The 126,553-nt window shown below is 42.3% G+C and overlaps 2 protein-coding genes across 2 annotated transcripts; one reads left to right on the plus strand and one right to left on the minus strand.

Moving 5' to 3' along the window:
- Positions 1 to 2,893: 2,893 nt before the first annotated feature.
- On the minus strand, positions 2,894 to 30,060 carry DRAM1 (DNA damage regulated autophagy modulator 1). Its single transcript, XM_065423333.1, has 7 exons — positions 29,930 to 30,060; positions 20,669 to 20,736; positions 18,516 to 18,658; positions 12,101 to 12,278; positions 6,823 to 6,881; positions 4,172 to 4,264; positions 2,894 to 2,938 (listed from the first exon to the last, which is right to left on the minus strand). The coding sequence occupies exons 1-7, from the start codon at positions 30,058 to 30,060 to the stop codon at positions 2,894 to 2,896; spliced, it is 717 nt and encodes a 238-aa protein (XP_065279405.1).
- Positions 30,061 to 51,496: 21,436 nt separating this feature from the next.
- Positions 51,497 to 113,942, plus strand: GNPTAB (N-acetylglucosamine-1-phosphate transferase subunits alpha and beta). Its single transcript, XM_065401468.1, has 21 exons — positions 51,497 to 51,613; positions 60,623 to 60,708; positions 76,084 to 76,203; positions 77,718 to 77,759; positions 79,043 to 79,248; positions 79,911 to 79,975; positions 80,259 to 80,393; positions 88,045 to 88,206; positions 90,571 to 90,750; positions 91,643 to 91,813; positions 93,289 to 93,412; positions 94,987 to 95,190; positions 96,569 to 97,695; positions 98,746 to 98,945; positions 99,252 to 99,471; positions 100,579 to 100,692; positions 102,658 to 102,743; positions 108,646 to 108,744; positions 111,594 to 111,761; positions 112,367 to 112,457; positions 113,865 to 113,942. The coding sequence occupies exons 1-21, from the start codon at positions 51,497 to 51,499 to the stop codon at positions 113,940 to 113,942; spliced, it is 3,795 nt and encodes a 1,264-aa protein (XP_065257540.1).
- The last annotated feature ends 12,611 nt before the right edge of the window (positions 113,943 to 126,553 follow it).

Consider the following 126,553-nt stretch of genomic DNA (forward strand, 5'->3'; position numbering starts at 1 on the left):
GGAATACTTTCCCAAGAGAGCCTTTGAAATGAAATTGCTTTGTTGATTAAGGGCCATTGAAAATGGAATGTATTTTTACCACCATTTCAGTAGATTTAACACCCAGCTAGTCAGTCCCAGAGTTGAGAGACCAAATACCGTCCAAGACAGTGTTGGAGGGCACTGTGTGTTAGTTGTTCCAGGGCAAGACTCTTTCACTTAAAGGATTTCAGTTCCTACATTTCATGTCTTTATGTCTATGTCTTAGCTGTATAAGAACTGCATATTGTCAGCTGAAACTATATCCAGTCCATCAAGCTAATGAATCTAGTGAGATTCCCAAGTGTAAATCTTATTTTATTGGGAATAATTATTTTGTGTATGTGTAACCCACACACCTTCTGGGTGTGGTGTTGTGTCCCATCTAGTGGCACAGAGACCACTTAGAGAGATAAAATGAGTCTGCTCGACAGCGTTAGCTAACAGCCAGTTGGCTTTTAGCTCATGCCGTAGAGGCTCATGCAGTAAGCTTCAGAGGTCCCCGATTTGATCCTGCTTGCCGACGACCGGGGTCTCTCGGTGTTACATATGCAGCACTCTTCTTGTTGGATGCAGTTCCTTAAGCAAGGGGGAAATTCTGGCTCAGATGTAAAAATGGGCTAGCAGAGTGGACTCTCAGGGAGACAGGGAATGTGTCTTTCGCTAGTTGCTGTTCAGCTTGCTTATTTAATTGACCACATTTTTGGTTTAATTTATTATTTGTGCTGGATTTCTGGTTTAATTTATTATTTGTGCTGGATTTCTGTTGTTTGGCCAGAATAAACTTGTGTACATTGCCATTTAATCATGCAAGTGGTGTTTCCTCCTTATGGTTCTGTATCCTGGCTCGGTGTGTGTTTGGTGCCAAGATTCTATGACTGAAAATACAGAGTAAGCATCTCACATGTGGCTAACATAACTTCTGTCACGCTAATGAAATATTCTTCATTGTGCTTCATACTGAGTCTATGAATTCAAATTTCCTAACTTTTCCCAGGTTTCTAAATCCTGTTGTTCCTTTTTTTAAAGTTCCCCTTTCCTTGAAGTTATTGTGAGTCCTACGGCCTTGTGAGGTATCAAAATAAATGCTATATAACATTGTGTCTTCTTTCCCCATAGGACACACATTCTCTAATCAACCGGGCATATCTCTTGCATTTATTGTCTGGACTAGGTTTTCAACAGGAGGCGTCATGGTTACACTTTCAAATTCAAGGCAAACAGAACACTACAGATAGCAAAGCCGCCAGTGCTGTCAAGCAGAAAAAAAGTCACACTATTTTGGCCGTGGGGAATCTTAAAAGGAAACTTTGTAGGTTTTTTTTTCCGAGTTACTAATAAAAGAAATGAAGACTCAACTGAATTTGGCTTTAAGTTTAATATACATATCAAAGGATGCATTAGCAGCTGGCAAGTCTTAGACATCACTCTTTACTGATAGTGTACATGATATTTAATATAAAATTAACCCCTAATGACAATCACCAGTATTTCTGCAAATGATTGTGATATGCCATGGAAAGGACAATTTTTGCTGAACTAGCCTGATAGCTCAGTGGTTAGTACCCTGTATGGAGCCAATTACATTTTGTCTTTTCTCTATAGTCCATGAAGAATATTTCTGCCTCCAGATACTAGCAAATGCTAAGTCCTGGTTAGTTGAAATATGGCAGACTCTTCAATTATTATAACAAACTTCCATCCCAGACTCTTCAAATGCAGTAATAGTTTCTTTAAAAAACAAGGTATAAAAAGATTTATAGTAAAAAAAAATTTAGCAGCATATGCCACAGCCTATCCCAATCTTAGATGCCCTCCAGTAATGATAGTCAGTTCCTTTATATAACTACAAGTGGCTCCTCTCCTCCCTCTTCAGTTCTCTTTTTGATGACTCTAGGGTAGGCTCTCCTTCTGCTGTCATTGGTTAGAAAGGTATGCTGGAAGACCTTGCCCATGTTAGTCAAACAGCATTAAGATGTCAGACCATCCAATTTCCCTCTGACTGTTTCTGAAAAGTAATATTTTATTATCCCGTGCCTTCCCATTACATTCTTCAGTTTTAAGCTACCCAGTAGCCACCATTAAAATGAGCTTTTACCTTTCTACAGGGAAGAAGAAATGGGCATGTTCTCACAAAACCCCAGAAACTGATGAGCAAAAAACACTTTTCAAGCAATACTAACGTCTAGACTTCCATCTAGGATATTTATAATGTACCCATTAGCTTGACAGTATTAGTGCTGAAATCCAGTAAACCACAAAACTGTAGGCCTTGGAACAAAGTTACCCATGTCTGCTCACAACCTCATCTTCCTCCCACCCAGTGTCTTGCAACTTAACAGGGCATAGACCTGGACAAAAAAATATTCAAAATGTGGGAGAAAAGCACGATCTAACATGCTAATTAAAATTAAACTGATTTAACTTTGTTCACATTCTTGACACTTTGCAAATAATATGAAAACCGTATTTTCCTTTTCAGTTTAAGACTACTTCCATTAATCAGACTACTATTAATGGAAAAAACAGCATGTGCTCTAAAGTGAAAAGTTGAGGAGCCTCTGTTTTACACTTTGACAGACTTTGAAAGTGCTTTTACAGGTCACCTTTTGGTACCTTTTTTAAAATGATCAAACAGTATTAAAAATTACAAAATATTGCAAGGATGCAGACTAAAGAGAGCCCATTCAGGAGAAAAGTGCATTTAGAAATGTTAGTATTAAAAAGGTGTCCTTGGATAGGATCATGCAGATTGCAGAGTTGATGCAGTGGCTTCATGTCATATCAGCATTGAAATCCCTCGTTTCACTGCAACATTTTCTTTAATAAAAAAAATCCTACAATGTTCATTGATAAAAATATAATTTCTCTGTTATCAGAAGTCTTCATGTATTTCTGTTAATATCCTTAAGGTAACTCCCTATAGGAAAAATAAAATAAGATCACTTTAATATAAATTAATTACATAGTGTTGTGCTGTGCAATACTAGGGACCACAGCGACTGCGTTGGGATGTTTTAGCAAAAGGTAGAACATGATGAGAGCGTTTGGAATTTTGGAAGGGAAAAGATTTTTGTTTAGAGTCTATTGTCATATATAGGTTGGTTTTCTGTCTGTGTTGGTTAAAAAGTGTCAGAGATTGGAGTCTGAAACTGCAGTGTGTGAACTGTGTGCAGTGCTGTAAGACTTACCCTTTCTCTGAGTGCCTAAATCTGACAGTTTTCATATTTTGTTCATATTCTATTGTAGGATGTAAATTAGGATAAGATATTTGCATTTTCTGTTTGTTTATTTTAATAAAACGGTGTGCGTATATGTTTGGTTAAATCTTTAATACCGTAACATTTTGAGTTGTGTGTAATTTGAAGCTGCTCTACCCAGCCCTATGTTTATTTGACTATTGCATTGTCTGGCCATGATATGAGAGTCCTGCTGGTGGCAGAGAGAGCAAGTAGGGTGCTGTGTCTAGGAATGCATTATGCACATATGCTATTTTCAGAGAACAGATACCACAGTTGGTAGTATGGCAATAAGTATGCAAGAGGCTCAATACTAAACAATCAGCTCAGTTCTATCAAGGTGCAATCTATCCCCATTAGAAGGCTTTCACTTCAATCTTTTTAAAAGTATTTTATCTTAAAAAGGAAAAATGAATGACAAGTACATCCTTCCACAAATTATTGGACAGTATAAATCAAAGTGCACAACTTTAAAAAATAAAAAAAAGGGGGGGGGGGTCTGATTGAAATGAAGTGAATTTTTACATAAAATCCCTCTTAAAAACAAAATGTTTTTAAAAAATAGACAAAACCCAAGTCAAAGTGAGTTACTTCACTTATTTTGGTGCCATGTTATACACTTGTACTTTACTATTTACAGGATCTGATCCTGCAAACACATAGGCACATGAGTAAAGTTATCAATTTACCTAAGTGGGCTCAGGATCTGGCACTGGATTTTGAATGATTAAATAATTAAAGTAAAAATGTTCCTGGTAGAAGACCAGAAATAAGCTATGTGTGTTGTTATAAAATCTGTATGCGAATATCTTTGACCTTTCTAGCTCTGGTTAAAAATTATTAATTTCTATAGTACCTATCACTATATAATTGATAGTCCTTTTTAACTACTGCTTAGGCTCATAAATACCAACCTGAAAATCTCTAATGAAGGTTAAGAAGAAGAAGATAAAACCAAAGGCCACTGTCCATTCGCAGATTGCACTCACAAAATGATAAGTATAATCCTGATGGAAATGAGAAACAAAACATACTTCCATATAAAACACTAAAACAAAATTAACATGGAATGGTAGACAGAAATGGCAAATCAAACAAAAATAGAAATTCTCATTAATGTACATGTAGGGAAATATCAAATCTGTAAATGGCTGGTCTTGCTTACATTTTTGGAATTGCCCTTTCCTTTAGGTTTGGGTAGAGAAAAACGTTTAGCGTGATGTCCATCTTGGAAAAATGTGGAATGTATGAATAACAGCTGCTTGGGTAAAACGTCCCTTCTACTCTTATTTGTCTATTTGTGGCATATAACTAGTTCTATTTGAAAACTCTGAGGATGTCATCCGCAGCAAAAACAAACTCCTGCATTCAATGCTCAAATGTTTTTATTCTAGGATGTTTATTACTTGGACTAGGGTGCTGAATGCTTCTTGTAAGGTGCTGAGAGCCCACGACACCAGTTGACTTCAGCAGGAGTTGAGGGCTCTCAGAAATTTTCAGGATTAGCTCCTTAAAAAGTACTGTAAGAGTGGAGAAAGGAAAACGTATCCAATATTCTATATATCGCATATATACATAACTTGTACCATTATGAAATAGTGAAAAGCATAACAAAACTAGTGACTTCATATGTAACAAACAACCAATAAAAATAAACACATTTCCTTGACAGTATTAAGTTTATAAATTGTGCAATAAATTATAGGTTTCCAGAACATTTTAAGTTATTGCACCTTGATGAAGAGACGTGAACTTTATATATAATAAAGTCACTCCATTTCCAGTTAGATCAATATCTCTCTATTTATTTAAAAACCAAAATTTAAAAATTAGCAAAGAAAAAAAATTTCTCTTTTCCCTTCCCATTCCCAAACACCTATATTTCAGCAAATATCTGATCCAGACTGAGACTCAGAAGATCTGCCCCGTGCTTTGTTTCCTGAAAGCTAATACAGGTTTAAGCTTTCACAGAGTACTAAATATATAGCCCAGGGATGGCTCAACCGTGGCTCGCGAGCTGCATGCGGCACTTTTACAGTTAAAGTGCAGCTCTCAGAGCCCCCCTTTTGCCCTCCCCCCTCCGCATTCTCCACCTACCAGACTGGGGCGGGGGGAACTCAGGGCTTCTGCCCTGCAGGGAGGGTGGGTCTTTGGGCTTCAGCGTCGCAGGAGACGCCTGCCGAGCTCGGGGCTTCTGCAGGAGCGGGACTGAGGCCCCAAGCCCCGGCAGACATGCCCCGCTGGGCTGAAGCCCCGAGCCCCAGCACGCACATCCTGCAGGGCTGATGCCCCGAGCCGAGCCATGCATGCCTGGCTCTCAAACTTCTGAAGATTATCATATACGGCTCGGAAAGTCAGTAAGTTTGGCCACCCCTGCTAGAGGCTTTGCATACTCTACCATTAAATAATATGTATTGCATAATAAAGTGAATAAACTGTAGGGGGAAAATCCTCAGTAGAAGGATATAAAAATAAGTTCACCTTGTCCATAATCATTCCTATTAAATGTTAAATATGAGGGAGACAGTGGCCCAAATTCAAGGCATTCATTCAAAGCCACAGAAGTCAATAGAGCTAGGCCTCAAGCAAATGCATGACATTTTAGAGATGGCCATCCATATCACATGTACTGTGCCTGCACCCAGAGTGTTTGGAAAAAGAGCTGTGCTAGAAGCTCTCTTGCAATGGGGGCACAAATAGAATGAAAGGGGGGTTTTCTTAAATATGCCAAATGTTTCAATAAAAGGACCCCATCCCATAACACAAACACAGGAGCTAGACATTATTAAAAATATCTAACTTGTGAAGATTCATCTTCTCGGCTGCATTTCCACTGTTTTGTCTAAGCATATTGCCCAGCTTTAGTAACAAGATGCAGGCACTGCATTCTTTTACTTCATTTGTGGAGAAAGTGCTCCCTCCTGTGGTATAGCTTGTCCACAAATCCAACTTTGAGATCCTTCCCAGTCATCACCACAAGTGCTCTAAGATCCTGATCCATTGGCCATTTAAGTTAATGGAAAGACTGCTATTGACTGCAAAAGGCTCTGGATCTGATCCTAAATGCTTAATCAGGGGCAAGGCTTTAATTAGGGATGCTGAAAAAGTACAGTAAAATAAAGACCAGAGCTAAACCATCATCCATAATTCAAACCAAGATATCCTTGAGGGTTGGAGATCAGACTGATTATTTTATTAATTTCATTTTTTGAGGATGTGGTTGCATAAGGAACCACTGAATAATGAAACAAGTCACTTCTAGAGAGGTTTTATCACAAGTTTTCTCACTCAATTTTGCATAATCAGATTGTATGGAACTTTGGGCGCTTACTTAAAATGAAAGTCCAACCCTTTTGAGGTTTCCCCGTCACTGATTTTAAGAAGCCCAGTTGTTAACTGTTTTTTCCCTAAACAGGGAAATGCCAGAGGTTTGACAGCTTGTTTATGGTCATACACTATTTAAATTCCTTGTGCTCTTGTCCTTACATGTGCCTAAAAGTACATAGCATCGCGTACCCAAGCTAATAGGCTGCAGGATTAAATTGGTTACCTACTAAGGGTTTACCTTTTCACCTGGAATCCAGTCAACTTTTGTTATGGAAATTAATGACGCACATGCAATCACTGGGAAAAATAATGTAAAGGAAATCATCAAAATTGCTTAATGAATAATAATGAAAATATTTCTATTTATAATGCATCTCCTGTCCCCATTCTCTAAGACTGAAGACACCAAACAAGAAGTTACACTGCAGTATTAAATCAGAATATTAAAAAGCCAAGCAAACACAGTATATTCCCACAAAGGGTCTTACAGTGATCAACACAAAAGACACTCTGAATAAATAAGATTAGGGGTCTTTGTAAAGGAGGGATGGTGAGATGAGGCATTCTTATGGACAGGAGAAGAAACCAAAAGTAGACCCTGGCTGTGTGGCTAAGATGTGTAATCATTTGTGTGAACACTGCTTGTCATTTACGGTCCAATCCAAAGCCCACTGAAGTCAATAGAATGATTCTCATTGACTTCAGTGGGCTTTGGTGCAGGCCCCTATCTGTGGTGTGACACTGTGGTTAGCCTCTAAGAAGGTAGTTCAACAAGTCTCCCAGCCACAGAATGACCACCGAGGCCATCTAGTTCAGTATAAAGGGGAAATTGTGGGTGCCAAAGTGAAGGGGTAGAGTAGGATCCTCATGACCAAGCTTTGATCAACTTTTGGTTTCTAGGGCTATATGTGGCAGGAGGGAACCTAGTCAGATGATGAGGATGGAGATAGCACTGTAATGAAAAAAAAATCCCCCCAAACATTTTCTAGCCTGATGTTTAATGGTTTCACTCTGGTTCATCTGTCACTGGATTTATTATATGCTTAGTTAATAATACCAAGGAGCAACTGAGAGATCAACTCAATGAGTAATAAAAACAACGAGGAGTCCTTGTGGCACCTTAGAGACTAACAAATTTATTTGGGTATAAGCTTTCGTGGGCTAAAACCCACTTCATCAGATGCATGGAGTGAAAAATACAGTAAGCAGTATATATTATATATCCACCTTAATTGAATTGGCCTCGTTAGCACTGACCCCTCCACTTGGTAAAGCAACTCCCATCTTTTTTTGTCCTGTAATATATATACTGCTTACTGTATTTTTCACTCCATGCATCTGATGAAGTGGGTTTTAGCCCACGAAAGCTTATGCCCAAATAAATTTGTTAGTCTCTAAGATGCCACAAGGACTCCTCGTTGTTTTTGCTGATACAGACTAACACGGCTACCACTCTGAAACCTGTCAATGAGTAGTAGTCCTGTTCACTACAGTTTACTCATCTGAACCAGAAGGATTAAAACAGTGATCAACAGAGGTGATTTCTCTTCAAGAGGCTTGGTTGCTGTGACTCATATTTAGCAGCTCATAGTAAGTTTATACAAGAACACTGTCCTGTCAATTAGGTTGAATGCACCAATAGAGCAGTTGGCGCACAAGTGATCATAACTTTTCTTTATGTAAAATTTAATTTGTTTTATCTGTATAAAATATACATTTTATATACAAGAAAAACATTCTTTTTTCTACAGGAACTTCACAGCAGAGTTCCTTTTCTCACTAATACTGCAGCTGTCACAAGCCCAGCAGAATCACAAGACAGTCAGCAATTATACAGATTATGAAATAAGTGAATATTATTTGTCATCTTTGGTCTGTTTTTAGTTTCCACGTGACATGGCCAGGCAGCATAATAAAATAAACTTCAGTTTTCCCAGAGCAGGATTTCTTACCAGATTTACAAACTAGTATTTCTGACCTCTTCACATACACAAAGCTATTACAAATATTTAAAATATAAAACAATTGAAAGAAACAGGTTGAAGCGAGAAGACAAGTACATAAATATACTTGGTATTATCCAGCATAGTGATGTGGGTCAGTCATGAGTTGCATTTTGAACATTCACCACCATGAGTGAGAAAAGCTGCAAATTTAAGAAGTATACTTGACAACAACCAGCATAGTCCCGTGTTATGCTAACAATTTTCACCACTGTGAGCTGGAGAAGCTGTGAATGTGAGCACCTTAGGTCATAGTCTGCCTTCTGAAACATTTGTATAACTTCAATTGCTGCATGCTATTGCTACTCCTGGGGAAATTCTGCGCCACTGTGCAATGCAGAATTTTGCAGAAATTAATGTTGTGCGCACAGAATTTCCTTTCCCCCATAGAAATTGGCTGCAATGCTGTTGGCTGCTCCTGGGGGCTGCTGAACCCAGCAGAGCCCAGTTAGCACATAGAAGACACTGCCAGGGGCTGGGGGAGGGAGCTAGATGGTTCCCAGCAGCTGCAGTTCCCCTCATGCCTTGAGGGAAGGAGACAGTGGTGTGCAGGAAACTCCACACACGCCTGTGACCCAGCATCAGGCTGTTTCTCTCTCTGGGCTCTGAGGGTCGGGGGGAGGGTAGGAGGATGGATGTGTGGGCTGGGGCAGGCCCATGGCTGGGCTTTGGTGGGGAGGGGTGTGAGTATCAGGGCAAGGGGGGGGCATGGCTGGGCTCTGGGGGATATCTGGGCTGGGGGGGCTCCCGCAGCTGGGCTCTGGGGTGGAGGGGTTGTGCGTGTCTAGTCCCCCCAGCTAGGCTCTGGGAGAGGGAGGGGGAAGAGAAACAGGAACTGGGTTGTCATAGGGGGTTCTTTAACTCTCTACTCCTGGGGGAATTTTTTGTGTGTGTCTGTACTGTTACAGACATACTTGCTGACAGGTATTTTGAAATACATTACCAAACTAATTGAAACTGGTGTGATTAGTGTTATTTTGACAAATAAAATTTGCAGAATTTTAAAGTATTGTGCACAGAATTTTCAATTTTTTGGCACAAAATTCCTCCAGGAGTAAATTATTGCACATACTCTGATGGCAAGGTGGTCTGCCCCTTTAAGGGCCAGGAGGCCTGAGGCTAGCCAATCCTGTTCAATCACACCCCTGTATGCTAATTAATTATATCCTAGCCAGAGGGGGCAGGACTGATTGTTTCAGGCTGTCACCTGCCCCCATGTGGGCCTCATAAAGGGCAGAGAACTGTTTGGAGAAAGGGAACCGGAGGGAGTAAGTTAGGTTACTGTGGCTGGTTCTGAAGAAAGGTCTAAGCAGAAGCTGACAACTCCAGGGAAGCAGCCTGGGACTAAGACCCTGAGAAAGCAAGGGAGGGCCAGGACAGTAGCAGAGGGAGGTTGCCTGCTGACTTCTTGGAGTCAGAGAGTTGGACAAGGAAGGCAGAGCTCTGTGGAAGGACTCTAGCTAAAAAGAGCTGGGAGTCCTTTATGTTGGGACTTCAAGTTGAGGATTGTTTTGTTAATAAATGCAGACTCCAAGCAGTGGAGTTAGTGGGCAGAAAGACTGTGTGGATTATTTTTGGGAACTCAATGAGAGGAAATTGAGGCAGAAAGTGCCTACGTAATGGGAACTTATGCATTTCAGTACAGTAACTCCTCACTTAAAGTCGTCCCGCTTAACATTGTTTCGTTGTTACGTTGCTGATCAATTAGGGAACATACTCATTTAAAGTTGTGCAATGCTCCACTCTTATGTTGTTTGGCTGCCTGCTTTCTTCACAGCTGGTAGCCTCCCGCCCGCCGGCAGAGCCTGCGGATCAGCGCCTTCCCTCTCCGCCCCCCGCCTCCGGCAATCAGCTGGCTTGCGGCGTTTTGGAGACAGGAGGGGTGGGGAGGACCGAGGACTCAGCGCCCAGACTCCCCTTCCCTCCCCTGCCTCCCGAACGCCGCAAGCCAGCTGATTGCCCCGGGCAGGAGGTGGGGGGGAGGGAGAGGGAGCCTGCGCCAAGTCCTCGCTCCTCCCCTCTGCCTCCTAAACGCCGCAAGCCAGCTGATTGCCCCGGGCAGGAGGGACTGGGGAGGAGCGAGGACTCGGCGCGCCTCCCCCATCCCTCCCTTGCCTCCTGCCGGCGGCAATCAGCTGGCTTGCGGCGTTTTGGAGGCAGGAGGGAGGGGGGAGGAGCGAGGATGCAGCGTGTGAAGTAGAGGGGGAGGAGGTGGGGGAAAAAAAGAGGCAGGGTCAAGGGTGGGGTGGAGTGGCCGGGCTGAGGGTTGAGCCCCCCCGCCCCCGGTGCTTGCAGAGTAGGGGAAGCTGCCCTGGAACCTAACCCCCCCTCCCCCATTTACATTAATTTTTATGGGGAAATTGAATTTGCTTAACATTGTTTCACTTAAAGTCGCATTTTTCAGGAACATAACTACAACGTTAAGTGAGGAGTTACTGTATTTAGTTCCTCTAGCTAACACTCCGAAGATGGCTAGATCTTTTATACAGGAGGAGACAATACAGGCTAGAACAGGGGTGGGCAAACTTTTTGGCCCGAGGGCCACATCTGGGTGGGAAAATTGCATGCAGGGCTGGGGCAGGGGGTTGGGGTGTGGGAGGGAGTGCGGGGTGTGGGAAGGGGCTCAGGGCAAAGGGTTGGGGCAGAGGAGGGGTGCCGGGTGTATGAGGGGGCTCAGGGCAGGGGGTTGGGGTGCAGGGTTGCGGCAGGGGGCTCAGGGCAGGGAGTTGGGGTGCAGGAGGTGTTTGGGCTCCGGCCCGGCGCCGCTTACCTGGAGTGGCTCCGGGGTGGCAGCAGTGTGCACCAGTGCCTGCCTGTCCTGGCTGCCTGCCTGCCCTGGCCCCGCGCCATGCCCAGCCCCACGTCCCTGCGGCCGCTGTGGGGGGCGGTGCCTGGAGGCATGGGCAGCACATGGAGCTCTCTCCCCACCCCCACCCCTCCACCAGGGGCCGCAGGGACATGATGCCGGCCACTTCTGGGAGCGGCGCGGGGCCCGTGGCGCCACAGGGGTGGCAATCCCGCGGGCCAGATCCAAAGACCTGAGGGATGGCTGCTTGTCTCTTCAGTCAGAGGGCCAAATGTAGGTAGGCTCCCACCTGCCCTCTTTATTACTTACAGGGTAGTTTGACCTGTATGTAGTGTGTTGGTGGCTGGTTATTATAGGGTTAACTCTTGTACATGAGTGCTGGACTGTGTGTTGTATTTACATTCACTAGCTGTCTCTTAGAATAGATTCCCCTTTGCTTTCTTCCCCACTCCCCAACCAAAAAAAAAAATAAATAGTAGGAAACAAGGGCATAAGACTTAAATACACTACTGACAACTGAGGTGTAGCTTCTAGAAAGATCTGGTAACGGCCATTCATGCTTCTTACAATGCCAACTTGCTAAACATGGTGCTCCATCTGCAATATATGCAGTAGCCTGGTATTTATCCTACTTTATAAGTGATTTAATGTCAGAGGAAGAACATTTGTGTGTAAAGATACAACAATGTGATACACAAAAAGGATACTGGGAATGACAGCTATGCACGACACTATAGAGATGGCCATCCTTATATAACATGTACAGTGACTGTTCCATTGTGGACATGACTTGAAAGAGATGACAGACTGAAGTGCAATGTAAACAACACCAGAGCCAAAAGCCACAAGAGCTCCTCCATCATGGACGCTGGGAACAGATAACTCCTGGAAAGAGAATCAGCAGAGTGATTATCTGTTATTATTTGTATTACAGTAGTGCCTAGAAACCAATTGTAAAAATTGGGCCTACAGATCTGTCCTAATTGCGAGCTCAGCTGTGGGAGGTGAGGGAAAGGTTAAGGAATTTGTCAATAACCAATAACAACAGTTGTTGAAGGGAAAAGGAGCAAAAGCGAGACAGACTGAATTTGTATGAACAAAAAGGTTGACTGATATAACTCAAGGACTGTGTTAAAATGTTAACTAGTAAACAAGAGGAATAGAGGACCAGAAATCAATTAACCAAAACTGGTGTGTTGGAAATTAGGCCTAATTGGTAGAGAAAAAATGAGGAGACTAGCTATTCCACCCATCACTCCCTTTTTGGGTCCTTAAAGAGACTTTGGGGAGGGAAATTTGGGTACTGAGGTGAGCTTCACCATCTTGGCTGCTGCCCCACCAGTTCCTGGGACATTGGGCCTTCATCATCCTGAGAGATGTCTGACCTGAACCAGGCCAGAGAAAAGGACTCAGACAACACTACCATCTCCACCAGTTCCAGCTAAATCCTAAATACCACCTGTACAATTTAGTGATTGTGAAAGATGCCACCAGCTTGCTGAGTGCTTTTCCCACAAAAGAGGTACCACGCAGATGATGCAAGATTGCCTATGCTATTTGCCAACATGCCTTCATTTTATATTTGCGGGACTGGTTTCAGGAGTGATAAGTTCATATTCTCTATACCTAGCCAGTCCTTGGCTTTTCTGCTGCAACTGCCAATGAAATGTTTTGGGGGTGTTTTCCCTCACTGCTGGTAAGAGACTAGAACTGCCAGGTCACTTCAAATACCCCACTATCAGATGGTCAGTCCGAGAGTGTGCAATATAAAAGCTGGGGGGAGGGTGGTGTGCAGCAGTCCAAACCAGTGACTTTGATGTGAAAATCTCCATATCCCTCTGTCAACCCCCTGAGCTCCTTCCCCTTTCCATGTCATCAGCCATCTTTATTTATGTTGTGATATCCAGCTTATTGAAGATTCTCTCACTCTGAAATATATCTGGAAGTGAAACCTACAGTAAAATAAAGTATATGGACAGTCAAAAGAACTTCTTGGATTCTCTAAATGTATAAACTACATATGTTAAACTATGCCAGATCTATATCACCTCTGTGCCAGAGAAATCCTCTCATAGCTAGTTAAACCAGCAAATATTTGTAATAAAAACTAATAAGCTGGTTTCTGCCACCAGAGCAGTGCAAAGCAGCATTAATAGAACACGTCTTCCTTGCTTTTGTTATATCTTCTTTCCCTTCCTGGCATGAAGCCACCTTTCTCCCCTTTTTCTTTCCTATGATGGTGTAATTTTACCCTGTTGTTGTCTTCAACATCTGCTCCCCCCCGCCGCCCGCTTCTCTTTTGCTTCACTCCTTCTCCACCCCCTCGTTGTGTTTTATTCTGTTCAGATTTTTATACTATGTCCATTACTGTGCTATCTAAATGGCTCCTCCTCTCTATTTTCCTTCCCCCCCCCCCCCCCCCGTGCTATCTATATATGAAAACAGGGTCTCATAATTGAAAGTGTTAGGCAAGCTTAACTACAGGTGTTGCTACCAGCACCACTGTTCTCTTCTTTTCTAACTTATTTCTTGGACCGTCTCTGCCTCTCACCCTAGCCTCCATACATGCCAAAAAAGGGCTCAGAAAATTTACCAGATACCTAATAGCTAGGGGACTAAGCCTACTGGCCAAAGATATGGGGGAACCTCCTTTGTCCAGGGGCAATGGCTAAGAGGCACAATCAGACCCATAGATATAAGATTTTTGCTTTACCTAACTCATGCTGTCAGGAGTTTCTCCTTTAATGGTCAGTCGCTCCTTAACACCATCCCACCAACTGTATTTCACTTCTGTATTTTAAAATACTATATGATTAAAAACAGAGAATAAACACCTGATTCACCTCTGTTCACCTTCACAGAAGTTCTTTTGCTTTTAGGAAACATTGCTAGCTATCTTCCGCCCACACTTTCCAGCTGTTTTGCTGAGCATTCAGGAGCAATACCATTACAATTATACTCTCCATCCTGCCTTCCCCAGTACCAAAATGACAAAAAAACTTTCCTTACAACTAATTTTGCTGATTAAAAATTAACAACAGAGCTCACAAGATTTGGGTAGATAAAAGCAAATTATAAAATTCACAGCATGTGTGAAATTGAAATGTTTTCACAAGCTCAGAGGTGAATTGAAAAAATACTATTTCTTTGGTTATCTTTTTCACAGTGCAAATATTTGTAATAAAAACTAATATAAAGTGAGCACTGTGCACTTTGTATTGTGTGTTGTAACTGAAATCAGTATATTTGAAAATGTAGGAAAACATCCAAAAATATTTATAATATATTTAAATTGGTATTCCATTATTGTTTAACAGTGCAAGTGAAACTGCAATTAATCATGACTAATTTTTTTAATCTCGTGATTTTTTTAATCGTTTGACAGCCCTCATTAAGAGATGAGTCGGTAAAACAGGCATGATCAAATGAAAATCAAAATTTGTGATGTGACTGGGCTCCCTCTCTGAGTTTTATGTCAAAGTTGTTTTCCTGATTCTACTAAACTATTTTTCATTCCTGCTTCATCTTTTCCTGGTTGGAGTTGGTTTTGGTTTCTGGGGGAAGATGTTTTTATTATGCATCACCACCAGATGGTCCAACCAGTGCAACAGGGATTTGTTTGCTACTGATAGAACAAATCAATAATAGCAGGCATTATTTTTAAGATGCAAAGCATGATTTATATGATTTAATTTCTACAGTGTGTAAACCTTTCGTTACAAAATATTGCCTGAAAGTAATATTAACAGAGCTGGACACTGCACTGGAGACCTTTTAGCCTGAAACATCCAATGTTTACTACTTGCATAACTGTATTCCTCAGTTTTTGAAACCATCCATGGATTTGCTAACTCACAGGCCTTATCTCTCTTCTCTCCTCAGCTCTTTCTGGTTGACTATTACTGTTCTTCTCTGTTCCTTCCCTATACACAATTGTACATTGTTAGATTACTATACAAGCACAATACTGTGTACAAAACAAAATGTGCCTATATTGTGGCCTAACAATGTATGACTGAGCTTGTTATCAGAAAGTCACATAACAAACATGGCAGAATAAAAAGATGGGACTATAGCCTCTCCATTCTAACAAAAAATATGTTTCTGTCTTCGTGTCTCATTAAAATGGTTTCCTCCGCTCCAAATGAGAAATCTTCTACCCTTAGTATATAAAAACCTACAGTATATGTGATCACATTAAGTCACGTGAGGAAACTGGCAAACAATTAATTATTAATGCATTCTATACTTAGTAAATGGCTTGAAACAGATTAATTCTACTAAGAATGAACTTTACTATACAAGGATAATCATAATAATAAATGAAAGTTCAAATATCCAGATTTCAGAGGTAAATAAAGCTGGTAACAAACTGTGCAAAATGCTGTAAATTATTTAAACATACTGTTTGGCTCTGGCTTTTGGCAAATTATTGATAAAGTACAGCAGGCTACATGACATATCAAGGAAGATTAAAGAAATATTTCATAACATCCCACAGTTTTTTCCCCTCAAGGGACATAATCAACTGATTTTATACTAGGTTTGCAGAAGCCCTAACACAGGAACTTTGCAATGATTGCAAAAGACTTGGTTTGGATGGCCTTTTGCACCTCTCGCAGGAGTTTATATTGTTGTGTAGAATGCCTTTCTCAAGCTAGAAAAGAATTTGGGAAAATGGTGGAATTTAGATGTTTTTTACATTAGTTACTTTCTGAAGAGTTCCCATGCAATTCTGTGTATTCCTTTCCTTGTCCAGCACAGAGAAGGAAAGTGAGGCAATAATGAAACTTTGCTTGCTGTCTCATTTTCATCTAGTTAAGAAATAACTTTCAGAGAGGTAACATGGTCTTGTGATTAAGATATTGGCGTGGGTCCCAGAAGATCAGGGTTCAATTCCCAGCACTCCAACAGATTTCCTGTGTGACCTTCAATAAAACCACTTAATATCTCTTTTCTCTTGTCTGCAAAATGGGGATGATACTTCCTTTGCCTGTCTTGTCTCTTCAGACTGTAAGCTGTTTGAGGCAGGGACCTGTATCTTATTATGTATTTGTACAGCATGAAGCACGATGGGGCCCTGACTGGTTTGTATTGCAGTACAAATAGTAAAATAAGGAATGTCAGAATCAGTGAGAACTCGTCTTATGCTTTCTGAGAAGATCCCAAAACCTTATTAAGAAACTTTTAAGAAAGAACAAAAGAGTTGGAGAGAGAAAGTTAAAATAAAAAATAGACGATAAAAGAGATAATGGGCAGAGATCAAAATTTTTCTTTCTGATCTCTGGTCAAGGACCAGGGCTAGGAGAAGTTTATTACTGTGTTTTTCAAATAAAATATTTCTAGACCTTCTGTATTGCAAGATTTCAAACCTCACATTCATGCCATTCTGCTTACTATCTTACTCTTTTCTCTTCATTGCAGTATTTGGAGCTCTTGATTTTGCACTGATATTGCCAACTCTGCTCCTGTAACACTTCTTGTGTCTGGTCTAGTGGTTCTTGCTCTCTGCTCTGTCTCCACAGCATGTATTGAGAGAAAGAGGAGGAGGGGACCACCAGGAGCAGAGCTGGTATCTTAGGAGCATGAAGAGTGCTACCAGCAAGTGGGCAGTGGCAAAGGGAGGGGCTATTTCTGGTTCAAGACGCCTCAAAAATATTTGTAGTTAAAATGTTTGAGGAGTAATGGTATTGAGAGAGGTGAAGCAGGACAATACAGAAAGCAAGCATGGGATGCATATTAGGAGGTAAGGGATATTAGAACCTCACAGTGTCCATTGGGCCCAGAAGTTCTCTTAGTAGAACAGCCAGTCTCCCTCCCTGCTAATCAGCACTCCTAAAATAGGTACAGACTTTGCCCTCACCTCTGCAATGTCCCCACTGTCTACCAGCCTGGAGAGCATAATAAATCCTTAGTTTGCAGCCCAAATTGGAGTCTGCTGCATCCTGCATGGTATCAGTTGACAGATAAGAAGCTGACTAGCTGCACATCAAGATCAAAATATACTTTTACTTGGTCTCTAAATGGGTGGTGTGTGTTCTGTTGCTCTATGAGAACACTAATTACCCAATGTGGTCAAGTATCTTTAAGATCAGGAAGTGGGCTGTTTTCTTTTTAAAAGAAAGAGAAGTGGACAAAGACATGGGATTAGTAAATTATCCTAGTTATTTGCTTATAATTTTACAGTATAAACTGTAATGGCTTGCAACATAAAAACAAAATATTTCCACTCAAGTGTTCTTAGAACAAGACTTACTTTCTCAGGGAGTGGGAAGATGCAAGTTGCACATACACACAAACTTCAGCCTAGCTCACAACCCACTACTTCTTACAGTTACAAAATTTCTGTGCTCTGGGGCACATCTACCTTCACATATCCTTCTAAACCACATGGCCTTCTATGGTCTTATGCGCCCTGACTCAGCAAAGCATGTAAACACATGCTTAAGTCCATCCTCATTCAAAAAAGGAAGGTACTATCACTTGTGCCTAACTTTAAGCATATAAGCAGTCCCAGCTTTTGCTGGTATATGCTGAATCTCCAATAGGAGGGGTTTGCCAATAAAGCTAGGGTAGACAAGACCTAATTTGTTTTGCCCTCCACTCCAAACCTGAAAGGCTTAACAGATCACTTGTTCCACTAGAGTGATAACTTGCAGACTGGTCCTATTAACCTCTCTTTATCTGTCAATAAGGCTATCCTATACTAGAGAAGGTTTTGCCAGTATATCTATACCAGCAAACCTGCCTGCTGTAACTTATATCAGCAAAGGAGTGCTGATATAAGAATAATAGAATAAGCTAAACAGGTAAAAGCACTTTTATGCCAGTCTAACTATGTCTACACTAGAGCTTTTGCTGGAATAGAAATGTCACCAAAAATCACACCCTTAATCGATACTGCTACACAGGCAAAAGTTTCTAGTGTAGACCTGGCCTTAAGAGAGTTAGGAGCCAAATATTTCCTTTGGAAGACTAGTGGAACAGATGGAAGTAAAAAAGGACATTGTTTCTCATGTTGTTAATTTACCAATCCATAAATACAGCATTAACCATTTAGATCTATAATTTTTTATGGTTAAAACTTTTAAAATTAGATTTGTGATTAAAATTGGACCATACCTGAAAATTTGCAACAATGCCCATTCCAATACAGCCCAGCAATCCAATACATAATGCAATTAAGTTACATGAAGGACTCATAAAATTTGATGATTCATTTTGCTTCTCTATTATTAAATATCTGATGTACATTGTAGCTGCACCTAAAAACAGAAAAAAAAACCACCCAAAACGTTTATTTTCATTTACCATGCAATTATGTTATACTTTTTCATTTTCTTTGGTGAAATTACATATACATTTACAAAATTAACTTAAAACCACTATCCACTGAATTATATCTTCTCTAATTCTACTGTGATGGGAGTGGGAATGGGGACTAAAAAGTAGTAAGTTCTACATGTATTATTTTCAGATGACATTTTGAAGGGGTCTCCTCAATACTATTTTCCCCAGTTGCCCCCATAAATTACTTTGGGACAATTTAGGAAACAGGGTCATTTCAGTCCCATTACAATTTGGATTTTAGAGAGCAGAGAATGTTGACAACCATGTAGCCCACATCAGGATAGGTTACGACAGGGAGACGAGCACTAAGTTGGAAGATGGACAGTTTATTAGACTTTAGTCTGCCCTGATAGAGCTCTATATTCCATAACTACATCTGTTAATGACCAGCATATAGTTTCTTTGTTGGATGTAAGTAATAGGAAAAAAAGTGCATTCAACTATGTTATCTGAAATTGTTCTCAACTCTTGGGGCCCAATTCTGACTAGCCCTTGCCATAAGAACCCTCCAAACTAGTGTATACGGATATTTTTTGCCAAAATATCACTCAGTCTTTAGGCTCTGATACTCAATCTATAGGCCCTAATACTCAATTAATTCCTATCAAGGACCTATTTACATATGAAAATTGACTACATCAGCGAATTGCATTATAACAGGATGGGGTCAATATGTTGTAAATCAGGCCCTGTAAAGAACAACATTATAACACAGTTCATAACTCAGATCCTGTCTACATAGGGAAGAACAAATCATACAGCGTTATACACAATTTCCCCAACACAGTAAACTTGCCTATGCAGATAGGTCCTTAGAGGAGATATAACTGGAGAAGGAGGTTGTGTATAGAGACCATTTTGGGGTTGGGGAGCACATATGCATAAATATGCAGGCCTAGATTCCCCACTCCAACAGATGAGAGGAGAGTGCACAGTCAGTTGCAGTTCTTTGATTCAGGACCGCCTGGCCCCGCTGCAAGATTCCTGATGGACAGGGTGGATTGATTTAAATCAAAGCAATTTAAATCACTGATTTTGATCATGATTTTAATCAGCAAGCAGGAAACCTGGATTCAAATAATCAATTTTAATTGTGTTTTGCATTTGTAGTTTTTAGTTAATTTCCTAAGACAGACTGATTCAAATTGGTGGTAACCATTGAAACATGTCGATTTACAACTAAATATAGCCTTTATACTAAATCGGTTCTTCTTTTTGCCCACCAGGAGGATACATTATATCTACACATATTTATTTAAGTAATTACACAGCTTAACTTACATTTATTCAGATTCTTATTTTTTACATTTATTATGTTAGAAAATAGTGAATGGTGCATTTCTTACTTACTAGATGACTAATTTTTACTTGTGATTTGTGTCAATCTATTTGAATGGATATTCAAATTCAATTAAAAGTACACAAAACCAGCATTTTTAAAATGTGCTGGTTCCCGGCCAATGGGAGCTGTGGAGCCCCTTGGCTGACCCTATGCATAGGAGCCGGAGGGGGGACATGCCGCTGTTTCCGGGAGCTGCGCGGAGCCCCCAGCTGGAGTGCCAGAGTGGGGCAAGCCCCAGCCTGGAGCACCAGAACAAGGCAAGCCCTCGCTGAAGTGCCAGAGCAGGGTAAGCCCCAAACCCTGCTCCCTGGCAGGAGCTTGAGGGCCGGATTAAAACGTCTGAAGAGCTGGATGTGGCGCCCGGGCCGTAGTTTGCCCACCCCTGCTTTATACTCACTGACCCCTAAGTCGCACTCTGCAGTTCCCTCTATAGTGTTCTGGAGTAGGCTCCCTGCAGTATTTTGTGGGGACTGGAATAGGGGCAACCTGCTTCTGTTACTCATCCTACTTCTAGATCCAGGTTCTCTGATATTCAGACAGAATTTGGCCCTAGATATGTTCAGACCAAATACCCCATACATACCTAAAAATGCTGAAATATTAATCATAAACCCAAAGATGCCACTTTCTGGAGGTTTTGTTCCTGTGTCACTAAAACAAGAAGAACAAGCTTGTAAGACTGAAGTCCTAAATTATACTACAATTCCCTAAAATAAATGTAATTTGTATGAGGTTTTATTTTAAGAAGACAGACATTTAAACAAGGAAATATAATGTCCTCTGTTGCTTGTCTAAGGCTTTACTGGTCGAATTGAATGTTTATTTTTGGGTGAAAAAACTGTTATCTTACCATAGAATACAGTCTCTGGGCTATATCCCTCCCTCAATCCAACACTCATACAGAGCTGTGATGATCTGGAGTTACACAACAGGTATCTATGAACGGCAACTAGTTAGAAGAACATTGGTGAACTTTACGGGGGATGGCACTGTCAATGCCATTTTATATGTCAACTGCCAGCTAAGCTAGTACTGTAGTTAAGACAATGTCAATCGACAGTATGCAGGCTTGTGGGAACATATGATTCTGTGTTGGACTGTTGGATCCTACGGATAGTTCTGCTATCAAAGGACAGAATTGTACTCTGATTCACACCCCAGCCCTCAATTCCAGTATCCTGCTCTCTCTACATGTGTGGATCTGCCTTTAACTGATAAAAGGACGGAGCAGCTACATTAAAATGCTAGAGCTGCAGGGCCCCAATTCTCCTTTCATTTACATAATATAAATCAGGACTAACTCCATTGAAATCAATGATATTATATGAATGTAAAACTGCTGTATAGTGAAAGGAGAATCAAGACTACAGTGCACTGTTAACGTTCAAACCTGCAAGTGGTTCAAAACATAAGCTCTGCAATTTTCCCTCCTTAGCTTGCTATTATGTTTAGTAAAACAATTTTATTAGAGGCACTTTAGTAAGGTAGTCTCTGCTATATCCACACAAGTCTTCTCTTCAGGAATACATGGATGCTGGAACTAGGGATGCTGCCACATCCCGTGGCTTGAAGTGGTTTTCACCATATAGATGGTTCACAGTTTGGTTCAATGGCTCTCAGCACCCTCACTATAAAAATCGTTGTTATTTAATGGCCAAAATGTCAAGGTTCTTGCTAAAATTCCAGGAATAAATAAATGTAGGTCTTACAGTATACACATAATTATAGTATACTAAACAATATACACTGTAATGATCCTTGCTGGTACTGCACATTGAACAAGCAGTTCACTTTAGTGATGTGTACCCACTGCTCTCCTTCTACCTTGCTTACTGGTTATCTTCTTGAAAGGAGCCACCAATTCACCTACTCAGTAATTTTGGGAAGCCTTCATTCTTGTAACCACTGATGTGACAAACAATTCCTTATTTTAACATGACAGAAAGAAAAGGGGTCAAACACCCAGAAAACTAATATAGAATATTTAATTGTACTTAGATTCCTTCTATTCTGCCACTTCCATTTATTTACAACCAAATTTTCAAAAATAGCCACTGACTTGGCTGCTTCAAGGTTTTTGACTGCCCAGCTTGGTTCAATTTTCATAAGTACTGAGCATCTGTAGCTCCCATTGACTTCAACTGAAACTGTGGGTGCTCAACACCACTCCCTCAAATCAGGTATCCAAAAAAAACAAGGCGCCCCAAGTCAGTGGCCGTTTTTAAAAAAAGTTTGGCCATCTTGTTTACTTCAAGTAGGAAGACTGGAAACAGACCTTCAAAATTAAATCGGAGAATGACAATCTCCCTCTGCCCCCAAAAGGTTGATGTGCATAGTCTGTCTATCACTTCCGTGCAAATTAGGCTAGCTGGTTAAGAATGTCAAGAATCTAGATGGATACATTGAAGATAGTGATGTGAGTACTTTTCTTTGTGAAGTTGTTGAAACTAATACTGAAAACATCCAAACTGACTCCCAGCACATATGGATAAAAATTCTAATAGGGTTCAGAAAGCAATAGCTTGGGACACTTCAGCATTTAATCAATGTCTTAGAGTTTCTACAGCCTCTCAGGACAACGTTAAGATTTTCTATTCATCTTATCTTCTAGTTATTATGGTTGTTAAAGACTTGCTACAGCACATACTTTTTAATAATCACACATTCCTTACCTGACAGCGAACCTGGTAAAAACAAAAAAGTTGCCTTAATTTCCCATTTAATGGCGTAGGTGTATTTGAATGCCATCCTTAATCTTTGTTTTAATTATCAGGGCCTTTTTAACCTTGCATTTTTTATATTTTCCTCATGAGCCTGGAGCAGTTATAAAAAACGGCAGAAGAATTACTTCCAAAGTAAGCCACTTGAGACAATTCTGAAGTACTTCTGCAAATTAGAAACTGCTCTATGCAACCCAAGTACTGAACCATGGTTACTTCAAAGCCTTTGAAGAGCTTCAGGTGAGAAGGGAATGGAATCTGCACACGTGAAGTATGCAGTCATTTGAAATTCTGGGAACACTTCACATTTTAAGAGCAGTCCAAATAATTTTAAATTGTACTGAGCTCCATAAATTATTGAATTAAAGCTGTCAAACTAAATTGTATAGTCAAAAATAACAGGAGTACTTGTGGCACCTTAGAGACTAACAAATTTATTAGAGCATAAGCTTTCGTGGGCTACAACCCACTTCTTCGGATGCATATAGAGTGAAACATGTTTCACTCTATATGCATCCGAAGAAGTGGGTTGTAGCCCACGAAAGCTTATGCTCTAATAAATTTGTTAGTCTCTAAGGTGCCACAAGTACTCCTGTTATTTTTGAGGATACAGACTAACACGGCTGCTACTCTGTAAATTGTATAGAGTTCTACAGTTTCAAGGAAACTCAGTGCTGTGTATATTCAAATATGTACAGTATTTTAAAATTATTGTTTTTTCAGACCACAAATATCATAGGCACATCTACAATGTCACCATAAGGTACAGTGCTGGATTTTCAGGGACAAAATCATTGTAATTCTATACTTTTCACTATAAAGAATAAACTAACATGAAATGAAAACTTAAAATGCATAACTGATGTTTTCAGTATCACTACTGTAGATATTTTACATAAATGATTTGCTTTGCCTGTAGTTGAGAAAGATTTAAAATGAAATTACATTCATCATATAGAAATTTTTAAATGGAAAAAACATATAGCGCATATGAAACAAAATCTGCTATTAATTTAATTTACAATAATGTACAGGTAAGAGTAACCCACTGTGGATAACATGAGGGAATTAGCGAGAAGTGATAATATTAATGTTTAAGATTGCCACTCAGAACTCTGCTGAATCAAATATTATTTTGAAGTGTATGGAGGGGAAAGAGAATGAATATTTAAGATCCAAAATATTTACACTCACTGTCAGAAAATACCTTATATGCCTATTATACAGTCAAATTCTTCTGCTTCAAAATGAAATCCCAACATTTATCATCACAAGGAACTATGTCATTCATTGATCAAAAAAGTACCATCTTGCAGAAAATATCCTTAGGAATCTGACATTGAGTATTCAAACCACCAAGTTAAAAATGAGCCAGAAAATTCAACCCACTACATCCTACTAGGTGACTTCAAGCTTTTTGTAAAGATCAGTTTAGATTCTGAGCACCATAAAGGAAAGGACTCACCATCCATACTACATCCACTCCCCATTTTAGGTTCTGTATATGATAGACCGTGAAGTTTCCTACCAAGAACTGTGTTTAAGCAGTTTGCTAGAAAGATATTAATATAGATGTCCTGGCCAGTGTAGACAAGTCCTATGTCTTAGCATGATATCTGTTACATCATAAAGAAATACAACTGAAATAGCTATGAGTGGACATATATTGGGTATTTATAAAATAAAAATTATTATAACTGAAAACTTGAACTCAAACGTGATAATATCCTGCTCCTTTGTCTAACTGAAACTCTTTCTAGAGAACTAGTTCATTTTTTAATATTCAGTAAATGAGCCAAGACTGCATATTGCACAATTGAAGTATCTTGCAACATTCTTCCCCTTTCACTTTAATCATGCTAACTTATGGCTGAATCCCATGATTCAGCTATCTCTTAAACTAAAGGAATGAACCAAGTACTAAACAGTATAAAAATGTGTTACAGCTACTAGGCAAAAATCACCATATCATCCTGAAGAGCACAGAATGCTGAATCAGCCTTCTATCAAAATCAGTTGAGTTCAGAACTATTAAAAAATTGTATGCCAAATTTTGCTGCATATCCTGTTCCACCAATGCAATTCTATGCTGCTCTGAAATGATAGGGCATATTTTCGTCTCTTCATCCACTCATTCAGAAACTATGGCTGTACAAATGCTAGCAGACCTGGGGCCAAATTTGTCTAATGGTGTATGTGACAAAGGTCTTAGAGATGACCTGCAAAGGATTTCAAATAAATTAAGCTTGTGTCCTTCCCCCCACCCCCACTTCTTACTGATGAATAAAGAGGGTCTGAAGTGTTTTTAATTTAATTTATTTTCCTGCTTATTTATTTATTTAAAATCTTAGACATATCAAGATTATAAAGTCTGGTCTTCCCTAGTTTTATTGGAAGATCTCCTAGGAGACGGAAGGATATTTAATGTGAGACCTTAACACCTTTATTGAAGGGTAAAGGTGTTGAATCTATAACCTAGGCCTAATCTCCATACAGTTCTTGTACTGATATAACTGTGTCAGTTAGGAGTGTGATTTCTTTTTTAAACCAAAAGGTATACCAGCATAATGCCTATCGTGGATACAGTAACACCAGTTTAAAGGTGCTTTAAGTTTAAATTGGTATATCTTATTTCCCTTCCTATGGTAGGGGAGAGCTATACTAGAATAAACACATTTACATAAGTAATACTGTGTCCAAACTAGGGGGATTGTACGCTTTAGCTATACTGGTATAGTTTACTCCTGGGGGAATTCTGCACCACTGCGCAATGCAGAATTTTGCAGAAACTAACGTGCGCACAAAATTTCCTTTCCCTCACAGAAATGGGCTGCAGTGCTGCTGGCCGCCACTAGGGGCAACTGGACTTGGCAGAGCCCAGCTTGCACATAGAAGACCTTGCCGGGGGAGGGAGAGGGAGCTAGAGCAGTGGTGGGCAACCTGCGGGCCGCACATGGCTCGTCAGGGTAATCCGCTGGCGGGCCGCCAGACCATTTGCTTACATTTGCACTGCCACCCGCAGCTCCCAGTGGCCGCAGTTTTGCCTACCACTGAGCTAGAGAATTCCTGGCAGCTGCAGTTCCCAGCATGCCTTGAGGGAAGGAGAGGGTGGCGCGCAGGAAACTCCATGCAAGACTGGGACCGAGCATCAGGCTGTTTCTCCCTCTGGATCCCTGGGCTCTGGTGGGGAAGAGGGTGTGGATGTCTGCCCCCCAGCTTGGGGCTAGGGGAGGGGGCAGAGAAACAGGAACTGGGTTGTATAGGAGTTTCTTTAACTCTCTACTGGTGGAATTTGTGTGTGTGTCTGTATTGTTACAGACATACTTGCTGACAGGTATTTTGAAATAAATTACCAAATTAATTGAAACCTTCATGATTATGTAGTGTTATTTTGACAACTAAAATTTGCAGAATTTTTAACTTTTTGGCACAGAATTTTTAATTTTTTGGTGCAGAATGGCCCCGGGAGTATATAGTTACAGCAGTACAATTTTTGTGTTTACAAGGCCAAAGGCGTCCTGTAATCAGAATGTCAGTCACTGAAGTTAAATAGGTGTAAATAAAAACACAATGTTGTTTTAAATGGAATAAATCTCTCTTCCCCTTTTAATTAGTATTATGTATTATTTGAATTGCAGTAGCCTCTAGAGCAGGGGTTGGCAACCTCTGGCACGCGGCTCGCCAGGGTAAGCACCCTGGTGGGCCGGGCCAGTTTATTTACCTGCCGCGTCCGCAAGTTTGGCCGATCGCGGCTCCCACTGACCGCAGTTCGCCGCTCCAGGCCAATGGGGGCTGCGGGAAGCGGCGCGGGCTGAGGGATGTGCTGGCCGTGGCTTCCCGCCGCTCCCATTGGCCTGGAGCGGCGAGCCGCAGCCAGTGGGAGCCGCGATCGGCCGAACCTGTGGATGCGGCAGGTAAACAAACCAGCCCGCCAGGGTGCTTACCCTGGCGAGCCGTGTGCCAGAGGTTGCCGACCCCTGCTTTAGAGGCTCTGATCAGGGCCCCAATTGTGCTATAAAAGGTACATACATACGTGTAATTTAAAATGCCTGAGTCTCTGTCCCAAAGAGCTTACACTCTTACAGCCTAATCCTACAAACATTTAAGCACAGAAGCAATTAAAGATAAGCATATAAATATTTACAGGAGTAGGGCCCATATGTTAAGACAATGAATGGAGAAAAACAGATGAACCAGGGAGGAGTGTGGAAAGAACAAGGTAAACAGTTACATGATAGTGTTTGGTATAAGAAGCAACAGTCACTTAGGCCTGGTCTACACTTAAAAGTTTTACTGATATAACTATTTTAGTTAGTGGTGTGGTGTTTCTTTTACCCAAACAGTTATGCTTGTAAAAGCCCTAGTGTGAACATACATCACTACCTCGATATAACGCGACCTGATATAACACGAATTCGGATATAACACGGTAAAGTAGTGCTCCGGCGGGGGGGGGGGGGGGGGGCTGGGCTGCGCACTCCAGTGGATCAAAGCAAGTTCAATGTAACGCAGTAAGATTTTTTGGCTCCCAAGGACAGAGTTATATCGAGGTAGAGGTGTAGTGATATTTGTAAAAAGGTGATTTATACCAGGATAATTATTCCTCTTCCCATATGGTAATAGCCATATCATTGTAAAGCACCTTTATACCAACGTAAGTGTGTCCACACCTCGGTGTTGTACCAATTTAACAATACAGGTATAGGTAAAGCGATACAACTTTTTCATGAACATAAGCCAATGGGACCTGATCTGAAGACCACTGAAATCCAAGTCCATAAGACTCTCTCTATTGACTTCAGTGGGATTTGGATGAGGGGCAAGATTTTTAAAGGTATACAGAAACTCCTCACTTAAAGTCATCTCAGTTAACATTGTTTCGTTATTAGGTTGCTGATCTATTAGCGAACATACTTGTTTAAAGTCGTGCAATGTTCTGTTATAAGGTTGTTTGGCTCACCCCGCTCTGCCCACCTGCCTGGCGTTCCAGCTGGGGAGTGGGGTCAGGGTTTACTCCATTCTGCCCACCTGGCATTCCAGCCGGGGAGCAGGCAAGCCCCCGACCCCGCTTCCCGGCAAGAGCGCCAAGCGGACGGAACGGGGTAAGCCCCCAGTCCCCGACCCCGCTCCCCAGCAGGAACACCAGGCGGGAGGAGCGGGGTAAGCCCTGGTGCCCCAACCCTGCTCCCTGGCAGGAACGCCAGGCGGGAGGAGCGGGGCAAGCCCCCGCACCCTGACCCCGCTATGCCCCTGCCTCAACCAAGCTTCACATTCATAATTGGTGAGCACACTACTACATTGTTTGTTTAAAATTATTAAAAACTTATATTGTAAATGTATATAATGTCTTTTGTCTGTCGAAAAAAATGTCCCTGGAACCTAACCTCCCCCCGCATTTACATTTATTCTTATGGGGAAATTGGATTCGCTTAACATCATTTCGCTGGAAGTAGCATTTTTCAGGAACATAACTACCACATTAAGCGAGGAGTTGCTGTATAGGCAACTAAAGATGCAGATAGGTGTGCAGTGGCATTTTCAAAAATACCTAGGCACCTTAGGTGCCTTGGAAAATCCTGCTAGGTGCCTATCTGCATCTGCACCTAAATACCTTTGAAGTTCCGGCCCAAGGCCCTAAATGACTCAACTTTTTTGTGTCTTTTGATGTCATAATTTATACCAGCTTTCCAGTTTTCACCATGGCCCCAAAATGGCAAACACTTACACATGTAAGTAATTTTATGTGTGTACAGTAGTCTCATGAAACTACTCATGTCCATAAAGGTATGTAAGTATTTGCAGGATTGGGGCCATAGTCTTCCAGCCTGAACAGGATTTGAAATATATATGTATATAAAGCAGGGGAGGGGAAAAAATGTACAACCTCTCCTGCCCCACATTGGCTTTTAGGTCCTATTTACACACTATAGAGGAAAAAAGGGAACAAATCCATTTCTCCCCTTTGCCAGTCACTTTTAACCTTCTAGGAACTAAATCAAGATAATTATTCTACTAAATATTCAGATATTAAATATTAATAAAGTCAAAACTAGGAGTAATTTGTATTTTACTTAACTGTACTTGAATAATGAAAGTAGAAAATAAAATAGAATATTTTAAGGCATTTCACACACGCCCTCCCATCCCTTTCTGATGTAATGACTTTTATCCCCCATCTAGTTTAATTGTGAGAAAGAGAGAAACAAACATTTCCATAAAAATTGCTTCAGTCTTGGTTCAGTAACCCAACACATAAACAAAGATGACATTTAAAAGACATCCACTAAAAGACCCAGCAATGAAAATATCAGATTCTGGGCTTTCTAAGCAGAATATAAACACTGCAGGACCCCAGCTCTTAAATGAGGTCAGACTCTCTCTAGATCCTTGAACCACGTTGTGCTCTTTGGGCCCAAATTGTGCTATCATGGCACAGGCAAAACTCCCAATACCCGAGAGACTTTTACCAGGATAAGTAGGGCACTGCAGGGGCTTGGCTCTAGGGGAGGCTTGTTTAACCCCTGTACTCTGCAGGCATGCAGAAGCGGGACTCGCGAGAAGCATGAATGGCATAAGGAGAGCGGTCCTGCCTCCCCGGCATCCAACGGGCTCTACTGTGCTATGGAGAACAGCCAGGTGGGGCCCTACTGCAACACGTGTTTCCTTCCTCCCGCTGGGGGCAAGCAGCCAAGCCGGGCCCGGAGACCAGCCTCTGCTCTAGGACGAGACCAACTTCCCTGCCTCACTCTCCTCGGCAGGGGAGCAGGATCCTTCTCCTTTTCGTTGAGATGCCAGCGCAGTGTCCTTCCCTGCCCTCACCCCGCCAGTTTCTAAAACCTCAGCCCCTCGCCCCGCTGCACCCTCCACCCTTCCCCAGCCGCCTGGGCGGCAACCGCCAGGGATCCCCGCATGCAGCCCTCAGGCCCCCGCCCCCACCTTTCTCCAGCCCCCAGCTCCCCTGGCAGCCTCCAATATTGCGTCCCAGCTCCCTCCCCTGTCCCAGCCCCCATTTCCGCTGCCCCTCGCCCGAGGGCTGCTGCCTCGGAGCCCTTCGGCTCTGCAACCTGGGGGCAAGCCCCGGCCTCTGCCCCTCCCCTCGAGCGAGAAGGGCGGGGGGCTCCCACCTGATGTAGGGGACGAGCGGCTCCACGTGCCCCCCTAGCACGGCGATCACATAGGAGATGATGAAGGCGGCCGAGGACCAGCAGACGAGCAGCGCGGGGATGAAGGCCACCCCCGGCATGAAGCACAGCATCCTGCCCCGGGGGATGCGCGGCCGCAGCCCACCCCGGCCGGGCACGGGAGGCGCCGGGCAGCAGGAGCGAGCGGGCGGGGAGGAGGAGCGGGCTCTGTTACGGAGCCAGTGAAGTCACAAAGCGGATGGGACAAGGCTCAGCGGAGGAGCCACGACCGGCTGCCAGCTCCCCGCTCTCCAGAGACACCCCGAGAGAGGGTCTCCCAGCCCCGCCAGAACTGCGCGGTCTGTCCCTGCCACACACACACTGGGCTATTCCTCTTCTTCTTCTTCTTCTTCTTCTTCTTCCCCACACAGGGCTGGCCCCCTCCCCCGTCCCCTTACACACCCACACACAGCCTGTAGGGCTATTCCCTTCTCTCCCACGCACAGATCTTTTCTCCCTTCCTCCCCACACAGCTCTATCCCCTCCCCGGACTATTTCTCTTCACAGGCACAGCACACACAGGGCTGCTTCCCTCACACACACCGCGTGTCTCTCCCGCACTGTCCCCTCTCCCATGCAGGCAGGCACACAGGTCTATCCGTTCTCACAGCCAGGCTTAGCTAGCTAGTCCTTTGGCCCCTTGCACATTCTAAAAGTAAACCCATTCAAGGAATTTTCTCTCTCCACCCCCTGCTGACGTGGGTCTCCCTCTCTCTCTTTTATGCTTTATTGGGTAATATTGTAAAGCAGCTAGTACTTTCGTCCCCCGCACCCAAGTTCACACAGAGACTTCTCCCATGGATTTGTTCACTGCCACTGTACAGCACTCGATGGCAAGGTCCCCTTTCGCTTTCGTTTCTGCACTTCACTTGGATATTGCTGCTCCTCGCTTCCCCTTTTTGTTTCCTGCAGGGAGGAATTCAGGGTTAGCTGGCGTGAAAGCCCCAGCAACCCCTGACTCTCAGACTGACTGCAGCAAAGTTAATTTTAGCATTTTTGAGGCAGGCCTGCTAAATGCCCCATCTCTATCCACCGTTATCATCCCACTAAGCACAGAGCTGGTATAAGGAGATGAGGAGAGTAGCGAGATAATTCTTTGGGACACATCCAAATGGTAATGTTTATTTTACATAAAAGGAGAGGGGAAGAGAGAGAAACACCTTAGATCTCTTCCTTCCCAGCTGCCTTTCAGCTTCACGGTACAATCTTGTTATAGAATTAACTTGAGTGATCTAGTATCAGAGGGGTAGTAGCCATGTTAGTCTGAATCTGTAAAAAGCAACAGAGGGTCCTGTGGCACCTTTAAGACTAACAGAAGTATTGGAGCATAAGCTTTCGTGGGTGAATGCCCACTTCATCAGACGCAAGACGTCTTGCGTCTGATGAAGTGGGTATTCACCCACGAAAGCTTATGCTCCAATACTTCTGTTAGTCTAAAAGGTGCCACAGGACCCTCTGTTGCTTTTGAGTGATCTAGTTTCTAGTTATTTCCCTTCTGTTAGCCTGTCATGATGGAGAGCAGCCACACCATCTAACAGGCCAGTTGCTGTAATGCTCACCATCCACACTGGTGCTCTACTAACTCATGTGGTGCTAAGGAACCCTGGCTGGGTTGAGTAAAAGTTCCCTCAGGTGAGCCTAAGGCTAGCTAGCTCAGGCTGGGAAATGAGCCAGCTGGGCTGCAGCAGAATCTCCTGATTGGCCAGCTGCCCAATTGGCTGCAGGGAGCCAACAGGTGTCCATTTAAGAGCTGCAACTCAATACTTATGCCCCACTGCTGTGATCAGCACTACTGTGTTCCTTGTTCCCAGTCTTGGCCCTACCTTGTTCTTGTCCAGCTCCGGTCTGCTCCAGACCTGTACTTTTCTCTAGTTCCTGACTCCACCTCTGAACTTTGGTGCTGACTCCCACTTCATGTTCCTGACTCTAACTGCTAGGTCAGTTGACCCATATCATGATCCCTGCCAGAGCTGGCCTTACCATGAGGCGAACTGAGGCGCCTGCCTCAGGTGTCAGACTGTGGGGGAGCGCCACTAGGACCCAGAGTGTAGAAAATTGTGTCTGCTGCTGGTACATATGTATTCTCTCTGCTCTAGATGCACAGAGATGGTGGAATGCTGTGCTGGAGGAAGGAGGGCACAAGAGACATAACAGGCAGGCAGGAGAAAAGGTGAGAGGGAATAACAGAAAGCAGCAGGAGCTGCAGGGAGAGAGAGGAGGAGGAGCCTCTTATGTACCTCTCTAGCACCCCCAAGAGCCTGGACTGATTAACACCAGCTTCTCAGGGAGCTACCTGTTTCCTGCTGCTTCCCTGAACCCACTTGAGGAGAATAGGCAGTCAACTGAAGTAGTAGGAACCAGTTAGGCCCTTAAGACGCTTATATCTTCCCTCACTCAGGCCCTGCTACCAGCCGGCTTATTTGTCCCCTTCAATTGAGTGTTGAGAGTCACTATAGCTGGCACAGAACAGCAGTCATGAGTGAAAGAAGAAAACGCCCCTCTGGGGCAGCATTCAGAAAAAGAAAAAAAGCAAAGGAAGCTTTTCTGTCTAAGCAGGAAGGAGCTCTCCTGAGATACATAGACACAAATGTTCATGGTGAGCCTTCCAGCCCCAGTGAGGATGTGAGTGGTGAGGAGATGCCTGATCTTCCAGTTAGTCAGAGTGCAGGTGACCTGGCAGCTACTGCAGCATCCATATCTCCATCTCAAATGGATGTAACCATGCGCATTCCTGAAGAAAAGTGTAGATCAGAGAAGAGTGTGGTGGAGGCGCAAGAAACAGCTGCTGCTGAGTTTAGTTCCTTAAGTCTAGATGATCCAAGACTGTGGACCCACTTGAGCAGTAGCCTGAGGGACTTCCTTGTACTGCATGGGCCACAGCAAGTGAAAAACTTCATGTTCCCCAAAGACAATGAAAATAGAAGTTTCCATCCAACACATTACTGGCAGGAAATCCCCAATGGTGACAAAGTGGAGAGGCCATGGCTTATGTACTCAAAAACCCAGAATGCTGCATACTGTTTTTGTTGCAAATTCTTCCAGTCTAATGTTCCAGCCACATTGGGTTCTACAGGAGCAAAGGACTGGAAAAATCTGGCTAGAAATCTGGCATGCCATGAGAAGGCAGCAAATCACCAGAGAGCATTCCATAGGTGGAAAGAGCTTGAGATGAGACTAAGGTTAAAGGCCACCAGAGATGATCAGCATCAAGAGAAGATTGCATCAGAGTCTCTTTACTGGCAAAATGTTCTGAAAAGGCTCATTGCCATTGTGAAAATGCTTGCTACCCAGAACCTAGCACTGCGTGGAACTTCAGATCAGCTGAATGTGCCAAACAATGGAAACTTCCTTAAAATTGTGGAGCTGATGGCTGAGTTTGATGCTGTACTCCAGGAGCATCTAAGAAGAGTCACCACCCAAGAAATGTACACACACCACTACCTTGGAAAAACAATTCAAAATGAGATCATACAGTTACTAGCAACAAAAGTCAAACAGCGACAAAGAGTCCTGTGATACCTTATAGACTAACAGATGTATTGGAGTGAATACCCACTTCATCAGGTGAATGTAGTGGAAATTTCCAGAGGCAGATATAAATATGCAGGCAAGAATCAGTCTAGAGATAACGAAGTTAGTTCAATCAGGGAGGATGAAGCCAGCTTTTAGCAGTTGAGGTGTGAACACCAAGGGAGGAGAAACTGCTTTTGTGTTGGCTAGCCATTCACAGTCTTTGTTTAATCCTGAGCTGATGGTGTCAAATTTGCAAATGAACTGAAGCTCAGCAGTTTCTCTTTGAAGTCTGGTCCTGAACTTTTTTGCTGCAGGATGGCTACCTTTAGATCTGCTATTGTGTGTCCAGGGAGGTTGAAGTGTTCTCCTACAGGTTTTTGTATATTGCCTTTCCGAATATCTGACTTGTGTCCATTTATCCTTTTACGTAGGGACTGACCAGTTTGGCCAATGTGCATAGCAGAGGGGCATTGCTGGCACATGATGGCGTTACATTAGTGTACGTGCAGCTGAATGAACCGGTGATGTTGTGGCTGATCTGGTTAGGTCCTGTGATGGTGTCGCTGGTGTAGATATGTGGGCAGAGTTGGCATCGAGGTTTGTTGCCTGGACTGGTTCCTGAGTTAGAGTTACTATGGTGCGGTGTGTGGTTGCTGGTGAGAATATGCTTAAGGTTGGTGGGTTGTCTGTGGGCGAGGACTGGCCTGCCTCCCAAGGCCTATGAAAGCGAGGGATCGTTGTCCAGGATGGGTTGTAGATCACTGATGATGCGTTGGAGAGGTTTTAGCTGAGGACTGTAGGTGATGGCCAGTGGAGTTCTGTTGGTTTCTTTCTTGGGATTGTCTTGTAGCAGGAGGCTTCTGGGTACACTTCTGGCTCTGTTGATTTGTTTCCTTATTTCCTCATGCGGGTATCGTAGCTTTGAGAATGCTTGGTTAAGATCTTGTAGGTGTTGGTCTCTGTCTGAGGGTTTGGAGCAAATGCGGTTGTACCTCAGCGCTTGGCTGTAGACGATGGATCGTGTGGTGTGTCAGATTGTGGCAGTTTTGAAGTCAGCAAGATATTATTCTGCACCTGACATCAGCCATATGGAATAAATGACTTTAATGGTGTGTTTTGTAACAACAACAGAACCTAGTGAAAATGTCCCTGCAATGGTGACTGTCAGAGAGCATTTTCTAGAATTTATTGACATTGATGATGCTACAGGAGCTGGTGTGACAAATGTGCTTCTTAAAAAGCTGGAAGATACAGGAATTGCGATAGCTGACATGAGAGGTCAGGGCTACGATAATGGTGCCAACATGAGAGGAAAGAACAGAGAAGTGCAGACACAGATCTGAGAGTTAAACCCTCGAGCATTTTTTGTCCCATGCAGTTCTCATTCATTGAACTTGGTGGTCAGTGATGCAGCATCAGCTTCTAGTGAGGCTGCTGAATTTTTTAATGTAATTCAAAGCATCTATGTATTTTTCTCTGCATCAACTCATCAATGGCAAATTTTGAAGCAACATCTGGGAACATCCTCTCTGACACTGAAACCACTGAGTGCCACACGATGGGAAAGTCAAGAGGAGGTGATAAAGCCTATCAAACACCAAATTGGGAAGATAGATGATGCCATAGTTGCCATTATGGAGAATAATGCTATGACAGGAACTGTTCATGGGAGAACAGTGGCAGAGGGAAATGGAATCACCAGAAACATACATAACTTCAAATTTCTGTGTGGCTTAGTGTTGTGGCATGACATACTGTTTGAAATAAATGTTGTAAGCAAGAGACTCCAAGGTGTTGACCTAGATATATCTGGAGCAATGGAACAACTGGACAAAGCAAAGTCATACCTACAGTCTTACCGGTCAGATGACGGATTTCAAAACGTTCTGAAGAGTGCACAGAAGTTGGCAGAGGAACTTCACACTGAAGCTATTTTCCCACCCATTCAAGAATACAAGAGTCACCGAAGAAGAAGACATTTTGATTACGAGGCACGGGATAACCCCATAAGAGACCCCAAACAATAATTCAAAGTTGAATTGTTTAACCAGGTGCTAGATTGTGCAATACAGTCAGTTGAAGAACATTTCATGCAGCTCAAGGAACACAGCAGTATATTTGGGATGTTGTATGATATTCCCAAACTCCTCACTATATCTGAAGAAGAACTATACTGGCAATGCAGGGCACTAGAGACAGTGTTGACACATGATGACATGCGCGATATTGATGCGAGTGATTTAGGCGATGAACTGAAAGCCCTTTCAAGATACATTTCAGCAGGATCAACTCCAAAGGCTGTTCTGGAATATATGTGCACAAATAAGATGACCACTCTCTTTCCAAATGCTTTTTTTGCTCTGCACATACTTCTAACACTTCCTATAACAGTTGCCAGTGGAGAACACAGCTTCTCCAAGCTGAAGTTAATAAAAACACATCTACGCTCCACAATGACACAGGAGAGGCTGGTCGGCCTTGCAACCATCTCAGTAGAGCATGAGCTGGCCCAGACTGTGGACCTTCATCAGGCAGCAGTTCAAATCTTTGCAACCAAGAAGGCACGGAAAGCACCACTTTGATTATTCAAACAGATAAAAATGCCAGTGTTTACTATGCAGACAAGAAAAGTTACATTTGCTGTTCAGGCGTTTGAAAGTTAAGTGTTACTTAAAATTTTTGAACAAGGCATTTTAAGTTGTTAGTTCTCCTTTATTGGGGTAGGTAGCAGAGCAGTACCATGAGAAGAGTAGAACAGGAAGAAGGCAGAATTGAGACCTTTCAAAGTTTTGGCCCTAGCGAGGGGGCATGGGGACGTCATTTGAACTCCCCACCTCAGGTGCCAAAATGTTGTGGGCCGGCCCTGTCCCTGACAACATGTGGCAGAACACCCCAGGTTTGTGGCACTGCAGTAAGCTGCACTGCCCTGAGAATGCTTTTTCAAAATATTTTGATCTGTGACCAGCTTATGTTGATTTATAAAAAAAAATATTTTTTCCAGGCTCTCTGTGCAAAGAAAAGGGCTGGATAGTTTGTCTAAAAATATTAAAGCTGAGATTTGTATTCTCCTTTCTAGTTCCCTAAAAGAGGGAAGCCCATGTCCACAGGCTTTGTGTATTCATCTTCACTAGGAAAAAAAGCTAACTCATGTTAGCTAACACACGGTAAATTCCTAGTGAATGTGTCATTTTAACGCAAGTTTGCAGGACATGAATTCAGAACACACATTTTTACTGAGTGAAAACAAGGCATGAGAGGTCCAAAAGCCAGTTCTGGACACAAGGGATATGTCTACATTGCAATGTAAACTCCGAGTTAGTGGGACTTGAGTCATCTGACCCTGGGTTAGAGAACCCAGGGCTTAAGCATCAACAGTGGTTGTTAACCCTAGGTTAAAAATTTTCTAATCCAGGCTTGAATGTGGAGCTCTGGCATCCACATTGCTGCCTGCAGACCCAAGTCAAACCAACCATATCCCAGACTCCCTAATGCCTTCCTGAAATGTGGCCAGAGTAGCCCATTGACCGTGGTGCAGTGTGGGAAAACTTGACTGTCCATTCTGCATGCTACAGGAAGTTTGAATAGCTGCCAACACATCCTGCCAAGCCGTCATTTTGGTTTGTGTGTTCCCAGCTACCGGCACCAGCAAGATGAAAGAGGCGCCTTTTAAATAACTTATTTTGCTTGTGCTTTCACTCCTGTGTCAAGAAAAAGGCAGAGCTTCCATGAGACGCTGGTTGACATTTCAGCAGTGTATTCTGAACCATCAAAGGCACGTGACCGAGCTAATGATGGAGCAGGAGGAGGAGGACACATATGTGACAGACTCAAACTGGCTGAAACTGCTCATGACGCTTGGTACAGCCGTTGATGCCCCCTACGTAGACTTGTGCTTCTGGAACAGGGCCATGAGCACAGACCAATTAACATCATCATGCAAACCTGAGATGACCAGCAGTGGGTCCAGAACTTTTGCATGAAAAAAGCTACATCTCTGGAGTTCTGTGAGTAGCTTGCCCCAACCCTCCAGCGTAAAGACAAAAGCATGAGGGTGGCCATTGTGATCCAGAAGCAGGTTGCTATACTGTCTGGAAGCTGGCTGCTACAGGTACATTGCCAACCAGTTTGGTGTTGGAAAGTTGACTATGGGTAAAGTAGTGGTGGAAATTTCTGAAGCAATCAGGCATGTGGTTTACCCCAAGGTGGTGGGCATAAAAGACCATCCTGTAGTACAGTGGTTTTCAAACTTTTTTTCTGGTGACCCAGTTGAAGAAAATTATTGATGCCCGCGACCCAACGGAGCTCCTTGTCAACCTCCTCCTAGCTCTCGCCAAAATGGCCATCTACAAAACCAGGGAGAGGAGATTGGCCGACGGGATTTCCTGCGACTGTGGGACCTATTTCCGCTCCTCCGTCCGTTCACGCATCCAGGCAGCGTTCCTCTGGGCAGCGTCCGCTGGCTCCCTTGATGCCTTCGAGGAACAGTGGGCGCTGTCCAGGGTTCTCTGCTCAGTGTCCCCGTCCGGTTCCCTTCGTTTAGCCCTGTGACCTCACTCCCGTTCCTGTTATTTCAATAGTTGTCCCCCAAAATTATTTGGTATCACGGACCTGTGGATCCTCCCCTTAGGCTGGGGGGAGGTCCTTTAGCCCGCCCACTTCCTGGATACCAACAGGACCCAATGGAGCTGGGGATGAGGGGTTTGGGGTGTGGGAGTGGCTCAGGGTTGGGGCAGAGGGTTGTGTGCAGGGCTGCAGGATGGGGCCAGGAATGAGGGGTTCAGGGTGTGGGAGGGGCCTCTGGGCTGGGGCAGGGGGTTGGGGTGTTGGAGGGGGTCAGGGCTCTGGGCTGGAGGTGCAGGCTCAGGTGGGGCTGGGGATGAGGGGTTTGGGGTGCAGGAGGGGGCTCTGGGTTTGAGGGGGCTCAGGGCTGGGGCAGGGGATTGAGGTGCTGGAGGGGGGTCAGGGCTCTGGGCTGGGGGTGCAGGCTCTGGGGTGGGGCCAAGGATGAGAGGTTTGATGTGCAGGAAGGGGCTCTGGGTTTGGGGGGGGCAGGGGATTGGGGCACGGGGTTGGGGCACGGGCTTACCTCAGGCAGCTCCTGGTCAGCGGCACAGCGGGAGTGCTAAGGCAAGCTTCTTGCCTGTCCTGGCACCGCGAACCGCGCTGTGCCCCGGAAGCAGCCAGCAGCAGGTCCGGCTCCTAGGTGGAAGCGCGCAAGTAGCCCCACGTGCCTCTCACCTGCAGGCACCGCCCCCCCATCTCCCACTGGCCAGTTTCTGGCCAATGGGAGTGCGGAGTCGGTGCTCCGGGCAGGGGCAGAGTGCAGAGTCCCATGGCCCTCCTGCTTAGAAGCCGTACCTGCTACTGGCCGCTTCCGGAGCACAGTGCGGTGTCAGAACAGGTAGGGACTAGCTTGCCATAGCTGGGCAGCACCGCCGATGGGACTTTTAATGGCCCGGTTGGCAGTGCTGACCAGAGCTGCCGCGACCCAGTGCCTTACATTCCGTGACCCAGTACTGGGTCACAACCCGCAGTTTGAAAACCACTGCTGTAGTAATTGCTGGCTTTGAGGGAATGTAGTTTCCTAACTGTGTCATTGATGGGACTCATGAGTACTTAAACTGCAAAGGGTACTACTGCATTGTTATGCAGGCTCTTGTGGACCACAGAAGGAGATTTATTAATGTCAACATGGGTTGCACTGGGGAAGTTCATGATGACAGAGTTTTTTGCCCATCGCAGTCTATATTCATGGACAGGCTCAGACACTATTCCCACCAAATGATGCAGTCATAAATCTTGGTTTTGGAAACTGTATCCTGATTTAAGAGGCCCTGGCAAAAGAAGGTTTAATTACACTCTCAGCAGATGTAAAATGGTTGTTGAATGTGCTTTTGGCAAAGTGAAATCCTGTTGGAGATGTCTACAGATCCATTTGGATTCTAGTGCCATCAATGCTGTCTGCCTTACTGTGGTTTGCTGTATTCTTCACAATCTTTGTGAAGCCAGAGGTGAGCCACTTTCTGCTGAATGGCCCCATGACAACGAGGGGCCGCTGAATTGGTACACTCAGTCAGAAAGTCCACCTAGCACAGCTGGAGCTAGCTGCACCTGGGCAACGGAAGTCAGGGATGCTTTGTGCTCCCACATTATGGACTTGCATGGAAGTGGGGGAAATAGTACCTTTATGAACGTGTTTGTGCGAGATGGAGATGGGCTCATTGATTGTGGTGGGTTTCAATGCTTGGGGAGGTGGGTGTTGATTGCCATGCAATATACTTATAAATGTGGTGTGAATCATAGTATGGATTGATGTAGATCAGCGGTTCTCAAACTATGGGGCGGGCCTGCCAAGGGAGATGTGGGAATTTGACAAATATTACTTTTCACATTGCCACCGTTACTTCTGTGCTGCTGCTGACACGGTGCTGCCTTCAGAGCTGGGCGCTCAGCCGGCAGCCACTGCTCTCCACTTTGCCTTTGCAGCTGGGTGGCAGCATGTACTTAGGGGGCGCGTAACGATTACAGACACAAAGAAGTGGGGACCAATCAAATAAGTTTGAGAACCACTGAGATAAACATATTGAGAAACAGTGTTTGCATACTAATTCCTAATTGTCCCTAACCATGTGTTCACCTTTATTATTTTAAATACAGATTGTATGACGTGATACAGTGATAAACTTTCTTGATTAATTAAAAAAAAACTTTGTTTATAAATATGTATTGGAAAAATACAACATTCACCCACTGCCAGGCAGGCCAGCTGACATTACCACACTAAAAACACCAGTAACAACAGTCCCTTAAAAAAAAAAAAAACAGAAAAACAAAGTGCATGGATAATGCAAACAGTGAAACCACGTGCAAGACAGAAACACCCTACCATTGCATGTCCCCTGCCCCCCATTCTTTTCCCCCCCATTTGTTGTGCACTTGGTGCCCAGGTTGGGGTGGAGGCATCCCCAGGAGAGGGGGTCAATATGGAGGGCTGCATGGGGTAAAGTTGCTCTGCCCAGCCACTCCTGGGGTTTGATTGCATGGACAATCCAGCCATGGAGTTTTCCAAGCTGTTTCTGGACTGCATCACATCCTACCACACAGGGGACTCGAGCCATGGTATGGATGATGCAGCAGGAGCCAATACTCTTGCAGCCATTAGTGATATCAGCCTCTCAAACAGCTCTTTCTGCTGAGCTCTGAGCTCCTCCCTTAACTGCCATTCCTGTTCCAGGAGCTGTGAATCGAGTGCCTGCTCCCACGCTGAAACCACATTCTCAAGGTGTGCCGCCAGCCTGAGTCTTTCTTGTCTCTCCTCTAGCCGCAAGTCCCTTTCTCTTGGTACTGGACCAGCTTGTTGGCCCTGTCCAGAACTTCAACCATAAGTTCATCATGGAAACGCTTCCTCTTGGAACAGTCCGTGAAAGTACGTTGGGCCAGGGCTTCTGCTGCGGTGTGAGCGAGCTGTGGAAGTATTGCAGCCAGTAGAGGTCGAGGGGCCTGGAACAGGATAAGACACAGAGGGCTATTATCTCAACTAGCTCAGTGCAGAGCACAGAAAAAATCCTTGTGGAATGTCAAGGACAAAATGTTACTTTTCCAAACTGAACTTCAGTATATTGTGAGAAAATAACATTTGCTTTATAGTTTGTGGCTAGTAGGGAGAAGGCTCCAACCAGCAAGTAAAAGAAAGCCCTTAGAATAATAAGCAGTATTACTTGTAGTGGGGAAGGACATATATAGGATATAACTAATAAAATAAAGAGATGCAGTAACAAGACAAAGAAAAACTGCCTTAAAAGAAACAGGCCCAAACCTTCCCACTTGTTCTGCTGGTAAGCAGGGGGAGGGAACAGAAGATCAGAAAGGAAGGCCTTTGAGGAAGAAAAGCAGCAAGAATAAACTGCTTCAGACTGGGTTTTTGCTAAAGTTAGATGAAGGGTAGAAAGAGAGCCACAAATCTGAATTCTTTGTCAGACCCTACCTGATCATGCTGGAGTACACCAGAATGAGACAGTCATCCTTAGGTCTGGCCTATTTGTACGTATATTGATCACATGCTTATGAATACTTTGTACTGTATTGGCTGTAGTGACTGCTTATTTTTAGGCTGTTAGACATGTTTGGAGTTATTGCATAATGTACCATTTGGTCTTTGGATTGAATAGAGGAATTTATGGTTAAACTGGTGTTGGGTGATTTCCCATATTAATAATTTTCAAATATTAGTTCCAACATGTGTTATAAATACTAATGTGTTGAGGGACCTGGTTACAACACAGAAATACTCTGGTATAGTTAAAACACAGTCGCTTCCCCCAGCATTTTAAAAACTCCCATTCAGTGTTGTAAAGCTGGCATCCTCAGTCCTACAATGATATGGCAATGGTGATGTCATCACCATGGTAACTCTACATTGCATTTTGTACATCATTGTTTGGAGGAAGGCTGGTAATAGGGCCAAACTGTTAGAAGTTTATTCAGAGGTGGTTGGCCTGAGGCCACAAATGTTGAGTTTGGCTATGAATTCAGAGGGGGATATTCAGAGGAGGAGAACTGGATATTGCCTTTACTCAGAACTCCTGCAGAAACCCAGTCAGGTGAAAGCACTTTGTACAAGGCCTGGTTTGAAAGCCCAAGGACTGTCTAATGGCTGAAAAATCCAACATACTGAAAACACAAACATCTCTAAGTGTTGATGGATTGAAGAGAGTTTCTAGTAAATCTAGACAGACTGTTAAGATAAGGTTTGCATATTTTGTTTATCTGAAATTTGTATCTATCAAATCTAGACCTTTTCTATTATGCTTATGATAGTATTTAAGCACTGGCTGGGTGGGGGGAATTTGGACTGCGTATATTACACTAGATTTTTCAGCTGCTCCCTGTTTCCTGAGTACAGCTGAGACAGAAAATGCAAAGGAACCAGTTACAGCTGCATGGATTCTGGGGCTGGCTTGATGCCAGTCTTGGCCCTATTTTAAAGTAGAGCAACATAGGAACTGCTCTAAAGTACTCAAAATGGTAGCAACTCCAAGAGGTTGTCCACCATCTGGGGATTGCTAGACTACAGTGTGCTGTGGCCAATGCCTTCTTTGCCTCTAGACTGAGGCTGGGAAGTGGTGTGTATGAACCATATATGGCTACCAGAGTGATCCCCAGCTAAGGAGATCTGGTGGCTTCCATTCAGGCTCTGCCCAGGGGCTGGCTGGCAGTCAGAATCTGTCCCATTATTTGTTTTTGGTATTGTTTATAAGTACTGATGTAAAGAAATCTGCTATGATTTCTGTTATTCACAAATTAATTGCTCATAAATAAAGGTATACAAAGGTTTTTGTTTTGCTTGTATGATATGCAAAGAAGTTCTGTAAGGGCATTTCATTAGATACATTTTAACTTTTATGGTTTTGCTGGAGGCTCCCTGGAAGACTGAAGAACTAGTAGGATTATATCATCACAGGAAATGAGAAATGGAGACCAGAACTGTAGATTGAGGGTAGGAGGGGGAGGGATTTTAGTCAAACTGTTCATAACCTTGTGTTCTGTTAATATCATTTTAAACCAAACACATGAACACCTGGAGGAAAAGCTCTTTGTTAATGATTCAGCATACCTGTCCTTTAACTGAGGACTGAGAGAACGGCATCACTTCAATTCTCCAATCCTTTAAGGAGTCCTCCAGCAAAAACAGGGAAGGGAGTTTTTTTTATTTAAAAGGCAAAAAGAAAACACCTTTCAGGCCTGCTTTGGACACCTCACAGAAGGGGGGGGAAATCATTTCCCCCCCCCCTTTGCGTGTTACCTTTAAGACCCCTTCACTTTACCATGACTCTACCACCTTTAACATGTCTTTAATCAGCAACATTTTTTCTAATTTAAAAAGCAAGCATGTCATCCTTAACAATTGAATACATAAGCAGTGGAGCTTTTGCACTCAGATGCATACTTAGTGGGTTTGTGCAGCATGTATCTTTTTGAAAACCTGTAGATCTGAGCAGTTCTATAGAAACAATGAAGTACTGAGAAGACTCTGCATCATGTGGCTTGGATCATTGTAGCCATCATTACCAGGTATACAATGTAGCTTTAACCATTAGCAGGAGAGGTTTTTTTAAGCCGTGTTAGGGCCAAACCTGTGAAACTGGTTATGGGTCAAATGCCTCTGGCCAAAGATCCGCACCCCAACCTGAGCCAGAGGAGCAGAATTTCACATAGAAGGATTTCATCCACATGCTCCTTTCTTCTTATCAGATGGGAGCTGTGAGTGGAGTCTGGCAGCTGTGCCAACAAAGGGCAAGATGCCTTTCCCATTTGTTGATGTGAAGAGGAGAGGGAGGTCAGTGAGGCCCCAATATGAAGACTTAAGCACATGCTTAACTTTATTAAAGCACATAACCAGTCACTGTCCCATTAACTTTAATGGGACTACTCCATGTGTGAAGTTGAACACATACATACGTCTTATGTAGGATCTGTAATAAGGGCAGTCATCTGTCACTCTTCCACTCAGTTTTTAATCCTCCAGCTCTCCAACATTAGGCAGGATCTCAACATCTGTATCACAATGTCCTTTGCATTTTCTCTTAACACCATCTTAATCTATATTATATTCTATAAGCTTCATGTACACTGAATTCCTTTTAAAATAGTTTTTGGGTCTGAATAAACTCTAATCATATACTGTTTTCCCCTCTTTTGTTTTGAGGTATGTAGTCCATCTGTGACTATAAGGCTTTGTTTCTTAAGCAGTACTTATGTTATTCTATGGATTGTAATTTCCTTTTCCTGTCAAACCATGACTGATTAATACTAAGTTTCATGAATAGTGATGTTTACAAAGAAGCTATAGTTTTACTCTTGCAAGGATGTTGTCAGGGTTCCCTCCCCACTCTGAACTCTGAGGTACAGATGTGGGGACCTGCATGAAAGATCCCCTAAGCTTATTTCTACCAGCTTAGGTTAAAAACTTTCCCAAGGCACAAATACTTTCCTTGTCCTTGGATGGTATTGCTGCCACCACCAAGTGATTTAGACAAAAATTCAGGAAAAGGGCCACTTGGAGTCCCTATTCCCCCCAAAATATTCCCCCAAGCCCCTTCACCCCCTTTCCTGGGGAGGCTTGAGAATAATATACTAACCAATTGGTTACAATGTGAGCACAGACCACAATAACCCCTGGGTTATTAGGACACTGAAAATCAATGAGGTTCTTAAAAGAAGAATTTTATTTATAAAAAAAAGTAAGAAAATCACACCTGCAAAAATTAGGATGGAAGGTAACTTTACGGGGTAATAAAATGTTTTAAAACACAGAGGATTCACCTCTAGGCTCAGCTTCAAAGTTACAAAAAACAGGAATAAAACTCTCTTTTAGCATAGAGAAAATTCACAAGCTAAAAAAAAAGATAATCTAATGCATTTCCTTGCCCTTACTTACAATTTTTGTAATCTTAGATGCTCATTTCAGGTATGTTTTCAGAGATGTTTTTCCTGCCTGGTCTCTCTCTCCATCCAGAGAGGGAACAACAAAGAGAGCACAAACAAAACCTCCCCCCCAGATTTGAAAGTATCTGCTTTCCTTATTGGTCCTTTTGGTCAGGTGCCAACCAGGTTATTTGAGCTTCTTAATCCCTTACAGGTAAAGATTCAGTATAGCTTCTCAGGAGGGATTTTCTGGTACCCTTAGCTGTATGTTTATGACAGATGTCAAATGCAATGATATTGTATGATCACTTAAAAGCTCAAGTATGTGAATTTGTGTATTTAGGACTAAGTCTTGTATGATGCAGACCCAGCTGTTACAAACAAATTTTATGATAGACAAGAAATTATTTCTCCAAACTACATCCTGTCAGTCACTTAATTTATATGTGGTAGCTAGAAGTCATGTTGTGTTATTGATGTCAATAACTTCTCCCTTTCTAGGACTTCTTTTCCCCCTTCCCCCCAACAAAAAACAAAAAAACTGGCAACTGTCACTCCTCTGTTTTGTTGTTGCCTCCCTGATTTTGTTCAGGATGTTGACATCACTATAATGGTTTCCATCAAAAAAATTGTTAGCACATGCCCATTAGTATATTTTTATGACCTGTGATTTATAGGTATGTTTATGGTCTTCTCCACCTAGATGTTTTATTTCAGTAGAATCAGTGTAATCTTTATGTATTTTGTTTCTCCACCATGTTTAACTTCTTTAGATAAATATAGTGTGTAATTACCATATTAGCCTACCATGTATCAGAATTTTCAGTTTTGTCTAGTTCCTCTCCCAGTGCCAGGCACCCAGCTCAACTGATTTTGCTTTTAATTTTCTCACCTGGGCCTTTTCATTTTTATTCCTAAATAAATAACTGTTTATGTATGCAGTGGTGTTGTAGCTGAGTTGGTCCCAGGATATTAGAGAAACAAAGTGGGTGAGATAATATCTTCTATTGGACCAATTTCTGTTGGTGGGGGAGACAAGCTTTCGAGCTTACTCAGCATTCTTCTTCAGGTCTGGGAAATGTACTCAAAGGCATGGGCGGCAGGTGGACCCAGCCCTTCGGGGAGGCTAGTCTCGCAGCTCTGTCTAGGGTGACCAGATCAGAGATATAAAATATCAGGACATGGGGGAGTTGGGGGGGGGGGGCGAGCAAAAAAAAGTGGCGGCACGTGATGGGTCTGGGCGGGGGCAGTGCAGAGTGGGCAGGGACTGGGTGGGCGGCGCGGGACGAATCCCCGCTGCTGCCGGGGAGCCCCGTGCCTCTCCCTCCCGCTCGCGGCTGCGGCTCCTTCCCGGCGGGACGCGCCTCCCGCCGCCCCAGGCACATGCGGCGCGCATCCCCCGTGCCTAGTCTCCCTCCTGCCGGGAAGGAGCCACTGGAGCGCAGCCGAGTGGGAGAGGCGCGGGCTGCAGGGCTGGAGCAGCCTCCCCCTGCGCTCCCGGCCCCAGGCCCCTGTGTGCAGCGGCCCGGGGGCCGGGCAGGAGCCCTCTGGCGCAGCGGGGGGCTCAGAGCTGAGCCCCCCATCTCCCTCCCTCCCTTGCCAGCCCCCCTTTGCCCACCCGCCCGGTGCCCGGGTGCCAGAGCTGACTCACCAGCTCCAGAATCCAGGCACCACCACCACCCCCCTCCATCCCGGCTTGCGCCGCCATGCAGCTGCAAGCCTGGGAGGGAGGAGGAATGCCGTGTGGTTGGGGAAGAGGCGGGGCCAGGGTGGGGATTTGGGGAGGGAGCCAATGGAGGAAGGAGGGGGAGGAGCCAAGGCGGGGTGCAGGGTGAGAGTCCCTCTGGGAGGGCAAAAATTCTTGTTTGTCCAGTGTCCCGACCAAACATTGGTCAGGACGCGGGACAAAGAAGCAAATATCGAGACAGTCCCGATAAAATCGGGACGTCTGGTCACCCTAGCTCCGTCCCTTATGCACAAGACCCCACCCCTGTGACTGGAGCCCTCCAAATTTCCCCGTGGCCAGAGAAGCCCTGGGCTGGCAGAACACCGAGCCACACACTGCGTCCCCCACCTCCAGAGGAGTCCTGAGCCAGCCCTAGCTGGCCGACCAACCCGAGCCCCGGCCGGAGCAGTCCCAGCCGTGCTGGCCAGCCCAGGGCTGGAGCAGCCTCAGCCCAGCATCCCATGGCAGTGGCTGCAGCCAGGGAAGGCAGAGCCTTGCCTGGCCTGTTATATCCGCCACCCATGCTCAAAGGGTATGTTTATACTGCAAATAAATATCTGTGGCTGGCATACATCTGGCTCTCTGTAAAATAGCAGTGTAGATGTTCGGGCTCAGGCTGGAGCCAGGTGTCTGGGACCCTCACTCCTCTGGGACTCCGTGAGCTTGGCCGTCAGCCTGTGCCCAAACATCTACAGCACAATTTTACAGCCCCACTAGCCTGAGTGTGACGGGGTTGCTCTACTCACTGCTCAGCAGCACCTCCTTGTGGCTCATCTGCGGAATTAGCTCTGCTACTTAATCTGATGCTCCTTCATGCGGTTATTCAGTCTGTCAGGACTGAATAGGTCAGATATAGAGTGATCATTTCGTGAAAAGTGTTCACCTGGAGGTGATAGGATGTTTTTGTCTTATAATTTTTCTGTGTGAGTTCATTTGAGAGTGCAGTGATTCTGTCTCATCTCACCCATATAGCTGTTTTTTGGGGCATTTAATGCATGGATGTGGTATGCCACAGGCTATAATAGGCATATATGTGACTTCCCAGTCCTCATCCTCAAATGAAACCTGCACAATACCTTCAAAAGATGAGCCTGGGAGTTTAAATTCATAACTTTGCTAGATACTAGAAATCCTGGCGTGAATAGAGACACTGGAATTATGGCTTATTATGGCAATCTATAACCCACTTAACTCCCCTCCAAGCTTTTTTCCTTTCCTCCCTATGACTGGAGAGGTGTTAAAGGATCACTTCACCTTGAATGGTCCCTTGAAAAAGAGCTCCATGTCAGCTCAAAAGCTTGTGTCTCACCAACAGAAATTGGTATGATAAAAGATATTACCTCACCCACACTGTTTTATGTAACAGTTCCTTGTCTCTCATCTGACCCCTGGGCCAACCATTATTAAGGCTGCAAATCTTTCATGGAGGTCACGGAAGTCACAGATTCCGTGACTTTCCAGGACCTCCAGGACTTCCGCAGCTGCAGTGGCTGGTGCAGCTGACCCCAGGGCTACCCGAGCAGCTGGGGTGGCCCTGGGGCCAGCCACACTGGCTGTTGCTCCAGTGGCCCCAAGCAACTGGTCCCAGGCACTGCCCTGGAGTAGTGGTCCGGGAGCAGTAGCAGTGCCACAGGTCGCCTCCACCCAGAGTAGCAGCAGTAGTGGTGGGGCCACAGGCTGCCCCCTGCCCGGAGCAGCGGCGGCAGGGCCCTGGGTTGCCCCCCACCTCCAGGAGCAGCAGCCTCCACTGGAGCACCGACTCCCCCCCTCAGCGGGTAAGATTTAGTTAGGGGTATTTTTAGTAAAAGTCACAGACAGGTCACTGGCCGTGACTTTTTGGTTATTGCCCATGACCCGTCTGTGATTTTTACTAAAAATACCCGTGACTAAATCATAGTCTTAACCATTATATATACATGGCTTCACTTGTATGGTACTTCTGGCTATCCTGAGCAGACTTTATGTTCCTTGCAGCACTCATAGCGTGTCACAGTTTAAATACTCCACCCCCAAAAATCTCCCTTAGATACTCATTACTGGAAACATTGTTTCATTTTGAAAAAGTTGCAACCACTTCTCTGTACAAACCGTTCCACAAATGCTTCATAGCAGCTAATATATCAAACTCCTCTTCTCCGTGCCATCTTCTTCATTGCATTAGGATTCTTTAATTCCATCCGAATAGCTGGCCAGACGGAGCATGGTAACATTTCAAAGAAAGCAAATAAATATGGATTAGCTCTGGAAAGAGTAGTAACTCAGAAAAGATTATGGTGTGGCATTGAAGAAATTAGGCTAAAGTATTATGCATATCAACTTGCCTTTAAAGAACTTATTAATTTTAGTAAGACTTGTTAACTTTATATTTAATACACCTCTACCCCGATATAACACGAATTCAGATATAACGCGGTAAAGCAGTGCTCCGGGGGGGGGGGGGGGGGGGGCGGTGCACTCCGGCGGATCAAAGCAAGTTTGATATAACGCGGTTTCACCTATAACGCGGTAAGATTTTTTGGCTCCTGAGGACAGCGTTCTATTGAGGTAAAGGTGTATATTTGGCAGCAAGGCAAAATGCCTTCCTTTTTTCAGATTTTCAGTAAACAAAGGACACTAAAAGCAGTGAATCTACTGCTGTTTTTCATAGGGCAAAGCCTTTGCTTGAGAGTCTGGCTCAGAAGGCTGGGTTCATTCTAGATTGCTCTCAGCATGGAAGCTCCTTTTGCAATAATATTCTATAATGGCTACTGCCATTTCGGGGTTCTCTGGAACATCTATTGTCTGCTCTCTAACAGAGACATCATTATGGTCATTCACATGTGTGCGTTTAACTATCATAATTTGTTCCAAATGGGGCTTCTCTAGAAACTGATTAATATGATGCAACAGTTGCATAATGAAGCAGCCATTTTCTCCTTGGTATAGGAACAATAGAATCTGTGAATATCTGCCATCTACACTGGTTTCTAATAAGGAAGCAGATTTAATTGAAGGTTTTGCTGACTGAATATAAAGCCTTTGATAATCTAGGTTTCAGGTGCTTGAGTGCTTGCCCCTCCTTCTATGCTTCTAGAAAGCATTTGGGATAGGCTGAATTTTTGCTCTATAGACTTCTTGCTGAATGGACTCTCAGTGAAACTTCATCCCTGAAGGTGTCTGCAGGAGTCATAGAATCATAGAAGATTAGGGTTGGAAGAGACCTCAGGAGGTCATCTAGTCCAACCTCCTGCTCAAAGCAGGACCAACCCCAACTAAATCATCCCAGCCAGGGCTTTGTTAAGCCGGGCCTTAAAAACCTCTAAGGATGGAGATTCTACCACCTCCCTAGGTAACCCATTCCAGTGCTTCACCACCCTCCTAGTGAAATAGTTTTTCCTAATGTAACCCCCAATTACATTATTTATTTATTACAAAAAAATACATTAATATCCAACCTAGACCTCCCCCACTGCAACTTGAGACCATTGCTCCTTGTTCTGTCATCTACAACCACTAAGAACAGCCAAAACAGGGAAAGAACAGGTTAAAGAATATTTAGATAAATCAGATGTACAGTATTCAAGTCCATAGGGCCTGATGAAATTCCTCCTAGGGTATTTGGTTCAGCTGCTTCCTTAATCTTGAAACCGTTAGCCATTATCTTTGAGAACGTATAGAGAACAGATGAGGTCTTAGGGGGCTGGAGAAAGGTACTATGTTTGGCAATGTTTTAAAAGGGGAATAAAGAGGAATTACAGGCTAGGAGAGGGCAACATGAGTTAATGGGGGGGAGAGTAATATTAATGAGGGGCACCACCTTTTCCCCATAACAATGAGTGATGAAATGTGACTGCTTTGGTTCTTTTAATAGATGCACAAGACTGAGATCTATGTTACATAATTTCTCTCCCAGACATTGAAGTATAGAAGGAAAGTTCTGTCACCACAATACTGCAGACACAATGAGCTCAATGTCTCAATGTCTTTCCTGGCATTGTATTTTACTGTGCCCATGACCAGGCTGCTTGCCTCAGGATGGACTTTTTGTTTGGCTAGTGACCCCTCCCCCATCCCACTGCATGTCACAGGTGCTGGAACTAGGGGTGCTGTGGCACCCCGCTGGCTTGAAGAGGTTTCCATCACATCCAGGGTTTACAGTTCGTTCAATGGCTCTCAGCACCCCCACTATACACATTGTTCCAGCGCCCCTGCTTCCTGTGGCAAAGGTGCAATCGGTATCACTGGGAGTGACCCAGTATTGACAACCCCATGCCTTTGAAAATCACAAATCAGCCTCCCTTCCCCCCCAAATAACCAACCCAGGATAATTTTACAAATGACCCCTCCGGGGGGGGGGGTATTGGCCTTGGAGTGGGGAGAGAGAAGACGCGCTGGGGAGAAATGCGTGACAATCACAAGGCCGAAGAACGTCGCTGAAAGGGAAGCGAGTCTCGTGACTCCCGGAGCTGGGGCTCTAGGAGACAGCACACGGGGTTTGTGTCCGTGGGGCCCCGCCTCCGTGGGAGAAGGTGGGGACGGCCCCCGTGTGGCTGCGCCACCCAGCTCGGTACCGGAGCCGACCGGCCCCCGCAGGGGGTTGCTGCCAAGCCCAGGGCGGCTTGGGCGCTGAGCCCGGAGCCAGGCCGCGTCGCTGAGCGCCGGCCCCGCTAGGTGGCGCCGCCCAGTCTCGCATCGCAGCCGCGCTCTGCCGCTGCGCCCGGAAGCGGCCGCGGGGATGAGCCGGGCTGGAGGCGGAGGCAGCGGGCGGCGGCGGCCAGCTGCTGGGACCCGGCCCCCTCCGCCCCGACGCATGGCAGCGCGGTGAGCGGGCGGCGCGGGCGGCGCAGGGTGATGGTGGCCGGCGGGTCATGCTGCTGAAGCTCCTGCAGAGACAGACCTACACCTGCCTGTCCCACAGGTATGGGCCCTGCCTCTGCCTCGGGGGCCTGGTCCTCGTCCTCGTCTCCGCGCTGCAGTTCGGAGAGGTCAGTAACGGCCGGCCCCCTCCGCGCGTGCCCTGCTCCCCCTCCCCCCGCAGCACCCCCCCTCCGCGCGTGCCCTGCTCCCCCTCCCCCCGCAGCACCCCCCCTCCGCGCGTGCCCTGCTCCCCCTCCCCCCGCAGCACCCCCCCTCCGCGCGTGCCCTGCTCCCCCTCCCCCCGCAGCACCCCCCCTCCGCGCGTGCCCTGCTCCCCCTCCCCCCGCAGCACCCCCCCTCCGCGCGTGCCCTGCTCCCCCTCCCCCCGCAGCACCCCCCCTCCGCGCGTGCCCTGCTCCCCCTCCCCCCGCAGCACCGCCCCCACGCGCGTGCCCTGCTCCCCTTCGCCCCGCAGCACCCCCCCCCGCGCGCGTGCCCTGCTCCCCTTCCCCCCGCAGCACCCCCCCCCGCGTGCGTGCCCTGCTCCCCTTCCCCCCGCAGCACCCCCCCGCGAGCGTGCCCTGCTCCCCTTCCCCCCGCAGCACCCCCCCGCGCGCGTGCCCTGCTCCCCTTCCCCCCGCAGCACCCACCCCGCGCGCGTGCCCTGCTCCCTTTTCCCCCTCCAGCACCCACCCCCTGCGCGTGCCCTACTCCCCCGGCCCTCTTCCTCTCCGCTCCACAGCACACCCCCACGCGTCTTACCCGCTCTCCCGGCCCGCACGCAGCACGCACTCCACGCGTTTGCCCTGGTCCCCCTCAGCACCCACTCTGCGCGTGTGCGCCCTACTCCCCCTCCCCCCGCATCACTCACTCCGAGTGTGCCATGCTCCCCTGGTCTCCTCCCTCTCAGCTTCACAGCCCCCCCACGCATCTTACCACTTCCCCAGCTCCCCTCCCCCTGCAGCACCCACTTGCACGTGTGCCATGTTCCCCCGGCCCCCTCCCCTGGTCTCCTCCCTCTCAGCTTCACAGCCCCCCCACGCATCTTACCACTTCCCCAGCTCCCCTCCCCCTGCAGCACCCACTTGCACGTGTGCCATGTTCCCCCGGCCCCCTCCCCTCCACAGACACCCCTCCCCCCCGTGTGTCTTACCTGTTCCCCTGCCCCCCTGCAGCACCCACCCCATGCAGTGCCCTGCTTCCCTCCCCCTCATCCACATGTGCCCAGCCAGCCCCATCTGTGGTGCTCCTGCCTGATGCACCCCCACCTTGTGCATGTGCCCTGCAGCACTGCGCCCCTGAGTGACAGTCCCTGTCTCCTTCCCTCTGTAGCACCCTGTGCCCCGTAGCAGCCCCCACATCCCTTCTGAGCACCCTGGCAGAACCCACCCTGTGCATATGCCCTGAAGCACCACTGTGCCCCTTGCCTCCCCAACCTTCCCTCTTGCTTCTCCCTTTCAACACTCATCTTAAGTATGTGAATTACTTCCCACCGCAGTGCCCTCTTTCCCCCTCACTATCAAGCTGTGATGCTCCTGCAGAGCCCCCCACCCCACCTTTTGACATTTACCATAATACAATGCCCTGTTTCCACTGTCATGCCCTGTGCTTCCACACCACCCACCCCAGTATGCTGGCTTCCCCCTGCAGGACCCTGTGCCTACACAGAAGCATCCCCCCATCTCCTATAACTTGTGTTTCCAAAATACCCATCTCCAGTGCTTCCCCTGCCCTTTGAGTACTACCACCCCTGTGCTCTTGCCTTTCCTCCCTATATTCCCCCATGCCCAGTGCACTGGCTAGTCCACGGTACGCAGCACTTGCTCCAATGTCTCTGCAGCACCATCACAGAACCCTCTTCAGTATCCCAATGCCGTACCCATCTACAGCACTTGAACCACGGTGCTACTGCCTCCATACAATCTTGTCTTCTGCAGAAGTTTACAGCACACCAGTTCAGTGCCTCTAAGTGCCCTTGCTCATAGGGTCTCCCTAGCCAGCATCAACCAGTACTTCTCCTGTGCCACTCCTGTCCAGTGTTCCTGCTTCACCCCTTGTAGCACTTCCACCCATGGACGCTCTGTTTTGATGTCTTGAATTTATCACTCTCTCAAGTGCTGCTTTTCCCTTAAGCAACTCACACTCTCTTCCCCTGCAACATTCTTGCCTTCCTATTGCTCTCCACTGAGACAGCCATATTTGCTGTGGGGAACTGAATGTGGAATTTTGATGTATTTGGTATATTCAGAATACAGAGATTTGTGTATAATACAAATTGGATCCCCTTCAGCTAATCACAATGCAGGGATTTGTGGAATTGCTAAATAACCATTTGGTTCTGGGGCACTACTCAATATGGTCATATTTACCCTTATTTTTAATATCTTACTAAGCTCTTTATAGGGCCAAATTATGTTACATCTGTGCAACCTATTAAGATCACCTCACTGAAAGTGTAAGTTAAGGCCGAATTTGGTCATATATGTAAAAACCCTCTCAAGTCAGTTAGCTGACTTCTGTTTTGGAAAGTGGATTCAGGCAACTTAATTTTAAATTCTTCATTCAGCTACCAGTTTGTATGTAAGGCTATATGTTTTTAATATGCTAAGCTGAAAACTTATATCCAAGCATAGCAGCAATCATTCTTGTTGTGTGTCTCAGCTGAGATCCTTGTACTGTTGTACTAAGCACTCTACAAATGCATACACCTTGTGTTCACTAGAGAATTTTTTTTAACCTTAGTAAATGTGTTTATGAGCCTAGTGTAAATAAGTCTCAGGTAGGGTTCACCTTGATCAGGTAACGTGTTAAAACCACAATTGCCTAGTCTACACACAGATCTTAACACGTATCAAAACAGCTAATATGTTAAAAATACACCTCTTTTCCAGTATAGCCAGGGACATTCTTGCTCCAAGAGCTTACAGTGTAAGTAGACAAGAAAGAGGAAGGGAGGGAATGGTGACAGAGGTACAAAGGAATGAAGTGTCTTGACCAAGGTGAAACAGCAGGTCGGTGAAACAGCAGGTCAGTGAACAATTAGGGAATAGAACCCTGGTCTCAGAACCTTGTTAGACGCTGCCTGTTTTGTAAGCAGTTTCACTTTGCTCTGAAATTACTATTCTGATACCAAGATAACGCAAAGGAAAAGATGTATGATGATGATTTGATATTACTGACAGTATGATATCTGGGTGGGGTGTAGTTCTTGTTGACTCTTGAGCTTGTGAAAGGATTAGTTTAAAAAAATCCAACCCAACACACACCAGGATTTAGATTTTCAATGTGATTAGCATTTGTTGACTGTAGCCCCAATTTGATTAGCACTCCTGCATCATGAAAGCAATTTGTATTGCAGTTTAATATTTCAAGATAAAATACTCTAGAGATTTTTGAAAATTGAAGCAGCTTTATAATCAAGTAGCATGTACAATTTTGTTTTGCAGGAGAACACAGGGAACTAATATACTATATGTCTTTACTGAAAAATGCCATTCTTCTTTTGGTCCATTTCAGAAATAGTGTGTGAATTTTAAATGTCAAGAAAAGGGCCTTTCAGTGCTGAATGGTCTCAGCAGGCCTGGGCAGTGAGAGACTGGGTACAATCAGCACTTTCTCAGAGGCCTTGGTTTCTTTGCTTGTATAACCTCCATCCCCTCCCTCTTCAGATGACTTATCATTATCACTTTCTTTTATCAGGGCAGGCTGATTGGAGTTCTCTTTAGAGCTCTGTTAATGCCATTTTTGAATGGCCAACTGTTACCACAATAGGGAGATTGAGTTCTTTTCCCCTGCAGCCTGGAGAACTGAATTCAGTATTTCCAACCTCCTGCTGCTCAGCAATATCATCAGTATTTTGACTGTCCTGCTTTTATCGTTTTTAATATTTCTGTTCCGAAAATAATATGCAACTTAATTTTTTCCTAACAAGTGGGCTGAACTGCCTGGAATGATTTGCACGTGCACAGATACACTAAACACTCTTAATTATATATCAGGTCAACACAATCAAAAAAGAAATAAACACAAGCTTTTGAAAATGACAACTGCCAATTTAGGTGATTGTCAAAATCAAATAGACTCAGAGGGAACACTGGCCTGCAAATGCAACATAAAAATACCCTTCAGATCTTAAAGATCCCAGTCCTCTAGCAGTTTCTCAACTGTACCTAGATATCTATTGGGAGGATTTCTTAGGGAATGTATCCAGATTTTATCAAACAGAGAATGTTTGTGGAGGGTAAGTATGCCTTTTTGTAAAATGGATGCTAAGAGGCTGAAAGCCCATATTGGGGGCAGTGTTATTTCATTGTGCATTCATTTAGAGCAGTATCTTACCACAAATTTTCCTATGTTCTGAAACTGACTAGTGACTGTGCAATGTATATGTTACATTGTCCTTTGCAACTCCTGGTGATAAAATCATATCTAAAAATAAACTAAAACATGTACTTGTTTGCATGTGATATGCAGTTGGAAACCCCAAATTCAATGTGTACATCTAATAACGGATGAGAAATCTCCCACAAATGGTGGTTATATACCTGAGTTTTATAAGCTTGTCTATGTCAATAATTATCAGTTTATAAGATGAACAGAATTAATTCTTCTGTTTAATGGAGGAATTCATCTTAGATAAAATTCCATTAGAATAAACTACATGTAGGAATTTTAAAATTGAACAGCATTGAAAAGTCAGGAAATGCCAAAGACGTGGTTGGACAAGCAGCTATAACCTCCTCTCCTCCCTTTGATTATGCTGAACACCTTGGGAATGAATTCACTGTGCAATGCATTTAGCCACCTATTTATGCATGACTAAGAATTTGTCTACGCTGCCCCTTGGTTTGAACTATAGAGGTGTGGATAGTGGTGGGCACTGAAGTGTTGTGCTGTAATTCTCTTGCGTGGACACTGCAGGCATGAACTAAAAGGTTCCTAGTTTGCATTAATGTAATCCTGTTTGAAGAGGACTATGTTAATGCGAAATAGGTACCTTTTAAATGTAGTCCTCTTCAAACAGGATTACATTAAGGTGAACTAGGAACCGCTTAGTTTGCGGCTGCAGTATCCACACGGGGGGACACTTCGGTGTCCATGGCTATTCAGATCCCCATAGTCCAGAAGGCGGGGCTCTGTAGACAGGTCCTGAGTTTCCTTTCATTTAGAACTAGAGCTGATTGAAAAACAGAGACAAAGTGGTGGAAGTTTGAGTAAACTTTTTGCGTTTTTCACTGATATTTTGATTTGATGGCTATTGTTGGATTCCATTTAGAATACTGGTAAAACTGGCTAAAAATTAGTGCAAAATATACTTCACCTGCCTGAAATGTGCTTTTTGCTCACTATTTGTTCAAGTCACAACAGATCTTCACAAAATCACTCAAAGGCACTGCTTATCAGTGAGAGCTGTCTCCATGCACATTTCATCTCGCTACCCCTCAGCCATTTAAGCATTAGAGCTGTTCAGAAACAGTCACATATATTTTAATGGTAAGAGTGTATTTTTGTCACTCTTCTTGTACTTAAAAATGGCTGAATTGTGTTTGAGTAAAGTTTCCAGAAATAATTAGCCCTTGGGCAGACACCAAGCATAAAAAGACGTAGAAAATTTTGAGCTATAAGAACTGGGGTGATAGTACTTTAATTATAGCGGTTGTTTATGATCCAATTATAAAAGAGAGAGAGGCTGCTATCCTATTGCAAAACTTAATACTGATGCCAGAGTGGCACTTGCAATTAAACAAAATTGGGTTTGCCTGCTGTAAATCCACCGCAGTAGGCATTAGTGCTGCCAGTAAAATGGGTAGATAAGGCAAATTGTTCAAAACTGACAACATACTGGTAGCAGCAATATGTGAAAGTTGGCTTGTTGGCATCAAGCTCCATCTATGAGTTGAAAAGCCCAATGCAGTTTAAGTGCAGTTCAAACTTTTTTGTATCCAATAAGTGTTATAACCAGGTTTAAGTATTGCAGCCCACGGTTTGGTTGGAACATGGTTGTTGAACTTCATTATGGCAGAGTTTGGTTATAGACAATTTTTGACTGAGCTTCTCTTGGTGGTTCAGCTTTGTTCAAAGCCCTGTGTAGATGGAACATGAGCGAAAGACATATTTGGATTACTGATACAATAGCTTCAGGGTAGAGACTTTCTTCCTAGTTGTTCATATGGCACTTAGTACAGTGGGACCCCAGTTTTAGATTCCTTAGGCATTACTGTAATACAAATAACAGAATGTGGTTGCCTTCTTCATAGGAAAAGGGGTATGTCAGGAGTGAGAAACATGACATTTATCTTAAAATTTATCATTGCTTTTAGCAGTTCAAAGCAGCTAGTGAAGTTGACATGGGATTCATAAATCTTTGTTTTTGTAAGGTGACACTTACGTAGGTCCTTATGGTTTAACTGATATAAGTGATGAGGTATTTGCACAGTTAACCCTCTTCTTTCTCAAAAATTGTATTCATAATAAGAATTGAGATTTTATTGTCTCAGAATTCTAAAGTGTAGATTATGCTTGGATTCATCATTATTAGTAATAACATCTACATTAAAAAATACTATTTGCCATCTTAGTTCTGTGTTAAACTAGTTTCTGAGACTGTGAGGAGACTAGCATATCTGCTAGAGAGAGAGGGAAGAGACTTAGATGAAAAACAGATTTTTTGAATTGTATTATTTTAAGATAAACATTTATTTACCTTCACATTGAAATAACAATGACCAATTATGCTCATTTTGTAAATTCTGTCTCCGTGTGTGAGAAGGATGAGAATTGACAGGCATGGTTTTGGTTGCAAAGAGCCTTTTTTTGCAGACTTGGAAGGGGGTTTATATGTGCTTGTGGTAGGCCCAAATACACTGGACCTGATCCTTTACCCATGTAAGTCAATAGGAGGCTTGTCATTACTTCGGTGGTGAATGATACAGCTCATTGTGGAGGTGGCTTTAGAAATGTTGTATTCTGTGAATGCTAGCTTGGAGAAATAACTTATTTTGTAGTTTGATGTTCTTTTGTAATGCAAGGAAGATGCAACCATATAAATGGCACCCAGCCTGGTGAATAATTGATATGAAGTATTAAGAATTATTTTAAAAAGTAGTATCATGTTGAGGGGGGAGGAAAGAATCTCCTTTTGTGGTAATTATTTAGTAAACTCTGAGAACTGGTAGGTAAAATCCCATAGGAAGAAAATCTAAGGGAAAAAAGAGGTCAGGAGAGCTTGCAGTTTCTCAGAGAGACTATATTAAAGGCTCAACAGCAAACTGGCCTGATACGAAGGAAAGATAGGAAGACTAGAAAGAGGCCAATATGGTTCTGTCAGGAACTCCTTGAGTGTCCTGAAAATAAAAAAAGAATCCTACAAAAAGTGGAGACCTGGACAAATTGCTAAGGAGAAGTACAAAAGACTAGCCCAAGCCATCAGGGACATATTCAGAAAAGTGAAGGCACAAAATCAATTATATCTAGCAAGGGACAGACAGAAAAAGCAATTAGGAGCAAGAGAAAGACAAAGGTCCTCTGCTTAGTGAGTAAGGAGAGCTAATAACAGATGACATCAATAAGGCTGAGGTACTTAATGCCCATTTTGCTTCAGTCTTTCCTAAAAAGGTAAATTGTGACCAGATACTCATCACAGTTTATATTAACAATGAAGCGGGAAGGAACACAAGCCAGACTAGGGGAAAAGAATACATTAAAGAATATTTAGGTGTATTCAAGTTGGCAGGGCCTGATGAAATTCACACTGGGGTATTTAAGGAACTAGCTGAAGCAATCTCAAAACCATTAGTGGTTATTTTCAAGAACTCATGAAGGATGGGTAAAGTCCCAGAGGGCTGGAGAAGGCCAAACATAGTACCTGTCCCTATAAAGGGGAGCAAAGAGGACCCGAGGAATTATAAACCAGTCAGCCTAACTTGGATACTTGGAAATATTATTAAACAATGAATTTGTAAGCACCTAGAGGATAATAAGGTTGTAAGTAATAGCTAACATGGATTTGTCAAGAACAAATCATGCCAAATCAACCTAATTTCCTTCTTTGACAGGGTAGTAGGTTAGTGGATGGGGGAAGCTGTAGATATGAGATATCTTGATTTTAGTAAGGCTTTTGGCACAGTCCACAAGATGTTCTGATAAGCAAACTAGGGAAATGTGGTGTATATGAAATTACTATAAAGTGAGTGCACAACTGGTCAAAAGACTGTGCTCAGAGGAGTTATCAATGATTCACTGTCAAACTGGGAGCACATGTCTAGTGGAGTACTATTCTATATTGTCATTAATGACTTGGATAATGGAGTGGAGAGTATGCTTATAAAATTTGCAGATGACAAACTGGGAAGGATTGCAAACACTTTGGAGGATAGGATTAGATTCAAAACTACCTTGATAAACTGTAGAATTGGCCTGAAATCAGCAAGATGAAATTCAATAAAAGACGAGTGCCGAGTACTACACTTAGTAAGCAAGAATCAAATGCACAACTACAAATTGGGGGATAACTGGCTGGGTGGTCGTAGTGCAGAAAAGGAGCTGAGGGTTATACTTGATCACAAATTGAATATGAGTCAACAATGTGATGCAGTTGTGAAAAAGGCTCATACCATTCTGGAGTGTATCAACAGGAGTGTCATACGTAAGACATGGGAGGTAATTGTCCCGCTCTAGTTGGCACCGGTGAGGCCCTCGGCTGGAGTACTGTGTCCAGTTCTGGGCGCTACACCTCAGGAATGATGTGGACAAATTGGAGAGTAAAAAAAATAACTCTGTCAGAGCTAGGATAATGGACTATATGGATCATTGGTCTGATCTGATATGGCAATCCTTATGTCTCCCAGCTGAACTAGAGTCTGTGGGCATTCTCTTTGTGTCATTACGAAGTGTGTCCTGGGTTTCAGGTTTGATCTGTGTTTGGAGATTAAATGTGACATTTTTTTCTTTGGTTAATTTCCAGTTTGTGTGTACTAACGTGCACATCATACTTGAATTTATATATATATATATATATATATATATATATAATATATATATAATATATATATAATAGTAAAGGGTTTGAAGGGAGATAAGTAAATTATCATTAATTCTAATTTAAAAAGAATGTGACTCCAAGTTTTCTTTCTTTGTAGGTTGTCCTGGAGTGGAGTCGAGACCAGTATCATGTTTTGTTTGATTCTTATAGAGACAACATTGCTGGCAAATCATTTCAGAATCGGTAAGCTCTGGTATAACTCTTGGGGTTATAGCGTTGCATATTTAGCTATTGTGTATGTTTGCCAGATGTTTAAGATGCAGTAACATACTGTATAGCTGGATGTTTTTCCTCCTACAAATTTTAAGTCTGTACTAAACTTGTATTTGTTTTTACACTTTATGTATTAAATCAGAAAATGTAAATTGGAAGCGATAGTGACATGAGAACTCAGATTTTAAACTTGTTTAATAGCATTTTTTACACTACATTAGCACTTCAGTCTGGAATGAACAAAATAGTTCTTTTTAGCACTGCAGAAGGGAAAAGTGACTAATTTTGCATATTAAAGTGTGTGCATATAAATATACAAGTAAAGTTCCAACTTGGTTTATTTTAACATCTCAGGAAGTGTTGTTTTCCATATGTTGTAAGTTTTCCTTCATCTTGTATGGAGGTCATTATTAAGTGGAAAATGTCACAAGGCATGGAGAAAGAGGACCTTTTAAACTGAATGATTTTAAATCAGAGAAACTGGTCACATCAGAGTGAAGCCTGAGTCATATGAATAGTTATTCTTCAGTTGTGACAACTTTTGGGAGGCTTCTTACGGTGTTTTAGTTCACGTTTTGAATAATCATGGGGTCTACTGTTCAGGAAGTCAGTACGCCTGTGGGCTGTAATGTGGGAGAAGCTACTTAGGGTAAGTCATTTGGTTTCTTTTAGCCTCAGTAAACTCAGCTGGAAACTTGTCTAAAAAAGAGGACCTCACTGAAAACCAGATGCTGAATCAGAGTTAAAATGTGTTGGATCGTAGGACCATGGAAATTAGTTGGCGGGGGGAGGAAGGGTTAGATCATGTAGTCTGTCCCCCTGCTAGTACAGGATTGCGCTCTACTGTACATTTTGTTGTAGTGCGTTAGACCTCCCACTGCTTCCGCTTATCTCCCCACCCTCAAAAAGATCAGTGATAAAGGAAAGTGGACGCTTTTGTAGCTCTTATAGATGATAATCGTTAGTTTAGAGATGAAATGTTTCTGCAGAACTATGCAGTGGAGCTTTTTGGTCTGTCTTTTGCTATCCATATCCATTTCTAAAATGCCTGTCACTATCTGTCACTAGATAAAACAGTAGGGTCTGTCCAAAAAGGGCATGCAAATCTCAGCACTGTTTTATGGATATAGTCAGTTTTCTGTTTTGCAATGTGCAGCCTAATTCTTTTCTGGTTTGGTTCTTCAGGGAATGCTTCCTTATAGAGGAGACTTTTGCCACTCTTGAGCTGAAGGATCAGTGAATGAGTGGAACTGGTGACTGGGCAAGTCCTAAAGTTTTCATAGTAGGCACCAGAGCTACTTAATATTTTGAGTTCATTAGCTGGCCTTTACACTTGCTCTGTCAGGTGTGATAGGAAGGAGTCTGCAGTATTGGGAGGTTTGTCAGGAGATTTGTATACAATTAGCTACTCCATGTTGCAGTTTTCCTGGAATTGGCATACCAAAAATGACTTTGGTTTAGGGGTATATTTTTCTTGCATCTGTCAGCTACAGTAGTTCAAGCCTTCCTTGTTACCTAATCCTATGATTAAATGGATATCCTTCGCACGTGAGCTGAATCAGTGTGGGGCTGGTGGAATCTTTTTGTGAGATTTTACAGACATGATGCGCCTTTTGCATAACCTGTAGATAGAGGAGTTCTGATTTTGATACTTTCTATCCTGTCTGTCTTTATGCTCTGAAATTAAACTGAATGAAAAGGAGGGACCCACAACAAATTGGGCTTGAGAGAATTGTTCTCCTGAAAGTAAACAAATATTTAAATGGACGCAAAGTAAAACACATCTCTTTCAGATATCAAGTGATCAAGCAGTTTACGACAGTGAGCAGTACAGTTTTTGGGAACATGCTAGTACATTTTCTACTTTGTTTAAATCTCTGGTATAGTGCCTTTTAAAAACAATAAAAGAATATCTCCATTACTTGACAAACTATTATACATTATGATGTGATTTTCTTTAATAACATCGTAAAGTTAAAATTTGACTTATGTACATAGGAACACATACTTAAAAAAAAGAACAAATTTTTATTTTGCGAGTGATTTAAAAAACTGGTGATTTTATTATTAATAATTATAAGAAATTGTACTAAATAGTTGTAAGGACAAGGACAATTTCTTGTTCTTGCCTTTAAGGCTCAACATTGCAGCTTTTCTTTCATCTGCAGCCTGGTCTCTTTCAGCAGTCCCATGAGTAGGGTGACCAGATGTCCCGATTTTATAGAGAGAGTCCCGATATTTGGGGCTTTGTCTTATATAGGTGCCTATTACCCCTTACCCCCGTCCCGATTTTTCACACTTGCTGTCTGGTCACCCTACCCATGAGACACATTAGCCTCAATATCTCCTCCTTGTCTTCTCTTTGTCTTCCTTTCATGCTGTTTGTGGTATGTATAATGCTTACCACAAAACTGTTCACCAGGTCACTTTCCTCCTCTCATTAATAATCTTAAAAACTTGATGCTTCAGTCTTGCATGTGAGAATCTACATGTTAACTGTATGATTGTATGATTTTCACCTCTGTTCTTCCTCCTCCATCTATTAACAACCCTTGCTTGTTGTGGCATGTTGAATTTATATTGTATGCCGTTCTGGAACATGACCAAATAATATTTGAGTGTGCCAAAAAGCGCTAGGTGCCAGACAAAGCAAGTGAATAGATAATCCCTGCCCAGTACCATAGAGCATACAATTTAAATTTAATGTGACACAACAAGCGAAGGCCACAAATAGGTGGGAGGGCGGGGGAAGATGTTGAGTGAGGCTGGGGAGGGAAAAAGACACAGGAGATGGGGAGCCAAGAAGGAACAGAATGGGGCTCCAGGCATAGGGAATGGAGTAGCAGAGTTGTAATTTAGGCTCAGGGAGATGGGAAGAAATTGGAAAGCTGATGGGGGGAGGAGGAGGGAAAGAGCTAGGGCTCGTAGTAGGACTGTGCCAGCAAGTGAAGGTAGTTAAGAGAGTTCTTATCGACTCTGTGAGCCTCACCACACAAATATAGAACCAGCTGGCAGGCTCTGGATCTCCAATGGAAGAAGCAACAAATTCCCATAGCTGTAACTAAATCCCTCTTCAGAGCTATGGGAATTTGTTGAGGGGACAAGATAGCAGTTTTCAGGTATCTAAAAGGGTGTCATAAGGAGGAGGGAGAAAACTTGTTCACCTTAGCCTCTAAGGATAGAACAAGAAGCAATGGGCTTAAACTGCAGCAAGGGAGGTCTAGGTTGGACATTAGGAAAAAGTTCCTAACTGTCAGGGTGGTTAAACACTGGAATAAACTGCCTAGGGAGGTTGTGGAATCTCCATCTCTGGAGATATTTAAGAGTAGGTTAGATAAATGTCTATCAGGGATGGTCTAGACAGTATTTGTTCCTGCCATGCGGGTAGGGGACTGGACTCGATGACCTCTCGAGGTCCCTTCCAGTCCTAGAATCTATGAATCTATCAGCTCCCATTTCCTGGTCAAACAAGATCTGACCCCCCAACTTCCTTGGCCGGCAACTGGAAAGTGGGGCCATGTGGGGGAAAGAAGGAGATGTGGTAAAAGTAAGACAATTGTTTTATTGTCTGGAAACCTTCCAAATTTAAAAGTTTCTTTTAGTATTAAATTCCACGTCAGATGTGTAAAGTGATCCGCTTTATGCAGAACACCTCATGGAGAGACTTTATACTGAGCAATTGAGGAGGAAGATGCTGAAGTAGCCTTTTTTTATTCCCTTTTAAATTTCATCTAAATAATACGATAACATACCTTTTGAGATGTAAAAGTCTGTAAGTTATTTTTTGAAGAGGCAATGCAAAATTTACTAAAAACTTGGAAAAAGATTGACTGAAGAACTAAAATTTTCTCCCTTAATGCTATTGAATAATCCTAGTGATAGTTAATCACTGTATTCTATTATGTATAACCTCTGTAAAATACTTACTTTTTATTAGTGTTTATTGGTAACCATTAATCCCACAACAATGTTAGGTTTATATGGAATTGGTTTTTAAAAAAAAAATAGGTATAGATGAGAGTTTGGAAACAATTTTAAGAGCAGCCTTCAGATTATGCACATACAAACAGTTAAGTGAAATTGTGTTGATATTTTTCTAATCTTGTAGACACTGGTTGTTTTATTTTCCCTGCTAATGGAGAACAGACTTGTCAAACCAGTATTATAATTGAGACATAATATTTTTATAGCCAAATACATATAACCATAAAATGTTTCTTTCCCTAATTTTATTTACAAATTATGTGGCTGAATATGGCAGCACTGTAATAGGCCCATTTTAATTATAGTAGCTTATACTGTACTTCTAATTGATATAATGATATATCCATATTTAGTGTTAGTGACAGTTTAAAAATAATACATTTTAACAGTCAAAACTAGCACTAAAAATCTCCTATAATTTAAGAAAGACTTGGAATTGGGATTATTTTTCAATGCAGCTCCTCAAAAGAAGAGTGAGTTAATAGGCCTTGCACTATACCCAGAAAGTCAACATACTTAGGCTTTGTTGGACTAAGAAGGGAAGCAAATTCCAGAGTCAAGGCCCTTCCACTTAAAACTCCCAGGATCTAGACATACAACTCTAGGGATTGTCTGCCTAAATAATCCATCCAGTCACAACCCACAAAAAGAGCTCTTGTTACTCAGATTCTAAGCCATGATGGATCTGATCAGGGCCGGCTCCAGGCACCAGCTGAGCAAGCTGGTGCCTGGGGCGGCAGATTGTTGGAAGCGGCATTCTGCCCAATCCTAGGGCGGCACGGCCACTTTTTTTTTTTGTTCTTGTTCCGCTCCGGCCGCCCTGTAGAGGGCGGCGGCGCGGAGAACCAGAGCGCCCTGCAGGGCAGTCCTCTTCCTTCCCTCCCCGCCGACCGGAGCGGAGCCCTCGCGGCAGGAGGCGCCGCATGGCAGCGCCCCTGTTGTAGCCCTGGCCGCCCCCTTCTCTCTCTCTCCCGCCCGCTCCCTCCTCCACCCCCTCACCCCCCAGCCGGTCCCCCTGCATCCGCGTTCCGGCCGCGCCGCAGGTTTTTTTTTTTTTTGCTTGGGGCGGCCAAAAAGCCAGAGCCGGCCCTGGATCTGATGGGTCAAAAACACCTTAAATTACACCTATTAATATATCAGAAGCCAGTGCAATTCCGTGAAGCAGAGGTGAAATATACTCCACGTGACACACTACAGAGTGAATATCTGTATTCCCCAGAAATAGAGCTTTCTGTGTGTTTCAGGAGTAGCCTCATGCAGAATGCATTATAGTAATCCATTCCAGAGGTGACAAAAGCACAGATAGCTGTGGTGGAATAGGCATAAAAAAGGAACCATTGCAACTTCCAAGCCAAGTGAAGATAGAAAACATTGTTGACCACCACTGCTATATTGAACATCCAGAAACAGCTAAGGATCTAAAAGGCACCTTTAGGTTGTGAACAACTGAAGAAATTTTTTTCTGTGGTTGATTTTTTCCAGCATGACCGTTGTCTTATCTGAGCTTCATCTAACTGACTTTCATTCAGGCCTCACACCTGACCAGACGCTAGGAAAACCAATCAACTAAACTTTTATCTCCAGGTCTGGTAAAGCTGAGCTGTAGACTTGAGTTTCTCTAGCATACTGGTGGGACTGCAATCCAGATAGTTTCTCAGTCTCTTCTAGCAACCTCACATACACGTTAAACAGGAGTGACAGACTAAAGCCCTGCAGTACGGCTATGTGAGAGAGCTCTTGAGACAATGGAGCAATTATGCAGAATGTCTGTCCTGTTGAACAGTTCTGTTCTTTCCCCTTCAAATACCATCTATTCTTGCCAACACCACTTTGTGGTCAACAATATTAAAAGCAGTTGATAGATCAAAAGGAAATTAAGTTTGTTTTTTCAGGGCATGAATGTCATGTCTTCATGTGAGAACATAAGTCTACCAATCTCACTAAGAAATTTATACAAGACTTATTGATTAAAAGTAATACAATGCTCTGAGATAATAAATAGCCTAATATTGAGTGTCAGCATTTCAAGACTTTGAGTAGACATGATAAATATATAATTTGCTTAGCTAAAACTAAATTCTGTAGAGGCACTGAACCTAACTCAAACTAGTCAAACCTGTTGAATCCAGATCAGTATTTGAAGTTCATTTTTATTTGGCTGAAACAAACCCTATATTTATTTAGCTAGTACTTTTTGGTGTTTGAATGTTTAACAAAAGTCTGTTATAAATTCAGACCTTGCTGGCTTCTTTTTAGGCTGAAAGACTATTATACAGGAGGGTGTTAATTAAAAAAAAAACCCCTCAAGTTTAGATGGAGACAATGAAAGATAAGGACTAAATTCTGCTTCAGTGGAGTTGATTTCTGATTTCAGGGGGGATTGCATTGGGTTGTAAGTACAGGTTTTTGTCTCAAGTGTATGCACATTATTAAATTATTTTATGCAGTTGACTTGGATAGAACAGGATGACTGAACACCATTATTCTGAATCAGGTAGTTTTTTTGATTAAGCCAAAGTTAAAAGCTATCATGGTAAAGATTTCAGAGTAGCAGCCGTGTTAGTCTGTATCCGCAAAAATAACAGGAGTACTTGTGGCACCTTAGAGACTAACAAATTTATTAGAGCATAAGCTTTCGTGGGCTACAACCCACTTCTTCGGATGCATATAGAGTGAACCATATATTGAGGAGATATATATACACACACATACAGAGAGCATGAACAGGTGGGAGTTGTCTTACCAATTCTGAGAGGCCAATTAAGTAAGAGGAAAAAAACTTTTGAAGTGATAATCAAGATGGCTCAGTACAGACAGTTTGATAAGAAGCAAGTGTGAAAATACTTACAAGGGGAGATAGATTCAATGTTTGTAATGGCTGGATTTCTACATAGATTGCTTCCGTCAACGTGCAAAGGCTGAAATTGTGGATAAGCAACATCACTTGCCCCATAACCTCAGCCATGCTGAATACAACGCCATCTACAGCCTCAGAAACAACCCTGACATCATTATCAAAAAGGCTGACAAAGGAGGTGCTGTCGTCATCATGAATAAATTGGAATATGACCAAGAGGCTGCTAGACAGCTCTCTAACACCACATTCTACAGGCCATTATCCTCTGATCCCACTGAGGATTACCTAAAGAAACTACACCATCTGCTAAAAAAACTCCCTGACAAAGCACAGGAACAAATCTGTACAGACACATGCCTAGAACCCCGACCAGGGACATTCTATTTGCTACCCAAGATCCATAAACCTGGAAATCCTGGACGCCCCATCATCTCAGGCATTGGCACCCTAACATCAGGCTTGTCTGGTTATGTGGACTCTCTCCTCAGACCCTACGCTACCAGCACTCCTAGCTATCTTCGAGATACTACTGACTTCCTGAGGAAACTAGAATCCATCGGTGATCTTCCAGAAAACACCATCCTGGCCACTATGGACGTAGAAGCCCTCTACACCAATATTCCACACACAGATGGACTACAAGCTATCAGGAACAGTATCCCCGATAATGTCACAGCTAACCTGGTGGCTGAACTCTGTGACTTTGTCCTCACCCACAACTATTTCACATTTGGGGACAATATATACCTTCAAGTCAGCGGCACTGCTATGGGTACCCGCATGGCCCCACAGTATGCCAACATTTTTATGGCTGACTTAGAACAACGCTTCCTTAGCTCTCGTCCCCTAACGCCCCTACTCTACTTGCGCTACATTGATGACATCTTCATCATCTGGACCCATGGAAAAGAAGCCCTTGAGGAATTCCACCATGATTTCAATAATTTCCATCCCACCATCAACCTCAGCCTAGATCAATCCACACAAGCGGTCCATTTCCTGGACACTACTGTGCTAATAAGCGATGGTCACATAAATACCACCCTGTACCGGAAACCTACTGACCGCTACACTTACCTACATGCCTCCAGCTTCCATCCAGGACACACCACACGATCCATTGTCTACAGCCAAGCTCTAAGATATAACCGCATTTGCTCCAATCCCTCAGATAGAGACAAGCACCTACAAGATCTCTATCAAGCATTCTTAAAACTACAATACCCACCTGCTGAAGTGAAAAAACAGATTGACAGAGCCAGACGAGTACCCAGAAGTCACCTCCTACAAGACAGGGCCAACAAAGAAAATAACAGAACACCACTAGCTGTCACCTTCAGCCCCCAACTAAAACCTCTCCAGCGCATCATCAGAGATCTACAACCTATCCTGAAAGATGATCCTTTACTCTCACAGATCTTGGGAGACAGACCTGTCCTCGCTTACAGACAACCCCCCAACCTAAAGCAAATACTCACCAGCAACCACACATCACTGAACAAAAACACTGACCCAGGAACCTATCCTTGTAACAAAGCCCGATGCCAACTCTGTCCACATATCTATTCAAGTGACACCATCATAGGGCCTAATCACATCAGCCATACCATCTGTGGCTCGTTCACCTGCACATCTACCAATGTGATATATGCCATCATGTGCCAGCAATGCCCCTCTGCCATGTACATTGGCCAAACCGGACAGTCTCTACGCAAAAGAATTAATGGACACAAATCTGACATCAGGAATCATAATACTCAAAAACCAGTGGGAGAACACTTTAACCTGTCTGGCCATTCTTTGACAGACCTGCGGGTGGCTATCTTAAAACAGAAAAACTTCAAAAACAGACTCCAATGAGAGACTGCTGAGCTGGAATTGATATGCAAACTAGACACAATCAACTCAGGGCTAAATAGGGATTGGGAATGGCTGAGCCATTACAAACATTGAATCTATCTCCCCTTGTAAGTATTTTCACACTTGCTTCTTATCAAACTGTCTGTACTGAGCCATCTTGATTATCACTTCAAAAGTTTTTTTTCTCTTACTTAATTGGCCTCTCAGAATTGGTAAGACAACTCCCACCTGTTCATGCTCTCTGTATGTGTGTGTATATATATCTCCTCAATATATGGTTCACTCTATATGCATCCGAAGAAGTGGGTTGTAGCCCACGAAAGCTTATGCTCTAATAAATTTGTTAGTCTCTAAGGTGCCACAAGTACTCCTGTTATTTTTATGGTAAAGATTATGGACAGTAGAAGTGTGGGGCATTTTGACATCTCAGGGTCACCAAATTTTCTCACACAATGATGTGTGTTGGGAGAAAATTTGTGATGTTAATTGGTCATACTATAACAGGGCTATCCAATCTTAGGGTTACAGTCTGTCACCCTGAATGTGTTTAGTATCCTATCCATAGGACAACTCTTGATGTAAGATACTCCACACGAGTAATGGTGGCAGAATGTAGCCCTTAAAATGCAAACCCCCAAAAGGATAGTTTAAAATACTTGTTCTTCATGCTAAGGTACACAGATCAAGTACAGTGGGTACATCAGCTTGTTCCCTTTTAAATTTCATCTAAATAATACGATAACATACCTTTTGAGATGTAAAAGTCTGTAAGTTATTTTTTGAAGAGGCAATGCAAAATTTACTAAAAACTTGGAAAAAGATTGACTGAAGAACTAAAATTTTCTCCCTTAATGCTATTGAATAATCCTAGTGATAGTTAATCACTGTATTCTATTATGTATAACCTCTGTAAAATACTTACTTTTTATTAGTGTTTATTGGTAACCATTAATCCCACAACAATGTTAGGTTTATATGGAATTGGTTTTTAAAAAAAAAATAGGTATAGATGAGAGTTTGGAAACAATTTTAAGAGCAGCCTTCAGATTATGCACATACAAACAGTTAAGTGAAATTGTGTTGATATTTTTCTAATCTTGTAGACACTGGTTGTTTTATTTTCCCTGCTAATGGAGAACAGACTTGTCAAACCAGTATTATAATTGAGACATAATATTTTTATAGCCAAATACATATAACCATAAAATGTTTCTTTCCCTAATTTTATTTACAAATTATGTGGCTGAATATGGCAGCACTGTAATAGGCCCATTTTAATTATAGTAGCTTATACTGTACTTCTAATTGATATAATGATATATCCATATTTAGTGTTAGTGACAGTTTAAAAATAATACATTTTAACAGTCAAAACTAGCACTAAAAATCTCCTATAATTTAAGAAAGAATTGGAATTGGGATTATTTTTCAATGCAGCTCCTCAAAAGAAGAGTGAGTTAATAGGCCTTGCACTATACCCAGAAAGTCAACATACTTAGGCTTTGTTGGACTAAGAAGGGAAGCAAATTCCAGAGTCAAGGCCCTTCCACTTAAAACTCCCAGGATCTAGACATACAACTCTAGGGATTGTCTGCCTAAATAATCCATCCAGTCACAACCCACAAAAAGAGCTCTTGTTACTCAGATTCTAAGCCATGATGGATCTGATCAGGGCCGGCTCCAGGCACCAGCTGAGCAAGCTGGTGCCTGGGGCGGCAGATTGTTGGAAGCGGCATTCTGCCCAATCCTAGGGCGGCACGGCCACTTTTTTTTTTTTGTTCTTGTTCCGCTCCGGCCGCCCTGTAGAGGGCGGCGGCGCGGAGAACCAGAGCGCCCTGCAGGGCAGTCCTCTTCCTTCCCTCCCCGCCGACCGGAGCGGAGCCCTCGCGGCAGGAGGCGCCGCATGGCAGCGCCCCTGTTGTAGCCCTGGCCGCCCCCTTCTCTCTCTCTCCCGCCCGCTCCCTCCTCCTCCCCCTCACCCCCCAGCCGGTCCCCCTGCATCCGCGTTCCGGCCGCGCCGCAGGTTTTTTTTTTTTTTTGCTTGGGGCGGCCAAAAAGCCAGAGCCGGCCCTGGATCTGATGGGTCAAAAACACCTTAAATTACACCTATTAATATATCAGAAGCCAGTGCAATTCCGTGAAGCAGAGGTGAAATATACTCCACGTGACACACTACAGAGTGAATATCTGTATTCCCCAGAAATAGAGCTTTCTGTGTGTTTCAGGAGTAGCCTCATGCAGAATGCATTATAGTAATCCATTCCAGAGGTGACAAAAGCACAGATAGCTGTGGTGGAATAGGCATAAAAAAGGAACCATTGCAACTTCCAAGCCAAGTGAAGATAGAAAACATTGTTGACCACCACTGCTATATTGAACATCCAGAAACAGCTAAGGATCTAAAAGGCACCTTTAGGTTGTGAACAACTGAAGAAATTTTTTTCTGTGGTTGATTTTTTCCAGCATGACCGTTGTCTTATCTGAGCTTCATCTAACTGACTTTCATTCAGGCCTCACACCTGACCAGACGCTAGGAAAACCAATCAACTAAACTTTTATCTCCAGGTCTGGTAAAGCTGAGCTGTAGACTTGAGTTTCTCTAGCATACTGGTGGGACTGCAATCCAGATAGTTTCTCAGTCTCTTCTAGCAACCTCACATACACGTTAAACAGGAGTGACAGACTAAAGCCCTGCAGTACGGCTATGTGAGAGAGCTCTTGAGACAATGGAGCAATTATGCAGAATGTCTGTCCTGTTGAACAGTTCTGTTCTTTCCCCTTCAAATACCATCTATTCTTGCCAACACCACTTTGTGGTCAACAATATTAAAAGCAGTTGATAGATCAAAAGGAAATTAAGTTTGTTTTTTCAGGGCATGAATGTCATGTCTTCATGTGAGAACATAAGTCTACCAATCTCACTAAGAAATTTATACAAGACTTATTGATTAAAAGTAATACAATGCTCTGAGATAATAAATAGCCTAATATTGAGTGTCAGCATTTCAAGACTTTGAGTAGACATGATAAATATATAATTTGCTTAGCTAAAACTAAATTCTGTAGAGGCACTGAACCTAACTCAAACTAGTCAAACCTGTTGAATCCAGATCAGTATTTGAAGTTCATTTTTATTTGGCTGAAACAAACCCTATATTTATTTAGCTAGTACTTTTTGGTGTTTGAATGTTTAACAAAAGTCTGTTATAAATTCAGACCTTGCTGGCTTCTTTTTAGGCTGAAAGACTATTATACAGGAGGGTGTTAATTAAAAAAAAAAACCCTCAAGTTTAGATGGAGACAATGAAAGATAAGGACTAAATTCTGCTTCAGTGGAGTTGATTTCTGATTTCAGGGGGGATTGCATTGGGTTGTAAGTACAGGTTTTTGTCTCAAGTGTATGCACATTATTAAATTATTTTATGCAGTTGACTTGGATAGAACAGGATGACTGAACACCATTATTCTGAATCAGGTAGTTTTTTTGATTAAGCCAAAGTTAAAAGCTATATCATGGTAAAGATTATGGACAGTAGAAGTGTGGGGCATTTTGACATCTCAGGGTCACCAAATTTTCTCACACAATGATGTGTGTTGGGAGAAAATTTGTGATGTTAATTGGTCATACTATAACAGGGCTATCCAATCTTAGGGTTACAGTCTGTCACCCTGAATGTGTTTAGTATCCTATCCATAGGACAACTCTTGATGTAAGATACTCCACACGAGTAATGGTGGCAGAATGTAGCCCTTAAAATGCAAACCCCCAAAAGGATAGTTTAAAATACTTGTTCTTCATGCTAAGGTACACAGATCAAGTACAGTGGGTACATCAGCTTGTTGGTAGCTGGGGGGGGGGGGGGGGGGGGCAGAACCAGCCATGCCAGTCACTGGCAGCAAGGGAAGGCCTTGCCTCCTGAAATTCCCTACAGATTGCTCTTCCCCCATGGTGACAGGCAGCTCTGCCATACCCTCGTGCTGCATAGATTTTTTTGGAGTGAAATTCCAAACTTTATTTCAAATTTGTAGCTAAAATTCATCTTAATGATTTTTCTGGCTAATTTCCAGCCATGTCCCAGAGCTCCATTTTTAGGAGATTTGTCCCCTCAGCTCCAGTTCCCCTTCTGAGGCGTTTGCAGCGGCTGGCTCCCCTGCAGACTTCAAGGGGAGAAGGCTGAGAAAGCCAGGGGCTAAGGTTCAGGGGTTGAGTCTCCTGCTCACCCCTTTAACAGTTGTCTCATTAGGGAGCTCCACTGACTCTGTGGGGATGCAGTTTCCTTCTCAGCAGGTTAGGCAGGGTTACCTCCCTGGGTGGGAAAGGAGTTCTGATTGACAAGCTGCATCCCAGGCTTGGTGTGGTCACTACAGCTCCCTCCCCTGGCAGGAAGGGAAGCATGCAAGACTGGAAAAGAACTGGTTCTGGGGCAGGCAGCCCCTCCTCTCCCATCTTAACTCAGAGGAGTGAAGCCAGAAGGGCAGCATGCCAGATGGAAGATCTTGCCTGTGTCCCCATAATCTACACCAGCAACCTCATATCTGATTGTGGACCTCCGCCACCTTCTTCACCTCCACTTCCCCGCAGGTCATGGGTGGAGGGCATCACACACAGCACAGACACTGCCAACACCAGAGTGTACAGTAAAGGGTCTTTGGGTTCAGCTCCATCCCCCTCCTGCCATCCCTATAGCAGCCTGGTCAAGTCTCTATAGCATAATGTTCTCAGCGTGTTCCAGAAAAGGAAGTTTTGGACAAATCCCAACATTAAATGCTTCCTTAGGGCATCAACCTTATTCCCACCCTGCATGGTCATAGAGCACAATCTTGGAATTATTCTGTTCCTTACAGCACTACCCAAATCGAACCCCTGTAAGAGGTGTCATTATATTTCCTAGCCTTCTGATGGCTGTTATCTTTAATCAGGTGAGCTTTTATTTTAAGTTGGGAGTTTCTTTAATAAGACCCAGTATTGTACTTTTAATTCAGAATGGTAGTCCTCACAACTGTCATAGCATTCGTTCCCTAAGTAAATTCAAGAAACATTCCTTCTTTGGTTAAGTATCAGAGTCCAATCATTAGAAGCACTGGTAATCTCAGGGCATGTCTTTTTGTACTGAGATCTGCTAGATGGGCATTAGCAGGAGTGCTGAACTATTTGTATAGTGGGGGTGCTGAGAGCCATTGAACCAAACTGTGAACCCTGTATATAACGGAATCCACTTCAAGCAGCATCCCTAGTTCCAGCACCTATGACTATTCACTAAATTCTACATATTGGGCATCTAGTCTTAGCTAATGCCATTTCTTTTCTTTTGGCAGAGGTCTTCTCCGTGCCTTAGTACCCAGGGGAAGATGGAGATCGTATATATATAGTCTACCTAATTTTGGATGTCTATATTTAAAACTTGACCCTGCTTCCCACCCTAAAGGCACACTGCTACAAAAACCCCAGTGTAAAAGATATGTGCACTTTGGCCTGAAGAAAAATAGGGAAGTTTATCTGTGCTCACCTGAAAAATTCCTTTCTTCAAGTAATAAGGTTCACAGATCTGGTCCAACCTGGAAACGAATGGATCATCCAGAATAGAAATGGCAATTGACATCCAAGAATTTGGATTTGTTATTAGGTTGAATGTATTACGCTCTGCAATAGGAAAAAAAATTGTAATTTTCCTGAAAATATGTTTAGCACAATATGTAATTTAAGAAAGTAGATTTGAATTATCCTGGCTGTGGAAGTTATATCAATTGGAGGGCACTTCCCTGTTGCCAGTATCTGTCAGATATGGTTCTTCCCCCAAGCTACACGCAGGCTGAAGTACCCATTGTAACAGATCTCTGGACCTTATTACTTGAAGAAAGGAAATTTTCAGGTAAGCATGGACAAATTTTCTTACTAACTTATTCTAAACTGCTATTGCTGCTTCTGAACCAAGTTTGCTAGAAGACCTGTAATCTCTCCAGATGCCTTATGGGAGTGCAACTCAAGACACTGGAGTTGGATCAGGGATGAATTTGTCCACTGTTGTCTAGAGTCTATTGTGGACCCTGCTTTAGTTATTGGTTAATTAAACCCAATGTTGATACCCAAGAGAGACTCCTGGAGTGAAATCCTGGTCTTGTTTAAGTCGGTGGGACCAGAATTTCATCCCTTGTCTTGTCTTTTTTCTCATGTTCTATATAATTTACCAACAATAAAGGTGTGATTCAAAATAGTCCCTGTACTTCAGACTGTTTTGTCCTCATCTGAGTAGTCCATGTACTAAAAGTGTGCCTGGATCTTTATGTGGAGGATTTGAAACACTATTATTTTAACAAGTTATTCAAAGTCATTGAATAAAAAATTGGAGTGAAATAGGAACGAGTTAAAGCAGTCTCTCATTGAGTATAACTAACATTTTGACCACTAGTTAAGTTTGATGCAGATGATCACTTTGTCTATCACCTTCTCTTAGTTTTATTTCTGCAGTGTTGTGTTAAAAGCTTTTGTATAATAGATAATACACAGACAGAGAGCAGCATTTTACTTTGTTCAGTTTTTAACACACAGTCCATGAGTTTAACTGTCTTTTGTATTACAATGCAGTCCATGCTACTGTTATATTCTTGTAAATAGGTTATACTACTCTTTCTTGTGGTTTATGTAGACTTTGTTTGCCCATGCCAATTGATGTGGTGTACACCTGGGTGAATGGTACAGATGTTGAGCTGATCAAAGAATTGCAACAGGTTAGAGAACAGATGGAGGAAGAACAGAAAATAATGAGGTAAGAATCTGTTCAGTGGAGACAGTTGTTTCTAGCTGGCTGCAGTAATGCTTAATGGATACTCTCCAATTTTTTTTTCCATGTTACTCTGCATGGACAGCCAAACTAAGACTTGCCAGTTTTATTTCCTTGCTCTTTTACACTTGGCCTTCATCAAAATGAACTTCCTTCAAAACTCCTTTCAGCAATGAAGAGCTAACTATTCGGGCAACCTTTCAAATACAAAGAAAATACTAATTTATTATGACCTTCTCATATCTCTTGTTTTTAAAGTGCCATGCACAAAAGTGGCTCTCTGCAAATAATAACTAATTTTGGTTTGGTTTCAGAGTTCTGAAACCAAGAGAGAGTTTTTTTAAAATAGGAGAAAAACCTTATTTATGCCAAACTTTTTGAAAACACAATGAAACATTTCTTTGTATTTGGGCTTGGTAAAAACTTTCATTAAAACCTGTGCTCGAGTGCTCCTTTTAAAGTTCAGTTTGGAGTATCATAAAAGCTAAGACTGTGCAGAGAAGGATATACTTCACTTGAAGATATAAAACAGATTAATTAGCTCTACAGGGCAAGGGAACTGCAAAAATCATGCATTGCAACATTCAAGGCTTCAGTTTTTTAGGTATTAACTTGTTCTGGACACACCTATTTAAACTTTACTGTGTTATAAAATTACCCACCAAAGACTTCAAACCCTAGGCAGCCCACTATTCAGAGAACAAATGCTGCTGCAGGTTATGTTGTCTTCAACACTTGATTCAGTTCTTGGTGAGTAACTCTTTAGGCATTTTACCTAATCTATTCACCACCTAGAACAGGTTTTCTGTTACTCAAGCTGTTACAGTGTTCAATTGGAATTAAAAACAACAAAACAAAAGTAAATAAAAGATATGTTAATCCATTTTTCATACGTTACGGTCTGTAGCTAGGTTGTTAACATTAATTGTCCAATTGAAAAGTGAAATTCAGTGTGCATGTGGCATTTTATTAATAATACTTTATTATTGTTTACATAGCAATAGCCATCAAAATGTGCTAGCTGCTTTCCAATATGGGCACAGTCCTGGCTCTGATAACCTTACAATTTTTGCATATCTATTTAATCTAATCTAATCTAGTTTTTCCTCCCAAGAATTCATGTTTTACAAATATTAATGAATTTAGCCTCACAATACCAATGTGAGGTAAGGAAATATTATCTCCATTTTATAGATGGAGAAACTGAGACACACAAATTGAATGCCTTACCAAAGCTCACACAGGAAGACTGGAGCAGAGTCAGATATAGGACTTAGGTCACCTGAGTCCCTGTCATATACCTTACTCACAAGACCATGTGTTTCATTCTTCTGCAAATAGATTTTCCTTCATGTCCTCTGGAGTAATTATAGTGGAGTGTTCTGTTATGGAAATCATTCAGTTTCACAAGACATTCTATGCCCAGATGTTTGAATATTCAGCCCAAATTATTTATAATTGACTCAGTGTAATTTAATGTAACTTTATTTTTTGTTTAGGGAAATGCTTGGGAAAAATACAACAGAACCACCTAAGAAAAGGTAAATTTTTATGGCCTTAACTAATGAAGTAAAAGAAAGCAAGAGATGGCTTACGTTTTCATTTGAAATTAATTTGTCAGTTTATGTGGTGTGTTTGGTCTCTGGTGAGCAGTGCATTCTTATATTTTGTATCATTTCAAACAATTTAAAATCACAAATATGTGCACTGAACAAAGATAATGGGAATATTGTGAAAATGGGTGTGCTTCTCCACAAGTGAAAGTTTGTGATGTTTAGAAATTGTGGACTTGTTGTCTCTGTTCACACATAATTTACACTTTAAAGGTTGGCCCAATGTATGTTAAACAGAGTCCTGTATCAACCAAAAGCATTAAAGATTCTCTCTTTTATACTGTATTCACCTTTCCTTCTACCTGCATAGTGTCACAAGTAACTGCATATAATATAGAGGTATCATGTCGATATGTATTGCATTCTAGATATTACATTACAGCTTTTTTGTTCTATTTGGTCATAGGTCTCAGGAGCTATGTAAAGATTTCCACAATATTTCCCTTATATGGACAAAGGGAATAAAATCTGAAATTTAATTGTACGAGCTGTGTGTAAAGCTTTATTCCAAATGTTTCATAATATGCTTGTGTGAAGATTTTTAGTCACTGTCTGGGCTTTCCCCAACAAGAATGGCCTTTCTGATATGAACGTGACTCAATGTTTTAAAAATATGGGGATGGAAAGCTGTGGTACTCTCTGAACAAATGATGCTTACCAAGGTCATCCCTCTGGCATTCCTCATTTCAGGATGGCAAATCCGGTTATTATAGTCCATATTGTGGGCCATATTTCTCATAGGCTGTTTGGAAAACTGCCTTTTTAAGGTTAGCTGGGGGATGAAGGGCTATTAGTGGTGATGGGATAATATAGGTCCCCACCCCCCATTCTGCATGGCACTTTGCTTGGTTTGCTGTAGTTTGAAGATCATTTGGGTTAAACCACAGTTTTTACAAATGTTAACACAGTAAACAGGAACTTTTTTTTAATTGTTTCTGGGGTTTTTTGTGGTGGTGGTGAGATGAGGTCAGCGATAATGTGCATGAGTTAAAGTTATAGCCATAGAATTTTTTTTAGCAAAACAACCCTCTTTCCGTCTTCCAGAATAGTAAGACACTTAAAATTATAACAGGGGGCAGATTTTAGAGAAACATGGTCAGAAGTATTCAAAGAAATGCTGCTAGCAGACTTCTGTATAATGTATCTCCCAAATGTTAACAATATGTTAATTTTCTATTGGCATTAAGTATACATTTGATATTTTGTTCTAGTGAGAAGCACCTGGAGTGTTTACTGACACACTGCATTAAAGTGCCAATGCTTGTCCTAGACCCTGCTGTGCCTGCCAACATCACTCTGAAGGACCTGCAATCTGTTCATCCTTCTTTACAAGCTGCTAACAATATATTCTTTGTAGCAAAACCAAAAAATCCGTCTACCAATGTGACAGTAGTTGTTTTTGACAGTCCTAAGGAAGGTAAGAACTGGTTTGTTTGTGTTTTCAATCATCAGAAGGAAAACCAATATTTTTCTTGGTACTAGTGTTGCAAGGTGAACTGGGCCTTTATCCAAACAACTTCTTACCCTATGCCAGTCTCTAGCTTTCTTCCGAGAGTTACTTTTAAAGCTTTTTGGGATTCTTTGCTGAAAAAGATTATATCACTGCTAAGATTAGTAGTTATATGAATTTGACATTACAGGTAAATTGCTGTATTCGATAAAATTTTCAGTCTTGTACAGATAGTCTTACAAAGTTGATCTTTTAGACAGAGGAGAATAAACCCTAGAAAACCTTTTTGAATGCATTGTACTAAATACTAGATCTAATACTGTACAACAGGAAATTATATACTTGCCAAAAATTAATATTCTTTACCTTAGAACAAACAGTGTCTAGGTATTTAGCATTTATATAAAAGATTCTCAGAGCAGGTACAACTTCTTCATTTATCTTAATGTATAGTGTCAAGCAAGTTGTCACCACCTAACCAATAATTCATTAGTAATGCAGACAACTTGTGGCCCTGTGACCCATTCACATTCTTTTTTGTATCATTTTAAGCTTTAATTTGCAAGAGATGAATTTAATTAATAAAATGTACTAAAATGGTGACCTTTGGAACCATTTATTTATTTCAGCTGAAGATGCCCATTCTGGAATGTTAAAAGAAAGCAGCAAACAGACAGTATGGAGAGGTTATTTGGTATGTTTATTTAAGAGTTAAATAAACAACTGTCAGATGTTGTATAAATTTAATTTTCTTTTCCTACATTTTTAAAAAGTATTTCTTTCACTGTTTGCCTACACTTTGTGTGTAGTAGTGAGAGAGAGTTTTTAAAATAACCCTTATTCTAGTTTTGAGGTTGGGTTAGGTGTCAAAATTAGCTCTCTAATCTGGAGAAAGATTTAAGAGATGCGTGAGTGAGTCACTATGGATTTTAAAAAAACAAAACCAGAACTAACTAGAAATTGTATTTTTCTTGTAGACCACAGACAAAGAAGTACCCGGTTTAGTGTTAATGCAAGATTTGGCTTTCCTTAGTGGATTTTCAGCTACATTCAAAGAGACAAATCAGCTAAGAGCAAAACTACCAGAGAACTTGGCCTCAAAAATAAAACTGGTAAGAACCTGCAGGGGAGAGTAGTTTTGATTACATTGTTTTGGAATTCTTTTTACAGAGAGATCCTGGCCAGTCTGATGCCAAAACTTCAGTGTATGACCTTCAAGCTTATACTATGGCTATTGCTGATAGTCATCATCTTTCTCTCCCCTGCCCTTAAGTTTATTTTCTTCCATCTGTGTTCCTGCGTCCTGAAATACATCAGGATAGTGCCTCAAGTAATTGCTTTCAAAAGACAAATCTTCCACAGTTGTCTCTCTAAAGGCTGTCCTAGCTGTGGAGATTAGGTTGCTACCTTTCAGTTGTTCAAAAACTGAAATACTGGCTGTGTCAGTTTCTCCAAGACACATTCACAGCAGTCTGCTCTCTGGCAGAACTGTCCCTTGGTGCCTGCCTATCTAAATTTGATTGGAAGGAGGTTAGTTAAACAGAAATTAAAAGGTACAGTGATTAGAGTGAAATCCCAAGCTGCATGGACACTTTTCAAAGACACCATAATAGAGACCCAACTTAAATGTATACCCCAAATTAAAAAACACAGTAAAAAACTAAAAAAGAGCCACCGTGGCTTAACAACCATGTAAAAGAAGCAGTGAGAGATAAAAAAGCATCTTTTAAAAAGTGGAAGTCAAATCCTAGTGAGGTAAATAGGAAGGAGCATAAACACTGCCAAATTAAGTGTAAAAATGTAATAAGAAAAGCCAAAGAGAACTTTGAAGAATGGCTAGCCAAAAACTCAAAAGGTAATAACAAAATGTTTTTTAAGTACATCAGAAGCAGGAAGCCTGCTAAACAACCAGTGGGGCCCCTGGACGATCGAGATAAAAAGGAGCACTTAGAGATGATAAAGTCATTGCAGAGAAACTAAATGAATTCTTTGCTTCAATCTTCACAGCTGAGGATGTTAGGGAGATTCCCAAACCTGAGCCGCCTTTGTAGGTGACAAATCTGAGGAATTGTCACAGATTGAAGTGTCATTAGAGGAGGTTTTGGAATTAATTGATAAACTTAACAGTAACAAGTCACCGGGACCAGATGGCATTCACCCAAGAGTTCTGAAAGAACTCAAATGTGAAATTGCGGAACTATTAACTGTGGTTTGTAACCTGTCCTTTAAATCAGCTTCTGTACCCAATGACTGGAAGATAGCTAATGTAACACCAATATTTAAAAAGGGCTCTAGAGGTGATCCCAGCAATTACAGACCGGTAAGTCTAACGTCAGTACCGGGCAAATTGGTTGAAACAATAGTAAAGAATAAAATTGTCAGACACATAGAAGAACATAAATTGTTGGGCAAAAGTCAACATGGTTTCTGTACAGGGAAATCATGTCTTACTAATCTATTAGAGTTCTTTGAAGGGGTCAACAAACATGTGGACAAGGGGGATCCAGTGGATATAGTGTACTTAGATTTCCAGAAAGCCTTTGACAAGGTCCCTCACCAAAGGCTCTTATGTAAATTAAGTTGTCATGGGATAAAAGGGAAGATCCTTTCATGGATTGAGAACTGGTTAAAAGACAGTGAACAAAGGATAAGAATAAATGGTAAATTTTCAGAATGGAGAGGGGTAACTAGTGGTGTTCCCCAAGGGTCAGTCCTAGGACCAATCCTATTCAACTTATTGATAAATGATCTGGAGAAAGGGGTAAACAGTGAGGTGGCAAAGTTTGCAGAGGATACTAAACTGCTCAAGATAGTTAAGACCAAAGCAAACTGAAGAACGTCAAAAAGATCTCAGAAAACTAAGTGATTGGGCAACAAAATGGCTAATGAAATTTAATGTGGATAAATGTAAAGTAATGCACATTGGAAAAAATAACCCCAACTATACATACAATATGATGGGGGCTAAGTTAGCTACAACTAATCAGGAAAGAGATCTTGGAGTCATCGTGGATAGTTCTCTGAAGATGTCCACGCAGTGTGCAGCGGCAGTCAAAAAAGTAAACAGGATGTTAGAAATCATTAAAAAAGAGAGAGAGAATAAGACGGAGAATATCTTATTGCCCTTGTATAAATCCATGGTACCCCCACATCTTGAATACTGCATACAGATGTGGTCTCCTCATCTCAAAAAAGATATACTGGCATTAGAAAAGGTTCAGAGAAGGGCAACTAAAATGATTAGGGGTTTGGAACAGGTCCCATATGAGGAGAGATTAAAGAGGCTAGGACTTTTCAGCTTGGAAAAGAGGAGACTAAGGGGGGATACGATAGAGGTATATAAAATCATGAGTGGTGTGGAGAAAGTGAATAAGGAAAAGTTATTTACTTGTTCCCATAATATAAGAACTAGGGGCCACCAAATGAAATTAATGGGCAGCAGGTTTAAAACAAATAAAAGGAAGTTCTTCTTCACACAGCGCACAGTCAACCTGTGGAACTCCTTGCCTGAGGAGGTTGTGAAGGCTAGGACTATAACAGGGTTTAAAAGAGAGCTAGATAGATTCATGGAGGTTAAGTCCATTAATGGCTATTAGCCAGGATGGGTAAGGAATGGTGTCCGTAGCCTCTGTTTGTCAGAGTGTGGAGATGGATGGCAGGAGAGAGATCACTTGATCACTACCTGTTAGGTTCACTCCCTCTGGGGCACCTGGCATTGGCCACTGTCAGCAGACAGGATACTGGGCTGGATGGACCTTTGATCTGATCCAGTATGGCCATGCTCTTATGGAAGACTCGCATTGTTAATGTGAGGTCCTGGCTAGACTTCTTTTCTCGTTGTATTTGGAAGAGTTTGTAGTGGTTAGAACACTAAACTAGGATTCAGGACTATGGTTCTATTATTGATTCTGCCACTTACTCTTTGTGTGACCATGCGCAGGTTGCACAGTCTGTGCCTCAGTTTACCCATCTGTAAAATAGGGCCATGCTTCCCTCGGGTGTTGTGAGGCTAAATTATTGATTTTGGACATAGCAAAAATGAGAGAGCAATCATGGCAAGAGATGGCACAGACTACCGGGGGAGGACTGGACATGAGGACCCTTTCTTCTTTCCTTCCCAGGAGTCCTGCCCCCACATTTTGAACTGTGACTAAAATGCAGTCTTCTGATTAGCTCTCTTTCTCCCACCCCCCCTTTTTTTGTGCCTTTCTCACACAATCCTAAAAATCCTAAATGTCTGGTGTGGGGTGGACATAATGGAAGAAGGAATTACTGTATGGAATAGGAAGTAGCAAAGGGTGGGAGTGGACAGGTTGGGCCTCCAGGGCTCCTGGTAAGAGGAACAGGGATGAGGGGGATGGTTGACATATAATGGAGCTAACAGGATATATACCTAATGTCACACAGTTTTCTTATATATCTAATCACCTCCTACCACCACTCCCTGGGAGAGCTGGATCTCGATCCCAGCTTGGGAGCCGGAGCGAGAAGCTCAGGGCAGCTTTGGATCCTGATCCCAGCTGGGAGCCGGGGCGAGAAGTCTGGGCGACTTTGGACCCCGATCCCAGGTGGGAACCGGGGCGAGAAGCCAAGGGGCCCCCTGCCTGCTCCCTGCCAGGAGCGGGGCAGCCATGTCAATTTCACAGGTCAGTGAGCCATGAAATTGACAAGGCTGCCCAGCTTCCCCCTGCACCTGGCGAATGTGGGCCAAGAAGCCCTGGGCGACTTCCCCCCACTCCTGGTGGTGAAAGGAGGGAGGGAGAGAAGCCCTGGGCGGCTTCCCCCTTCTCTTGGTAGCGAATGTGTAGGGGAGAAGCTCCGGGGGGCTTCTTCCGCACCTTGCGGGGTGGGGATGGGGAGCAGCCTGCCAGGAACCCGGAGCCTCCTGGCACAAGCTGATTTAGTTTTGTAGTGTAGACATACCCTTATTTGTATTGTGGTAGTGCCTAGTAGTCCCAGTGAAGGACTGGGCCCCATTGTACTAGGCACTGCACGTATATAGAAAACAAGAAGATGCTCTCTGCCTCAAAGAGCTTGTAGTCCAAGATGAGAGATGGCAGGTTCATACTACAAACAGTGAAGGAGGACCTTTTACAGTGTGTATTTAAATTTGAAACAATTCTGCTATACTAACTTTATTTATTGATATAATTTGTAAAATGCTTTGAGATACTCTGATGGAAGAAGTTAAATGTACATTAATTGTCACAGAATTATGGTTCCCTGGCCCTTCTAACCCTCATGCAGTTTCCCAGTCACTCCCCTGCAGTGGTTATTTTCCAATGCAGTGCTGCAAGTAAGGGACTGTAAACAAATTTTGAAATCACTTCCATTAGCAAAGGTGGCTATATATGAGGGGGGAAAGAAAGACGGGAGGGGGATTAGAAACCAAAAAGTGAAGCTGGTAATAAATTTACATCCAATGCTAATGACTCTAATCTAATAGAATCTGTTCTTCTCTTGAGTAAACACATTTCTGGATCCAAAGACCTATAAAAATAGTTCTTCTACCATCTAGACTGTAAAAGTCTTTCCTTGAGGGCTGTCACAAGTTTTCTGAATGGCTTGTAATAGGTGAGCTCAAACTGGAGTTGAGAAAAAGTGATGTTTACAAAGCAGTGATTGAGTAAGGGACAGGGGGCCATTTAGGGATCTGGGGCAAAAATCTGTCTGGGGATTGGTCCTGCTTTGAGCAGGGGGTTGGACTAGATGACCTCCTGAGGTCTCTTCCAACCCTGATATTCTATGATCTTGAAATTAAATAAATAAAAAACCCTGTAGAAATATGTCTATAATCAAATAAGCTTGAGAGACAGTGTGGGCTACAGGACTGAGTATGATTAGGAGCCAGGAGCTTAATGAGTTCTGTCCTGGCTCTGCTATTGATGCAGGAGAGGGATAGCTCAGTGGTTTGAGCATTGGCCTGCTAAACCCAGGGTTGTGAGTTCAATCCTTGAGGGGGCCACTTAGGGATCTGGGACGAAATCAGTACTTGGTCCTGCTAGTGAAGGCATGGGGCTGGACTCAATGACCTTTCAAGGTCCCTTCCAGTTCTAGGAGATAGGATATCTCCACTATGTGGCCTCAGGCAGTTTGCTTAAATTCCTTGTCAGTTTCCCCATCTGTCAAATGAGGATAATGGTATGTTTACATATCTCACAGCCACTTTGTGAGGATTAATGTTCATAAAATGCTGTGAAGTTATAAAGAGTGTTAATATAAGATGTGAATTTGCAGGGTGAAAGCACATAGATAATTATCTATGAAATGTATATATTTACAGTATTAGTAATGTAATGCGCTTGAAGTTTATTGGTCCGCTGTTAGCTGTTAATGTGCTTACTGATCATATTAGTTTTGCTGCGCTGAACATGTTCAGGTAGGTGTGCTTCAATATTTAGTCCACTGTTTGTACTGTAGTTCCACTTACAATTGAAACTGCCGTATTTAACCACGAGATGGCGCTCCTGCTCTTTATCATTCAGTCTGCAGCTTTTACTCAGTAACAGGGTTTCTTAAAGGTGACTTGCAAAGGAAATATATTGGGCTTGGTGTTGTCTAGCCTAGAACAGACTATGGTGACGTAGAAACTAATCAAATGGACAGGAGAGTAAAGAGACTGAATTGAGTGATGGAGAGTGGGAAGGATTTTTGGTCAGACTTTAAAACTCTGGCTGGTGTTTTGCTTTGTTAGAAAACCCATCTCTGCTACCTTGTTTTCAAGAGATTGTTTTGCCATATATACTATGTAGGTATATAAATACACACTACTTTTTTCAGCAGTGTTTTGTCTTTTATTCAAAAGCTTTTCAGAATCTCTACATTTAAGAGAAAAATCTTAAGCTACCCTAGATGGGCACATGTCCAAACTGAGCTGCTGCCTTATAATTTAGCTGTATTCCTCATCCCTTCCCACCCTGTTTCTCTCCACTGTTAGTCACCCTCATTTGGATTATCACATGTGGAGCAGCTTGAGCACACAAAATAATAGTGATGAAAAAAGGAAAAATATTGGTAGCAAATCCAGTCAGGAAGCTGTTCCTAATACCCAACCCTGTTTTGTAGAGGTGGTAATGTCAAGTCAAATAGAAAATAAATATTTTTAAAAACCGTTTTGGGGTAGGTGGAATGGGAATCTCTGCCGTTCATGTCATATGCTAGATATCTGATTCTCCGGGATTGTATGACGTTGTTGTATTCCTAAATAAAGCACATGCCTACTAATGGCAGCTTTGCAATCTGTAGCATTTCCATATCGGTATTTTTGGAGATTGCTTGCTGTGCAGACCATAACTATTCCTCAGCCATACAACTACAGAAGCCACCCTTTCATCAGTATGTTCAAATGATTCCCTGGAAGGTCTGAAATTTATCAGATTTTTCTAATGGCAAACCTCATAAATCAGATTGAAAGCGATCAAATAGCATATGAGTCAAACCATCAACAGCTTTAAAATGTCACAGGCAGGACAGCTGGACTTGTTTGATTGCTAAGGAATGGGGTGCTAACACTGTGACAAGTGTTGTCTTAAAAGGGGCAGAAAGGGTCAGATTTAATATAAAAATTAGTCCGAGGGAGTTAATAGATACATAAAAATCTGGTGGGATGGTTCAATTGTTTTTTAACTTGATATAGTATTACCGTAAAGTACTAAATTACTTTTACAAATCTCAGCCAACTAAAAATATATGCATTAATCCGTAACTGTTTTTATTAGCACTAACATTTTTTTTTGCACAGCACTGAGGAACTGATGACATATTTGTCGCTGTTAAATTTTCAGTCCAGCTTTTAAATATATACACTGCGCTTCTAGAGAACTGGAACACAATTGTGCATTTTAAACGTGTTTGAATCTTGCACACTACAATGTACAAATAAATCCTTATAACATTTAACTTGGGTGGTTTTACTTTTAGCAAAACATACCAGTCTCCTGCCCTTTGCAAGCCACATTTGCTGTCAGATATAGCATCTAGTGTAAGCCCCTTCTCATCCTGCACATTATGAAATCTGATAGCCAGAATAACTAGTGGCAAGAGATAAAAACAGCTAACAGATCAAACAGTTCCCCAGTAACGAATGACCTTAGCAGTAGATTGGCAATCACGTTTGAGGACTCAGAGACCCACCAATGGATTAGCTCTGAAGCCTTTTGTGTATCAGATTTCTAGATCATAAGTTGATCCTCCAGCCGTTCTAAAAATCTCATGTTACAGGCATAGCTGAATCGCCTTTCTGTCCCTAGAAAGGTGTTACTTTAGAAAAAGGTATAGTTCCTTTAATGATAAACTAAACTGAGGTTTCAGGAAAGTGTGAATTTCATTGTGGGGAGACTAAAATGCATTATTTAATGTAAATAATGAAGCATTTCTAACACAAGCACAGATTTGTGGTTGCTGGATTGCAGTGTAAGAAGAGAAACTTAGTTGGAAACAGTAATATCAGGCACACAATGAAGTTTTATGAGTATTGTTCTATTTTAAAAAACGAAAATTTCAGTTTCCCAGCATTAGGTTTCTGTTCTTCTTCTTGAAACATGCCATGTATTTGAGCATGTCAGTTTTCATTTACCATGTTGGTGCCCTTCGTTGTTAGGTTGCTTTACAGTATAGCTGATGTTTTATAAGTTTTCATCATTGTCTTTTCTTAGTACTATCATGAGAGAAATACAACAACAAAAATGAATGAGCTTGCAAGGAAAAGATCTCTCTTGTGTGGATACGTGCCAGAAATGAAAGATTGTTTCTCTGCTTGTATAGTTACAGCTTTATTCCGAAGCCAGTGTTGCCCTCTTGCAACTGAATAACCCCAAGGGTTTCCAAGAACTGAGCAAGCAAGCTAAGAAGAACATGACTATAGATGGAAAAGAATTGACACTTAATCCTGCTTATTTACTGTGGGATCTCAGTGCCATCAGTCAGGTAGGTAAATTTCACCAACCAATGTAAAGACTATAGTGTCAGAAGTTTCAAGGAGTAAGATTAAATAAATACAGTTAAGGAACAAGAATTTCTTCCAAAATTATAGGATTGTTAGGAATCTGCTATTCCTGCCATATAAAAAAATAACTCTCCAATCTTGAAATCTGGAAAGAAGAGTTTGGAGGGAGAGGAGTTTAATCAAATTGTCTTTTAGGACCACTGAGTCAAAAATATTTGACCTTCTGTACACACTTTGATAAAATTGTTTGCAAACTAGTCAGATTATTTTAATTTGACAAAAGTGTCATGTCTCAGTAGATACTGACTTTCAGATAAGCACTTTATTTTTCATGATGGGAAAAAGACTTAGTTAAAATAACACATTTTGTTTGCTCCTCATGGCATTTCTTTTTTTTATAATAATACACATGCTGTTAGTAGTCTCATCTAAAAGCTTTCAAAAAAATTTTTTTTGGCCCTTTTTACTTAACTAGAAGATTTCAGTAAAAGAGAACTGTCTTCTGCTGTGGAACAAATGACAAAGCCCATTTTTATCAAAATTATATTAAATGAAGTGGGGAAACTTCTACTTTCAAAGTAAGATTTAAAAAAACAAAAACAAAAACCTTGTCAATTTCTTTCTTCCAAGGCCTTTTTATATTATAGTAAAATACTATATATATGTATGTATGTGTATGTATATAATATACATACACACACACACACACACACACACACACACAAAGCAAATGCATATATTTTATTATAAAGTCTTGTCATATGCTGTAACCAGTCAACAACTTAATCATATAATTAAAATTGAATACTTCTGTGAACTTGCTGACTTTTGCTTGGTTTACGGGAATTGTTCATATTTTCTCACTATAATGCAGAACCTTAACTCAGACTTCACTTCCTCACGGAACAATAATGCATTATTCCAGTCGCTGATGTGTGGATGTCTGAGGCATGTATATTGGTGTTGCTGAGGTGGGAGTTCAGATTTTGAGCTATAGTGTGATTAAGGAGAATGAGGTGTATATATAGTGTTGTTGGAGATGTATAGGACTTATTTATGGGGGTTAGAGTCTGCATTGAAAGTGGTAGTCATTCAAATTAAGATACATTAAAGAGGGATACCTTAACTGGACATTCCTTATAAGGGTGACGTAGATGGGGATTTCCCTTAGGGAGTGTTAACTGTCTTCTAACAAAGGGTTTTAGTTTGTTTGTTTTTTGAGGGGGATTAAATATGTTGTGATAGTGACTTCACAGTGTGACCTACCTAACAAATTTAAAAATGAGGCTTCAGTCTGAGTGTAGTCTTTTAAACAAGAAAATACTGAAATATTTGAGTTTATTTGATGGTTGATGAGACCTGTGTGCCACTTCTGTTCAATAAACTATTTTTGTTGGGAGTTTTTAACATAGAAGAACTCAGGATTTTTTAAAAGTAGGTTTTTATAAAATGTGTATTGCACAAGGCAATTCAAGCAAATCATTAGGATGACAAATATTTATAAATAGTATATAATACAATAGAACCAAAAGACACAACTATTAAAAATGCCTTTTATGCATTAATGTCATGAAGCATAAAAGAATGAAATACAATGTGGCTTTGAGTCAAGCCACCACATGAGGGAGTGTGAGATCAGGAAAATAATATATCTAATCATAAGCCAGGAAGATAGGGTAGTATCTCTCTGGGACCTTGAAGAAAGTGGAGCCAGATTACTCAAATAACTGTCTGCCCCCAGGGCCGGCTCTGGCTTTTTTGCCGCCCTAGGCGGGGGCTCCGCTCTCCCCCCGGCGGCCGGGGGGAGGGCTGCGGGGGGAGGGCGGCCGGAGCCCTGGGAGGAGGGCGGCGAGCCCCGTCCGGGGCTCCGCTCTCCCCCCGGCGGCCAGAGCGCAGGGGGCAGGGCGGCGAGCCCGGCCGTGTCCCCGCTCTCCCCGGCGGCCGGAGCGCCGCGCCGCCCCCCTCCAGGTGCCGCCCCAAGCACAAGCTTGGTGGGCTGGTGCCTGGAGCCGGCCCTGTCTGCCCCCATTATCATCCATGGACATAGTGGCGATACCTAGTAGTCAACAGTATAAAGACAGCTGATGTCAATGTATTTTAGTGAAACCGGACAGTTTGTAAAGGAATAATGGTATTTTTTCATTATACTTACCGTTTACGAGCCAAGGCCCTCGTCCTGTATCACACTGACGCACGCACGTGCTTAACCTTCTCATTGTAAGTTATCCCATTGACTTCACTGAGACTACGTGCAGTGCCTCATTTAAGCACGTGCATAAACCTTTGTAGGAATGGGGTCTTAACTCTCTAATTAAGTCTAAATATAGGTCTAATTCTTTTCATAGTCTAAACAGGATGAAGATATTTCAGCCAGCCGTTTTGAAGATAATGAAGAGCTGAGATATTCCCTCCGATCAATAGAGAGGCACGCCCCTTGGGTTCGACACATTTTCATCATCACTAATGGGCAGATTCCATCCTGGCTTAATCTGGATAACCCTCGGATAACTATAGTAACACATCAGGTAAAACTCTCTAAAGGATTCCATAGTGATTTTAAGATGCACCTTTTTTTCTAAGTAAAGCTTGCATTTTATTGCAAAGGTAGAAGGAACCATGTTAATTCCCTCTCCCCCCTCCCCCCCCCGTTTTATTAAAACATATTACATTTTATATTTCACTTTGTTGCTTCACAAGACAACTGAATGTATATCAAACCTTCAACTTACTCTTTGTTTTCAAAGAGCCAGAGGCTTCAGCTAAATTGTGTCTGTCTCTAATACCCTTATGAAGTCTGTTTATAAAAAATTGAGGGAAAGTAAATGCTGTTTGAATCTTAATCCATAAAGAATTTCTTAGAGCCAGTGGAAAGCCAATAAACTTGTATTAAGACAGGATAGACTAGAATTATTGTTACTGGAAATAATAAATAGCTGAAAAGCTATATTAGTTGTGTCTTTTAAAACTGGCTTAAAAAATTCCTTCAACTCTACTAAACAAATAAACAGCAACAGAAAAATCACTGGCTTTTGGTTAAATAATTCTGGAATATTTGGTATCTTGGCATGCTCAAACTCTGAGCAATATGGGAGTCTTTCCATTGGCTTCAGTTGGCTTTGGAACAAATAATGCTGGTCTGCCAGTTATGGTAGAGCAAAAAAAAAAGACAGTTTAAGCTTGAAATGTGTATGTTCGTTAGCTATATGGAGAGATGATGGTAAAACTTACTACTTCTCTACCGTCTCCCTATTTATTTCCTCTATCCTTGTGTCTCTTTCTCCCATCTCTTTACTTTTCTTGTCTACATTCATTTTACATTGAATAGATAAAAAGCAATGTCTGATGTACCTGATAGGTGTTTTTTTAACACAGATGTAAACTAAGTGATTTATTTTATTTTATTTTTTGGGGGGACAGGACATATTTCAGAATTTGAGTCACTTGCCTACCTTTAGTTCCCCAGCCATTGAAAGTCACATTCATCGTATTGCTGGCCTTTCCCAGAAGTTCATTTACCTAAATGATGATGTTATGTTTGGGAAGGATGTATGGCCTGATGATTTTTACAGTCACTCTAAGGGTCAGAAGGTAAGTCACCATGAAACAAGCTTAATCAGAAATAGTTCAGAAACTTTTTCTGCACTAATGTGATATAAATTGAAGAAATTATAATATGAAAGGAAAGGAGGACTAAAAATATTCTTAAAAATTAGACATTTGGTAGCAGGGATTTGAAAATAAAGTGTTTTCCATACCTTTGAATGCTTGTATAATATAGGTGTCACGCTTACAGTGCTAGCGGCACCTTTGTCCCCTTTTGGGTCTCTGAGTGCACCCCCTCAGCTATCGGATGTCATATCTTTACCTCACGGAGGCATAGTGCATGGCAAACCAGGGGGTGACTGTACAGCTCACTAGCTTGCTGCGCACTAACTGGCTACGTGGATCCTGCCACCATGCACTAAAAGTTCCGTAGTGCACTTTGAACCTACTGCTTGAAACAGCAATAGGTCAGAGTGCACTATGGAACTTTTAGTGCGGTTGCAGGGTATGTGTGGTAGGCTAGTGAACTGTATATTCACACCATGGCTTGTCGTGCACTAAGTGTCCGTGTGGTCAAGCCCTTACACTATCATTGCAGCTGATAGCAATAGTAGAAGTGTTACTGTAAAGAGGGCACATGAGATTTTTTCCATTGTATTATCTAATCCTGGTCAGAGCAGGTCTTTATGAGATTGAGGTTAAAAAACACTGATGGCTATTTAAATCCTGCCTTTGCTAGTGCTCCCACCATTGTACCAATGGTAGTGCTGCACCAGTAGGAGTGCTTTCTCAAAGTCTAGTGTGGATGGGCCTTACACCACCATAAAATCATAAACCATGGCATATTTTGTGGTTAGTAAGAAGGCATCAAGGCATAGTGGGAATTACAGGAGTTTGGGGTGATTAAAAACTGTTGCTGTTGACTAGCAGGAAATTCCAACTGCTTCAGTAGGTTTTAATATAGGTAAATAGTCACATATTCAGCTGAGTCCTCTAATGAGAGCTGTCATACAATTCTTCATTTTATTACTGTTTTGTCAAGTCTCATGATGACGTGGAGTCAAATGAAGTTTTCTTTCATGAAATCTGATCAGTAGTTGTTACAACTGGGTTTAGATGTGGGAGTGGGAAGGTCTGAAAAAAAAGTGCTTCATTTTTAATGCTTTGTAAACTAAACATGTTTTGTTCTACATTGTGTCATGTCAGAAATTCTTGGAAACATTTAACTCATAGATTATCAGATGCTTAATGATTAGTATGTATGTTCTACATCTGTTTGTCACATGCATGATTAATAGGCAGCACCAGGAAACTTTTGGGTCAGCTGACAAATGAACTGAAGTCAGTTATTTTAGACTTCTTTTTTATCTTCTAAACACTGTTTAACCTTTATATAAATATTGCCTGTGGGAATGAATCCAGGGCCGAGAGTCTTTGAACATGTAAAGCACTATGCATAGGTAACTGTTAAGTGTGCTTATTTGACCGAAAAACTGAGATTGTAATATTATTCCTTCTAGGTTTACTTGACTTGGCCCGTGCCAAACTGTGCTGAAGGATGTCCTGGCTCATGGATTAAAGATGGTTACTGCGATAAGGCCTGTAATAATTCCGCATGTGATTGGGATGGAGGGGATTGCATTGGTAAGAGAATTTAGAAACTAATTAATTGACCTACTTTCTTACAAAAATTCTGTAGCTGGTGGATTATCCTGTATATATGAACAATTCCCCTTTAATAGAAAATAAATAAATAAATTGGTCTTTCTTACAGATATAAAGATAAATTTCATTATGTGGGAAATAACTGATGCTGCAAATTACAGTATTGAGCAGTACACAGGGAAATCTTGCTCTGTGTATTGGATCTAACTAGATGAGATGGAGGGGTTTTTGAGCCTTAATGTCTATTAGCTCTGCAGCTCTGATGGTAGTAAAATGTTGGTTTTACTCATGAACAAAGCACACATCACTCAGAAGATATATTGGGAAAAGAGGTATAGCAGTAACTAGACATCAATTTCAGAATCATTCTTCTGACCAGAATCATACTAAGGGAAGATTGAGGATTAATAATGGCATTTTACATACTTTTGATAGCTGTGTATTCTCTCTAATATCACGGATTCAGTATTATATAGTTGGGTTTTAAATTAAAATTGGACTTTAGGTATGAATGGTTTGCCAGAGTATTTAATACAAAGTTTACTTTGTGAGATTAGTAATTTTTTAAATTTTAAATGCTCTGTCATTCATTCCCTTTGCTAAGGAGATTATCCACACTCACTTCTCTATCAGATTTCTCCTGATGTTTTAAAAACCTGTTCCAGAGCATGCTCTGGCTAGATTCTAGACCACCTCCTCAAGCGTGGTTCTGATGAATATTTGTGTTCAACCCACATCCATATTTTGGATACTTACTGTCCAGAGTGAAGCTAGCAGATGGTCATGTCTTTGACATGGTGGACCTTGAGGGTCTAACTAGAACATGCTCTGTCTTGACATCCATTTCCCCACATTTAAACATCCTAACTTTCTCCAGATGTGAACACTGAAGAACATTATTTCCCCTTCCACTTCTCTTCCTGTCAGATATTTAGTTTTATGAGGGTGATTTTATGTTTTTCATAGATTTATATAAGGCTAGAAAGGACCACTATGATCATCTAGTCTGACTTCCTGCATAAAACAAAGGGTACAGAATTTCACTTGTAAGTCTTGCAATGGAGGGAATTGGTCTTCTCTGCTATATAAGTGAGTACTATTAAGCACAAGAGCTTTGGGTGCATTTTCTTAAAAGGGAAATCTTGTTTTTAAGCTTTGGGCCATAAATGTATACACAGGATTAGAATGCAGATGAATGTTTTTCCCTCTGTATTTTAAAATAATTCTAGATGCTCTTGTTGCAGGGTTTCTCAAAAGTCTTGTCAGTGTTTTAGTGTTTTACAGTGTAATTTTATTCTAAAAAATTATTCTATAAAATGGCATCTTTTCATTCTACTGACTATTTCCTGTGAATATTCAGAGTTTTTCTTTGAGTTCTGGTCCCTATGTATATTCCCCATGTGGGTATGCATGAGCGCCATGCTCCTGAGTCTGGAGATTCTTAATAAGCATTGTCCATTGACTCACACATGCACAATAGTGCAGAGAGTAATCCATGTCAGAAGTAAGGGTTTTAATGGATGTTTTCCCCCCACATCCCTACCCTTCTTTAGGGAACAGCGGAGGTAGTCGTTACGTTGCTGGTGGTGGTGGAGGTGGAGGAGCAGGGAATGGCCCACCCTGGCAATTTGGTGCTGGAATCAGTGGAGTCTCTTATTGTAACCAGGGCTGTGCCAATTCCTGGCTCGCAGATAAATTCTGTGACCAGGCATGCAATGTCCTCTCGTGTGGATTTGATGCTGGTGACTGTGGGCAAGGTATGTAAAGTACATAACTGACGGTCTTTATGTGAGAATTCTTCAGAACTGTATGTTACTGTTTTGTAGTTATTGCTTGTGGAGTCCCATGTTAAAGACACATTGCAGAGTTGAAAAAAAAAGAGCTGTGAGTGTATTACCAGCTTGGGAAAATGCGTATGGATGGTTGTTTCATGAACCAATTCAAACTCGAAAGAGTGTTTTGGGCTGATTTTATTTTTTCTTGAGCAGTTATTTATTAAGTATGGACAGTGAGTTTGGTGCTGTACAGAACACAGAGTATCAAGGTCTTTGCCTCAAGAAGCTTACGGTTTTAAATTAGAAAAATTCAACACAGACAAAAGCACCATGTATCCAGATATGTAGGCCTAATCTCAGTGAGGCATTTATAGACACTTACCTCTGAACTAGTATTGAAAGGCTTCACAGTATATTTTAAGGAATCATTTGAAGGAAGAGAAAATGTCAGGGACACTAGGAGAGGGAGGGAGTTACAAGTATAAGGGATGGCATGGAAAAGAATGTGAAGATGAGAAAGGGAGCAAAATACAAAAAGGGCTTGGAAGGAGTGCAGGCAGTACAAAGAAATGAAAGCACAGAGATGTTGGTAGTGTGAAGCTATGCAGAGTCTTAAACATTCATGTAAGAAATTAGAATTTGATGACCAGAGGAAACTAATGGACCAGTTCAAAGAGGGGAGTGACATGGTCATAGTAGTTAAGTGGAAGATGTTAGCAGCTTTTTATGTAGGTGGGAGGGGCTGTGCTGAGATGCAGAGAAGCCGAAAAGGTTTTTGTTGTAGGAATAGAGCAGAAGGGACAAAAGCATCAGAGGTTGATGAGAGCTTGAATGTGGGGCGTGGAGAAAGTGAGAGAGTACAGTAAGGCACCAACATAGCGTACTAGGAGGATGACAAACTTGTCAGCAGTGATGGAGATGATTAGGGAGGAAGGAAGAAGGTCATTTTGGCCATGTTGATTTTTGAGTTCTCTAGTCAAGATATGATAAAGTAGTATAGTCCATCTAAACAAACATGAAACTCCATTAGAATGTGGTAAAAACAAAATTTGAGGATATCCGTTATGATCTGTAGTTTAAAATAAGAGGGAAAGTGGTAATGGGCCACAAAAATGCTGAAGGTGGAAATTGAAAATCTGATGATCACAGCTTTAGAGTCGCCACTGGAATGAATCGCAAGTTTATAAATCTTAATATGTTATAAGATGGTGATCCATTATTAGGATAAATGAATGCGAAAAATTGGCAGTTACTGTAGTTATCATTTTTGAGCTCACTCTGCTGATATTCTGATTATTGCTTAAAACGGGATTGAAGAAAAGTGACAGGGTGATAAATTATTAATTCTTTGTTTTTCCAGATCACTTTGACGAGTTGTACAAGGTGACTCTCCAGCAGAATCAAACCCATTATATTATTCCAAAAGGTGAATACCTGCCCTATTTCAGCTTTGCTGAAATAGCCAAGAAGGGAATTGAAGGTGCCTATAGCGATAATCCAATTATACGTCATGCTTCTGTTGCCAACAAGTGGAAGACTATCCACCTGGTAATGCATAGTGGAATGAATGCAACTGTGATCTATTTTAATCTTACATTTCAAGATAAAAATGATGAAGAGTTTAAAATGCAGATAGCTGTTGAGGTTGATACCAGAGAGGAACTGAAATTGAACACAACTTCCACCCAGAAATCAGACACTTTCATTAAAATTACACCTTCAGTATCAGAAGATGAAATGATATTTGAGGATATTCCTGAAGAAGAACGTTTTCCAAGAGTCAGGAAACGTCCAAATAACACACAGGAGAGTTTTCTTGAAGATGTGGTAATGCCACCAGTAAATGTGTCTTTCCTCCCTGAAGATGTTCAGCTCGCTCTCTGGAACCTGGATTTAAAGCTAGAAAATGGTGATATCACTCATAAAGGCTATAATCTATCAAAGGCTGCTCTTCTGAGCTCTTTCCAAATGTTATCTACAATGACAAAAACTAAGAAGATGCCAGGCATGGAAAGGAAAGATATCTATGATGATGTAAAAGAACAAAAGAACCTTACCAGTTGGCACAAGCCTTATAAAGATTTAATTGGTGGCAAAATAGAAGCTGCAACAAAAAAACATGAAGCAGTTCCTTCAAAGTCAGTAGCTATAAAGAGTACTGTTGTGGCAATGAAGGTGAACAGTCAGTTTCCTCTAAAATCAATTTCTGAATCCATGCCTGTAATCCAGAACATGGGAAATAAAAATGGATCTCGAGAGAAAATACTGAATGCACTCATACCAAAAGAAACCCATAAGTCAAAAGATATTGGAAATGTGGGGACTGAGGAAGAGAAAAAGGGGGAAATGGAAAGAAATAACCGGCATGCCAACATAGATACAGCAGGCAGCAAAGTGTTGCCAGGAAGGAAACTGCAATATTACACTGGAAGTGATCAAGGCTTTTTGCCGTGGGAAAAAAATAAGTATTTCCAAGATCTTCTTGATGTGAGTATCCTAATTGCATAACACAGAATATATCACTTCAGAAAATTTGTCATCTTTGCTTTATGCATGATTTAATGGAACACGGTTAAGGTGAAAATCATAGTGAAACATTCTTTGCTTATGTGACAAACTCTGAAATTATTAAAACCAGAGAGATTTTTTTAAAATCTGTTTTACTTTTAATTATTTTCACTGTTCATTTACTTTCTATGCTTCTCCATGGAAAGAACTGTCCAAGTTCACTTTTTCTCCTGTAGTTGTTTTTTAGTCAGTTTTGCGGTCTAGTTTTCATGCACTGGCACAATGCAACTGTTCAGGTTTACAGCACTGCAAGGGAAGGTTTAAATTAGTTCTCATGCAAATTTGTATATACATACAAAATTTTATTTTTCGTATAAACCCAATCTTTAAAAAATTCCATCTATATTTTTGGGTCTAAAAGGTAAGTTAAGTGTCTATTTTATTATGCCAACAAAAACTTATAGGAACAGATCAAGAGAATACAGGAGGCAATCCTCTCCCAGATGCCTAGCCCAAAAAATTTGTTCTGGGAATCTCTGGAATGGAAGAAGGTGGACCACACAGAGTCATCTGGCAGAGGTTGCTCCTAATTGCTTTCAAGTAGTAGAGATGCTCCATTTAAAATGTAAGATATTTTAACTCTTTAAACTTAATCTTTGATTGGATTCTATGTAGGAGGAACCTTCATACTCCAGAGACCTGATTTTGTTAATTGTAGATGCATAGCCATCAAAGGGAATGCAAGATTACATACATGTCCTACAACAAATAGTGGCTTTTCTATTAAAATTTAACAAATTAAATGAGGTTCCATGTGCCATTTCCTGTCGGTTTTAAGGAAGGTCACATTTCAGGCCTAAACTGTCACTTTAAAAAATGAGAACTCAACTGTTCGAGCAAGAACATTTGACACAGCTTACAGTTTTACAAATATTGAAAAGAGCTTAGTACTTCATTGGAATTATCAACATGCATGTGTGTTAGGATCTCTAATAATGTAACCCTGGGGTATGCCTATCATTTTGTTAGGAAGAAGAGGCATTAATTAAGCAGATGTCCTACTTTACTGATGGTAAACGAATTGGCAGGCAGTTGAAAGATACATTTGCTGATTCCCTCCGATATGTAAATAAACTTCTAAACAGCAAATTTGGATTTACATCTCGGAAAGTCCCTGCTCATATGCCTCACATGATTGACCGCATTGTTATGCAAGAACTACAAGATATGTGAGTATGCCTTTGTTTGAAATAAGGTGAAACTCCAGAGCTGTTGTAATTCTATCTTCTGTGTCTGCTCCCTTGAATTTATAGCTATGCGTTGATGATTGACTGCCTATGGGTTGATGTCTGTCTTCGTTAAACTTGTACTTTGAGAGGGGGGAGAGAGAATTTTTCCTTCACTAGGACAACAGTGTTAAAATAAGTAGTCTTTGGAGAACTTTTTGAACTTCAGATGAGGTACTTTTCTTCAGTGAGGAATGTTTCACTTTAAGGTGGCAAAGTAATGAATTGATTTGTATTGTATCTGGACAGGTTTCCTGAGGAATTTGACAAGACCTCATTTCACAAAGTGAGACACTCGGAAGATATGCAGTTTGCTTTTTCATATTTCTATTACCTCATGAGTGCAGTTCAGCCACTGAATATTTCCCAGGTTTTTGATGAAGTTGATACAGATCAGTCAGGTATTTTGTCTGACAGAGAGATTCGCACATTGGCTACAAGAATACATGAACTGCCCTTAAGTTTACAGGTACATTTTCTTCAGAAACCATTTTTGTTGTTACTTTAGCTGTAAAATTCAATATGATCATTATCACAAGAGAAAACAAACACTGCAACATAAGGCATTCAGTGGAAGTTTAATATGTGCTACTTTTGTGTGTGTGTAACATTCAGGCAAACTCTTACTAATGTTTTAACTGTAGTAGAAAAGCAATCTGTTTTCTTCTGAGTTCAGTAAGGCATTTGGTTTGAACATAATATAAAATAAAATGTTAAATGATTTAGTATTTGTTTATATTATAGTAGTGCCTAAAGATCCTAACCAGGATTGTGGCCCCATTGTCCTAGGCTCACTGCATATGCATAGAAAGAGCGAGTCCCTGCCCTGAAGAACTTACAGCTAAATAGACAAGGCAGGTGGAGCGGTGAGAGAAAGGAAGTAGTGTAATAAATAGTATATATTTATAATATGATACCACCCTACTGTACAAACTGGCCACTGAACAAACAAAAAAAGACAGTCTCTGCCCTGAAGGGCTTGAATTCTAAAGACACAAACAGACAATGTGTATTATCTCCACTTTACAGATAGGAAGCTGAGGCACAAAGTAGGTAAGTGACTTGCCCCAAAGATCATGCAGGAAGTCAGTGACGGTGTTAGAGCTAAAGCCAGATCTCCTGTGTTCCAGGCCAGTGCTTTAACGAGAAGACCATTTTTCCTCTCTCTTAAATTCTTCCCTCCTCTCCTCCCCATTGTTAAATAACTTAATAAGTCAATTTCAAATTTTGAAATTTACATGAAATCATCAATAGTGCAATTTTATTGATGTTCAAATGGTTACGGCAATTCCTTTGCTTTGGTTGTGCCTCTGTGGCCCTGATTCAGCCAAGTATTTAAGCATATGCCTAACCTTACATAGGTGAGCAGCTCCATTGACTTCAATGGGACTACTCGTACTTAATACCTTGCTGAATAATAGCCTATATGGGTATTTGATTTTGTGCAAAAATAGTCCAATACATTTTGTAGCTAATATTTTAAAGGTACTTTTAGACATTCTGAATATAGTATAATTATAGAACTATGTTAGTGAGAAAATATGTAATGGATGTGTTTCTTTTCTTCTTCTGACAGGATTTGACAAGTTTGGAGCAAATGCTGATAAATTGCTCTAAAGCACTTCCTGCCAACATCACTCAGATTAATGTCATTCCTCCAACTCAGGAAGCTTATTATGATCCCAATCTGGTAAGAAAATATTTAGCCTAAAAGATGTACATTTTGTCTCATTTCCTGAGCTTGTATCTACTGAATTTGTTGTTTTCCCTGCACAATTTTAAGAATAATTCACAAAAAATATAGCACGTATGCAGATTTCAATCTTTTTAGGTATAAAACTGTTATAAATCACACTTCTAGTTGTTAAGGTCAAGAAATATTCTCCACAAAAGTAAAGAATTCAAATTTTCATATACATGAGATTTATAAGGTCCTTTTTTCAAAACGTGAAATGTAGTTCAGCATGTTGAACCAGAGAGGCAATATGCACTGTCCTGATTTATCTGAGGGTTTTGATGGCACTAAGAAAGTCTTGATCTGGAATGTTTCCTATTCGGTGAAGAGATCAGCTCTGTGTACCTAGTCTTGAGATGCCTTCCTCATAATTCTGATATCTTTGAGTAACTCCAATTGACTTTTAATGTAGTTTAGGCTTCCAGTGCCTAAATCACTTTTAAAAATGGGACTTGGGCCATGTCTACCCTAGGAGTGCTTTGCTGGTTAGGTGTACTAGTGTATTATAATGGCAAAGTGCTCCTAGTGTGAACTCATCTTTTGCTGGTATAAGTTATTCCATACCCCCTGAGTTAAATGAGGTATACCAGTAAAATTGCAGTTTGCCCATATAAGCTGGTCTATACTAGAGGCTTTTTTTGGCACAGCTATGTAGGACAATGGTCACACCTATTCACACCCTTGACTGACATAACTATGCTGGCAGAAGTTTTGTAGTGTAGATATGCCATTAGGCTATGAAGTCATTTGGTTGCTTTAGAAAAATTTGCTCTAGTGCTTTGCTAAAGTGGGGCCTTAAGGCTTTATAGGTTCAAACCAATACTTTGCAGTACATTGTACTCAGAAATGAAGTTGGTAGGCAGAGCAAATCATGGAGCACAAAGTAATGTACTTCCAATTACAGTCCTTTAAAATATATGAACTTGTGTACCAAGGGGACCAGGCTGCCCTAAAGGAGCTGGTTCTTGGCAGTTGTTTCTTCAGTGAGACTCGGGATACTCATCAGCCTGGTCTGATGAAATGTAAATGTATATTTGGGAATGCTCCAGATATTCAACACATTGCAGTCCAGATTACCTCACTGTCTTTTGTGGTATCCACACCTTTGTGATCATCTGAGTGCAGTTTGCAAAACTATACAATGGTTCAGTCTGTAGGTTTGTCAGTAAAGTGAAACTTTGAGGAGAGGCAATAAATTTTATTTGGGATAGAGTTAAAAGTAAGTCTAAATAGTTAGGAACAATTTTAAATTATTTTAATCTCTTTGGAGTGCTAATAAACTGTCACTAATCTAAGCACTAATCATGAGTACTAACATTTATCATTTTAAAGTCCACTTCAAATAGTGACATAACAGTGTTTGTTTTTAGCACATAGGTAGAATTTATTTTTACTTTTCTGGGTTGCAAGGGCTAAATTTGTAGGAATGAGTGTTGCGCTGTAGAAAACTTCCCTTGGGAATAGAGATTTGGTTCCCAGAATTGTTGTTTCCACATAGTTCAGACTAGGAATAATACGGTTAATACCCATCAGCTGTTCTTTAGCACTTGCCTGACCAATTTTACTTGTTGGCATTGATTGGCTTGCATCAGGAATGCCAAAATCAGCTGTCCAACTTGCTTCAACTACTGAATATTGTATTAGGGATGGAATGCAGAAGCTAAATAGAAAGTATAACAAATACTAATATTAGAATTCATCAACATCCCTTCTTTTTCTAACCAAATTGATTGTTTCTCACAATACATAGCAATAAATACTATTTTATTGTTTTTCATCCTAGGAGCAAAGTTTTGTATACTGGAGACTGTAGATCTCTGTTCTTTTTATAATGCATTTCTTTCCAGGAGACTTTTAAAATTATAGTTTATAGAGTAGTTATTCAAGGATGTTGTTTACCCCAGTTGTATTTTCTTACAGCCTCCAGTGACTAAAAATCTAGTAACTAATTGTAAACCTGTGACTGACAGAATTCGTAAGGCATACAAGGACAAAAACAAATATAGGTATGTTATACTACTTTTATTTGTTTGTATAATATTTGTAAACGCATAGTAATAAGATGAGAGGTGAAAATGCATAATTGATCATAGACTGCATGTACGTATTAAAATAAATTTAATCCAAAGCTTCCTATTAGTGGTACTTGAACAGAAATAGACTGGTGAAAAAACAGAATTAATAACTACTTATTTTTTTTCTGTTAATTTTTTATTAAATTTAATTTATTTACTTTTATACATAACAAATTATACATAAACTTCTAATAATGTGTTACCATTTGCTACCTAACCTTCACTATACTGGAGACATTTAATTATATGTAACATGAATGTTTAAAATAACTAATTTATATTTTTATTACACAGTTTACAAACAGATAAAATTTGTTTGTAAAAATCCAATTAGTTTTAAATCTTATTCGGCCTTATCCTTATTTTATGTACAGAGAAATTGAAGAAGAAAAATTATTAGAATAATATAAAGTACAGAAGCAAACTTCAGAAGAGGGGGAAAAAGAAGAAGAGGGAAGGAAGTAGGCAGAGGGGGAGATGGCCAGAGGGGGAGTCCCATGCATTTAATAGTATCATTCAGATACTTCCAGGAAAGCATCTGAGAATCTCTGAGAATTTTTCTTGGGTATTTCTGTTACAGGGCCGGCGCTTCCACTAGGCGACCCTAGGCGGTAGGGTGACCAGACAGCAAGTGTAAAAAATCGGAAGGGGGGGGGGTTAATAGGAGCCTATATAAGAAAAAGACCCAAAAATCAGGACTGTCCCTATAAAATCGGGACATCTGGTCACCCTACTAGGCGGTTGCCTAGGGCGGCAGGATTTGGGGGGCGGCATTTTGCCGCCCTTGGCGGAAATTCGGCGGCGGGGGGTCCTTCCGCTCCGGGTCTTCGGCGGAAATTCGGCGGCGGGTCCTTCACTCGCTCTGGAACCCGCCGTCGAAGTGCCCTGAGGAAGCGGAGCGGAAGGACCCCCACCGCCGAATGCTCAGAGGAGGAGCGCTGCCGCCTAGGGCTGCAAAAACCCTGGCGCTGCTCCTGTTCTGTTACGGCATTCAACTCTTTTCCTGGTGGCTAAGGCTTCAATCTTCAAATGTTGGTTGCTTTTTAGATTTCAGTTCTTGCAGTACGCTTTTAGGAATTATTAGTGCGCTGCTAAGATAACTACTTATGTTTTATGTTTCACCACCAAAAAGGATATATTATTTTTTAATTTTGGTGATAATGATAATACACTGTTTGGTAGCCTAAACATTTTTCATACTGCATGTATTTCAGAGAATGATCACTATTATTTTGCCTCAATTCCTTTCCTTGGGCCAAATACTGACCCTAGTTTATGTAACTATAAGGAGTACAGTAGCTCCAGGTGGCTATGTAAATTGACTGCATGCAGCACAGACTGATTAGTAAGGACTGTTGGCAGAGCATAAAAGGGTGCAGAAGGGATCTTCCTCTACTTTGCCTATGGTAGATGTTAATCTGCTTGAGAGGGGATCCCAGTCTCATCTTTCCTCCTCTAGCTGTGGAAAGGAAAGCTACTGCAGCCCTAGCTGCCTTGTGCGTTTCCTGCAAGGAAATAGGTGCGTTGAGAATTGATAATGGGATTCTTCTGTTGGTTTAGGGAGGGGTCATTGTTGTCCTGCCCTGTGTGTGCTGGGAATCTGTCTGAGCTCTTGAGCTCAAGCTCTGTCAGATCTAATAGCCAGAGAAAATGAATAGCTATACAGCCTATTTAGTCTCTTTGGTGGCCCTTCATCCAGGATGGAACTCATGATCTCATTTCCCCAATGCCACATATACCAGATGGGCTCGACAATCAGACTCCTCTTCCAATGTGGGAGAGATGTTTGGGAAGTCACTGAAACTTGCCTCCCATTGCCTAAGTGGCTACAGAATCTAGCAGTACAGTAGAATCTAAGCCCTGGTCTACACTACGGGGTTAGGTCGAATTTAGCCACATTGGGTCGATTTTAAACACAACCAACCCCGTTCCGTCGACTTAAAGGGCTCTTAAAATCGACTTCTGTACTGCTCCCCGGCAAGGGGAGTAGCGCTAAAATCGACCTTGCTGGGTCGAATTTGGGTTAGCGCGGACGCAAATCGACGGTATTGGCCTCCGGGAGCTATCCCAGAGTGCTCCATTGTGACCGCTCTGGACAGCACTTTGAACTCCGATGCACTAGCCAGGTACACAGGAAAAGCCCTGGGAACTTTTGAATTTCATTTCCTGTTTGGTCAGCATGGCGAACTCAGCAGCACAGGTGACCATGCAGTCCCCCCTAGAATCGTAGAGCGTGGAATGTTTCTACGCTGCCCCATCATCTCCGTTCCTGAGGTTATCGCAGATTAGAAGTCGAAAAAAACGCACTTGCGATGAATATGTTTTCCAAGCTCATGCAGTCCTCCTGCACTGATAGGCACAGCTTAATGCATGGAGGCATTCAATGGCAGAGGCCAGGAAAGAATTAAGTGACCGCGAAGAGCGGAGGCAGGACACAATGCTGAGGCTAATGGGGGAGCAAACGGACATGATGAAGCGTCTGTTTGGGGGAGCAAACGGACATGATGAAGCATCGGTTAGAGCTGCAGGAAAGCCAACAAGAGCACAGACCCCCGCTGCATCCACTGTATAACTGCCTACCCTCCTCCTCATGTTCCATAGCCTCCTCACCCAGATGCCCAAGAAAGCGGGGGGGGGGGGTTGGGGGGGGGGGGGAGGCTCCGGGCACCCAGCTACTCCACTCCAGAGGATGGCCCAAGCAACAGAAGGCTGTCATTCAAACAGTTTGATTTTTAGTGTGGCTACAGTAAGCAATGTGGCCTTGTCCTTCCCTCCTCCCCCACCCCACCTGGGCTACCTTGTCAGTTATCTCATTTTTTTTTAATTAATAAAGAAAGAATGCATGGTTTCAAAACAATAGTTACTTTATTTCGAAGGGGGGAGAGTGGTTGGCTTACAGGGAATTAAAATCAACAAAAGGGGCGGGTTTGCATCAAGGAGAAACACACACAACTGTCACACCGAAGCCTGGCCAGTCATAAAACTGGTTTTCAAAACCTCTCTGATGCGCAGCGCGCCTTGCTGTGCTCTTCTAATCGCCCTGGTGTCTGGCTGCTCAAAATCGGATGCCAGGCGATTTGCTCAACCTCCCACCCCTCCATAAACGTCTCCCCCTTACTCTCACAGATATTATGAAGCACAGAGCAAGTAGCAATAACAATGGGAATGTTGGTTGCGCTGAGGTCTGTCCTAGTCAGCAAACCGCGCCAGCGCACTTTTAAATGTCCAAAGGCACATTCTACCACCATTCTGCACTTGCTCAGCCTATAGTTAAACTGCTCCTTACTACTGTCCAGGCTTCATGAGCCATGGGAGCAAGGGGTAGGCTGGGGTAGATGCAACTGTGTGGTGCTGCCGGCTGGGAGAGCAGCACGAGGCAGAAGCCTCCAGCTCACATGATATTCCAGGCAGGACTGAATCTCCATGAGACGAAACTTAAAGAAGAGAATGACCTGGAGTCTCTGGCTCCCATTTGGTGCTTGAAGAGGAGGATAGCCATGTCTGTCCAGGCGCCCCTGATCGACCTCACCGAGGTCTGCCAGGAGCACCCAGGAGATGTACAACGGCTATCAGTCCTACTGCACCGTCTGCTGCGAAGGCAAGGAGCTGCTGCTGTGTAGCAATGCAGTACCGCTTCTGCCAGCAGCACCCAAGAGACGTACGGTGACGGTGAGCTGAGTGGGCTCCATGGTTGCTGTGGTATGGCGTCTGCACGGGTAACCCAGGAAAAAAGGAGTGAAACAATTGTCTGCCGTTGCTTTCATGGAGGGAGGGGGGCCTGACGACGTACCCAAAACCACCCCCGACAAAGTTTTTGCCCCATCGGGCATTGGGGGCTTAACCCAGAATTCCAATGGGCAGCGGAGACTGCAGGAACTGTGGGATAGCTACCTACAGTGCACCGCTCTGAAAGTCGATGCTAGCCATGGTAGTGAGGACGCACTCCGCCGACTTAATGTGCTTAGTGTGGACATACGCAATTGACTGTATAAAATCTGTTTCTAAAAATCGACTTCTATAAAACCAACCTAATTTCGTAGTGTAGACATACCCTAGGGCCGTGGCTACATTCAAAATGTCAAAGCGCAGCCAAGGGAGCGCTCCCGTGGCAGCGCTTTGAAGTGTGAGTGTGGGGATTAGCTTACAGCGCTGGGGCACTGTTTACACTGGCGCTTTACAGCGCTGTAACTTGCTGTGCTCGGGGGTGTTTTTTCACACCCCTGAGCGAGAAAGTTGCAGCGCTGTAAAGCGCTAGTGTAGCCGTAGCCTAAGAGTTACAAAATGACCAGTCAACCGCACACCTCATTTGGAATTGGAAGTATGCAATCAGGCAGCAGCTGAGACACACAAAAAACAAATACAGCACAGTATTGTGTTAAATGTAAACTACTAAAAAAATAAAGGGAAAGTTTAAAAAGATTTGACAAGGTAAGAAAACTGTTTCTGTGCTTGTTTCATTTAAATTAAGATGGTTAAAAGCAGCATTTTTCTTAGCATAGTACAGCTGTGTTAAGTCAATTTTCAGTTGTAAACTTTTGAAAGAACAACCATAACGTTTTGTTCAGTGGTATGAACATTTCAGAGTTAAGAACAACCTCCGTTCCCGAGGTGTTTGTAATTCTGAGGTTCATCTGTACTGTAGAACTGCTAAAGGCTTTAGGTCACAGATGCTGCTTGGTCCGGGACTTGGCCATTTATTTATTTAATGACATCTCAAAGTGACCTAGATGCTTTGCAGAGATCATAAATAAGCCTCTGCCCCCAAAGAGCTTACAGTCTAATTTTAGACACAGCACAACAGATGAGGTGACAAACACAATAGGGAGAGAATGAAGCAAGGAAAGATGAGGCACAATATAATTAATTATGTTACTCAGTTTAAGGCACATGCTCATCTTGGTGGTTCTATTAATTTTTAATATAAGATACAGTGATTGTAATTGGTGCACTTGTTATTGTGGACATTGTTAAAAGGAGGGAGTTTTCAGGAGGGATTTAAATGAAGAGATGGTAGTGGCTTGGCCTGACAAAATGAGGAGGGTGTTCCATACATAGGGGGAAGCTTGAAAAAAGGAATGGCAACTTTTGTGGGACAGTTAAACACAGCATCAAAGGCCCTTTTAACCTATAGATTTCTTTCCGAGACTTTACACTTCATACATCTACTGCTTTGTCAATATTTGTAATTTATTGCATTTAATTGTAAGGCTCACATCTTGCAAAGACTTATGCACTTTTATACATTGTGAGTAGTTTCATTGAAGGCAGTGGAACTAATCACAGTTTGTCAAGTTAAACAGATGTGAGTCTTTGCAGGAATTGGTCATAAGATCAGAGTTTTAGGTAGTCCTCTATAATTTAAAATACTTCTTTTTTTCCCTTCAGACTTTCAGAGTGGGGAGTGAAGGGGTAGGGGAGGGATGGAGAGAGATTGGTGGTTTTAAGAACATGTGATGCAAACATAATAAAGCATACTTTGTAAATAGTAGAGGCTTACCTAGTTTACAGGAAGTCTCATTAACATTCTTACTCTGAGACCACTAGTTAACCAATGTGAGTATGAGAATTCAGGTCTTAGTTTTCCAACAGGTTAATAACAATTTTTTTTTTAAATGTAAAGAAAAGAGATTCTATGTAAGAGCACCGGTTGTAGTGAGTTCGCCTCCTTGAGAGGGATATGAATCAAATTTTAAACTACTATTGGGGGGGGGGGGAGAGGACAATCAAATGTAGGGCAGTGCAGCAATAAGACATTTAATTTGTAGAATGTCATGTTTGTAATGCCTGACTCACGCTATTATGCTAATTTAAAAATTGTTTTAATAATACTAAGGTTTGAAATCATGGGAGAAGAAGAAATTGCTTTCAAAATGATCCGCACCAACGTTTCTCATGTAGTTGGCCAGCTAGATGATATAAGAAAAAATCCCAGGTACACATTAATTGTTTTCTATGTTTTGAGATTGCTTTATTTTCCCTTGAGACAGCTTCAAACATCTCGTTTGATAGGGTGTTTTTACTAATATTTATTAGGTGTAAGGCAATTGTGAGTAAAAAATTACTTTTTAAACATCAGGTTGCAGTCTTAATCATAAATAAAAATTATTCTGTCACTAGCACTGCAACTTAACTATTTTCATTCCATACTTTTTCTGCTACATAATTTTCATATTTGTAATGAACTAGAGGTGTTGAATATTCTGGAAAACATGATGAAAATTGTGAAGACCTTTCATGCGGTCATGTAGAATAACTTGTGTATCTGACTTTTTCATTCACCACTGCTAAATTTTTATATTTATAAAACCATTGGAAATTTGCAGAAAACTTCAGCTGCTGCTGAGAGTTTAATCTTGAATAGGATTCTACAGATCACAAACATATCACCTCACAGGCTTTAAAGAATTGGCCACTTCGTGATCTGTTTTGTACATATATTTAAATGATATATGAAACATTTGAAGACACTGAATATTACAGTATGTAGGCATTTGTCTAAACATTTTTTGAAAGATCCTTTGTTACTATATCAGTGTGCTGATTTACTGTGTATATAGTGTCAAATGTTCTGCCCCACCGACCCACCGCCTCAGGATATTTCTACACGTCCTGTGGAAGCAGCGAGTCTCTGAGCCCCGGTTGACAGACTCAGGCTTGCGCTATTGCGCTGCAAATAGCTATGTAGAGGTTGCAGCTCTGGCTGGAGCTTGGACTCTGAAGCCTAGAGAGGAAGATGGGCTTCAGAGCCCAAACTCCAGCCTGAGCCGCAACCTCTACTCAGCTATTTGTAGCACCATAGCATGAGCCTCGTGAGCCTGCATTCTGAGTGTCCCTGTTGTGGGCTGCTGCTCGCTGTGTAGACAATACCTTCAATTATAGTTAACTCTGCAAGGAGCGGAAAGAAAATAGAAATGTTCCCCCTTTGCTCTTACACTTCTGGAGTAACTTGCAGGTGGCATTATTTATTAGAGTAGGACATGCAGAGTCAAAAGAATTGAGTTGTAGTCCCAGCTTGTCCATTGATTCAGTATTGGAGCTTGGGCAACGCACTTAACTTCTCCCTGTCCTGCTTTCCTCATATGTAAAATGTGATACTTACCCAGCTTTGTTAAGCCTTATCCAGTGCTTTTCATCTGATGACTTTAAAGTATTATTTTTTGCTTATTTACTAATCCATGTAAAAGGTTTTTACAAAGTGCTCCAAGCAAGGGAGAGCTTTGTGGTCTAGGCATCAGTTTTGGCCCAGAACTATTGGACCTGCAGGTTCAAATCCTGAAAGAATTGAACTAGTCCTTCCATCTTGTGAAGAAAATTAATAAAATTCCATTGTTTGCTGTCCGACAGTCCGTCAGACAAAACCTCGAAAACAGAGGTGCTTTCTATTCTTGTTGGATATTAAATATCCATTTGATTTGCCTCATTCTACTAAAACAAAATATCTCTTCTGCTCACTGTTGTGTAGAGCAATGTGTGCCAGTTGTCCTGGTTGCCACACAGATTCTAAGGTAATGGGCAAAGTATAAAGATCTAGGTAGACAGTGTCCTTCACCCCAGAGAGAGTAGCATGGTGATAGTGAAGCTTTATGTAGGTAGTGGGTGAACCATTTTTAGATCTTTTGGAAGGCCAGGTGCTAAATACAAGCAAAATATTATTTTCTCCACTCTTTGAAAGACACGTTCTACTGTACAGCAGCTGACTGAGCCCATTTCTTAACAAAGGTTAGCAGTTACCAGGCATATGTTACCAGATACTTTTTCTCCAGAGAAAGAAATCATAAGGCTCTTTTGTCTTGCAATATAAATAGGGCACAAAACCTTGCCTATATGTAGGAAAGGGCATTTTGCTGCCAAATGCCACCTCAGAGTGGCCAAGGATACACAGCTGTCAGGCAGACTATATGCTTCTTCAGTTACAGCAAATCGCACTACCTAGATTTCAACGTCTTTCTTTGTACTCTATACAATGGGGCATTGTGGGGATCCTGGTTTATTGGTGATTTTCATATACATTCTAGAGACAAGGTGCGTGAGGTAATATCTTTTATTGGACCAATTTCTGTTGGTGAGAGAGACGAGATTTCGAGCTACAGTGCTTACCAGTAAAAGTGTGGGTTTTCTTTTTCTGACTACCAAACCTTTAAGCTCAGCCTGGGGTCTGTAACCCAAGTTATGTTCTGTCTGGCTTATGTGTCGTCATCATCACCAGTAAAGGTTATCCGGGCCAAATTTTGCCCTCAGTAAAACTATTACCTTCCATTGCTTCACATGAGAGCCTCTGAAAAATGCAATATAAATGGTTAAACTGTTAGTATTGTGCTGCAGCACCTAATACAGTGCAACTCAGTTTATCATTTATGATATTGAGAGAATAACATGCATTACTAGTGACCCATGAAACTGTCTTGCTGGTATTGTAATTTTGGGCTTCTATTCTTTGTGATCTTTATAATCAACAGAGGGCTATGAGATGACTCACTCTTAAACAGCTGCCATTAATTCCACTAGAGGGCAGTGCTGCACATAGACACATGGTACAGGACAGATGCAAATGTAATATGGTGTTAGGTACAACAGATATTTGGACTTCTTGCCACCCTACGTGCTCAGTGGATGAGGAAGGCCTTGACTTCTAACACCCGAAAAATGAATCAGATAATGCAAAGATAAGGAGTGCTGTTACATGTATTTGAGTATATCTATATCCCCCCAAAATACAGTTTGCAAATAGGATATTTCTTTTAGTATAACAACAAAGCTAACACTGACTCTTCATTTTTCTAGAAAATTTGTTTGCCTAAATGACAACATTGATCACAATCATAAGGATGCTCAGACAGTGAAAGCAGTGCTTAGGGATTTTTATGAATCAATGTTTCCCATACCATCTCAGTTTGAACTGCCAAGAGAGTATCGGAACCGCTTCCTTCATATGCATGAGCTTCAGGAATGGTAAATTTTACAGATTCTTCTTCCACATTCTGTGTGAGCTATTGTGTTGTGTTGTATCAGCATCTAACTCAATGTATGGAGCAGCTGCTGAGGGGTGAGTGCTGGACAGGCTCTGCAACTGCCTCCCTAGGGCCTTCCACACTGCTGCTTTCCTCCAAGTCCCCCTCCACAGGCCTCACATGTGACCCTTTAGCACATTCTGACAACCCAGTGTTGAAAAACACTGGGTTTAGAGCATGATGAAATGTTGTTAGAAGTCCAGTTTTAGCTACAATTGAGTTTAAACCATGTTTAAACACAGTGGCCTTACATTTGAAACTATATACTGTGGATTGGGCCCAAGAGCTGTTCCAGCATGCTACTAAAGCAGTTAGCTGGAACCAAAGAGAGGTATGATAAATGTGTGCAGACCTTATGATGTACCTTACAAAAAAGCATTTTGCTTTTTAAACCAAGTTATATAGGGGTAAATTGTTACACAACAGTGGATATTTTTTCCTCTTTATCTGGATATTTTTACTCCATGGAATGTTAGGAACTTTACGATATGTCAATGCAAAGGTACAAACGTTAATATATAAAACTCTGTTTCCATCTTTGTACAGGAGAGCATACAGAGACAAGCTCAAATTTTGGACCCATTGTGTTTTAGTGACATTGATTGTGTTTACGGTCATCTCATTTTTTGCTGAACAGGTAAAAGTTATAATTTCATCCAAATACCCAACTTTAGTAGTATACAGTGTCATCTCTATAAAATGAATTAATTTTTTAGGGGTTTTGAGCAATAGCTGAAGTACTGTTTCGTGGCATACGAAATACATGTAGTAAAGAAGTTTTGGAACAATAAAGGAAGGAAGACACCATGACCAAAGTTTTCAGAAGTGATTCATGATTATGGGGTGCCTCATTTTTCAGGTGACTTACTTGCGATTCCTTAAAGGATCCTGACTTTCAAAGAGTGAGTGCTGAGCACCTTTTGAAAATCAGGTCCATTTAAGGTGTGTCAGTTTGGGTCCTCAAAATACCAGTCACTTTTGAAAATCCTAGCCTGTAAATATTTCTATCAGTCAAAAGCAAAGTAAGATAACACTAGGAAAAATTGAAAAAATACTAATCAGCTGGTCCAGACAGTATCCAACTTAGGGCAGAAAGCATCTGATCCAAAGCCCACTGAAGAAGTCTTTAGAAAGACTCCTGTTAATTTCAGTGGATTTTGGATTAGGCCCCAAAAGAAAAAGTCTCCAGTTCTGCAAACTGAGAATTATTTTATGCACATGGGTAGTCCCTTTGAACTCCAAAATAGTCAGTGTAACTAATCACATATTTTTGTTTGCAGCATCAGGGCCTTAGATAACAAACTTATCACTGAAAATTATGTTTGCCTGTTATGTTTCCTGTTGATAAACCTTATTTCCATTGTAGTGTTTGTATTTGATGGAAAAAAATAATTGAACCATGCTGTTGTCCAATTTCTTTTCCTGTGTATCTGTTCTATGTTAATCTTGTTCACTCTTTCCATGATCTGATGAGGAGAGTGTGATTCTTGAAAAGTTGCCCATTATATTTTTATTTAGTCCTATAAAAAATGTCACCTACAGCTCTTGTGTGTGCTGCCCCTCCCCAACACTCCCAGTTTGCAGCTTTTTTAGTTACTGGAAACTCCTGCTGTATAAAAACTTGGCTTAGAAGGTATAATAAATTGATTTAGTGCAAGGACTAAAGCTCTAAATTTTATATTTAAGAACAGACAGATTTGTGGTAATCCTCTTGTAATTAATTGTGCCCAGTTATTTTATTAAGCTAGTTAAAATATGCACTTTCAGATTTAGTATATTTATCAGTCTTGGAAATAATCACTCACTGTATTGTTCCAGTGTTCTTGACCCAGACATTGACAAATCTAATAGAGACACCTAAGCCTAATAGAAGAGAGTTTGAGTAATTGCTCCCTTCCTCTTTTGTTGTGAAAAAATTGAGGGTATAGTCTTTTATACTTGATTGCTATGAAATGGTCAAGGGGTTTGTGGGAAGAAAGTTTGATGACCTGTTCCCCTTTGATGCTTGGGAGAACTAAATATTAATTTTTTTTAAATCTTTCAGCTAATTGCACTTAAACGAAAACTTTTTCCGAGGAGGAGGATCCAAAAGGAAGCCGGTCATGAACGAATCAAGGTTTAGAAGATCTTTGCTTGGAAATCAGTCTACCTCAAGATGTAATAAGCATTTAAAATTGTTATTGGAGAAGTGTCTTTATGATGTAACATGTAGCTAGTTTGACATGAAGAAAAAAAGTCAAATATCTATAAATTATAGCCTTCATGGCGCTGTGTGTAACACGCAAGCTCCTGACGTTATGAGACGGGGGGTGGGGGGGGGGAAGTTAGGAGTGTGCATTGGCAGTTCTCAACTGGTTTTACTTTACAAGCATTAGCTCACGGATATGTTATCCTTTTTATAAAAAGGGTTACTGAAACAAACCTAGCTGCATTTAAAGCAGTGGACGTTGCCAGCTAAGTATAATGTTGGAAAGTTAAACTGTTCAGGATTAACTAGAAAGATGTCCCTGACCTTGCATTCCAAAGCATTTTGCAGATTGCTGAATTAATCAATACATTTGTGTTGATGCTGCTTTTCCATTTTTAGAAGTAAAACAGAGGATAATTGCTTAATTTCCCAATTAGATATAGTCTACATTTAATGACATTTACATTGTTTAAATACACCAACAATGCAACCTCAAATTGGTGGTATCTAATGAGGAATTTGGATGATACATATCCTAATGATATAATCAAGAATCAAACTACCGGTACTATTATTTTAAAGATTTTATTTCTCACCTAATTCATTAAATTGCCAGGAATACTGTGGTATTGTTTGTAGGCCTAATTACAGAGAGAGAGAGCTACAGTCAAGTAAAAGTAACTAGGATGTTGTTATTTTACAAGCATTGTAAATATACAAGCAAAAGTGCCTCACCATATAAATGAGTAATGTATTGTTTTAATGTTGCATTGTATTAGAGCGATGTTTCATTTCTGAATTTGGTAATTATATTCTCATATGAGAATATAATGTTTTAAAATTTGGACAGGCACAGGCAATCCTGTCATACTTTGTTAAGACAGGTGTCAGGGTAGCAAGATTTTTAAGGGGGAGACAATACTGAGACTCTTTTCAAGCAGATATTTTTGACAGAGCATTTGCAATCATAGTTATTAACAGTAGTCTTCTAAAATCACTTCATTAATTATTTTGTAATTGGAATATGAGGTATACAATACATTGTGTGCTGTAAGATATTCAGTTTGTTTTAAAAGAAACTAAAGTCTTGTGATAAACAATGAAGTTATTTTGGTTTATTCTGTTTTTGCTCCAGAGGAAAAGAAAATACATCCAATTTAGTAAATTACTGACACCTATTATTCCTGTAGACTTTGCTTGTCATTAGAAATAGTCAAAGGTAACTCTAATTTGTTTTCACATTATCCAGTGCATACACAGATTGTTAAACCAAATAGAATCTAATTTTTAAACATTTTAAAATATAAGCATTTGCATTTTTCTTTTTAGTATTTCATACTAGAAGACCCCAGATATATTTAATATGCTGTGACACATTAAAGTAAACACATAGCATATAAAATAAGCAGTTTATATCTGCCCTACTTTCAGTTGTTGAAGTCTTCTATTTTGGCAGAAATGTCAACAAATTACAGGTAGAATACTTCAACAAATGAAATTACAGGAAAGCCAGGATGAAATAAAGTTAGATTTTTAAAACTTTTTATTTCAAAAAGACACTCACTCTCAAGTAGATTAAGTCCAAAATTTGATCTACCTTAAAATTGTTTTAGTATTCTGCATCATATTTTTTTTAAAGTACTTGAGTACAAGAAATTATTAAAGAAAAATAACTACAGGGCCAGTTTTTCAAAACTTTTGGCTAAGTTACATGTGCAAATCATGAATTTCCATATACAGAATGCCCTTACATTTGTACAGTTTAAGCAAACAGTTTTGAAAACTAGGTTCATATTATTTTGTTTTATTGCACCAATAGCCAGCCAGCCAGCAGACAGAGCATAAATTAACTGACAAAATTTATTTCCAGATCTGTGTCAATGTCTGTGATAGTGATATCAAAAAGAAGGAAAGCAAGCAGAGCTGAAAAAAATTGGGTGTAGGAGGAAAATATTACCCCAATATTTGGTAAATTGGAGAGGACAAAACTAGTGAAGTAAAATATTTCCAGTCTTCTATGAGGTTAAAGAGCAGAGAGTAGAAATCAAATGATAAATAAAAAGTTCTTGACAATATATTTTATCTTTTAGCTCACTTTTTAGAATTTTTTATGTAATTGTAATGTAGTTAGATAAAATAATTGGGAGAGATGAAAACTTTATTAAGACCATATTCTGACGAAGAAGCATATAGATTCACTACATGGTTTGATAGAAATAAAATCTTAAATTACTTTCTCTTTCTGGAATTTTCTGTGCAATATGGTTGTTACGAGCAATATGATTGTTCTGTGCCATATGATGATCACTACTTCATAAATCAGGATATCACAAATATGCTACCACTATAATGTCTGCCAGCAGCTGTCAGCTTATTCATATCATTTTTGCCACAAAGGTCATATCTTGTCATCTTATTTTAAAAACATTTACTTTTGAAGTGACCTGTTTCAAATACAATAGCTCTTAAAATCAAAAGAAAATTTTATGCTGAAATTAGCATGTGAATCAATATTAAAGTCCAGAGAGAAAGGACTTTCAAAACTTTGCTACATTTAAAGCTTTGGATCCTCTTAATTGCATCACTTTCTTCTGTAGTAAAATTAGTGACTATCACCTGTTGAAGATTACTTTTCCTGTAACTAAAAAGATTGTCTCTAGCATTTGATCCATAAATAGTAAAATGCATGTCATAACCTTCTAGCTCAGGGTTTTTTGGCTATTATCCATAACTTTATCAGCAAGGAGTCACTTGAGGCAACAAATCTTCAGATATGAGACGTCAAACAATTTGACCATGAACATTAACGTAACATTTGCTAGTATAAAGCTAAAAATTGACTGCACAATAGGCTATTAAGGCCTCAGTCCAGCAAGGAGCTCTGTGTGGGTGAACCCTTGCATCCGCACAAATGTCCTTACAGAACTAGGATAGATACCATTTAAATATATTGAGATAGGCTGTCTTTGTGAGTGCCTTTGGAATAGAGCAGGTAAATTATTAGTAAAATTGAAAAATTATCTATAAATAAATCAAATTTTAAAAACATTGTTTACATTTAAAATGTTTTGATAGTGTCAGCTTTTTTCCTTATTCACCATTAGCAAAGTATTAATAAATTTAATATTTTATTACCTAGTGTCTCAAGGGGCCTTTTTTAGGGCCTGTTTCAAAGCCCAATAAGTTACTGGAAGTCTTTGAATTGTCTTGAGAGAGCTTTGGATCAGGCTCTAAGGCCCTGATTCAGCAAGATATTTGAGCACAGGAATAATCACATTGAAGTCAAAGGGACTGCTCATATGGTAGGCAGGTGCTTAACTACCTTCCTAAATTGGGTCCTGTGTGTTTCCATTAGAAACCACATTTAAGGAAGTGAGATGTTAAATAAAGTATTAAATAAGGAAGAAATATTAAATAGGTTCAGGTAGATTTTCAAGTACCGTTTGTAAAATCATTGTTAAATTGATTATGCTGGTTTTGAATCGGTTTGAAAACTATAGAAATATCACTGTATAGATCTTTTTTTTCCTAAGTGTTAATCCAAAAATGGTTGGGTTTTTTTTTGCAAAGAATGCCACTGACTAGAAACAAGATAATACAGCTCATTTTCTTCTTTCTTTCATGAGTTTTTAGATATTTAACATAGTCACTGTTTTAGAACTGTTAACTTGAAGATTCTGTCAGGCTTTCTAAAATATGTCTTTACCCTAAGAGGAACTAAATTTGTGCAAGAGCACTCTCTTATTTGATGTCACCAGTAAAAAGAATGACACTGGAACCAGGAAAATTCTCATTATTTAGTAAATTGTAGAGCTTGTTAGAGGATGTGAACCTGTCTTGAAGAATGTATGGATTGCTGAAAGGGCTGAATCTTCAGGCTTTTATATACTGTGAACTTGATGGGCATAGCTATAGCACAGAATACTCTGCAGTAGCTATTCCAGAATAACTCCCAGTGTAGACAAGGTCTTAATCTTCCAAAGAATATGCATCTGTAAAAGAAAAAAAATGTGAGCAGCGTTTTTGGACTTAGAGAAACTTGTGCCATGCAGCGACCTCCACAAATGTGTTTTTGACAGTTCCCTTTGTAAAAATCGCACCCTCCTTCTTCCTGTTAGTTTTACTGTGATTTCCAAGTTTTCAGTGGTCTGAATAACTAAAATCCCATTTTTGCACATGGTTGATCTTCAACTACTTACATGCTTATTTTTATTCATTTCTAATTCAAGCTATTACAAAATCAATTATGCATGGGTGCATTGTACAATAAAACATTTCTGGGTGTTGATTAGTGTCTACTAGTGTATTGTCTTGTTCTATCTTTGCTTGGTGTGTCTTTTCTGGACCTTCAAGGAAAGGAGTCTATCTTTTCTATTAATTTACATTTACCGTATACATTATATTTACCACTTCTGAAATTCAGCCACCTTTTAGATTGATGGTGGCAAACATCCATTGCCCAGCACAATGTACAGCAGTGGCAGAAGGCAAATATTGGTCAGACACTTTTGTGAAAAATGCCTAGGGATATTTAATATCCATGTAAAGCAGAAACACCCTGTGGAGGATAATGAAGGTGGGTTTGGTCCCTGTGTGTAAAATGTATGTGGATACATGGGAGGGTGGGTGAATACGTATGAATGAAGAAGTGGATGCATAGGTGCCTGGAGATGAGAGCTTGCGGTGAGTGAAAGGGTCTTGTGGTGTTGGGGTGGCTGGATGTAGATACCCATAGGGAGACGCACATATTGACCAGGAGCTGGTGTAGGTGAATCAGACTGGATTTGGGGGCTATTCAGACCCTTTACCCAGGTTCTATGAGTGAGTCAATGTCCTGGAGCACACAGGGCACAGGTGGGGGAGGAAAAGCACCAGGATTCACCTTTTGGGGGAGGAGTGGGAAGTGGGAGAAGTGACTGGTTATGGGAGACAAAACTATATTGTGAAAGTTCCCCTAAGCACTGAAGTGAGTGTGGCCCAGTGGGGGTTGAGGGGAGACCAGGTTTCTGTGCTAGGGCAGGGAAGGCACTTACTGCCCAATGCTGTTGTTTTTGTCATGCTCCAATTGGTTTAGAGCTGATGACTCTGGAGGTGTGTGGTAAAGGAGGAAAAGTTCAGTACTGCTTATTTGGGGGGGCAGAGAAGCTGGGCTTTGAGGGGATATGAGTGTGTGGCGGGGATTGAGAGGCTGGGTTATGAGGGGATCTGGGTGTGGGGGGGGGGGAGGGTATCAGTGTATGTGGGGGGATGGAGAGGCTGGGCTGTGGGGGATCTGGGCAAGGGATGAGGCTGGGCTGTTGGGGGATTAGGCGGGATGGAGAGGCTGGGCTGTTGGGAATCTGGGCGTGAGGCTCAGGGTGGATGTGGGGGGGATGGACAGGCTGGGCTGTCGGGGGATCAGGGTTGACGGGGGAGGGGGGATGGACAGGCTGGGCTGTCGGGGGATCAGGGTTGACGGGGGAGGGGGGATGGACAGGCTGGGCTGTGGGGGAATCAGGGGGGGATGTGGGGGAGGGACAGGCTGGGCTGTGGGGGGGGGTCAGGGTGGGTGGAGAGACAGGCTGGGCTGTGGGGGGATCAGGGTGGATGTGGGGGGGATGGAGAGGCTGGGCTGTGGGGGGGATCAGGGTGGGTGGAGAGACAGGCTGGGCTGTGGGGGGATCAGGGTGGATGTGGGGGGGATGGAGAGGCTGGGCTGTGGGGGGGGATCAGGGTGGGTGGAGGGACAGGCTGGGCTGTGGGGGGGGAATCAGGGTGAATGTGGGGGGGATGGAGAGGCTGGGCTGTGGGGGGGGGGAATCAGGCTGAATGTGGGGGGGATGGAGAGGCTGGGCTGTGGGGGGAAAATCAGGGTGAATGTGGGGGGGATGGAGAGGCTGGGCTGTGGGGGGGAAATCAGGGTGAATGTGGGGGGGATGGAGAGGCTGGGCTGTGGGGGAGAAATCAGGGTGAATGTGGGGGGGATGGAGAGGCCGGGCTGTGGGGGGGGATCAGGGTGGGTGGAGGGACAGGCTGGCCTGTGGGGGGGAATCAGGGTGAATGTGGGGGGGATGGAGAGGCTGGGCTGTGGGGGGGAAATCAGGGTGAATGTGGGGGGGATGGAGAGGCTGGGCTGTGGGGGGGGATCAGGGTGAATGTGGGGGGGATGGAGAGGCTGGGCTGTGGGGGGGATCAGGGTGAATGTGGGGGGGATGGAGAGGCTGGGCTGTGGGGGGAAAATCAGGGTGAATGTGGGGGGGATGGAGAGGCTGGGCTGTGGGGGGGAAATCGGTGAATGTGGGGGGGATGGAGAGGCTGGGCTGTGGGGGGGAAATCGGTGAATGTGGGGGGGATGGAGAGGCTGGGCTGTGGGGGGGAAATCGGTGAATGTGGGGGGGATGGAGAGGCTGGGCTGTGGGGGGGAAATCAGGGTGAATGTGGGGGGATGGAGAGGCTGGGCTGTGGGGGGGAAATCAGGGTGAATGTGGGGGGGATGGAGAGGCTGGGCTGTGGGGGGGAAATCAGGGTGAATGTGGGGGGGATGGAGAGGCTGGGCTGTGGGGGGGAAATCAGGGTGAATGTGGGGGGGATGGAGAGGCTGGGCTGTGGGGGGAAAATCAGGGTGAATGTGGGGGGGATGGAGAGGCTGGGCTGTGGGGGGAAAATCAGGGTGAATGTGGGGGGGATGGAGAGGCTGGGCTGTGGCGGGGAATCAGGGTGAATGTGGGGGGGATGGAGAGGCTGGGCTGTGGGGGGGAAATCAGGGTGAATGGGGGGGGGATGGAGAGGCTGGGCTGTGGGGGGGATATCAGGGTGAATGTGGGGGGGATGGAGAGGCTGGGCTGTGGGGGGGAATCAGGGTGAATGTGGGGGGGATGGAGAGGCTGGGCTGTGGGGGGAAAATCAGGGTGAATGTGGGGGGGATGGAGAGGCTGGGCTGTGGGGGGAAAATCAGGGTGAATGTGGGGGGGATGGAGAGGCTGGGCTGTGGGGGGGAAATCAGGGTGAATGTGGGGGGGATGGAGAGGCTGGGCTGTGGCGGGGAATCAGGGTGAATGTGGGGGGGATGGAGAGGCTGGGCTGTGGCGGGGAATCAGGGTGAATGTGGGGGGGATGGAGAGGCTGGGCTGTGGGGGGAAAATCAGGGTGAATGTGGGGGGGATGGAGAGGCTGGGCTGTGGGGGGAAAATCAGGGTGAATGTGGGGGGGATGGAGAGGCTGGGCTGTGGGGGGGAAATCAGGGTGAATGTGGGGGGGATGGAGAGGCTGGGCTGTGGCGGGGAATCAGGGTGAATGTGGGGGGGATGGAGAGGCTGGGCTGTGGGGGGGATCAGGGTGGGTGGAGGGGGATGAGGCTTTTCTCGCGGGGGTCTCGTCTCCTCCCCGGGGGGCGGGGCTCCCTGGGTCGCCGCCGCGCGCGTCTCCTGGGCGGCGGTGCCTGGCTGGTCTGTGCAGCGCGGGCGCGTTGGGACGGGAGGCGGCGACGGCGGCTGCTTTGGGTCCGTGCGGTGTGGGGCGCCGGGGAGACGCGGGCTCGGGGCCGGAGCTCCCGGGACGAAGCAGCTGAGGGCGCTGGCGGGGAGCGGGCGCCCCCCAAACCATTTCTCACTCCCGGCTGCGGGCTCCTCACCCGCCGACTGCCCCGCCCCGCGCCGGGTGCCGCTCTGAGGTGGGAGCGGGCGACTCCCTGGGGGGCGGGAATCTCACACGGGCTTGCGCCACGTTAGCAAGTCTGCTCTGTGGGGAGAGGAATAAATAAAGTCCCAACTTCCCCCCATTTGCGGGAAGGTGAGACTGAGGTGCCTGGATCAGTGACTGTCACAGGGGAGGGCTGCATAAGGGGAGCGGGGTTGCTTTAGCTCAGGGATAGTCCATTATTTTTTGTCAAGGTCCACATTTCTCATCAAGGCAAAGTCAAGATCCACACGGCAGAGAAAATAAAATAAGTAAATAAATAAAAAGATTTTGAGGTCTGTTCAAAAGCATCTGGTAATCCAGATTTGGCTCGCTGTCTGGCCAGGGACTACCACTGCTTTAGCTGGAGGGAGTGAGAAGTTCTGCCCCACAGAGTGGCCTTGAGCACAAAGCAATAAATACTAGGGCTGTAAAGCGATTAAAAAAATGGTGATGAATCACATGATTAAAAAAAATCATTGTGCTTAATTGCACTGTTAAACAATAATAGAATACCATTTATTTAAATATTTTTGGATGTTTTCTACATTTTCAAATATATTAATTTCAATTACAGCACATAATACAAAGTATACAGTGCTCACTTTATATTTATTTTTTATTACAAAATATTTGCATTGTAAAAAAATAAAAGAAATAGTATGTTTCAATTCACTTATACAAGTACTGTAGTGCAATCTCTTTATAATGACAGTTGAACTTACAAATGTAGAATTATGTACAAAAAATAACTGCATTCAAAAATAAAACAATGTAAAATTTTAGAACCTACAAGTCCACTCAGTCCTACTTCAGCCAATCACTCAGACAAACAAGTTTGGTTACAATTTGCAAGAGATAATGCTGCCCATGTCTTGTTTACTATGTCACCTGAAAGTGAGAACAGGCGTTCGTATAGCACTGTTGTAGCTGGCATTGCCAGATATTTACATGCCTGATGCAGTAAAGATTCATATGTCCATTCAGGCTTCAACTACCATTCCAGAAGACATGCGTCCAAGCTGATGATGGGTTCTGCTCGATAACAATCCAAAGCAGAGCGGACTGACGCACGTTCATTTTCATCATCTGAGTCAGATGCCACCAGCAGAAGGTTGATTTTCTTTTTTGGTGGTTCGGGTTCTGTAGTTTCCGCATCTGAGTGCTGCTCTTTTCAGACTTCTGAAAGCATGCTCCACACCTCGTCCCTCTCAGATTTTGGACGGCACTTCAGATTCTTAAACCTTGTGTCCAGTGCTGTAGCTATTTTTAGAAATCTCACATTGGTACCTTCTTTGCGTTTTGTCAAATTTGCAGTGAAAGTATTCTTAAAACAAACATGTGCTGGGTCATCATCCGAGACTGCTATAACATGAAATATATGGCAGAATGTGGGTAAAACAGAATAGGAGACATACAATTTTCTCCCAAGGAGTTAAGTCACAAATTTAATTAATGCATTCTTTTTTTTAACGAGCATCATCAGCATGGAAGCATGTTCTCTGGAATGGTGGCCGAAGCAAGAAGGGGCATACGAATGTTTAGGATATCTGGCACGTAAATACCTTGCAACGCCGGATACAAAAGGGCCATGCGAACGCCTGTTCTCACTTTCAGGTGAAATTGTAAATAAGTAGTCAGCAGTATCTCCTGTAAATGTAAACAAACTTGTTTGTCTTAGCAATTGGCTGAACAAGATGTAGGACTGAGTGGACTTGTAGGCTCTACAGTTTTACATTGTTTTGTTTTTGAGTGCAGTTATGTAACAAAAAAAAATCTACATTTGTAAGTTACACTTTCATGATAAAGAGATTGCACTACAGTACTTGTATGAGATAACTTGAAAAATACTATTTATTTTGTTTCATTTTTACAGTGCAAATATTTGTAATAAAAAATAATATAAAGTGAGCACTGTACATTTTGTATTCTTTGTTGTTATAGAAATCAATATATTTGAAAATGTAGAAAAACATCCAAAAATATTTAATAAATTTCAATTGGTATTCTATCGTTTAACAGTGCGATTAATCATGATTAATTTTTTTAATCGCAGTTAATTTTTTTGAGTTAATCGTGTGAGTTAATTGTGATTAATCGACAGCCCTAGTAAATATAAATCCTGATTAAGGAACTCCCACAGTTGCAGTCTATAAGCTGACCAGGTTTTTGGCACCAGACCCACACATCGAGAAGCCTCATTACTTGATCTGCCTGACTTTTCTTACCCATGTCAACTTGGGTACCTGAAAGCCAAAAGACAGGTTGAGAATTTCAGATTTTTCCCAAATTTTTTTCTCGCGTGAGGGTTAGTTTTAAGATGATTTTTTGGGGTCTCTTATCATGGGATAGGGTTGCCAACCCACCAGGATTGTCCTGGAGTCTCCAGGAATTAAAGATTATGTCATGTGATGAAACCTCCATGAATACATTCAACCAAAACTGGCAACCCTATCATGGGAAGTTTAAAAAAAAATAAATCATACACTATATACATTAAAAAAACCCCATAAAACGTTTTACAATATAGAAATTGAGTCATAAGCACAGAAAGGTTGATCTTCAAACTTTTAAGGTTCCTATAGCAGTATAATTTGGCCATGTTGCACATAGTACCATTTGTTTTATGGTAAAAAATATTTCCAAGAGAAATTATAACGGAAGATATAAAATTAATAGCAAAAACAGAAGTAGGAGGTTCTACATGTGTGAGATATTGCTGTGGGAACCTTAACTTTTGAATCCTCAACCTTAATGTGCATGAACATATGGTTTTTTACATTAATTTCCCTTTATTTAAAAAAAGTAATTTTCAAGGGATTTAATATATACATTTTATTAGTATTACACTTCTATTTCTTGCAGAACCTGTAAGCGTTGCTCTTATGAGATATGCACTTGAGGCTCAAACAAACCTCCTTTGAAGTCCGTAGGAGTTGGACTGGAACTAGGGTGACCAGGTGTCTGGTTTTCGACTGGAACACCCGGTCGTAAAGGGATCCTGGCGGCTCCGGTTAGCACCGCTGACTGGGTCGTTGACTGGCCAGTTGGTGGCGCCGCGCAGCAGGGCTGGCAGGCTCCCTGCTAGCCTCCATGTGGCTCCCGGGAAACAACTGGCATGTCCCCCCTCCGGCTCCTGCACGTAGGGGCAGCCAGGGGGCTCTGCATGCAGCCCCCACCCCTGCAGCTCCCATTGGCTGGGACCCGCGGCCAATGGGAGCTGCGGGAGCGGCGCCTGTGGACAGGGTAGGGCGCAAAGCCATCCGGTCGTGCCTCCACATAGGAGCCGGAGGGGAGGACATGCCGCTGCCTCTGGGAGTTGCTTGAGGTAAGCGCCGCCCGGACCCTGCACTCCTGGGCTCTTCCTGGGCCCCAAACCCCAGCCCTGATCCCCCTTCCACCATCCGAACCCCTCAATCCCAGCCTGGAGCACCCTCCTGCACCCAAATCCCTCATCCCTAGCCCCACCCCCCAGCTGGAGCACTCACCTCCCCTGCTCGCTCCCCTGCCCCAGCCCTGATCCCCCTCCCACACTCCGAACCTCTCAGCTCTAGCCCGGAGCCCCCTCCTGCACCCTAAATCCCTCATCCCTGGCCCCACATCAGAGCCCGCACCCCCAGCTGGAGCTCTCACCCCCCCCGCACCCCAACCCCTCATTTCTGGCCCCACCATGGAATCCGCACCCCCGCACCACACTCCAACCCCCTGCCTCAGCCCGGAGCCCCCTCCCATACTCCAAACCCCTCGGCTCCAGCCTGGAGTCCCCTCCTGCACCCCTGGCCCCACCCCAGAGCCCGCATCCCCAGCCGGAGCCCTCACCCGCTCTTGCTTCCCAACCTACTGCCTCAGCCTGGAGACCCTTCCTGCACCCTGAACTCCTCATTTCTGGCCCCATCCCAGAGCCCTCACCCCCTTCCCGCACCCCAGTCCCCTGAGCCAGCCCGGTGAAAATTAGCGAGTGAGTGAGGGTGGGGAGAACGAGCGATGGAGTGAGTGGAGGTGTGGCCTCAGAGAAGGGGTGGGGCAGGGAGCGGGGCAAGGGTGTTCGGTTTTGTGCGAGTAGAAAGTTGGCAAGCCTAATCGGAACCTTGGGGTAAACTCATCCTTAATGGGAATTCAGAGAGAGCGTCAGGGTGAAGGGAATGGTGGTTTGTTAAACAATTTAGTAATATGGGAGTTGATTTACAGTCTTCCTGTTTATGGAGTCTTGAAATATGCAATGGTGTGGTAGTTTGGGGTGGGTGGATAGGGTCATCTTATTTAAATTGGTTTATACAGGACTACAGCAGTTTATATCTGTTTGTTAATTCAACACTTTTTGAGATGGAAGGTACTGTGTAGAGGTAATTTATTGATACTGAATCTTTTACTTGAGATCTCATTTAGATTGTCATTGCTGTAGGCTGACATGTTTTCTTCTCAGTGGAAAAAAGTTTAATTATCAAAATTATCTTTGCTTGGGGTGTGGGAATAGCTGGTGACACTCCTACTTGTGTTGAATTGTATCCAGATCTAGCAACTAATTGACTTTGTCACACCTTTTCCTCTACAGTCAGGTTTGGAAGAAGGGCTACCCTAAGACTACTTTTTATTTCCCCTTTTTCATCCTTCTCCACCTTCTCCTAGAAATTTTTAAAAATATAGATCACCGTAACACATTTATACATAGAAGTACCCCAAAGGGTGACTTGAAAATCATTTCTGTGGGCTAAAATACCTCCACAGCCAGATTCTGCTCATGTAATTTAGTATTTTAATATAGCCATGCACTCTAACACATTTTACTATATATGTATGTTATTTTCTTGAACGGGAAGCATTAAGAAAGGTTTTTAATGTCATTTTAGCATACACATACTTTTAACAATATTTAATAACTTTTCTTCAAAATA

This window comes from Emys orbicularis, chromosome 1 (genome assembly GCF_028017835.1).
Source record: "Emys orbicularis isolate rEmyOrb1 chromosome 1, rEmyOrb1.hap1, whole genome shotgun sequence".
Taxonomy (NCBI): Eukaryota; Metazoa; Chordata; order Testudines; family Emydidae; genus Emys; species Emys orbicularis.

Bases quoted from the DNA above. Each gene is read 5' to 3' on its own strand.
- DRAM1 (XM_065423333.1), bottom strand. From the start codon at position 30,060: ATGCTGTGCTTCATGCCGGGGGTGGCCTTCATCCCCGCGCTGCTCGTC. The intron at 20,737-29,929 runs GTGGGAGCCCCC...TTCTTGTTTTAG, and splicing joins CCGCTCGTCCCCTACATCAG to TGACACAGGAACAAAACCTC. The intron at 12,279-18,515 runs GTATGGTCCAAT...TTCTCTTTCCAG, and splicing joins GCATTGTTGCAAATTTTCAG to GAGTTATCTGTTCCCAGCGT.
- GNPTAB (XM_065401468.1), top strand. From the start codon at position 51,497: ATGCTGCTGAAGCTCCTGCAGAGACAGACCTACACCTGCCTGTCCCAC. The intron at 80,394-88,044 runs GTAAGAACCTGC...CTGCTTGTATAG, and splicing joins TGGCCTCAAAAATAAAACTG to TTACAGCTTTATTCCGAAGC. The intron at 91,814-93,288 runs GTAAGTCACCAT...TATTCCTTCTAG, and splicing joins GTCACTCTAAGGGTCAGAAG to GTTTACTTGACTTGGCCCGT.